At 38.1% G+C, this 114,834-nt stretch overlaps 2 protein-coding genes and 1 pseudogene across 3 annotated transcripts; all 3 read right to left on the reverse strand.

The window, feature by feature from the left end:
- Positions 1-539: 539 nt before the first annotated feature.
- MFN1 (mitofusin 1) lies at positions 540-34,646 on the reverse strand. Of its 2 annotated transcripts, none has more exons than XM_019463230.2 (18): positions 34,516-34,646; positions 33,351-33,469; positions 30,624-30,759; positions 29,627-29,789; positions 24,978-25,102; positions 23,589-23,697; positions 22,050-22,157; positions 17,978-18,131; positions 17,795-17,862; positions 11,576-11,697; positions 9,777-9,903; positions 9,541-9,645; positions 9,162-9,264; positions 8,799-9,028; positions 6,808-6,960; positions 5,829-6,025; positions 3,350-3,484; positions 540-1,561 (listed from the first exon to the last, which is right to left on the reverse strand). In XM_019463230.2, exons 2-18 carry the CDS (start codon positions 33,460-33,462, stop codon positions 1,480-1,482), a joined length of 2,229 nt encoding a protein of 742 aa, XP_019318775.1. In that variant the 5' UTR covers positions 33,463-33,469; positions 34,516-34,646; the 3' UTR covers positions 540-1,479. The 2 variants fall into 2 exon arrangements, with proteins under 2 accessions (XP_019318775.1, XP_019318774.1); XM_019463229.2 differs by having other exon boundaries at positions 34,196-34,607.
- Positions 34,647-45,792: 11,146 nt separating this feature from the next.
- ZNF639 (zinc finger protein 639) lies at positions 45,793-57,745 on the reverse strand. Its single transcript, XM_019463227.2, has 6 exons — positions 57,197-57,745; positions 54,136-54,209; positions 53,379-53,447; positions 52,268-52,378; positions 49,862-49,996; positions 45,793-49,729 (listed from the first exon to the last, which is right to left on the reverse strand). The coding sequence occupies exons 3-6, from the start codon at positions 53,434-53,436 to the stop codon at positions 48,576-48,578; spliced, it is 1,458 nt and encodes a 485-aa protein (XP_019318772.1). The 5' UTR covers positions 53,437-53,447; positions 54,136-54,209; positions 57,197-57,745; the 3' UTR covers positions 45,793-48,575.
- Positions 57,746-67,999: 10,254 nt separating this feature from the next.
- On the reverse strand, positions 68,000-68,734 carry LOC109275114 (protein Smaug homolog 2-like; annotated as a pseudogene).
- Positions 68,735-114,834: the final 46,100 nt, after the last annotated feature.

The raw sequence follows: 114,834 nt of genomic DNA on the forward strand, positions 1-114,834 counted from the left end.
ATAAAGATTAAGGTCTTGAACTTGTAACCTAAATTAGCAGTACCCAGAATCTTAGACATTAGTTTTTCATGTGGAATTTGTTACCTAATCCCATTTGTTGGTAGCCTGTACTATTTTTGGTTATAAAGCAACAACAAGCTATAAACTAGTATTTGGATTTGAATAGTGCATCCTAGTATCTGCTCTGCATAAAAACATTTTTGAAAGGCTCCTGTGGCCTAAAGAATATTATTTTCTCCTTAAGATATCCTGAAAAATAGTGCTGCACCTGTTATGAAAAGACTGAGTAGCATCCAGAAGCCTTAAAGGCACAAGAAAGGAAATAGTATTAAGAATAAAAGAACCTAACAGGTTATCCCTCTACGGAAAAGCAGAAAGTATCCCTTGCCAAATGCAGCCATTATGCATCTAACAAGCATCTAGATGCTGCTGCTTTGGTGATCCTCAAGGCTACATTTTGTGTAGCAAAGCCCTAGAATGTCATTTTTTCACGTTTCCATATAAGTTTAAATTAGTTTTTACACAGAAACAGACAATACTTGAACTCACGAACATTTCATTAAGTTAAAAAGTACAGTAATATTAACAGTGCCCTGGCAAATTCATACAATTAAAGTAAAGCCACCCGGGGGGGACAATCCAGCAGTATCCTCCGCAAGTACCTTCTGAAGAACAACGGCATTGGTACAGGAATACAACCGCCCAAAAGTCAGAGCTCCCGTATCTTTGGCTATTTTTATCACTTCAAACTTTGCTCCTAAAACTGAGATAGAAAGGTTTCCTCGCTGTAATCATAGTTGAAACTGAAAATGTTTCTTTAGAAACAGATCAGGCAACTAATCAGACCCAGAAATTTTTATACTTTTATAAGAGACTATAATAACAAATCTTTATACTATTTTACATCCATTTTAATGGGAAAAAAGAGTAAAAACAGTGTATTTATTAGTGGTTTACATACCTGCCAGGATGGCAAAAGTGATTGTAACTTGCATAAACAATACACTCAAGAACATTCCACTCTCCTTGATAGAGCAATGCAGTTTATAAAAGAAAAAAATGACTATTCCCATTAAAGTAGGCATCAAAAATTAGTTTTGAGAAAAGATGAAATGAGCATTCTCTAACTCCTGGATGCCAGGAAGCAGAGTTTTTTCAGAATCAAAAACAAAGAGAGCCCTAATTAAGAACAAGGCCCCACCCCTCAGGGGTCACATAGTTGGTTCTGTTGCTTTTAACTAATTCATTTGAAACACAGTTTAGCCTTTTCTTTACCCAAAATTAAAATTAAAAAGACCTCATATAATACTCTTCAGAAATGCAAACACCCTGAGATAGATCATTATCAGAATCTACACAAGGATTTGCTATTTAGGTACAGTTAGTATAATTCATATTTAAAGTCATTTCATAAAAAAACTGTCCCAATCTTCCAAGTTCCATTTTCTCCTATGATGATCACCAAAGCAATCTCTACTGTTAAGATTCTTCTTCATTGCTTGAATGTAGAAACTGCTTAGTAAAATTCTCCAGCTCATTTTCAAGTTGAACGGCTTTATTTCTAATTTAAAAAAATGAATAAAAATACCAATCTAATTATCATAAAGGCCAGTGAGAAAGAAATGCATTCCATCCAATCTTCAAAACAAAACAAAAAATCACTAGTCAGGTGCTACTACATGTATCTGAACTCCTATTAAAATATTATCAACCTTTTTAGAGTACGTATATGTGCTACTATGGCTTTTCTGTAAACGCAGAATCCAATGCCCAGAACTTAAAAAGGTATACTGAGATAAAAACCAAAAACCTAAGAAAGAATGAAAAGCATTAAGAGACCATGGAGTCCTATTACCTTACATGGGAGTTATATCCTAAGTCACAGAATCATAATTGTCCCTGAATTCCCTTTAAGTTAAACAATGTCTAGAACAACGGGTTTTATGTATACATAAAGTAGGTGTCAGATGTCAAAGGACCGTGTATACCAAAAATCTTTTTAAATACTAGAATCATACTTGATGCGGCCAAATACCCTAATGAGATGAAAACAGGAACTAAAACTGACAAAAGAACACAGATTTGCCTCCCATTCTCATACCATGCCAGGGCACACACACACATACTTGGGTGAGCTTTTCTCTCTTGGTCTTGTTGCTGGGGGCATATAGTCAAGGTCATATAAGTTAATGGACACATGAACTACACTGTATGCTTCTTCAGGCAATTGTCTTTTAATTAGGTAACTTAAATTCTATCTGAATTGCGGAGCCTAATTAGTAACAGTGGGGATTCTAAATATTATGGGATTTATTTAGAAAAAGGATTAGCACATAAAAATTATTCATGCTTAAGTCCTACAAAAATCAAAAAGCTACAGCAAGTGCCAATAATATCATTTGTTTTACTCTAACAAGATGAAACACTACTAAAAAAAAAAAAACCTAAATAAAAAAAAAACAACTACTGGATATAGTTTTACTAAAGGCTGTATTTGGGATGATCTAACTTAAAAGAGCTGCAATGGGATAAATGAAATTTACTTGGGAGTGTGTGTGTGTGTGCGTGTGTATGAAAAGAGGCTGGGGTCTAAGTGATAGGCCGTCATCTTTTGCAGAGATTATGAAACCAAGGTGCAATAACAATGTAACTGCTGATCAGATTAAGACACCATGGATAGACACGACCACAGGTGTTTATGTCCCAAAATTCAGCTCACAAGGACAGCCTCTACGATTTGGAGACATTGCAGGCTGCTCTTATATGGGCATTTTATGTAACACAAGCCCTGATAAGTAGCAGCAGGAATTAAATGATGCTTAATGATACTCATAGGTGAGCCAGCTAACTGGTAAAAGCTGAATGTCAGGACTACCAACAAGCAGCCACCTCATGGTGACACTTCTGGTCAGGTCCCCAAAAGCAAACTTTAGTTAGACCCCACAGAATCCATGATAAATCATATTAAACCAGAATTCCACATATTAGGATATCTTGTTTACTCTTGTTGCTTCAAATTTTAAGCACATCCACATCCCCCAATGAGAATGGAAGGTATGGGTCTTGGATATACAGGACTAAAAACTCACACTTTTTAATTTTAGAACATCTGCTGTGAACAGGGATTAATATAGCTCAACATAAAGTTCTAGATAAAGACCTAAAAAATTCCTTCTAATTCAGATTTGTTTTTTCTTGTTGAAATTAGCTTTCACTGAAAATGCAAAACATATGGAATTAAATATGGATGGAATATAATAATTAAGCCAATGCAGAAAGTTTTAATATAATTATATTTAGGTAATGAGACCAATAAACATTCATATTATCAAGAAAAATGTTCAAATACCTTAAGACCTTTGAATTGCTTTGTATTTTCTCCAGTTGATCTATTTCTTTGGATAATCTAGCAATTTCTTCTTCCAGATGTCTTTGTGTAATATCAACTTGTTGGCACAGGCGAGCAAAAGTGGTTGCCATTTCCCTTAAAAGAAAAAATGATGTTTTCAGCAGTCATGAATGTCTTTGAAAATGAATGAAGCTTTAATTTAAAGCTTATATAAAAATATCACAAGTTTAAAATATACGTAAAGTGTAAGGTATCAAAGAACACTGTTAGGAATGGTATAAGGGAGGATACGGCACTAAGGCTTAATACCACTGTAGGCTTAATTTCATCTGGCCTCAAGACAAATGCTCAATAGGCAGTATGAACCTCTACTATATGGTTGTGAATATGAATAAGCTATAAAAAGGCAAAAGATGGGTATATTTCTTCAGAAACACAGTAAGACTTACGAGTCCTTTGCCTACAGAAATAAATTACTGAGAACAGGCAAGAAAACTTCATGAGCTTTTGTGACTTGCACAAAAAACACTTTTTTTAATGTCTATTTTATTTTTGAGACAGACTGCAAGTGGGGAAGAGAGGGAGACACAGGATCTGAAACAGGCTCCAGGCTCTGAGCTGTCAGCACAGAGCCCAATGCGGAGCTCAAACCTGTGAACCACAAGATCATGACCTGAGCTGATCAAGTCAGACGCTTAACCGACTGAGCTACCCAGGCACCTCAACAACAAAACAAAACTTTAAATCATAGCAACATTAACCATGTTCCTACAACCAAATGGCTCAATTTGTGTGCTAATCTGTTAGCTTTGGCAAACATATTTTTGCAACAGGAAAGATGTCTAGTAGGTGTGTACCTCTGGAATATGATTAACTGACTTTTCTTTGCAACTATTCTCCTGTGCATATTCATCTTTCCCATGGCCTTTTTTCTCTCCATTCTCACCCCATTCTACCATAAATCAATATTAGACAAATTAAGCATCTTGCATTATTTCATATTGCATTAATATTTAGCTCATATTAACTGAATAATTATTTGAGGCTGCTTCCATTAGAATGTAAAGTCTTCTAAGAAAGAGGATCAAGTTATCTCTAACTTTTTATTTCCCACAACCCCCTCTAGCAGAATTATTAGCACATGGTAGGCAATTAATGAAGACCAAATGAATGGAAAGCTTAACTTTATTTTTACATATGTGACCTGAGATGATTTCTTTTGGAGGTCTAGGTATCTTTATTAGAGAAAAGATCTTCCTTAATATAAATAAAATGAAAACTACTGTATAAAACAGGAGTTCAATAAATATTTGGTAAATATTCAGTTATCTCAAATCTGTGCCCTGTTTCCATTCTCTACAGCTCTATGTTAGTACGGGCTTTGACCTTGTGTCTGAAAGTTTAATCTCCTTGCAATTCTTGTCTCCTTAATCTAAACCGTTCTATATACCACACCACTGCAGTTATTTGTTCCAGAGCTAAACGTTAATGACATCTCTCCCCAGACTTCTAATTATCTAAGCTCCTGTCCTAGTGTTAGGTTTATATTCAAATGTACCCCTCTGATATACATATCTGTCACATCAAAATTTTCTCATGTTTCTGAACACACTTCTTTTCCCCTTTCTTTGCTTTGGGGTGTTTTCTCTGCCTACATCTTTTTATTCTATTCTGGCTACCCTTCCTTGTAGGAAACCCTTATTGACCCACCAGCTTTCCTGATTTAAGATTCTAAAGCCTCACATTATGAGGCTTACTTACCACTTTTCACTTATTATAATTATGTACATGTTATTTCCTTCACTAAACTACAATCATCTTCAGCTCAGAGAACTTTTTAATTTAGGTCTCAGTAGCATCCAAAAATTGGCTATTTTGCATTGATTTAATTGGAGTTCTATATATTTTTACTAGATCAATGAAACAAATTTTAAGACACATAAAATAAATTAGTGGACACCAGTATTATTATAATAAAATTCCCTTGAGTTCTAAAAGAGTTATGCCTTTAGGGGCGCCTGGGTGGCTCTGTCGGTTAAGCGTCCGACTTTGTCTCAGGTCATGATCTCATGGTCCGTGAGTTCGAGCCCCTATCGGGCTCTGTGCTGACAGCTCAGAGCCTGGAGCCTGCTTTGGATTCTGCGTCTCCCTCTCTCTCTGCCCCTCCCCCGCTCCCACTCTGTCTCTCTCAAAAATAAAGATTAAAAAAAAATCTTTTAAAAATAAAAAAATAAAAGGGTTATGCCTTTAAACTTGTAACCTGGCTGTGACAGTAAAAATAAATTACACTTGTCATTACGCATTTTTGAACCTACTTGGTTGGTATCATTCGATTTTTTCACCTTGGTGGTGATTACAAAGTGTGTTCACATTGTGATAGTTCCTTGAGCAGTACTTTTGCTTGTGCATTTTTTACATGTATGTCATAGTTCAATAATTAAAACAAAAAAAGGAAACAAAGACACATCTTCCAGCTTACTGTTGTACTTGATGGCTACAGTTTGCACTCGTGAAGCTGACAATCATCTGCAGTTTTTCAGTTGCATAGTTCACAAACTGCTGTTTAAAGGCTCTCTCCTTAGCACGGGTGGTCCAGGTCAGCCTTTCATAAAGATACAAAGCTCCATACATACTTAATGAAACGGATATGAGTTTCCAGCCTACAGTTTTCCAAATCTGTAAAGATAAATTCATAGGCTACTTTGAGAAAGAAAATCACCATTAGGGGCATTGTATATTAAGGCATTTTAGCAAACGCATCAGCTCCCTAAAGATCTTTGACTCAGATCCATTTTTTAAACAAATATCAGACAAGAACTTTTATAACCTGCCAGACATTTATTTGGTAAATTGATCTAATGTTATCTCAAAAAGGCATGTGAATTTTTTTTTTTTTTAGGTCACAGATTTTAAAAAACCAAAACAAGTAAACTCATATTGTTAATGATGTGAAAAAATACTTTACACATATGTACTACTACTAATCTTTAATACGTGAAGGCAGATCCCTTTGGTATTCAGAGAAGGCTAGATAAGGAACCTGGATCATTCTTATTACACCAATGTACAAATATCATTTCTTTATGTGCTGTAATGTGAAAATAAGCACTGTTTAAAGGACTAGTTAGTTGGTGGTATTTTTCTCCCTAAAGAAGTATTTGGTAAAAATTTATACGGTGGAAATCATTTTGCAATATCTGCTTTTATGAAATCATTATGTTGTATGCCTAGAACCAATACAATGTTATAGGTCAACTATAGTTAAATTTTAAAATATATAGTTTTAAAAACTTAAGATTAGACCTGTGAAACTCCTCTTTATTCACTAATTTAACCAACAACTTTTCGTGTCATTTTATAGATCCTGGAAATAAAAGTAAATATACCTTTCTTTTCATGATCTAACAAAAAGCTCTGCACAAATTCCAATTTTAATTATACTAAAAAGGACTTCTTACCACCCCTCCAACAACGATGATGCCCATAGAAGTTCTAGATGTGAGAGAAGCTAATCCCGTTATTAAGGTAACCATGAGTTCTTCCTGTGATGCATTGTCTGGCGTTGTTGGATTAGTAGGAGCAGTGGGAGTAGAAGCTAAAGATCTGGGGAGCTGGTAAGGTTGGGGAAAAAGGATTATTATAATTAAACCACTACAAATGGTACAGTTACATTTATAAAGTTCTACTGTATTTCTTTTATAATTACAGTAGTAAATCTATAAAAAGAATGACTCCAATGAGTTCCCAATAAATACATTAAGAAAATAAAAATGGCCTGAAAATTATTTTCTGTGACCAATATTGAGCCAATGATATCACGACAAATAATGAATTTTCACACTATATTTCACACTATAGTAGGCCCTCAACCCTCAAGAGGAATTAAAACCATATTTTAAAATTCTCACACCAAAAACACATCCTTAAAAAAAATTGGACTTAAAAATTAAAATCTTCTACACTTCAAAATACACCATAAGAAAATGGCTTAAAAGCCAAGTCACAGACTAAAAAAACTTATTTGGATATCATCTGACAAAGGACTTGTATCTAGAGAATATATACAGAACTCCTGCAAGTTAATAAGAAGCCAAATAACCCAATTTAAAAATGGGCAAATGATCTGAATAGACATTTCACAAAATAAGATATACAAATGGCTAATATAAGCACATGAAAAGATGTTCAAACTCTTTAGTCATTAGGGAAATACAAATCAATGGTATATGAGATACCATTTCACACCCACTGAATAAAAAAGACGGACAATAACAAGTCTTGATGAGAATGTTGAGAAATAGCTGGCAACAGAAAATAGCGTAGCTGATTTGGAAAACAGTTTGGCAGTTCCTCAGAAAGTTAAACATGGAGTTACCGATTGGCCCAGCAATTTCATTCCTAGGTATATACTCAAGAGAAATGAAAACAGATGCCCACATAAAAACAGTACATGAGGGGCACGTGGATGGCTCAGTCGGTTAAGCATCCAACTTCAGCTCAGGTCATGATCTCACAGTTCGTGGGTTCGAGCCCCACATCGGGCTCTGTGCTGACAGCTCAGATTCTGTGTCTCCCTCCCTCTTTGCCTCTCTCCCACTCATAATCTCTCAAAAATAAATAAATGCTAAAAAAAAAAATAGTACATGAGTGTTCAGAGCATCATTATTCACAGTAGCTAAAAAGTACAAACAACTCAAGTGTCCATCAACTGATGGATGAATAAAATGTGTGGTATCTATAATGGAATATTATTCAGCCATTAAAAATGGAATATTTATATATGCTACAACATTCATGTACCATGATGATGAATCTTGAAAATACTATGCTAAGTGAAAGATGCCAGTCACAAAATGCCACATTTTTAATGACTCCATTTATAGGAAATGTCCAGAAAGGGCAAAATATGATAGTTACAGAAAGCTAACTAGCAATAGGGCTGAAGGTAGGAATGATTGATGGACTACAAATGGGCACAACGGTACCATTTGAAGGTGACAGGTTCTACGACTACATTGTGGTGACGGTTTTACAACTCCATAAATTTTCTGAAAAATTATCAAATTGATAGATTCAAAACTTTTTAAAAAAATGTTTGTATTAATCTAATTTATTTGAAGTCAAAACTTCAATTTTATTTGAAAACAAAAACTTCTGAGAAAATAAAAACCCATTTCAAAAACAAATGTGGAACAACCTACAACAGTACTGGATGAAAATGCTGGGATTACCTCTCCCTTTGCATAGTCTGCCTAATTCAGAAATGGCTCTATTTGACAGACATTAAATCATAAATATGCAAATTAGACACAGGAAGTTCTATTAGGGAAAATCACATAAGCAAAATAAAAAGGAGAATCTCAACTCATAGAATCAAAGATACATAACTGTGTAGTAGAGCAATAATCAAATAAAAAGCTTACTCAAAAAAAAAGAAAAAAAAGGATACCTGGAAGATGGGCTCTGATAATCCTAGCAGCACCCTCTGAGCATTCGTCGGGCCCAGGAAACGATGGACAAGGGAAGACCAGCCCAGGGAAAAACGAAATACAATATCCTCTTGAAAATCTGAACATAACTTATGGCAATTTAGGTCATAGCTGAGATCAAATTTTTTGCAAGGAATCAGTGTATGTAGTTTATTTTGTATACCAGCTGGAAGTAATGGCTTCAAATTTTCTAGACAAAACAAAATTATATTTAAGAAATGACAGTAAATAATGTTTTATGTTGTATAAAAAACCTAAAGGAAAATAAACCCTTTATCAATGAAATAAAAAAATACACATAAACTTGTAGATATAAATATTACCAATAATTTCTTGCTGGGATTGAAGCATTGAAGCATTGACTTCGTTTGTGCACCGATCGGCTAAATTTCTTCCCATACCATCTTCTATGTGCTTATTTAACTCCTGTTAACATGATAAATGTGCCCATTATTTTTTCTCTAGAACATACATAGATTTTACAAAAACTTTAAAAATGTAGTAAATGCTAAATCTTATTCTTAGAGGATAACTTTTCTGCGTGTTCTGTATACATAGTAGTGTAATTATCACAAGAGTACACAGGAGGTGTAACACTTTAATCATAAGCTGGTTGCCATGAAGATGCTATACCACTAAATATAAATGTACAATAAGGTGAGGAAACTGTATCTAAATAACTTTAAATACAATTTAACTTACATTTTTATATACTTTCAATACACTTGGAGTAGGATGAAACTCTGAACAAAATTCATCAACCAACACAGACAGTCGGCAAATTTCATCTGTCATTGCACATGACACCTGAAAATACGAAGTTAAAAAAATTAAACAAGATTACCAATTACTCCAAAAACTAAATTGAATACCCCACCCACTGAGCCAGCCAGGTGCCCCCCTTCCCAGAAATTTTAATCATAAATTCACCAACCCACCTTGTTTGCCACCTCCTCTGTAACCTCCCTGATTTTTTTCTTAACATCCAGTGTTAAAAGGTTCATCTGGTTTCGGATAAAGTCCAGTCTATCAATTTGATCTTCCCTCTCTTCCATTGAATAAACCCTATTATAGTATGAAAAGTAATTAATTCTTAGGATATATTAAAGTCCCAAAGCAGTTAAGTGAGGGTACTCACTTATGCACTGAACAATCTGTTAGCATAACAAGAAAAATAATCTTGTATTTTCAACATCTAAAAAGATTCAAATAATATTTCATCTTAAAATATTTATAGAAGACTGGATATAAACTACTTTGTCTCTCTGCCCATGAAGTATCTGAATCCCACAAAGAATCAACCCCCCCCCCCACTAAGAATTAGGAAGGATTCTCCAAACACAGATATGAACAGTCAAAATAAAACAAAACTCAGTATTGACTTCATTTAATAAACAAGGGTTAGCAAATGACATCCTGAAAGCCAAATCCAGCCAGCTGCTAGTTTTTGTTAAGGTTTTCTTAGGATATAGCTATGACCATTCATACATGGCTACCTTTGCTCTAAAACTGAAAAACTGAGTAGCTGCAAAAGAAACAGATGACCCACAAAGCTTAAAATATCTACTATCTGGCTTTTATAGAGATTCGTCAACTACCGGATGGTATAGGAAAACAAAGACCTGAGACACTTTTAAATTATCTTTAGCTAAGAGTTCCCAAGACATGATGATACAAAACATCCTCAAATCACATCTTCTTTGTGGCATGTTTAGTTCAATGTCCTGAATTTTTAAAATTAAGAATATTAAGGTCAATTGGTGGACCAAATACTCACTTTGGCTACTGTAATAAAGCAATTGAGCTGAAAGGGGTGTAAATGGGCAACACAATCCCATACAGAAACACTGGGCAGGGCCTGAGATCAGCCTGAGATCTGTCTTGTGTTTTATGTGCTGGAAAATCTCTAATTCTGTACATAATGCATTCCACTAAAAGTGTCAACATTAGGCAATAGATTTAGGTATAAGTGTTTGTTTTCCCAGTAAGATCAAATGCTTTTAAAATTCCCAATTTAATGTCATCTTTAACTTAATCTTTGATGCTTTATAACTTTCCTTTCTTTGGCTGAAACCCACTGATGGTATAATTAAGGCTGAACACTGTTAACTATCATCATATCTAATAACATCATCTTTGTTGCAAGTGTACCAACTTTGTGAGAACTACCCTTTTCTTCAATAATGTTGGCAATTTCATGCATTCATTTTTGTCTTTATAAGATAATAAATGGAATAACAGCACAGTACAATACGACATATAGGGTAGTGCTTACCAAACTGACTTTCTGGCCGGCAGGTAATATCACCTTGTTTGTTTACCAGTTAATGAAAAAAACCACAACTGGCATCAAAGAGGCATTTCAAGGTATCAGTGTATGAATATATGAAAATTTGGTTATAGGTTGAATGTTAACAAAAAAGAGGGTCACCTCTTTTTTGGACTTCTTCAAAAAATTCCTCTTGAAGAAATGGTTCTTCCACTGCTTTAAACATATTTTAAACTATGAAATATGTTATGATTTTACTCATGAGAATACTGAGATCCAAGGAATGTAAATGATGTATGCGAGGTTGTAGAATAAATATTTATAATTTCAAATATTCATTTTAAAACATGCAAGTAAATTGTTGACTTTAGTATGAAAGTACTTAAAATATAACAATTTAATACCTTAGTCTAAGGAATTCATATTGATACAAAATGGCTTTTATTTTGCAATAAAGTGAATTCATACCTTTTCTCTGCTGCTGCCACGTTTATTGAATCCATTATGATTTTCACAGTATCTAGTATCTGTTTAGCTCTGATAGTGTGCTGTTCAAACTTTGTTCTCACTGCTGACTGCGAGATACACTCCTGCGAGGGGCCCAAGCCATAACACATTACTGTAATTCCATCCCAACATTTTCAGGAATTTAAACACAAAAACTTGCTGTATGTAACATTAACCAAAACATAAATAAAGGCAGAAAGTAAATGCATGATAAACACAAGTTAAAATAACAAAGGTTAAAAAAACTACAAGCAATCAAAAGTAAAAAGGGCATTAACAGCAAGTTCGTATCTTTGTGTAATTTTACACAGTAATGTGCAATGGTTTTTTTGACTATTTTTAAAAATAAATAAATAAGCAGGGTATTGTTTTCAATGTTTAAAGCTTCTCTGTTAAAATTACTAATTTTATCTGATTACCTTTAATCTACTTCTATTCTATCTTGATTTTTCTCATGCTTACAACAGATAACCTAATAAAGTTCTTAACTGAGTTATGAATTAGAATTCTACATTTTAAGAAAGGAATTGAATGACATGTTTCACATAAGGTTATTTATTATAAAGGAATTCTACCAATTAAAACTTGAACAACTTGAAGGATATTCTTTAGCAACAAACAACCTAAATAATATTTTAAATTATTAAAAAAAAAAAAAGAACGGGGCGCCTGGGCGGCTCAGTGGTTACATGTCTGACTTCGGCTCAGGTCATGATCTCACGGTTTGAGAGTTTGAACCCTGTGTCAGGGTCTGTGCTGACAGCTCAGAGCCTGGAGCCTGCTTCAGGTTCTGTGTCTCCCTCTCTCTCTGTCCCTCCCGCTCACTCTCTCTCTCTCTCTCAAAAATAAATAATAAGCATTTTAAAAATTTTAAAAGAAAAAGAAAAATATCTACAGCTATTTCAGAGACAATCCCTGTTAATGCCCTTGGTCTACAGTTTGTGTACACAGGTCCCAGTGATGCCCTATCTCATTTGTTTCACCTTAAAGCTAATTGTAGCTAATAAATCATTTACTGTACAAATCTGTTTCATGACCAGTGTTTTTTTTAAAACAGAATACGTTAGAATGCATCACATATAGTAATGGATACATTTATACTGTAAAATTTGTTCAATTTTGTTTCAATTTCAATGTGCATGCTACTTGTTATTTAAAATATTTACTGTGATTCATCATTAAATGTTAGCAAAATTATCATATTAAAATTGTCCTTTCATTTTTACCTCATAGAAAGTCAAATTCTGTACTGAAATAACATTTAAAAACAACTACAAGAGTTTACAGAGAAAGGCTATCTGGTCTTTGAACCATCAAGAAATGCTTGTCTGGGTCACAGCAGCAATAACTGCCATAGATGTTTTGTAGGCAGCCGCGTTTATTTTCTGTGAGGAATTTTTCAAAATCTGGTATATATCTCCATAATTTCCATGAATTCATCTTCTTGAACCTCTTTTTATATGTAACCAGTAGTAAAACTGTAGTAATTACTATCCTCTGTCAAAATAGCTTTCAAACTTTAAAAAGGTATTCACTTAATACTCTAGTATTTTTCATCTTGGAATCATTAGTATGTTATACATTCACTCAATATATTATTTATAACCTATGGTTAGCCTTCACATCTCTGAAGTGATTATCTGTTTCACTAAGACAGAGAACACTCTTAAAATTTCTTTTGCCAGTTTAGGTGTCCTCTTCAGTACTTTGAGATATGAAAAATAAAAGAGATTTACTTCTTTAGCCAAAGGATACATGAGGGTAATTCATTTAGTTAACTGTTTATAAAGCCTTAACTCAAAGCCCATTACTTTCCTTCACCGCATAGCCTAAGTTTTGTTCAGGGTTAAGCTTATTTACACATCACTCAACATCACTAATCCTGAATAGATTAGTTGAAGGAAGTTGGGGGGGAGGGGGGGGATTTCCCCCTCCCCCCGCCCCTGCACCTTCTGTATGTACCTACAGAAAACCCACCAATAACTACACAATATTAAGTGTTTAAAAGTATAAACTGCTTATTTCTAACTGAATCAAAGCTTTTTCTTTAAATAACTGTATCTCATAAATTGACAAATTAACTGCAACAAAAAATTTAATAAAAGCATAAAAATATTTTTAAAAGAAAAAAAGGTTAAAAGAAATTCTATGTTCCTCGATGAAGCAGATCTAGATATCAGCAATGAAGACTCAAAATTTGTAGATAACAGCACAGTATTAGAGCTAGACCAGAAAGAAAATATTTCCAAAAGTTATTAGGCAATATAAAAGTCATTCCTTGATTTAAAAACATATAATCATGAATAAATATAAAGAAAAAAGCAGGAAATCTTCTTCCAATTAAGAAGTATCCTACACTGATGCTCCCCCTGATCAGAAAAATACCAAGTCAACCTGCAAAAGAAATATTCTATTCTGAAGTGTGGGAAATGCTAATTTAAATACAGGGTTTTTCAGTGTATTATTTCTCAGAACTCTTGCTACATTAATATGCTTATGAATCCCCATAGGGAACATATACAGTAAGCAGCAGTTTCCAGACTTACTTTATCAGGAACACTAATTTTCCAAGGAGAAGGTTAAAATACTACACCAAACCAATTTAAATTCTATCTTGTCAGAGTATCCTGTAGATTATCTTAAAACTTATTAAAGATCTGGAACCAAAACAATAATCCTAATATCAGTTAAGATAGTTTTCTAACTTTCTAATTACATCTTAAGAAGCCAGCTGGTAGTCAATTATAATTACACGTTTGTAAATATTAACATTTATGTGTCATTAGGACATACAAATTTGTCAAATCCCTGTAACAGACTGCAAATGCTCATAATAATATGCTATTCATCACTCCCAACTTATTATTTTGAAATACTTTTAACTAAGAGGACTACACAAGAAAAACACTAATAACACACTATGCCTTTCAAGTAAACATTCCAAGTGTTAACAATCAGCCCCATTTGTTTACCTTTCCCCTCTCTCCATATAGATATATGTCTATACATAGAAATACACATGTATTTTTATACATATTGTTTCTACTCAACAATTTGACCGTTCTTTGCAGACATCACAGCTTTACTACTAAATATATTAACATATGTCCCAAAGAATTGGGTCATTTTCCTATACAACCACAAAATAATTACTGTGTTCAGAACATTATCATTGGGTCAATACTATCAACCTAGCACACGGTCAATTTTCAAATCTTACCAGTTGTCCCAGAAATGTCCTTTATAATAAATTCACTGACATTTTAGAAAAGAGTTATTTTATACATACCTCTTTTCTATCTTATAACCAAACTACTAAGAATGGCCAAATATTTGAACAAAGAAATTCAAATGTCTAAATCATCTTTAGAATATACACTTGCTCAAATACAGGTTTAAAACAATAAGAAAACATACTGACAGAATTAACATTGATTTCCTTGATTGATTTTAAGTGGTTTAATTTTCAGGCTTTATTTTACTTGATACTCTAAATAAATGTTCCTAAGGTTTTTTGATCCTTTGGAAACAAGGGAATCTCAAAAAGTCTGTGGCAAGAATCAGATTGCTAAAAATGATTAACTTCGTACAATTTTTCTTTCCACAAAAATAATTTTCTAAAGACTTCCAAAAAAAAAAGTGAATTCAAAAACAAAGAGAAAAATGTGTATAAAAGCCATATTCTGTGACCAAAATGCATAGAAACTAAGATATCACCATAAATTAGATGAAAAGAATCAAAACATCTGATTCTTAACATCTCCTGTAATGAATAGGAAATACCAACAAGTATAACTAAAAAAAAAATCACTAAACAATGAAAACTGGATACTGAAATCCATGGAATACACCCAATGTTACATCACAAATTCACAACCCTAAATTCTTTCCTAAAGAACAAAAAGCAAAAAACAATTCCACTTAAAAAAAAAGAAAAGTATAAAAAAAGCAGAAGGAAACTATGGTTAAAGATTAATATAGAACTTAAATAAAAACCAAAAAATGCTGTTTATGAATGGAAAAATTAACCAAGGGCTGGGGCTAGGTTGTTGGAGGATAAAACAGAGCAGTTAAATCACTGACAAATCTGTTAAAGTTAGAATATATACTCATTGGGGCGCCTGGGTGGCTCAGTCTATTAAATGTCTGACTTCTGCTCAGGTCGCGATGTCATAGTTCATGGGTTCGAGCCCATGGCGGCTCTGCGCTGACAGCTCAGAGCCTGGAAACTGCTTTGCATTCTGTCTCTCTCTCTCTCTCTGCCCCTCCCCTGCTTGTGCTCTCTCTCAAAAATAAACAAATAAATAAATATTTGAAAAAATATATATACATGTGTATGTATCAAAGAATATAAAAGTTGTAAAAATGAACAATTTTATCCTACGAAGTTATAAATTCTCAGAAATACACCAATTTATAGAAGTCATAAATTACCAAAATTGATTTAAGAAGTAACAAATGTTAGCTCTGGGAAAAAAGCTGAAAAGAATTGTCAATGTAATCAAAAAATGCTTTGGCCACCAAAACAATTTTTTGTACATCTGATTATTTCTTTAGGTAAGTTCAAATAATTTCTAGCTGATTCTCATATTAAATCTATCATACTTTTAACTTAACAAAAATTTCAAAGTCTAAAGTCTGATGTTCTCTACTTTATGTAAAAGCTTGTGCATAGTTTTTCATACATAATTTTTATATTCCCAGTGAACCATTATAACAAACTGCCAAGTTTCTTCTAAAAACATTAAAAAGAAAAATTCCTAGGTCTGTCTGGTTATTCCAATCCCTTGAGGAGCTTTGAATATTTACGGATTCCTAGGTCCATACTAGCCCCACTGGATCGGTCTCTGGGATAATTCAGTAGTCTGCAGTTCTCTAAGGCACCTAATGTGATTCTCATGATCAGCCAAGGTTTAGGAACTAGTGCTCTTCTCATTTCCACCTCTTCAAGGAGATATTCTGTCTGGGTAGCAGGAATCAATATGAAAAACATTACAAATGCATAACAGAACAGTATGATTTGAAAGGAGAAATAAATGACATACACACAGAAGAAAGAAAAGGTCAGTAAGACAAAAGAGATAGAACAATAGATTCTCTTCCCAATATTTTCCCCATGGATGAAATAACTGATCTAAAGAGTAAGGAGAGCACTGAATCTCTTGTGAAAGCGAAAGGGAAAGAATATAAACAATGGTCTGAGACTTCATGTAATCTATAGCTTAGCTTGGGAGGACATATGCTGATAACCCAGGGGCCTCTGATAACTACTAGTGGGCTTTCCTTCTTAAATATTTTGTCTTCATCTACTTAATAGTCTGTCTCCAACTCACCAAATTAAAGATGGGGGATAGTGAGCAAATAAATGTTTAGTTAAAAAAATTCTGCCGAACACGTTCAACATTCATATCCTTACTATTAAAGCTGTTATTACTTATAAGGAAGAATAACTGCAGATGCAAGTTTTTTCAGTTCTGAAGTCTTTGTGTTCATTCATGGGTGAGAAGGGGATATGCAATCTAAGCAGAGCTGGATCAAATAGGGCTAAATAAAAGTTTAGAAGATTAACACCTAAATAAGAGTTTAGAAGATAAACATCTAAAGAACTTTTCAGTCAAATGTAGGATGAGTTTTAATGTCTTTGAATAAAACACCAAAATATTAAGACAGTATCCTTCCTCCCCAATGCTGCAAACACATTAGTTATGTGCCCCAGGTGTTCCTACCAGATTCCTAAGGTACAAGACCTGTATCTTAATATGACATTAACTACATTCTCTGTCTATAAACTGTATGGTACAGAAGAAAAAAGATGATCTTCACTTTGCTCTATTATCCACCCCAACAGCAATTACATTTATTTAATCTTGCCTCAAATTATTGAATAAAGAGAATTTCACTCATTGCACAACACATACAATATTAGAAAATAGTTTCTCATTTAAATACAAATATATACGAAAAATAAGAAACTACAATCTTTAGTTTTAAATTCTTACAGATCATCCATTTTGCAGGGACCTCCTTTCTTCAAACTTGTTTCACTTGCTGTGGCAGAAACTATACTAAATAACAGCAAAGGTTATTTGACAAAGATAAACACTAAAAACAGAAGATTATGATCATTCTCCAACCAATGCTAGGGTTTTGTATTAGTCAATACATTTGCAAAATTCCTACCTCAAAAATTTGTTCAAAATTCTGAAACTCCTGTAATCTTGCCTGGAATCCTTCAGCAAGTGCCCCACCTATAATATTTATGTAAAGAGTTTAAAACCTAGTATACAGCAACATTAAGATTTCTAGCATGCTGTTTCAATAACTATACTTGTATTTCGAAAGACAATCCATAATAATACATACCACCTTCTGGCATCCCCTGTGCTTTGTGCTTTCTAGCAGTAAGAACTTCCTTTGCAGAAACAAAGAAGATACGATTCTGTGCCTCCAAAGGATCCACAACTTTAAGCTCCTCCACCAAGAAATGCAGGCATCTTTCCATGTGCTGTCTACGTACCTAGAGAAAACAAGGTACTAAAATAATTCGAGTAATTAAACGACAATATAGCTGACAGCTACAGGCCTATAATACTAAACTCCATTCATAGTGATATTATAGTAATAGTTTCCATATACTTAACAAATCCAAAAATTCTAATAAATGAAGTTTTAAACTTGCTGACAGACTTTTTCTCTTAAAGATCCTTCCTTGACCATTTAAAATTCTGATGGACCACCAAATATGCAGCCATTACAAAACATATTATAGACAAATATTAACACTTACTGCCATAGGAAAGAGTTCTTAATTTTGTATTAATGATGTATATGACTATACTACAAAAAATGATACGTGTATACATATGTGAAAATTAATAGGTGGCATGCAGGCACAGGTGGCATTTTATTTCTTCCTTATGCTTATTTTCCAAATGTTCTACAATGAAGCTATTAAAGTTTGACATCAGAATATAAGTACAATTAACTTGCTACAATGAAGACATTTTTATTGTGAAATCAGAACACAAACGGTCTCTTTTTCTTAAAAAAATGAGAAATTTGGGGAGAATGTATCAGATACGGATTAGAGCTGCAATGTTAGGATTAAGATTAGCACTTGGGTAATTAAAATTAGGACTAAGAGGGGCATCTGGCTGGCTCAGTCAGTAGAGCATGAAACACTTGCTCTCAGAGTCATGAATTCAAGCCCCATGGAGGCATAGAGATTACTTAAATAAATAAAACTTTAAAAAAATTAAAAATAAAAAAAATAGGACTAAGGGTTAGAAACTAATTAGGGTTTAGTACTAGCCTTTAGCATTGTGGCTACGATAAGAAATCTCTATCTTAAGACTTAATAAAAACTAAGCTAAGGGGCACCTGTGTGGCTCAGTTGGTTTAGTGTCCAACCTCAGCTGAGGTCATGATAGCATAGTTGGTGAGTTCGAGTCCCATGTTGGGCTCTGTGCTGACAGCTCAGAGCTTGGAGCCTGCTTCAGATTCCGTGTCTCCCTCTCTCTGCCCCTCCCTTGCTCACACTCCGTGTGTGTCTCTCTCAAAAATAAATAAACATTAAAAAAAAAAATAAGCTAAATAGGAATGGAAAAGAACCCGTGGATATTTCCTAATTCTCTGATTAAATGAAACCCCAATTTGAAAAGAGTATAATCATACAACAGTTAATAAAAGCAGGATATATGGGGCTCCTGGATGGCTCAGTCGGTTAAGCACCCGACTTTGGGCTCACAGCATGATCTCACGGTTCGTGAGTTTGAGCCCCGCATCAGGCTCTGTGCTGACAGTGTAGAGCCTGCTTCAGATTCTGTGTCTCCCCTCTCTCTCTATACCTCCCCTCACCACTCAGCATCCACCCCCCCCACACACACTCTCTAAAAATTAAACAAACATGAAACAAAAATAAATAAGGATATAAAGCTTCATATTAAACAAAATTCCAATTCTGGGGGTGGGGGAAAAGAATGAAAGCAAATAATCTAACACATGAACAATGATGGGACAGTGTAAATTTTAATTTTTTATGCATTTTCTATTTTTATAAATAAACATAAACTATGATTAAAATCAGAAAAAGAAATATCAAGTAAATTAAATATTTTTTATAGATCACAGACCAAATACCAGATACACTATTGTTTTTAAAAAGAAGTTTCTAGGGGCGCCCGGGTGGCTCAGTGGGTTGAGCGTCTGACTTCAGCTCAGGTCATGATCTCACAGCTCGTGGGTTTGAGCCCCGCATTGGGCTCTGTGCTGACAGCTCAGAGCCTGGAGCCCGCTTCAGATTCTGTGGCTCCTCCGTCCCTCCCCACTCATGTTTTTTTTCTCTCTCTCTAAAATAAACATTAAAATTTTTTTTTAAAAAAGAAAAAAAGCAGTTTCTAAAATCACCACCATGACTAAAATTTAAAACAAAAACAAAAATACCAAGTGTTGGCAAGAATATAAATCACCTGGAACTCTCAAACTGCTTGGGAGTATAAGCTGGTACAAGCACTTTACAAAACTCGGGCTGTGTTTACTGAAACAGCATATTTACATGCAATCCACCGATTCTATTCCTAGATATACACTCACAGATTACTGATCTCTGCAGTAATGACATTTTGAATCAGATAAATCTTTGGTTGGGAGGGGCTGATCTGTGTTACGGGACTTTTAACAGCACCCCTAGCCTCCAGTAGGAGATGCCAGTAGCACCGTCCCTGAGCTGTGACAACCAAAAATGTCTTCAGGGGAGCCTGGGTGGCTCAGTCGGTTAAGCATCCAACTTCAGCTCAGGTCATGACCTCATGGCATGTAAGTCTGAGTCCCATGTCAGACTCTGTGCCTGTGACAGCTCAGAGCCTGGAACCTGCTTCAGATTCAGTATCTCCCTCTCTCTGCCTCTCCTCTGCTTGTGCTCTCTCTCTCCTTCAAAAATAAACAAACATTAAAAAAAAAAAAAAAGTCTTGGGGCGCCTGGGTGGCGCAGTCGGTTAAGCGTTCGACTTCAGCCAGGTCACGATCTTGCGGTCCGTGAGTTCGAGCCCCGCGTCAGGCTCTGGGCTGATGGCTCGGAGCCTGGAGCCTGTTTCCGATTCTGTGTCTCCCTCTCTCTCTGCCCCTCCCCCGTTCATGCTCTGTCTCTCTCTGTCCCAAAAATAAATAAAAAACGTTGAAAAAAAAAAAATTAAAAAAAAAAAAAAAAAAAAAAGTCTTGGGGCGCCTGGGTGGCTCAGTCGGTTGAGCGGCCGACTTCGGCTCAGGTCATGATCTCGCGATCCGTGAGTTTGAGCCCCGCGTCGGGCTCTGTGCTGACAGCTCAGAGCCTGGAGCCTGTTTCGGATTCTGTGTCTCCCTCTCTCTGACCCTCCCCTGTTCATGCTCTGTCTCTCCCTGTCTCAAAAATAAATAAAACGTTAAAAAAAAAAAAAAAAAAGTCTTCAGACAGGGCCAAATATTCCCTGGGGATCAAATATGCCCAATCCTTCACACTGAGAACCACTGGTATATATCCAACAGAAATATAAACCTGTGTGCACCAAGAAGACATACATAAGAATGTGCACAGAAGCATTATTCATAACAGCTACATTCAGGAAATTTACCCAAATGGCCATCACTAGCAGACTGAATAAGTTTCAAATGTAGTTATTTATAGGCTGAAATATACAGTAATGAAATGCACTTTATGCACAAAGGTATGGACACATATCACAAATATAACGTTGAGCAAAAGAAAACTGGACACAAAAGTAGATACTATATATGATTCCATTACATAAAGCTGAATAACCAAAAAATTAATCAAGGGCATTAGAAGTCATGGTTAAGTGCTCATCCCTGCCGGAGGATGGAGGGGGTGCATTCTGAAGTGCTGCGAATGTTCTGCTTCTTGAGTTGGACACTTATGATCTGTATACTTTTCTGGTATGTTATACTTTAATAAAAAATTGTAACAAAGTTTCAAGATCTAAAATGATTACATGGGGGCGCCTGGGTGGTTCAGTCGGTTAAGCGGCCGACTTCGGCTCAGGTCACGATCTCGCGGTCCGTGAGTTCGAGCCCCGCGTCGGGCTCTGTGCTGACAGCTCAGAGCCTGGATCCTGTTTCAGATTCTGTGTCTCCCTCTCTCTCTGCCCCACCCCTGTTCATGCTCTGTCTCTCTCTGTCTCAAAAATAAATAAACGTTAAAAAAAAAAAAAAATTAAAAAAAAAAATAAATAAATAAAATGATTACATGGTACTTCTATAACAGACTTTTCCTTCAAAGTAGCTTAATATTCTGGTCTCTATCACGTATCCACTTCAGGGTTTCTATAATTACAGTCTTTTCTCAAGTAAGAGAACAGCTGCTTATGATGTTTTATTATATAAGGTATACCGTTTTCTCAGATAACAGTGTACATTACTATATTTCAAAACTTAAATAACTTACATCTTCCATATATTCTGGCTCTGATGCAGAGGCATCCCAACGATTATTCAAAATGAAAATGTTAGGCTTGGAAAGTCGCTCATTTACCTTGTGAAAAAACTGCTTTTCCTATAAAACATCAAATACCAGTGTTATGTTCACTTTTAACAGCTATTTTATATTTACATTTATAACTGAAGCTCTAATCTAAAAGTTTGAACCATTTAGACAACAGTGATTAATGCCCACTGATAAAGGATCCCAAAGCACTCTGAACATTAAGATTCTCAAAGGTGAGAATATTGTAAGAAGGCAAAAGTGAAGATTTTCTGCCCTTGCCATGAGTCTTTTGTGAAATTCAATTTAACAGATATTTATCTGTCTCTACTATTTGCTGAATCCAGGTACCACTGGATATAAACATATATTTTCAAAAAGCTACCTCAAATCTCTTTTAATGTTTAGACTAAGTAAATTAATAACAATTTAAGACCTGTGTACATCATAATAAACAACAGAGAAAGGTATGTGCCATAAATGCTGCAAATACATGCTATGCTTATTCAAAGAAGAGACACCATATCTAGCTAGAATTAGAAAAAGCTCCATTAAGAAAGTGGTGATAAAGATAAAGAGCTTAAAAGTACTGACAATGGCTTTCTGAAAGATGAGAAGCTGGGAGCAGGAGAACTGTGTGCAAAGAAGAGCATAAACAAAGACGGAGAAGTCAGAATGTACATCAAAGTTTGTTTACCCAAATAATGGAGTTACTCTAACAAAGATTTTAAACATAGATCTGTTTTTTTAATCATCAGACTATAAACTGTCTGTGCTGTCAGAGTAGCCTGGTCTATGTGATAACGGATTATTGGAGAGCACACAACTAACAGTGACAAAACAGAGGTCTGGCTGGTAACACCTAGGTTATAAATGATCTTTGCCCATTTATATACTTTCCAGGAATAACAATTTTAAGAAAATCATACTATAGGTTTGGATATTAGATACCTATAAACTCGAGTTTATTTGGGATGAGTCTGGCTCTAGACATCCTCAAAAATCTGTGAAGTCTGACAGCACTTTAGAATGCATATAGGTAAGCTGCAACCTAGTGTGTACACGGGTAAAGCTGGAAAAGGCTGACAAAACTAAAAATATGAAAAGCCTTGTCTGCCAGACATGAGGGTTGGGGGGCAGTGGTGAGGTGGGAGTGTTAAACATTATTCAAAAGGCTTAAGTCATCATCCTAAGAATTCTCGTGCCCATTCCTTCCGAAACTGGCAAATAACCACAATCAATGTCAACAACATACATGTATCACACCTTGAATATAAAGATTTACTAGCAACTAGAGCCATCATGCCCTAGATTCCCAATGATACTCTGGGAACACTCAAGACCACAATCAGCTCTTCAGTCCCATGGAAACACAAACTCCTTTGCCCTCCCTTGATACCAGAGCTTCTTTCTAATCCAGGATCTGGATTTCCCTTACTTTTCAGAATTAACAGACACCATTTCATTTCCTACCATTCAAACATAATAATGATTAAATCCTACCGTGTTCATTAGTGTTGATTCAGAGTTTGCAACCAAAACGAAGACATCAGCATCTAAGCAAAATTTATCAATCCAGCTATCCAGCTCTGTAGTGACATCTGTACCCGGACTAATGGAAATAAGATAAACTTGTATTATATAATAATATTTTTTAAAAAGAAAATGTGATTATAGAAAGAATTCTTTTAACTTTTATAAATTGTTTGAAGTCTAAAAACTATTTCTACCAGTTTTCAGCACAAAGCCTAAGAGATTTACTTTCTCATGTATAAGAGAGCATTTGTGGCAAGGTGAGTCTCTGTTTTATAAACTTCTATATTTATTCTGCTGACAAGGAACTCTCAGAGCCTAGCCAATTAACAACAAGTGCTAAAAAATTTTACTTACTGAAGACAACCTTGTAATTTTTGATAAAGCAAGTAACATGGTCACTATTTTAATCTTTCAAATCTTTATGCTCTGAAAGGATGAAAAATAAGTACTGAAAAAAAACAGGCAAATAGGTAACAAAAATGAAGGTGCAAGCACCCATGTCCAGTACAGCTCAGTAAATACTGCAGTGCTCGTGAGCATAAAGAATAAAACACCCTCTGCTAGGCATAAGTTTAATATATAATTGATACCATAAAAATTATAACGCAACTGTCCATACACTGGTTTGATGTATCCCTGTAACAAGGTGGCAAGATGACAGGCGGGGGTCATGGATATAGTCTGGTCATGAAATAAAGCAAAATTAAAAGCTCATCACCAGAACCAACATGGTTTCCAGAGAATGCTAAAATTTTAACTGAAGAAAACAAAAGAGCATACCAAAACTTTAAAAAAATCATTTAACTACCTTTTTTGGTAGGACATTGCTTAGATATACATTATCATTTTACTAAACACCAATGTAGCAAAAAACACATAGTAAATGAAGACTAATCAGCAGAGTTGAAAAAAAAATCCCAAAGTACTTAATTCTTGAACCATGAAAAGTTATGTGAACTGTCCAGGAAAGTTATTTTGGGAAACTTGGTCTCAAGAATGAATTTATTACTAGTTAAAAACTTTACCTATCAGAGTTATCTTTATCTCTCTAGTTATTTAGAATTAGACAATCTGCAAGGTCCAGCTATTTATCCAAACTACAGTCAATATAGAGGGGGAAAACAAAGTGGCTATCCTTGAAATTTCTTGTATAGAATTAGACTGGGAAACTGGCACTTTATGTAACCAATAAAAAATAAAACCAACACCTTATGTGTTCTTTAACAATCTAGCAAATGAGAACAAAGCAGCAATTGAGCACTTAAATTTTTATGTGTTACATGCTAAAACAAGCAGTATTATTCTATTAAATGAATCTTTAAAGGAGAAAACCAATTCATATGTATGTAATTTTACCTGTCCACTAAAACCAGGTCATCTCTCAAGAGGGCACATTTTGCCTTTGGCCAAAATACATGCACAAGACAGCCAGCTTTCAAGTCTTTATCCATATGAAGGGCATGGGCCAGCTGATTAACTGTCTAAAGTAGAAGAGAAAGAAAATACAAAACTGTGCTTATAATAAAATTCAATAAAAAACACTATGATTTGGGGCGTTCACTTTTGCAAAACATGTATAAAAAGCAGAAGTTTAAATAACTTGAAATAAAACCATCTCAGCAATCTTGAGAAAATGAGTTTTAGAATTACCAAGTAGAAAAAAAAATGGTACCCTTGAAACAGTTTACTCATATCATTCTGCACAAATAATCAGAGCTGGTAACATTCTAAATGTCCAACAAATGACCTCTGGCAATGGAATCCTATGCAACTCTTGAAGCTGATATTATATATATGAAAACAAATTCACAATATATTAAAAGAAGTCAAAATAGCACATATGAAACCATTTTGTTTACAAAATACTGAGAAACACACATTTAACTCTATACCAAAGGCAAGGACTTCCACTGGTTTTGGGAAGCATGTGAGTTTTGGAAATACCGTTAGTATTTTCTGTCTCTTCTAAAATGTATTGCCTTTTTTTTAAATTATTTTTTTAATGTTAACTTATTCTTGAGAGAGACAGAGACAGAGTGTGAGTGGGGGAGGAGCAGAGGGACACAGAATCTGAAGCAGGCTCCAGGCTCTGAGCTGTCAGCACAGAGCCCTGTGGGGCTTGAACTCACGAGCCATGAGTGACCTGAGCTGAAGTCGGATGCTTAATCAACTGAGCCACCCAGGCGCCCCTAAAATGTATTGCTTAATAAGGGGTGAAAATAGAAGAAACGTCATTATTAACAAAGGTTTAAAAACACCAGAGTAATAATAAGACCAAAGTGAGGCACCTGGGTGGGTCAATCAGTTAAGCATCTGGCTCTCGGGTTTTGGCTTAGGTTATGATCTCACGGTTTGTGGGTTCGAGCCTCACACTGGGCTCTGTGCTGATAGCGTGGAGCCTGCTTGAGATTTTCTCTCCCTCTCTCTCTTTACCTGTCCCTGGCTCTCTCTCAAAATAAATAAACTTAAAAAGAAAAAACACCCAAAGCAATATGAGAAGTTCAATACATACTTTTTTAATAAAGGATTTTTCTCACCAGGCAGTCACTTACTCACATAAGCATGTTTAACATCAATGACTATACCTTCTCTTTCCATTTAAACTCACTAAAATATTTCTATTTCTCAAGATAACTTCTGAAATACACTAATTTATTAATGTGTTACTTTAGTATCTTTCATGTGTACATGTTAAATACACAATAAATACAAAGAGCTTAATATAAAATTAATATTCAAGGGGCGACTGGGTGGCTCAGCCAGTTGAGCACCCAACTCCTGATTTCCGCTCAGGTCGTGATCTCATGGTTTGTGGGATCGAGCCCTGCGTCAGGCTATGCACTGACAGCGAGGAACCTGCTTGGGATTTTCCCTCCCCCTCTCCCTCTACCCCTCCTACACTTCCATGGTCTCATTCTCTCTCTCAAATAAATAAACATTAAAAAATTTTTTTGTTTTCCATTAAAAACACCAGGGCACCTGGGTGGCTCAGTCAGTTAAGCATCTGACTTCAGCTCAGATCATGATCTCATGGTCCATGGGTTTGAGCCTCAAGTCAAGCCCTGTGCTGACAGCTCAGAGGCTGGAGCCTGCTTCTGATTCTGTGTCTCTCTCTCTCTCTCTCTCTCTCTCTCTGCTCTCCCCTGCTCATGCGCACTCTAAAATAAACATTAAAAAAAAAAATTTAAAGTAAAATTAATATTCAAGGAAAGGGCACCAGCACACATATCTTTACAATTAATCTGTGCTTTGTATCCAATTTTAAAGGGAAACATTTATTTTCAAATGGGCACAATAGTCCTGATCAGGGTTGAAGTGAATCTTCACAGTGACAATGTTAGCTAGGTTTTAGTTTTGTTTGCTTTCATCAACTTTTTGATAGAATTATAAATGTGTACCAATGTCTTGATGCCTGGTCTATAAAATTAATAAAAAGCACCTATCTGATATAGTTGTGGTATGACTGGAGTTACTGCAGGTATTTAGAATAGTGTTTGGTACTTAGCAAGTGTGCAATAAAGTATTAGCTGTAATTAGTGCATTTCTTTTACTTTTTTTTAATGCTTATTTATTTTTGAGAGAGAGAGAGAGAGAGAGGGAGAGAGAGAGAGAGAGGAAATCTGAAGTAGGCTCCAGGCTCTGAGCTGTCAGCAGAGAGCCTGACGCAGGACTTGAACCCACAAGCTGTAAGATCATGACCTGAGCTGAAGTCCGACACAGATGTGTGCCCCAGGCATTTCTTTTACTAAGGAAAACTATTACAGCATGAAACTCAAAGTCTATACTTTAACACAGGCCACTGCTTGAGGTGAACAAATTTAAATTTTGGAGTAGGGGAGAGGAGGAAAAGAGTATGAAGGATTGGAAGTAGAGAGCACAGACCAAGAAATAGGAGGTAACTACTTTAAGGATCTAAAGCCACAGGTAGTTTGAATTTTGATTTGGTAAAAACTTGATCACAAAATAAATGATTCCTTCATTTATATGGGTTAAAAGTTTGAAAATATTTTCAGAGGGGTGCCTGGGTGGCTCAGTCAGTTAAGCATCTGACTTTGGCTCAGGTCATGATCTCACAGCTTGTGAGTTCAAGCCCCACATCAGGTTCTGTGCTGATAGTATGGAGCCTGCTTCAGACTCTCTGTCTCTCTCTCTCTCTCAAAAATAAATAAAAAATAAAACATTAAAAAAAATTTTCACAAACATCACCTCCTTTATTCCTTCTAACTAATCTGAAGAGTATTACACAGATGAAGTTACCTGAGCTAGCTCAAACAACAAACTCACAGAACAAGAACTAGACCAATGAATTCAACTCAGTTTTGCAAAAATTAAAACAGCATGGATCTTTAGACACTGAACTTTTGCACTTGTGGAAGAGATCTTAAGACACAAGTGGATGGGGCACCTGGGTGGCTCAGTCGGTTAAGCGGCCGACTTCTGCTCAGGTCATGATCTCGCAGTCCGTGGGTTCGAGCCCCGCGTCAGGCTCTGTGCTGACAGCTCAGAGCCTGGAGCCTGTTTCAGATACTGTGTCTCCCTCTCTCTGACCCTCCCCTGTTCGTGCTCTGATTCTCCCTGTCTCAAAAATAAATAAAACGTTAAAAAAATAAAAATAAATAAGACTCAAGTGGAAAAAAGAAGACTTAAGAAAGTGATCATAGGGGCGCCTGGGTGGCTCAGTTGGTTAAGTTTCCGACTTCGGCTCAGGTCATGATCTCATGATCCGTGAGTTCGAGCCCACGTCGGGCTCTGTGCTCACAGCTCAGAGCCTGGAGCCCGTTTCAGATTCTGTGTCTCCCTCTCTCTCTGCCCCTCCCCTGTTCATGCTCTGTCTCTGTCTCAAAAATAAATAAACGTTAAAAAAAAAAAAAAGAAAGAAAGTGATCATAATGAGAAACACTTTTTTCTTTTGGCTGAAGGAACTTAGTGGCACTGAACTCCTTAAGAAATTTATTAAAAAAGGGGCACCTGAGTGGCTCAGTAGGTTAAACATCTGTTTTTTTAATTTTTTATTTAAAAAAAATTTTTTTTAATGTTTTATTTATTTTTGAGACAGAGAGAGACAGCATGAGCAGGGGAGGGGCAGAGAGAGAGGGAGACACAGAATCCGAAGCAGGCTCCAGAGCTGCTTTAGTACAGAGCCCAACGTGGGGCTTGAACTCACAAACAGCAAGATTATGACCTGAGCCAAAGTCGGACGCTCAACTGACTGAGCCACCCAGGCATCCCCTTTTTTTTTTTAATGTTTGTTTATTTATTTTGAGAGAGAGTAGGCGAGGGGAGGGGCAGAGAGAGATGGAGAGAGAGAATCCCAAGCAGGCTTAACATTAAGAGGATGGAGCCTGATGTGGGCATGATCCCAGAGACTGAGATCATGACCTGAGCTAAAATCAAGAGTCGGATCTTTGACTGACTCAGGCACCCCATGCATCCAACTCTTGATCTCAGCTCAGGTCTTGAGCTCAGGGTCGTGAGTTCAAGCCCTATGTTGGGCTCCATGTAAGGCATGGAGTCTACTTAAGAAATTTATGAAAAGTAGGGAATTGTCACTGACCCTTATCTGATAAAACTATTACATTTATTCACGAATGTGTTTATTAATACTCCAAAGATAAAACAGTTTCTAAAGACACAGACATGCATCAAACACATGCCAAGGCCCAATTTTTTAAACAAATTTTTTTTTTAAAAGATGAGAGTAGATGAGATTAAACAGCAACAATACACTTCAATAATGTTATTTTCAGAACATTATTTTTAAAATGTAATAAACTTTTAACTCTAGTTTACTTTAAGGGCATATTTTATTTTTCTAATTTAGCTCTGAAGCAAAGGAATTTTACAGAATTCAAAATATTAGTGATGGCTTTAAAAGCTATGAATTAAAACATCAGTAGTTCTTCTATCTCTAGCAATGCAGACATCCTACAAAAAAATTTTTAAAAAGAACAAGTTAAGGGCATTATTTCAGGTACATTATGTTGCTAACAGTCAAAATATTATACCTTCACACTCTTTTTTTCATCTGATCCTTCTGTCATAAGATAGGCTTTATCTCCATCAGTTCCTTCAACACTCAGGAAGCAATTGGTTGTATGGCCAATCCCACTAGGGAGGACTTTATCCCACAACATTGCATTGATAACAGAGCTCTTCCCACTGCTTGTCCTGAAGAATGAATATATAAAATCATGAAGACAAAACAGAACAGTAAAAACTTCAGAGAATAAATGAGAAGAAATACTTTAGACTCAGCGGTCAGGAAAGGTTTCTGAGGTTGTAACATTTAGGAAAGGTTTGAAAACTGAGAAAGAGCCAGACATAGATAAAACAAGGCAAAGGGAATTCTAGGTACAGGAAATCCCAAGTGCTAAAAAAAGCCCCAAGATGGATTTAAAAGGCCTACAAGTTAGTTTAATGAGTAAATAAATGCTTCTGTTGATACACAGCACATATTTGAGCAAACAAGTATGGGCCTAGTCATTTGTTTTTGTATCCCTAGTGCCTCATACAGTGCATGGCACAAAGGAAGTTAACAAATGATTCCTAAATGAACATATAAGCTGTGGCAGAGATCACACTATCATCTCAACAGTTATGTTAACAAATGACTCTTCCTACTCTCCCTCTCTCTGGGAATCGTGGGGCTGAGAATTCTTTCGGAAGACATACCTGGTAATAAGAGAACTTTTAAAAAGTCAAAAATTATGCATATCATTAACCCGTATTTCTATGCTTAGGATTTGGCTAAGAATCCAATTCTTAGAGATGAGCATCCTTAAAAAATAAAAATATGACCTTCATAAAGCCTTTTATACCAAGAACTAAAATGAACAAATTCTTTTAGATGCTAATAGCTTTAGCATTTAACACAAGGAGAAACTCTTACAGGGAGAAGGGGGAGAACCATCCCTTGCTGAAACATCAGAAACAAAGTTGTGGATAGGACTTAGAAAACCTGATTTCTGGAAACTACCCTTGAGAGAAATAATAAAGGATTACCTGCCAAAAAATGCCACTTTCATATGCCTCCGAGACAGCACCTCACCAATGATGGAAAGCTTGTTTTTATAACCCTGTATTTCTATCAGATCATCCTCAGTAGCTATTTGATCAAGTTCTGGATTCTTGTATGTTGCTACAAAATTGAAATGGTGTTAGAAAAAGTGGTAAAGATGAACATTAAGTGAATTATACAAAGGAATAGCTAAGATATGCATATATTTTGGCTTTGCTCTGTATTAATGTGGCCATTTAAAAAGTAAAAATGCCATACTATCTGAATATTTGGCAAAAGGTGAATACTTTATTGCAACAGGTCATAAGAATCCTGCCCCAAAAAAGCTTCAAAATTATTAAAAATTATAGAGGCCCAGTCCAAAGGGTATTTATTATTCACCTAAGTCTCAAAAATACAAGATACTCATCTCAGACAGGGACACCTGGGTGGCTTAATCGGTTAAGCATCTGATTTTAGTTCAGGTCATGATCTCATGGTTCATGGGGTCGAGCCTGCTTGGGGTTCTCTCATTCCCCTTCCCTCTCTGCCCCTCACCCACTCACATGCACACTGTCACTCAAAATGACTAAACTAAAAAAACAAAAACAAAAATACCCATCTAAGACAAAAATGTTTTTCTGAACAGAGAAATTAGAACCTAATTATCTACCTATTATTGTTCCATCCTGACTAAAGGGAAAAGAGGGATCCACATACTAAGAAATAGCGAGGTTTGTGAATGGCCACCCCTATAAAATAAAGATATGGTTCAAGTGGGTCTTCAAGCTAGGTAAGACATCGCTACCTTAAAACTTCTTGTCTTCTCAGAGGAATGGAGCAAAACAGCTCATTTAACATAAAAAGAGAATTACCAACTATATCCTACTCCAGTCAGGCTAGAGGTAACTGCTCATCCCAGACATAACCTCTTGTCCTCCAAGGATGGGGGTGGGTGGAAAAACTTGGGTGTGAAAAGCAGAAGCCTTTCAGTTTTGTTTATATTTCAGGAACATACACTTTTACATTTACATATATATTTTAAGTGGTTACTACAGTATCCGTTACAGACAGTTTTCTATTTTTTATCTTTTCTTATTGAAGTATAGTTGACTTACAATGTTGTATTAACTTCACCCCAGTGAACTGACAACTTACATTTTCATTATCTCATTTTAAAGGTAAAAACATGGAGATTCGTTTGGCTATCTGGTACTAATGAGACACACACACACTGACACAGCTTACCCAGTGCTCATCTAATTAAACTCCAGCTTTTACAAATCTCATCATCCTTTTCAAGCACATTAGTAAAATATATGCAATTAGGTGAATAAAGATGAGACTGGATTAAGTATCATTACATTCACCTTGTTTTTCATGTTATTCTTTCTCTTCTATGTTCTTCCTAATTTATCTTTTTGTCTCTTTTTTGCAAGAGATTTTCTGTGAGATTGTAAAAGCAGTAAAATTGAACTCGGACTATAAAGCTGTCATTCACTAGCTCCTAGTATTATGCTCAATCTATAATGGGTTCAATACATAGAAGATATTGCATTTAATTTCACTTCCCATCAACTTTGTTTTGAGTATACATAGCTGACCTATCAAGTTTTTAAAAACAATTTAAAAGTCACTGTGCCAGCTCAAATTCTTTCAAAACTGGAAACAGAGATTCGATACCATTACTTTTTTCCCCTCTCATTCAACAAAACTTGAATTGTGTCAGGTTTGGTGATAAGGACGCAATAATAAGGCATGATCCCTATCCTCAAGCTAAAAATCTGGTGAGGGAGGGTTAGGAGGGACAAGGACAAAGTTTGATATTACCAACCTACCAAATGTTTCCTCACAGTCACTGGAGAAGTTTATAAAATCCCTCCCTTTTCATTGTACCGTTGATGGTCATGTAATCTTAGGAACCAGAAAATATTTCAACAGTTCTCTCCAAAGCAGTATTCCCTAATAAGACATTCCTCACCAACACTGAACAGTGACACTCAAAGAAAATTTCTTTTGCCCTTTCCCCACCGAATTCCAGCCTCATTTGAGAAGATAAGATAGGTCTGAGATCTAGGCTGACAGCTGACTTGGGGAAAAGAGAGGTATAGCTTAAATGTGGGCTGCCTGACTTTTAAGTCTGGGCATTTACTAGCTAGGTGCTCTTGGGCAAGTTGCTTAAATTTTCTGTGTCTTGGTTTCTTCATCTTTAAAATAATTATAATTAAAATCTGTTCCAGTGTTGATATTTAATGCATTATTGATATAATAAAGTGCTTAGAATAGTACCTCACATGCAAGCACTTATTTCTTAAGTTGTTATTAATAACATTTAATCTTCCTCTTATGGAGGGCAAAAATGGGTTTTGTTATGGCATCTCTCCTAGATTATTAACACAATGCCTTATATATGCGTTCTGTAACTAAGGGTGAAAAGGATAAAACACCTTATTTTCTTTAAAAAAATTTTTTTTGTTTTTAATGTTTATTTTTGAGAGAGACAGAGCATGAGTGGGGGAGGGGCAGAGAGAGAGGGAGACACAGAATCTGAAGCGGGCTCCAGGCTCTGAGCTGTCAGCACAGAGCCCAACATGGGGCTTGAACCGACAAACATTGAGATCATGACGTGAGCCGAAATGGAGCGCTTAACCAACTGAGCCACCCAAGTGCCCCACCTTCATATTTTTCATATATTCTCAACAGTAGTATTTAAAAAACTTAGAGAAACTAACCTTCAACAAAATGGGATCCTTCAGTAACAAACTCCAGTAATTGGTCAAAGATTGCAGTAATTGCCTTCTTAGCCAGCACAAAGTGCTTCAGTGGAGAAGCAGTTTCCGCCATTATGTTACTGGGGAAAGAAAATAAAAGTTAGAAAGCACAAATTAAACTATATGATAAAGACATGCAAGTGAATGACACCTTCCTGCCACATTAATTCCCCAGTAAAATAAACTGCCAAAATACTTTGAGATAATTTTATTTTGGGGAGAAGTGTTTTAAACTTGTGATACTCCACCAAAATAAGTTAACTCTATTGGACAAAACCTTGGTTGCCAATTTCTACTTTATTTCCCTTTGGTGAAGATGAAACTAATTGTGGCTAAATTGTGACTACTCCCAACTCTTAGGCACATCAAGGAACAGGGTTAGCAAGAAGGAGCAAGTTCACAAACAACAAGTTTCTCAACCTGGAGCTCTAGAGGGTGGAGGTGGATACAGAGTGAGGAAATAAAATTCCAAGATCATAATGTAATACTGACACTTAAAAAAAAAACAAAAAACCTCTCATCACAACAAGTAAACGCGACCATTAACGTTTCCAGCCAAAGTACCAAGAACTTCAAGGAATTTAAGTTCAAAATTTTTTTTCTGGCAACTTCTCACGAAAAAGACACTAAACAAAAACGATTACACGCCAGTCCTTTCCTGCTGTGTATGCGTGTGGAATGTAACGGAGTGGCCATGAAAAAAGAGCTGAGCCTTCCCGAGGGTCAGGAAATGACTGAGTGAAGGAGCTGCGTGGGAAAACCGGGGTGAGGGCAACGAGGCGGCTCAGTCGGGTGTGAACACCTACCTTGGGGAAAGGCCTTCCACACCGGGCGCTGGAACCCCGCTCGCAGAGCTAAGGGCCGGACCTCACCGCTGTCCCGAGTGCGCCAGCCCCGGACCGGGTTCCCCAGCCCCCGGGCTTCAGGCCCGAGCCTCGCGGGCTCCGCCGGCCCCACACGGCCGATGGCCCCGTTGGCAGACCTGCCGGCTAGCTGCTTTCACGCAGAACCGCGGCGGCGCCTCGTCACACAGCTCCCGCGCGACTCTCCGCCCCCTGTCCCTGGCCTCACGAAGGTCACCCAAAGCGAAGTGAAGCGGCCGGCAGCCGAGGCAGGAAGCACTCACACTGTCCCGGCTCCGGCTTGTCACCGCCAACCGCAGACCAGCCTCAGCCCTTAGGCCTCCTCAGCCTCCCTAGAGGGGCCGGGAGGCGGAGAAGAGGTAGGAGGGGTGCCAAAAGGGCGGTCACTTCCGGTCTCTTGTCCTCCCCTATTTTGTTTGGTTCCGTGACCGGAAGTGCATCTACGCTGAGCGCCATTTTTCTTAAGGGCAGAAGGCAGGGCCTGTTGAGGTTAAGGAATGCTACCGGAATTGTTTTCCATTTCCCCCGTATTTCTGCCTTCCGTCTCTTCTCCCTTCAAAGTCTTCAGAGCTCTGTCTAGTTTAGGCGTGGGTAGCTTCTAGCGTAGCGAGGGAGAGCTAAAAGGAGTTGGGGTGAAGTGGAATGACGTGGGGTTAGGACTGCCAGATGAGGGATTCCTGCTTGCTGTACTAGCCACAATAAAGGAAAACCTTTTCACCACTTCACTACTCTCTTCTGTTGTGTAATTGCTTTCTGGGCTGGGAGTACAGCTGTGTTGTGTGTGTGTGTGTTCAATTACTTTCGAGGTGAGACTTAGGAAACTGATGTATTGGTGACTAGTGCTTCTCAAACTTTATACTTAAGAATCACCTGGGGATCTTGTTAAAACTGCACATTCTGATTCTTTGGGTCAGAGATGAGGCCTGAGAACATGCATTTCTAACATCCTTGGATGCTGGTGGTCCGTACATAGCTTAACAGATGTCCTGGAGATTTCTTTCCAGAGCTAGTGAGATGCAGCTTTGCAAGTGAAGCCACTTCACCTTTCTGAACCTCAGGCACTTCACCTGTAAAACTGGAGTACTAATTAATAATACTTACCTTATAGGTTGTTGTGAAAATTAAATGGGTCGATAGCATGTAAAGTCCTTATAATATTGCTAAGAATATAGTTAGAAATATTGATCTTCTATTGGAACAGATGAATATCAAAAAATGAAATAAATTACATCATTTCAGACGTGCTTAGTATTCTGAAAAAGAAAAAAATAATGATAGGATAGATGAAGAAAAATGAGAAAAACAGCCACATAGGTTGATCTTTTCTGAGAAGGTAATATTTCCTTGATTTTTCCCAGGAAGCCAATCCTTGGAATATCTGGAGGAAGAGTGCCCAAAATAGTGGGGACAGGAAGTCCAAAGGCCCATAGAAAGGAGAGTGGTATGCTGGGTGAAAAGAAAAAAGGCCAGTATATCTGAAATGCAGAGAGGGAGAGAAAATGTGGGAAGTTTAGAGAGGCAGGAGGTTTAGAATCATATAGGTCAAGGTCTGAAGTTTTTATTGTAAGTGCAGTGGCTAGCTGTTTTAAACGTGGGGACTGATATGATCTGATTTTCCTTTTAAAGGGTCACTTTGGTTGCTCTGTGGGTAGTGGACTCTACCAAGATTCCACAGACAATGTTTATTAAAGGGCCCAGTCCACTGGCTGGAATTAGAGACCTCTCATTTAAAAAATGGATTTTAGGGACACCTGGGTGGCTCAGTCAGTTGAGTGTCCGACTCTTGATTTTGGCTCAGGTCATAATCCCAGGGTTGTGGGATCAAGCCCGGCATCGGCTCTGCGCTGAGCTTGGACCCTGCTTGAGATTCTCTCTCCCCCCTCCCCTGCTCCCACTTTATCTCTCTAAAATACAAATTAAAAAAATTATTAAAACAAACTAAAAATGGCTTTTAATATTAATAATATACTAAAGCCCTAGGCATAATTGCAAAATAAACTAGAATCATTTGACTTCAGTATTTTATGATTTTTAATCCCTTATCTCTTCTCACCTCTCCATAAACAAATACACACAAATACAGTAAGCTAATCATTCTGCTAAGAATCCTTATATTGTCCTCTATCAAAATTTGTTTTCCAATAAAGTTCTATTTCTACAATAGATAAAGATCTGCTTATGTAAAAAACTTCACATTATGATGTAAATGACCAAGGGCAGTCGCATACTTTTCTGGCAGGAGGGTTACAGTGTGTATCAGTCAGGGTTCACAGGGCAAGAAACTTATCACAAAGCATTAGCTTCTGTGATTGTGATGGCTGGCTAGGTAAATCCAAAATATGTAGGGCAAGCCATCAATAAGGGCAGAATGGAAATTCTTGGGCAGGAGATGATACTGCAGCCCACAGGCACCATTCCTTTCTAGGAAAACCTCTATTCTTCTCTTAAAGACTTTTAACTGGTTGGATCAAGCCTACCCAGATTATCCCCAAATAATCTTCTTCATATAAAATCAAAGACTTGTAGATGTTAATCACTAATACTTTCCCAGAAACATCTAGATTAGTGTTTGATTGAATAACTGGGTACCATCGTCTATTCAAATTGACACGTAAAACTGTCTATCACAATGTTATTGTCTATTTGGGAAATTATTCAAAATTTATAATGTGAAGGCCTTTTGACGTAGCAATCCCAGGAAAGTAAATATGTGGACAGACACTTAGCTATAAATATATAACTGGGGTGCCTGGCTGGCTCAGTAGTAGGGCATTCAACTCGATCTTGGGGTTGTGTTTGAGCCCCACATTAGGTGTAGAGATTGTTTAAATTTTTTTTTTTTTTACATTTTATTTATTTTTGATAGAGAGACAGAGCACAAGTAGGGGAGGGGCAGAGAGAGACAGAGACACAGAATCTGAAGCAAGCTCCAGGCTCTGAGCTGTCAGCACAGAGCCTGATGCAGAGCTGGAACTCACAAACCGCAAGATCATGACCTGAGCCAAAGTTGGATGCCTAACCGACTGAGCCACCCAGGCGCCCCCCCCCGCTTTTTTTTTTTTTTTTTAATTTTTAACGTTTTTATTCATTTTTGAGAGACAGAGTGCAAACAGGGGAGGGGCTGAGACACAGGGAGACACAGAATCCTAAGCAGGCTCCAGGCTCCAAGCTGGCAGCACAGAGCCTGATGCGGAGCTTGAACTCACAAACCGCGAGATCATGACCTGAGTGGAAGTCAGATGCTCAACCGACTGAACCACGCAGGCGCCCTGGTGTAGAGATTATTTAAATAAAAAAACAAAACAAACCAAAACAACCTTGAAATGTATAACCAAATATTATAAATATATTTAAAAGTACAAAGAAATATAGAGTAAAATATTATTTAAAACCATGAAAAATTGTGAACAATTTAAGTGTTCCCCCAGAGGAGAGGGCTTAGATAAATTATGGTATGTGGACAGGATGGAATATGATGTAGTCATTAAAGATTGTTTTAGAAAAATACTTACACAGACTTATTCACCAGTATATAAAAATATTTTCATAAATTATGTGTAATACATATATTTTATTTCTGGATGACGATATTACATGTGATTTTTTTTCCTTTGTACTTCTCGGTTTTCACATTTTCTATATTGAGCATGTATTTCTATAATGAGAAAATATAATACATAGTTTATTTTTAAAATTTTTATATGTTTAATTATTTATTTTGAGAGAGAGAGAGAGAGGGAGGGAGTCCTAATGCTGACAGCACAGAGCTTGACATGGGCTCAAACTTACAAACCTACTGTGAGTCATGACCTGACCTAAAATCAAGAGTCAGAGGCTAACCCACTGAGCCACCCAGGCACCCCACATAGTTTATATTTTTAAATTCTTAATAACACATATACATGTCTATTACCAATACTGGCTCGTAAGTACTATAATTTACAATGGTGTTAAGGCATTAACCAAAGAGGGATGAAATTTTAAGGATGAATTTCAAGCATCAACCAGCATGTGGAGGGTGAAAGCCTTTACCACTTTTAAGATCTATTCATATGTTCATTCAACAAATACCTATTTAAGGAGAAATCTTTTAATGGTAAAGTGTGCAACTTGAAATCTGAAGACCGTAGTTCAAGTCTAGACTATGCCACTTAATAGCTATGTGAAATCCTTAACTACTAAAATCATTTTTGAGCATAGGGAATCTCAAAGGGAACTTTCGCTTTATTTATATTGTTTGAATTTTTAAAATCATCATAGTAAAAATCATGATTAGTTCTGTAAACAATAATTACATGCTTAATGTAATTATTGTATTATATATATATTTAAAAATTTTTTAGTGTTTATTCATTTTTGAGAGAGAGAGAGAGAAGGGCACAGAGAGAGACACAGAATATGAAGAAGGCTGCAGGCTCTGAGCTGTCAGCACAGAGTGGGATATGGGGCTCGAACCCACGAACTGTGAGATCATGACCTGAGCCGAAGTCGGATGCTTAACCAACTGGGCCACACAGGTGCCCCTAATTATTGTATTTTAAAGTAAAAATCACATTGTTATAAATTATATTATAATAAATATTTTAATATAATAAGTAATACATAATTTAATTCATTGCTTTTCTTTTAATGGAGCAGACTTTGTAAGCAAAGACCAACAGAGTAAACATAAAGAAGACAAAAACTGGGGTGCCTAGTGGCTCAGTCTGTTAAGTGTCCAACTCTTGATATCCACTCAGGTTGTGATCTTGGGGTCTTAAGATCGAGCCCCATTTGGGCTCCACGGTGAACATGGAACCTGCTCGGGATTCTCTCTCTCTCTGCCCCTCCCCTGCTCGTTTTCTCTCTCTCTCTAAAAGTAAATAAATAAACAGTTTTTTAAAAAGAAGAAAAAATATATAAAGGCTAAAACAGATACAGATTAACAAAAACTAAAATGTAATTGTTCAAAAACCTTACAAATTTGACATACCACTGCCAATCTGTTCAAGAATGTAAAAAATGGGTGCCTGGGTGGCTCAGTCAGTTGAATGTTTGACTCATGGTTTTGGCTCAGGTCATGATCCCAGGGTTGTGGGATCAAGCTTGCAATTGGACTCTGCACTGAGCATGGAGCCTGCTTAAGATTCTCAGATTCTCTCTCTCGCTCTCTCTCTCTCTCTCCCTCCCTCCTTCGGTCTGCCCTTCCCCTACTTGTGAGCACACTTTCGAGAATGTCAAAAACAAGAGAAGACATAAAGCAAGGGGGAAATAACTCCAGATATATACTATAAATACCAATAAATTTGAAAACTTAAATGAAGTGTAAAATTTCTGGGAAGCCATCAAATACCAAAATTGTCCCAGGGGGAAAAAAAATTGATTAAGTTAATAAGCATTCAAAAAACTGAAATGGCAATTTCCAGTGTGTGTGTGTGTGTGTTTAAAAGCCAGGCCTAGATCATTTCAGAGGTGACTTTTTACCAAATCTTTTAAAAAGAGATTAATCTTATCTCAAACTTTTTTTTTTTTTTTTTCCTGAGAACAGAAGAGAAGAAACAGCCAACTCACTTAGAAGAGTAGAATAACCTTGAGGTGCAGCTGGGTGGCTCAGCTGGTTAAGTGTCCGGTTCTTGATTTCTGCTCAGGTCATGATGTTGTGCTTTGTGGAATTGAGCCCTGGGTAGGGCTCTGCACTGTCAGCAAGGAGCCTGCTTGGGATTCTCTCCCTCCCTCTCTCTCTCTCTGCCCCTCCCTGGCTTGCCTGTGTGTTCTCTCTTTCTCTCTCTCTCTCAAAATAAATAAATAAACTTAAAAAGAAAAAAAGGATAACCTTGATACCACACTGGATAGGCGATATAAGTAAGGAAAATTACACTTAAGCAAGTTCCCTGACAGGAACTGGTTCCCTTTGGGATTTTGGCTGGGGAATGGGCGAGGGAGATGGCGCTGGCGAGCGCCTTTGTTCCCCACCAAGCTGAGCTCTGTCGTCTGGGACTCAGCAACTCTCCCTCCCGTTGTCCTCCAGCCTTCCTGGAAAAATTACACTTAAGAACACAGAGGCAAACATTCTCTATGAAATGTTAGCTAACTGAATCCAACATTAGATTAAAAGCTTTTAGGATGCCTAGATGGCTCAGTCGGTTCAGCTTCTGACTCTTGATTTCCGCTCAGGTCGTGGTCTCTCAGTTTGTGGGATCAAGGCCCGCATCGGGCTCTATGCTGACAGTGTGAAGCCTGCTTGGGATTCTCTCTCCCTCTCTCTCTGCCCCTCCCCCACTCACGCTCTCAGTGTCTCTCAAAATAAACAAAATAAAACAAAGTTTTTGTCTAAATAGGATTTTCCTAGGAATACATAGATAATTCAACATCTGAAAATCAACAAATGTAATTTATATTAGCAGAGTAAGGGAGAAACCTCACATATTTATCTTAATAGGTACAGAAAAAGTCATTGCTTAAGTTTAACACCTACTTATAATAAAAGTTCTTAGAAAACTAAGGAACCTGATAAAACTACCTACCAAAACCTATAGTAGATATCCTTTAAATATACTTACTGGGGAAACTTTAGGAGTCTTACATCTAAGACTAGAAACAAACAAACAAAAAGAATGCCTGCTATTGCTACTTCTCCTCATTAATAATGGTGCTCATTAGTAATAATAGTGGAAGTTACTACCAAATTCTGTGATAAGAAAAAAAGAGCTATTAGGGACATTTAATTCCTTAAATTTATGTCATTTATAGCAGATTATATGATTATTTACATTACAAATTAAGCAAAGATAGCTATTAGAACTAAGAAGACTAAAACCTGAACAAGGTATTTGTATACAAAATCAATGTTTAAAAAGCCAGAAGCCTTCCTATATACCTGTAATAACCAGTTAGAAAATAAACATGTCAAAACAACCCAAACTGTAAAGAATCCAGGCATTGACTTTACAAAAACTACAAATGACCTTTTTGAAAAAATTCAAAAGAATGTTAAAAAGAGACATAAGAGGAGAAATACACAATTTTTACAAAAGGAAAGATTTTAACATTGTAAAGATGTTAATTCCCTCTAAAATGATTTATAATTTTCATGTAATTACAACAAGACTTTAGATGGAATTAGAACTAATCCTAAATTTACATGGAAGAAGAAAAAAGTCCACCAATAACTAAAAAGTTCTCAAAAAGAATAGAGGGGCACTTGGCTGGCTCAGTCAGAAGAGCACGCAACTCTTGATGTCAGGGTTGTGAGTTCAAGCCCCATGTTGAGTTTAGAGATTATTAAAAAAAAAAAAAAAAGAGTAGAGGAAATAAGTTCACACTACCTGATGTTAAGACATATTGCAAAGCCCTAATATTGTAAGCATCCTGTATCTGTTAAAGCCTGTGATACTGTTGCTAGAACAGAGGAATATAATAAGTACAAAGACTCATATACCAGTCATGCCCATGAGGAGTTGATATATGATAAAATTGATATCATGATCACTGGGGGAAGATGCATTATTTAACAAATAGTATTAGGGAAATTGTCACATTTGAATGAAAAAACAAACAACTTGAATCATACCAACACACAAAGAAACTCAGATGTAGACATGAAGGGTATATCCAGAAAATTATTAGGGGAAAATGTAGGAAAATAATTTTATGACACTGGGGTTAGAGAAGATTCTGTAAACAAAATGCAGAAAGCATAACTTGTAAAGGGAAAATGTAATGGATCTATCTACATTAAAGATTTCTGTTCAACAAAAGACATTAGTAACATAATAATCTGGGAATTTTTTTTGCAGTGTATATAGAAAACAAAGGACTGATATTTACAATTTATAAAGAACTTTTGAAAATCGACCAGGAGAGGCAGTCCACAAAATAAGAAACCAAAATGTCTCATAAGCATACGGACATTTCCAATCTTGTTAGCAATCAGATAATGCAAACTCAAATAATAATAATGTACTACTTTATGCCCCTACGATCTGCAGAAAATTAAAAAGTGGTATGATACTAATTTTTGGTGAGGATGTAGGGAAATATGGTCTGCTGATGGGAATATAAACTTTAGCTACTCTGGATAATATTTTGGAAGTATTTCAATCACAGGTATACTATGTGTATGTATATAACTCAACCCACCCACACACCCCCAAAGAAAACCAAAACAAACCCAAAAAACTTCAACACATAAAAGAATGTTATGACAGTCTCGTGCATTAAAAAAATACTTAGAAGTGCAAAAGTCACTCAGTTTGATATTTAACTGAATTGACTTCAGAAAGGTGACAGAGATGCATTTTCTACCTTATGTGGTAAATCTCTTTGAGGACAAGAACCGTAGTTTATTTATTCTTATATTCCTGAACACATGGCTTGATAGTAAATATCCTATAGCTATTTGTCAAACTGAAGAGTAGTGAAATAGACGTTTTTAAGGAGCTGCAGAGTCCATGAACTGTTTGAGAAAAATTTAGTAACATTACATCCACTGTCCATGGTTACAGTCACACAATTATAGTTAGCAAACAGGGATCAAATATCAAAGTCATATGCTTTGGTCCAGTACTCTCTAATATGTCATCATCTCTCTTTCTCTCTTTAGGTGTCTGGTATAACATTTTGTGAAAAAAATGGGCACATTTAAAAAATTTTTTTTTAATATTTATTACTTTTTTGGGACAGAGGAGACAGAAAGAGAGAGAGAGAGAGAGAGAGAGAGAGAGAATGAGTTAGGGAGGGTCAGAAAGAGGGAGATACAGAATCTGAAGCAGGCTCCAGGCTCTGAGCTGTCAGCACAGAGCCTGACATGGGGCTTGAACTCATGAACTATGAGATCATGACCTGAGCTGAAGTTGGAGGCTTAACCAACTGAGCCACCCAAGTGCCCCCCAAATAGAGCACATTTTATTTTTCTAAAGAAAATTTTTTGAAGTGTAGTGGGGAATTAGAAGTTTTGTTTATTCTAGCTTAAAAAACATTTGACTAATGGTATTAGAGAACCATTTTTCTAAGCTATAAACAAGAAGCTTAGATCAGGATTTTGTGTTCTCAAATTTTAGTCTTTCATGTATCACCTACACTCCTTTTTCCATGCCCATGTATCATTATTATTTACTTCATATTTTTCTTCAAATCAATTTGTTTTTTTCTTAAAAAATCAGTTTTGTCCTAAGTAAAAATATTAATAATCAGATTTGATGTGATAGTTAACATATAATTTACAACCATGAAAATAAAACTTATACCACATACAATTATGTTTATATGTTGTGCACTTTGAGTTTGGATTAGATGACCTCTGAGGTCCCTCCCAGATAGACTAACATTCTGTCATTCTAGGTTAGTTCCTCTACCTGAGCATTTTAATTATTCAGTAAAGAAAACTGATCAGTGCCATAAGGAACTTAACTATAATCTTGCAACCATAAAGAAGTATTTACTAAGATCTGTGCCATGATATTCTGCTTCATAAAATCCAAGATAGATATGCTGAAATTTATAAATTCAGTACAGCCAAACAGCTGTTAGATTGGAACATATAAAATATTTAGAGGGTATAGAAAAAAGTGATGTGGTATATGGTATGAAGGAAGTAACTTATTTTAAGTTAGGAGAATAGAAGAATTAAAGAAAACAAATTTACTCTCACCTTGTTCATGGGAAAACTTTACTCTTTTAGACCTTCTGGAGACTCAAATGGAGGTGTGTAAGAGTTGCAAAGATGAGGGTAATTAACCATAGATTTTGTCTGAGGAATATGTTTCAGAAACAGGAATAAGGCCATAAAAAGAAGAGGCAACCCTAATAAAACGAACAGGGTAGACAGAAGAGAATTTAATGTTCTCAAACTTCAGCCAATCAAAATTCAGAACAGAATGGTGAATGGCCTTTAAATAGAGAATTAAAGAAGAAAAAATTACCCACCAGAAATTACATTTGATGGGTATGATTCCAATTCTTGGTCTCAGGTTACTCTGAAAAAGAAGGGCAACAAAAGTGTCAATTGTTTCAACTATAATGTTTTTTGGTAGTGGACACTATCTGGGTAAGATTAAAAACTAGAAAACTTTTGAGTTTTCATTCAAAACCTACTTTTTATTAAAAATTTCAGGGCATAAGTCATTCAGCTCAATATTTTCAGCAAGAGAAAGCCTATCCAAGTTATATTCATTTGCTTTTTTAAAACCAAAAATAAGTAACAATTTTAAAGGTTTTGGTAACAAAAATTCTTTTAAAAAACTGTGTAAATAGTGGTGCCTGGGTGGCTCAGTCGGTTAATCATCTCACTCTTGATCTCAGCTTAGATCTTGATCTCTTGAGTTCAAGCCCCGTGTTGGAGCATGGAGCCTACTTAAAAAACAAAAACTGTCTAAATAATCATCCTTCTTTAACTGTGGGAATAATACTAGTAGATAATATAATATTCCTATGTAGCAAAGTGAGAAAATTGCTTCTTTTTAGAATGAAGAAATTACTCTTCACAAATGTGATTTATTTTGGGTTTGAGTAGTTACCTGTTTAACACTAAGATTATTAAGGAGAATGAACTTAAGGAAGTGTGGTAACTGATGCTTTAAAATGCAAAGTCTTTATCCAGGAAAATTATTTTTCCATCACTTGTATGGAAGTAGGCTTCAAACAACTGTTACTCTTAAAATTTTTAGTTTTTAAATTTACAAATTGAACATCTCACTTCATATAAATGTGAATTACATATCATAACTTTTAGTGTTTTTTGTTTTTTTTTTTTGAGAGAGCACAAGTGAGCAAGGGTCCAAGGGGAGCAGAGAGAGAGAGAGAGAGAGAGAATCCCACAAGGGGCAGAGGGAAAAAGAGAGAGAGAGAGAGAGAGAGAGAGAGGTGGGACTTACCTGAAACAGGGCTCATGCTCACCCCATGTGTGTCTCAAACTCATGAACCCGGACATCATGACTTGAGTTGAAGTCAGATGCTTAATGACTGAGCCATCCAGGCACCTGACAACTTTAAGCTTTGTGAATTTATATTATACAATACAAATGTACACATTCTTCTTAGAGTTGAATGTTGTCTTAAAAGATTAATTTATGGAAAGTTAAACCAATATAAGGAGTATATGTAAATCCATAACCTAAGTACCATGTCTAAAAATTCTTGTAAATACTCTATCTTTGGTCATCAGAACTGAAAGTTACAGGTAAAGAAATATATATCCCCAAATTTCATTTTAATTTATAGGAATGAGACTGTGCTAATTGTAGGGTAAACCTGACCAACCAAATTTGCTTCTCCACTGGGATTAACATTTGGCCTTAACTACTTGTTTTCACTTAAATTCTTAACGAGTATTGATATTTGGTAAGCCAATCTACTTTCCGAATGTGGCCATTTGATTTTTTATTTATTTTTAAGCCTTTTTTTTTTTTTTGAGAGAGAGAGAGAGTGAACATGAGTGGGGGAGAAACAGAGAGAGGGAGCGGGGAAGGGGAGACAATCCCAAGCAGGCTCCATGCTCAGCCCAACACGAGGCTTGAACTCACAAACTCATGACCTGAGCCGAAATCAAGAGTTGGACGCTTAACTGACTGATCCACTCAGGCACCCCATGGCCATTTGATTTTTATTAGCTTTTTCAAATTATAGCTTGTAGTGCTTTTAGACATAAAAATTCTACTAAAAAACTAATCATAGTAGTTTGGGAAATATATTAAACTTCTTGCAAAAGGTAGTTATACTGACAAAAACAAGCAAAGTAAGGTTAATGGTAAAGTGCCAGGAATTAAGTAATACAGTGCTTTGCAAATCAGATTTAAAAATTAGGGACACTGTCAGTCTATTGGAAAAAAAAAAAAAACAACCAAAAAATAAAAACTTGTATATATTACACCTGCCAACAACTCAGCAATCACCTAACAGGCTATAGGCCCTGTGAAATGGGGAAACTGGTTAATACGTGATGACACATATTCAGGAAACCGAAGACAGGTGATTTTAAATGGTAAAACTGGCAAATTTGCAGGCAGGAAGAGAAGCTTTTGAGTAGTGCACAATCACTTCCAAATTTTGGAGTACAGGGGAAATTTGGAATTTCATAAGTAATAACTAATAGTAACGTGAAGACAAAAAAAAAAAAAAAAAAAACAAGAAAAAAAAATGGCCCAACACTACTGCCAAGAATTCTTGATGCCAAGAATTCTATTGTAGTGCTAATAAACATCACTATCAGTTATGTATTCTTAGACTTGAAATGTGGTTCAAGTCACAAAAGAGGTCAGTGGAATTGTTTCTGAGGAGAAAAAACCCAGAGTAATGAGAAAAATTTCTTTTTAAGTAGGGTTGTTTTTACAAAGAAGTTTTTTAAGCTAGAAATATAGACCAGCTATCCAAGCAATTTGTGGTGTCATCAACTTATCTGAAAGCTGAGTCAAAGTAAAAAGTTTTTATTGGACAAACTGTCAGTGAGATGTGGCCTTAAGCTGCAGATTCATCAAAAAGTACAAAATTATATATGGTTCTAAAACTTGGATTAATATTTCCTGAGGTTTCCTTACAATCACTTTGATTACTAATGTGATCAAATGTAAAGCAGTAAAATACAGAACTGAGGAAAAAAAAAAACAAAAACAACCCACCAAGGCATTACTTATTTAAAGTTTGTTGCCTGAAAATAAAATTCCTGAAGCTGGATGTATATCAAAAAAGCATAAAAACAGAATTACCAAGAAGGTAGCTGAGTGGCTAAGTAGTCATGGAAAACATGCCAAGGACAAACCTTAGATCTTAATGTAACATGGTGTAATGGAAACACTAGACTAGAAGCCAAATAACTTGGATTCCACTCCTGTCTGCTACAACTGATGTTGTGACCTTGGCCTATTTCTACAACAGAAAACTGGAGGGTTTACACCAAATGGTTTCTAAGATTCCCTGCCTGTTTAAACCACTATGATTTTAAGTCTTCTAAGAAACATTTCTATCAGGTAACCCTACCTGGAATGTTCCAATCAGATGAGTTTCTAGGAATATAACTATACAATATATGACAATTGTAGAGATAAAAATGGTTTTTAAAAAACTTGTTGCTGCCACCATTCTCAAAATAGGGTACATTTCCATGGTTCTTGTAGTGGGAGAACCATATGTTGTAAATTGGTCTCTTCAACTATATCAATATTCCTGAACAAGAATATTGTTAGCAGCAGTGTTTGTTGGAGTCCAATGATAGACAAAATTCTATTTTTGTGATACTGCTATTTAAGAAGCTGCTATTGAATTGTAGTTGTTATGTCTCTTCCTCCCATCCTCCAATTCATATGTTGAAGTCCTGAGCCCCAGTACCTCAAAATATGAGCTTATTTGGGGATAAGGTCTTTACTAGGTTAAAATAAGATCATTAGCATTAGCACTAATCCAGTTATGACTGGTGACCTTATAAAAGGGGAAATTTGGGAGACAGACTTGTACACAAAGAGAACAGCACGTGAATAAAGACCGCCATCTACAAGCCAAGAAGAAAGGCCAGGAACACCTTATCTCTCAGATCTTCGTAGTTCTATGTTAACACTACAGTGTTAATATACCCACTATAGTGGGTTTTCTCAGTCAATAAATGATTTGACATTGGAAGTTTGGGCTGACTTTGCTGTTGCAGAACTTAAAATAAATTGTGAACAGGTTGTGAGTTATAAAATGTGCTTTTTATTGTCAATGCCCTTACCAGTTCCTCCTCACTCCTATCTTAAATTATTTAACTCATGGATAGGGGTTGAAACAGAATAAAATAAAGACTGCCAACAAAACTGGATCTTAGCTTCCTATTGTAACTTTTGCCTCCTAGTGTTATTAAAAGAATTACATAGATGGAGAGTCTACTGACAGCCTTGAGGGTAATTCCTGATGGGGCATGCAAGAGGGAGAGTCTGGGTTCTTATTAATGGGAGTATCAGTGGACTTAATTGTATGTTACGTTGCATTTTAATGACTTTATATATAAAAAACTGAGCTTGTCTTGAGTTTAAAAAAGTTAATAGCACTCATGGTTACAGAAGGAAAACTGTGGTCTAGTTTCTTTAGTATATCTCTTTCTCATCAATTCATGAAATCAGAGCGTATGTAAGAAACAAGACACCAATAGTGGTTAAAACTATGAACTACCTGCATTGAAAATACCACATTTAGGATACCATTATAAATGTAATGAAAAATGTAATGAAAAATCTTAGCAATGCTAAGAAAATGGGACAATTAAAAAAAATCTTACTTGTTAAAGACGATTCTCATAAGTTGCTTAAAATCATCTATTTTAACATCTCCAAAAGTCAAATTTATTATTTTACATTAATATTATGGCAGTTAAAGAAAATAATCAAGTTGTCTCATGGACTGGAAGGTGACTTATTAATTCCCTCTCATTTCCAAACCTCATCAAGCAGTCACTACATTTATGAGGTAAGTCAGCTGCATGCTTAAAATCTAGATGAATTTTAAGATCTTCAATTTGTCCTGTTGAATATTCACAGTATTGACATAAATAAATCCCTTCAGATAAATGTGAATTTAAATGTTTGCAATATTCTAGCATACTTGAAAAGCCTTTCCCACAGTCATCACAAACATGAGGAAAAATTTTAGTATGTTCGATAGCAACATGCCTGTTAACATTTGTATGAAGTCTACTCCGAAAACCACATACTTGACATACAAAGAAGTTTTTACATTTGTCAAAGGTAATTTTGCTTAAGAGGCTATACTGTCCATGTTCTCCATTGTTATACTTATCACTTAACTCAATTAATTTACATGCATGTTCATTTACCACGTGGCTATGCAAGTCTTCTGGATCATTTGTTTCATGTTCACAAAACTGACACAAGTACTGTTCATCACAGCTGTGCTCCTGGAAATGTAGGTAGAGTTCACTGCTTGAGGAGAACTGTACATCACACTGCTCACACCAATAAAGGTGGTCACTAAAATGGGTGTCTGCAATGTGCTGGCTGAGGTTCTCAAAAATCACTGTTTTATAATCACAGTATTTACAAATGTAGGGATCCTCTTCATGCAGTTTGGCGTGCTCGATCAGAAGCACGTTGGTAGAGAAACTTTCCTTGCATACTCGACATACATTTGAATCAGTACGCTTATGCTTCAGGATCATATGCTGCTTTAAGTCAGAAAAATATTTGCTGTTGAACTCACAAAGTTCACATTTATAGAGGCCACTGCTATTAGCTCTCAGTAAAGGCCACTTCTGCTGGGCAGTCACATTCAAAGCTTGGCTCTTGTCAAGAATTTTGCAAAGTTTAGATGGCGGCTCCTCATCAGTTTGGTCTTGGAGACTCTCAGAGGAATTGTTTTCTGTTTCTATATCATAATCTTCAGAAATTGCATGCACTTCTGCAGCAATTGGAACATCTTCAGCCGTGTGAACTTCTATAGGACTCTCTTCTTGTGTTTGTTGGTTGACTGATTCAGGTGAGTCACACTCTTCATCACAAATTTCAATATCAGCAGATTTTTCTGAAAAAATGTAATAAGTCTATTATTATCATTAAATAAGACCTATTAAATAAATAATTGGTACAAAATTTATTTTACACATTTTATTAATGTATATAAAATAAATAAATGCTATTAACTAGTTTCCCTAACCTGTAGAAAAGGCAGTGTGGTCTAGAATTCTAAGTACAGGACTGGGAACCAGGTAGTTCTGATTTCTATTTCTGGCCTTGATCCCATCTGTAAATTTTGGCAAGTCATTTGATGTCTCTGTATCAGAATCATCATCTGTAGAAAGAGATTTGGAAAAATACTTATTATTTATACCAAAGTATTAAATATTAATTATTACTAAAGCACTAAGCGTTTTCAATATAATTTTGAATTCTGATAGGAACTAAAGGACTTAGATTTAGCCAGGAAAAGAGATGTTATCCATATACCACAGATACCCAAAAAATCTGTCCAATCAAGCAACTGCTTTTGCTTCCATGTGCCCCATTTGTACTACAATCTACTTTTTAAAGTTACTCAGGAATTTTAAGTTTAAATTTCTGACTTTGAATAAACCTTTATTCCCTTAGCCCAGCCCCAATGTTTTAAAGTTAGCATGGGGAAACTGAAATACAGGTCAATAGAAAACGCTGGGCTTCAACATCATGTCAGTGTTGTTTTTAATAGACTTTAAATTTTTAGAAGTTCTCAGAAAAAAATTTGAGAAGATTGTACACAGAATTCCCATATAACCTGAATCCAGTTTCTCTATTCTCTTACAAAAAGATGGTACATTTGTTCCAATTAATAACCAATACTGATAAGATGGTATTAACTAAAGTCCATACTTATCCAGATTTCCTTAGTTTTTACCTAATGTCCTTTTTCTGTTCCAAGATCCTAAGATTCCACATTACATTCAGTTGTCATCTCTCTCTAGGCCTCTGTTAGCTGTGGCAGTTTCTCAGACTTTCCTTGTTTTTGATGATCATGACAGTTTTGAGGAGTACAAGTCAGGTATTTTGTAGGATGTCCCATTAATGAAATGTTGTTTTTTTCATGATTAGACTGGGATTATGGGTTACTGGAGGTAGACCAGAGAGGCAAACTACCATTTTTACCACATCATATAAAGGGTACACACTATTAACATGATTTATTACTATAGACTGATTACCTGGTTGAAGTAGTATTTAGCAGGTTTCTCTGCTGTAAAGTCACTCTTCTACTTTGGAAGGAAGTCCCTGCTTGCAGTCCTTACTTAAGGAGTGGGAAGTCATGCTCCACCTCCTTGAGGGAGGAGTGTTCATATAAATAACTTGGAATTCTTCTGTATAGATTCCTTTCTTACATGAGGGTGCCTGGGTGGCTTGGTCGGTTGAGCATCCGACTCTTGATTTCAGCTCAGGTCATGAACTCATGGTTCCTGAGTTTGAGCCCTACATCAGGCTCTGTGCTGACAGTGCAGAGCCTGCTTGGGATTCTCTCCCCCTCCCCATGCATGCTCTCTTTCTCTTTTAAAATAAATAAATAAACTTAAAAAAAAAAATTTCTTATTTACTTAGTCATATCAGTATGAACTCATATGTATTTATTTTATACTTTGGGTTATAATTCTTTTTTTTTTTTTTTTTTTTCCCTCTCTAATTGTTTCAGCTTTGGCTGCTGGGAGCTCTTTCAGTCAGCCCCTGTGTTCCTTTGACATACCTGTATTGTGTGTGTATGTATGTGTTTTGAGTACCTCCTTATTTTCTGGCACTACAAAATGCTCCAGTCTCATATATTTCCTGCTTCAGAACTAGAATCAGCCATTTCTCTAAGTACCAGTTCTTTTTACTGGAGAATGGTTTTAGAAACCAAAATCTGGGCACTGGTGTGCTCACTCCTACTGGGGTGTCATTTCTTTTAGGCCCTCTCGGCTAACAGACCAAAAATGTGTGTACACTGCCAGATATACAGAGACATATCTATAAATATCTCTGTATGTAACCATCTATGTCTCTATTAAGCCAAACAGGAGTTCACACAGATGTCTCCAACGCCTCATGTTTTTTAAAAATTTATGTTTCTGTGTCTATGAGAGGAGTTCAAGGAAACTGGCAGTTTTGATGGTTGCAAAGAAAAGAACAAATGCAAGTTGTTATCATTTACCCAATGCTCTAGAAAAGCCTCAATAGAAGATGCAACATTGAAAAACACTAAATCATTCACCCTGTTTCTTCCTTCCATTAGCCCTCTAGACTACAGCTAAGTGGAAGAACTGTACGTAATACTATTCCTAACCTTTCTTCATAAATCCTCCCAACTCTGGATTGGTCTCACTTTGCCATCAACTCCTAGCCACCTAAAATGGACTTAGGAGAATGTGCTTTTTATTTATAGGTCTGAAATAACATTAAAAATAAAAAATTCACATACTTGTTTTCTTACAAAAAATTGTTTCCTTACATTTAAACAAATTTAAACACTTGCCCACTTAGAAATCATCATTTTCACCCACATTTTCAAAGAAATACAAATACATAAAAGCAACTTAAAGAATATTTCGGAAAATATTAGATATACCTTTGTTGTCAAAATATTTTAAGTCTGGTTGTCTCATAGAACAAACACTGTAACAATGATCAGAAAAAATTCCATTGAATCCATCTGCAATTCTGCTTATTCCAGAGGAATCTGAACATAAGAGCAAAATTTTACAAATTCCAGGTAAACATACATAGACTTAATGTCAGCCATCCCATTATCCAACATATTTTCATATTTGAAATTTTCATATTTGTAATAAAGTATTAACATTTCCCTTAATTCTGAAAGCTTCTACATTTCAGACCTGATACTGAACTGAGCTTTGAAAGAACCACAAATTACACAATTTACAATATAACACCTTGAAGCACACAAAAATAGACTTGCCTTATAGTGAGAATTCCACAAATTATAAATATGTGATAATGTATTAACTGCAAAAAACATTGAATTAACTACCAAGATCTGCTATATAGTGAAGGCAAAACCCAAGGCATAGGGGAAATGGTCTGAGGATCAGTTAGGGCTTCTGAAGAGTCATTTCAAGTCTTGTCTGGGATGAGCTGGCAAGCACTGAACTAGATTTAATTTCCTCAGATATGAAGAATGTGTAGCTTGGGTGGGTTAACAGGTATGCTAGAGACTGTCTCAAATACATGTGGTCACAAAGACTTCTCTTCTTAAGACCTCTCTTGCTACCAAGACAGCAGAGCCAACCTCAACCAAAAGATCTAAAATAACACAATCAAAATGGAAGTTCACATTTCTGAAAATAATGTACAGAATAAAACATTTTTTTCCGCAATCATGCAAAATATCTCCCACCAAGGTTAATGTTGTGCCTTAAGAACAAGTCTGGGAATCACACAGACAAATCTCAATTATGCTGTATAAGTATGCAACCTTGGGTATCTAATTTTAAGTATCTATCAACCATTAAATTGTATTAAATAATGTTTGTAAAGTTCCGATGTGTGCCTAGCACATGGTAGACAATGAACAATGTATGTTCAGAGAATTTAAAGTTTTCTCTTACCTGAAAATGGACCCAGATATTTAACTGTTATCTGATCCATTTATGAGAAAATGGGTAAGAATACAATTGTATGGGAATTAATCCATGGCCCAACTTTAAAAGTCTACTGACCTGAGTAACGAGAAGGGTGTAATGTCTTCCTTTTTCTTTTTTTAGGATATTCATTCATATCTTTTCAATCTGAAAATGGAAAAATTTAACAAAAGTATCAAAAATAAAGACTGTTAATATTTTATAAAAATTCCACCTAACCAAAGAATTTATTGGCAATAAGAAATCTGTGTGCCACTTGAAAATCTATTTCCTAAGAGAAATATTAAATAATGCTTCCATTTGTATTTTGGATTTATTTTTCTGATCAAGTTTAAAAGTAGGACACCAATATCTGCGCTGTTTTTTTTTTTTTTTTTTCTCTTGGTGAGGTTGAGAAATCCATTTCAAATGTTCATGTAATTGTGAATACTGGACAATTACAATAAGCCGTACTCTTAGCTTTTATTTAAAAAAAATTGCTCTTATGGTACCATGTTAAGAATAAAACAAGTCCATTTCTTACAACTGAGAATATTTTGATACACTTTTCAATCTAAAGGTGGATATAATGCCTTCAAAAAATATTGTCACAAATCTTTATCTCCTGACTTTCAAAAAATATACTCATCACATAGAAGCTCAGAATACAATTTTCAAGAAAAAATCCTTTTCTTACTTGTAAGGTCACATTCAACACTCTACTGAGAACAAAACAGGTAGCAATCATTTAATGATTAATCATTTACTCAAACAATTAATCAAATCATCATTAAGTGATTGAATTTCCACAGACTGTTATAAAATTGACTAATTGGTTTTGCCACATTCCACTTACTTGGTATAATTCTTAATACTGTGGTGAGGAGAAATGAATTACAGGGAAGTTTTCACAGATGGTAAAAAAATAGCCTGTAGCAAAATACACAACAGAAGTCATATAAGCAAAAATGTAGTTCACTTCTGAGACTCAAGAATACAATGGCACCAGGTCTTTAATTAACTGGAAAATTATATGGAAATAATTCAAGTATAAATAAGCTTTTGGATATACTGTATAAACACTAAAAATTGATAAATATATATGTGTCATATTTCTCTGAAATAAACTTACCTTCTAAAGCTATAGCTATATTTTAACACCAAAACAGGAATATAAATCAGCCTACTTTATTCAGCCATAATGAAAGCAAATAGAATGAAAGCAAACCAAATCAGACTTCAAACTGTTTAAGTCCTTATAGATTATCCAACAATATAAGAACAATGACCACTTACTGAGCACCAATCACATAACAGGTTGTGCACCTACTTTATCTTATTTAATCCTATAACATGATAAATGTACAACAGTCTCTCAAAATTATTTACCCCTTGTTATTGATGAGGAAACTGAAGCATAGTAAGATTAAATAAAGACAATCTTAATAACTGGTAGAGTTGGAATTTGAATAAAGATCAAATTTTAAAGCACATGCTTTGAAAACAAATAGGGAAATAAAGAGATCACCCCAATTCAAGTAACAGATTAGTGTCAGAATCAGAACTACCTCTTCCATTTCAGGTTAGTGTTCCTTCACTGTAGAAATGGGCAAGTAAGGAATGTCAGAAAAAGATATTGAAGTTTTCTCCGCCAGCTTTACATGCTGCTTTTCTTACCATCAAAGCAATATATATAGCAGGTAGAACTTGGTACCATTAGTGAGACCATCTCATTTCTAATGATAAGTGTACATACTGTCTGCTGCTTCACTAGGTTCTGGGTGTATTAATTAGCACTACAGGTGATGTGATAACACAGTATTAAGACAGTGCTTTTTAGTTTACTGAACATTTCTCTATCTTATTTTACTGATGAGGAAACAGATTCAGGGAAAGTCAAGTCATCTAAGTTGCAGAACCAGAGATGAAAAAGCATGCCTTCTGAGTTCTGAACAACTAATTCTGTGTAAGTAATTTTCATTGCTAATCACTATTACCAGTAAGTTACATCTTGGTTCCAGTTCTTACTTAGCCACCAACGGGAGGAAGGGAAGGAAATCACCCAAAGAAACAGACAACAGTGAGATTTATAGAAATATCTATTATATCTATCTATCTATCTATCTATCTATCTATCTATCTATCTATCATGCCTCACCTACCACAAACAGCATTCCTTGAACCCTTCCCAGTCAAGTGCCTTAAAAAATCAAAAATTTCCCATTATGTAATAAACTAAAATTTCAAGACTTATTCCTAATACCTCTTCTGTATGCTTCTAAAATTTAAAAAGCCCAGAGCATCACACTTCATGTTTTAAATGCTCTAAAGCTGTCAGCCAAACATTACAGTATCTTCTTGCAATTTCAGAATACACTTCAAATTCTTTCCAACCAGAAGAATGAAAAAGTAAGGAAAGGAAACCAAGCATGGCATTAAAATTGATGTTGCAAGCTGGCATGGATTCAGGTGAGAGGAATAGGATCAGCTTGATCAGGAAAGGTCTGACTCCTACTCAGGGCTGAGCAATATCCAAACATTTATCAGACCCCCCGCTTTGGCAGGATGCTAAGATGCCTACTCAAGACCAAAAATGCTATCCATCCTTCATTTCAGCAAATATTCTTATGGACTTTTTGTATACATAACTACCCTGATGAAGAAGTTTGGCTTTTTACTCAGAGATGTCACATAAACATTTGCTCACTAGTCTTCCTCTCATGGGTAAGATTCTGAATCACATGCAACTTATCATTCACTCCCTCTTCCCCACTTAAACTGCACATGTAATACATGTCACTGCAGGAAAATTAAGAAAAGGTTTAGAAACCAAGTTAATTAAATCACCTAGAATCTATTCACCCAGAAAAACCATTAGCATTTTGGGGTATAGACATCTAGGCATTTCCCTATGTTGAGGTATATATACCTTAACATTTTACATTTTTGTAAAAATGTATATGTTTCATGTTTGACACATGAAACAATTTTTTTTAAAAGCAACTTACAAAATACATATCAGCCTCTTTCCACCTGTCATTTTTTTTCAATAAGAATGTACAAAACACCACATTAACAGGCAGTTAGTACTTGCATCAAAAAGATCAACATTTTAAGGTCTTTCACTCAGTGTAAATATTCTCTAGCAGATACAGAAATAAGGCAAGTATTTACAATCAAAAGCTCTATTTTTACAACAGCATTTTAACAGCAAGTTCTTTTCTAGCCTCATTTCAAAATAAGTATATACGCTCCAGATGTTAAAAGAATTGAAACATAAAAATGTTTCGGGAGAGTCTTTGAACTAGAACCAACTGTGTGCCCAACTTGAGTGTCTTCCCTGAAATACAAATTTTTATCTTTGTAAAGAGATAAACTGCTTCAAATTACTTGCGTCCCAGGTTATGCTGAAAAAGAAAACCAAAGGGGTGTATAAGCACCCTAACGAGGGGCCGAGGCCACCGCCCTGAGACTGGAGCGCCAGAACCAACGCCTGCTTTCTGCGGCTGTGGCTCGGGGCGAACAAGGGATGCGCCGCCAGAGGGTCTCGAAGCCGCCCCGCACGACCGGGGGCGGGAGCCCAGCCGCCGTAGGACACGACTGTCGGAGGGGCCGCGCAGGAGCCTCCGGGACCCAGCCGCCTCCACGCCCGTGCCACGCGCCAGGCCCACAGGGGCCGGGTGACCAGCGGGGACTCCCAAACCCCGGCCCCAAAGGCGCCATAAGGAAAAGAGCGGCAGGGGGCCTAGGCGTCCTCCCCGGGAGGGGGAACTGCCTTCGGGATGGGGGAGGGGCCGGCATCCCGCCATAAAACGGAGGCAGGGTTTCAGTTTAAAAGACGCCGTCCGGTCTTCCATGTCCTCTCGCGTGGGAGGCTGCGCCCGCACACCGCCGGCCCGCTCTTCCCTCACACTCACCGGGACCCCAGGGCCTGTCCGGCCAGCCCAGGCGCAGCTCCGAGGCGGCGGCGGCCAAGGCGCCCGAGCGCGGGAGGAGGGGCCGCGCCACTGTGGCCCTCGCGCTCCCGGGCGCTCCTGCGGGGCAGCCCCTCTCCCTCCCGCGCGCCTCACGCCCTGCCCGCCAGGCCCTAGGCCCAGGCTTGGCTGCCGCACTCACCGCCTCGCTCCGCGCCTGCGCCGCGCACCTCAGGGGCCCGCCGACTAGGCGGGGAGGTGACTAGGTGAGAGTGAGAGGGGGGAGGGCGGGGGGGGGGGGGGATCGGGCTGCGAGGCCACGCCGCACTCCAGACTTGGGAGGGACCACCGGCCTTTAGCCCCGGGGGTGGCCCATCGGCCCGCGCCCCCTGCTGGCACCTCTGCGCCGCCGCAGGCTTCTTCCGGACGGGGTACCGCCCCTCCCATGCGGAGCGGGTGATTCCACTCCCTAGAATTGCTCCCGACGAGGCCACCAAGGGGACTTCCCCCCCGCCCCGGGCGGGCTTTCAGCCCTTTCTTCCGCCCCTAGAGAAGTGGGAGAAGCGCTGCGTGCCAGCGGCCCCTTTCCCACCCGGCTCCTCCAGGGGGCGTGCTAGAGTGGTCTGGGACGGGTTAGGCGTGGCAAATGGCATTTCAACCCCCAGAGTGGCAGATGCTTGCTGCGTATGTAAAGGGAGACGGCAGAGTCACGGTTTTACCGAGGCCCCTTCAAAGAACTACGCAGGGCTGTGAGGCCCCTTCAAAGAACTACGCAGGGCTGTGATGCTGTTTACCAGGGCAAGAAGGTGAAAATCTTCAAGATCGATGAGTCGTTACTAGGCTTCAGTGGGAAGCCTTGATTCAAGAAATCCCGGTGGAATGAATGTGAAATAATGGGGGATTGGATTTGATTATTTAATTCTTTTTCCGATTGTGAGCTTCTAGGAGCAGATGTAGAGAGGATTAAATTGAACAAGCATAAGTAAATTTGTGAACACGGTTTCATAAATGATCTCTGTACAAGTGTGGTCATATGTTTAATCTTTAATAGTAAATTGAAGTTGTCAGTCCCAATTTACAAATTAGAAAAGCAAAGGACTAGACACTAGATTTTATTCATTTTTGTAACCTCAGCACCCGGGTTACAATAATTGTTAAGTAGATGAATGAGGCCCATGTGGATTATCACATGCTCAAGGTCACTCGGATAGTTAGGGCCGCAATCTGTGTCTTTTCATCCATGGCCATTGTGCTTTTTCTGATTACCACATGCTACCCAACCAAACGCTGGAGAGTAATAATCACAGACCTTACTCCGATCCCTCCAGCTGTATCCCAGAAGATAAAGCCTGATTTTAAAGAGACAGTTTGTGAGGCTCAATTTTTATGACCTCAACTTTTAAGTGTATACTCAGCCCAAATAAGTGAATGTTTACGAATGCAGCCGTGGCCTGAATAAAGTAAGAAGAGATTTAGTGGTATCTTTTAATCCTAGTATAGTTAGTACCTGCCACCGAATAGGGAATGGACACGTTTGTTGAATTTATGAAGAACAGTATGCCTCTTTCTCTCCTCTGGCTGGGCTGTTTCCGGATGTGACACAGTGGAAGCCACAAGGGGGTGGTATGGGACCATTTTAAGTTACTGTTTTGCTCTCGCTTAGCCTTGTGCCAAACGAAATCATTACATTTTAGGCTGAAGTTTTATTTCAAAACATTTTGCAGTAAGAGAACCCCCCCCCCCCACCCCCCCACCCCCACTTCAGCGCATTACTTAAGCAAACAAACAAACCCACATGATTTTCCCTTAACCAGAGAAGTAAATAAGAGCATCACAATGTTTACATGTCCTTTAGCATAATCACAAGGCAGAGGCTACTTGATGTTCTTTGATTAGCTGGAGTATGTTTTCCAGTTTCATTTTTTGCCTCTCCCTTTTCCGCTCCTTCCTCTTAAAGGGAGGGTGGTGGCGGCAGGGATGAAACCCTCAGATCTCAAAAAAGTACCAAGTTGTAGAGTTTGCGATCTATAATTTTGACTAAAGGGCTATTGAATCATCCTTTCTTCCAACTTTTTAAAATCACATTTGTAGCACAGCTTAATTTTTTCCTGATTAGAAAAGGCATACATCTTTATTCCATAATAGAGACAATAGAAAGGTATGAGTAACAAAAGGAAAAGGTATCATAATCCTACAACCCAGAGCTAACCAATGGTAACATTTTGCTCAAGAGCTGTACATTTTTTAAAACTCTATATCCATCTAGAATTTGTTTTAAAAATTTGGATATTATTGTTTATGTTATTCTATAACAGCTTTTCCCCCCACTCAAATATGGCATGAATATTTTTTATGCTATTAATGTTAATGGCACCTTGAAATTCTACTATAAGCAACCATACAGTTAAATAGTGGATGGTTAGGTTGTTTCTATCTTAAAAAATGCTTGCTAATTTGCTAAATAAAATACAGTATTCCGTTTTAATTTATATATATATTTTTTGTGAACTTGAATATATTCTCGTGTTTATTGGCCATTTGTATTTCTCTTGAGAATTTGCAGTTGGTATTCTGTGTCCATTTTTCTATAGGCTATTTATCTTTTTAAAGAAAATGGAAATTTTTACTTTTATCTGAGATATATATTGCATATATTTCTTTCTAGTTTGTTGTTTGCTTTTCAATTTTGTTAATGGTGCAAATGTTTTAAACTGTTGTGAAATCGTGTCTATTAATCTTTTCCTTTACAGATTCTATTATTGGCCTTATGCTGAAATAAACTTTTCTTCTATCCAATATCTAGTTGCATTTTTTACTTTAGCTTTTTAGTTTGTAATTTATTTTGGGGTGTGAGATGAAGAGAACTCTCTCACCCTCTTTCTGTCATAATACTTTTTTCGCATTTCTCTCCATCTTGGATAGCAGCCTGAAATTAAATTTGTAAGAGTAGCTTCATCTGATGCTCAATTAACTTCTTAAGGCATTCGTTTTCAAACTTTAATTGCATCAGAATCACTAGCAGGTCTTGTCATACTATAAATTTCTGTGCACTAGCCCCAGTTTCTCACTGGATAAATCTGGGCTGGAGCTGAGTGCTGCTGATGTTGTTGACCTTAGGATCATGCTTTGAGAGCCACTATCCTAAGGCTTTCCCCGCCCAACCCCATCCTAGCAAATAGGCTTTTCACTCTTCCACAGACAGGCTCTAGCTTTTCTTGCCTGTGTGGTTCAGGATGTGGTTCAGCAATTTCTTTACCTTGTTTGTGTCTGTAAGATCAAGCTCACAATTTATGTATTTTGTGAAATCTTTGACTTTCCCTAGCAGAGATATCTTATCACTCTTCAGAGACTCAACAGTATTTGGTACATTGGTCCACTTACACCAGAGATGCATTTACTGTGAAGGAAACAATGCTTAAGCCTCAAGTCCCCTCAGTTGCATGAATCTCTTCCAAAATGAGGTATTTGTAATTTTATATTCTTGTGTAATTTTGTATTTAAATTAAATCACATTTTGTATTTATAATTTTATATTCTTTTTCTTAATTTGGTTCCCCCAATTTGCATAAACTTCCTTTCTCACAAACATTGGCTTCACCCCTGTTTATCATATTGTTTCTCCACAGACTTTGAATTCTGGTTTTATTATATTCCAGTCTGCTCCATCTCCCTGCTTAGCAGTGTCTTGCATAGACCCTTATTCATTTTTAATTAAAAAAAGTGTTTTATTTTTGTATGTTAACCAGCTTGGATCTAAATTAAAAAAATAAAGTAAATGTTTTCTTTTTTTAAAAATATTTATTTATGGGGTGCCTGGGTGGCTCAGTCGGTTAAGCATCTGACGTTGGCTCAGTTTGTGGGTTCGAGCCCCGCGTCGGGCTGAATGCTGACACCTCAAAGCCTGGGGCCTGCTTTGGATTGTGTCTCCTTCTCTCTCTGCCTCTCCCCTGCTCATGCTCTGTCTCCCAAAAATAAATAAATGTTAAAAAAAATTAAAAAAATATTTATTTATTTTTGAGAGAGTAGGGAGGGGCAGAGAGAGAGGGAGACAGAGAATCTGAAGCAGGCTCTGTACCATCAATGCAGAGCCCAATGTGGGGCATGAACCCATGAACTGTGAGATCATGACCTGAGCAGAAGTCAAATGCTTAACCGACTAAGCCACCCAAGTGCCCAACTCATTCATTTTTTAGGTAAAATATTCACTGCACATATACCTTGGGTCCAGCACTATACTAGGTCCTAGGGATATAGTGTGATCCGGATAGACATATGCTTGCCTTGCTGTTCCTTATAGTACAGTAGGGAAGATAGGCAATTAGATGGCACTAGAATGTGATGACTAAACTTATATAAAGTAAGTGAAAAATGTTATGGGACCATATGGCAGGTTGCCTTACTTGGTCTAAAAGGATGGGGCAGGTAGAGAATCTAGGTATTCAACTTATTGTCCTGGCCACCTAGCTTGCTGATGCTAGTGCAGACCTGACTGAGTGACATACTTATGACTCAGACATGAGGCAGCTGCATGCCATAGCCTAGCGTCAGGGACCTTACATCCCCAATAGAGACAACTGGACTCCATAATTTTGAACCACTGAGACAGAGGTCCTCTAAACAGCCAGCCCAGTGCTTTTTTTGTGTAAGTTTACTTATTTTTGAGAGACAGAGAGAATGCTAGTGTGAGAGGGGCAGAGAGAGAGGGAAACACAGAATCCAAAGTAGGTTCCAGGCTCTGAGCTGCCAGCACAGAGCCCAACCCAGGGCCTGAACTCACCAACCATGAGATCATGACCTGAGCTGAAGTTGGACACTCAACTGACTGAGCCATCAAGGCGCCCCAGCCCAATGCTTTCAAAACCAGCAACCAGATGTACGTAGTCAGCCCACTCACACTCTGCTTCCTTAAAATGGAACAGAGACAGTCTTTTAGCTTTAAAAGACACTCCATCTTCCCTTCCCTGAACCTTATCACTGAGAGTCTACCTAGACTGTATTCTGGATCAAGTTCTCTGCTTGGCTATCAAACTTTTCCACTCAGTGCTGAATCTTCAACTGCTATTAGTCTTTATTTTTTCTTTAATGGAATGAACAAATTAATGAATGATAAAATCTGACTAGACTTCCTTATTATAATATTAATAATAACTTGTATACTGTACAGCACTTTTTATTTTCTAGAGTACTGACTTTACAGCATCTGGGAATGAAGGTCAAGAGTTGTATCCATTTGATAGATTTAAACTCAGACATATATACCTGCAAAGATCTGAAGACTGAACCATATTAAGGGAGATTGAGATTAATAGATGACAAAGAGGAAGCATTTTCCCAGTAAATAGGTATATTTGTTGTCCCGAGGAAGAAAACTCATTGATTGTATAGATTTGCGGAAGGTGTTACTATTGTTGCACAATATCCAATGTCTGGTGCTCTCTGCTTTCAGGCATACAGGAGATTATACTCCCTGCCCTGTTTAAAGTTAGGTAGAACCACATGATGTGCATTGGCCATTGAGATGTCTGTACAAGTGTTATGTGTTACTTCTAGGTGGAAGCATTTCATTTCTAGCACTTGCTTCCCTAGCCTCCCCTTCCTCTGACTGAAGAGCTATCAGCACTCATAACAGACATGACATGAACAAGAAATTTTGTTGTATGAAATTGATAAGCTTTGGGATTTTTATTGAAGAATCACTAATTCATCAATAATCATTGACTGATATACGGGCTGAATTTATACATTCCCTTCATTGTGGTCTGAGGCCAAAGAACAGAGTGCATTAAAATCTGTATTCCATTAGAGTGTCTTTGGACTTTAAGTTCAATTATTTATTCAATTAACAAGCATTTATGAAAGCCTACCATTTGTAAGATAACAATAGTAGCCACTGTGGAGGGGAAAAAACAAAACTATGTTTTTGATTACTTTTATGGCAGTCTTACCAGGTCACACTGAAAATCCATGTAAATCTATTAGAACTATAATTTTCTTGTAGTATTTTCATGTAGCACTTCTCACATTTCACACCAAGTGGTGATATACCAAATGATAACCATGGGGGCTGCTTTTGACGATTGGGAATATCCAGATGACTTACCTGTTTCAAACTTTGACTAGCCCAAAATGAATAGCATTGCTTTCCTTGTTGGCAATGGGAGTCAAAAAATTGAAGGCATAATTATTCATTATGAATGCTAATCACCATAAAATACCACTTCTGGGAGGGGGTAGATAGGAGCTCTGTGGCATCTTCCCAAGTGGACTATATGCTTTGTGAAGGTAAGAAATGAGTCTGCCTTGTTGAATGTAGATCCTGAAGCCTAGCACAATGTTGACACAGAGTAATCACTTAATATTTATTGTGTGAATGAAGGAAAAAAGGAAAGGATGCCTGAAATCTGTACCACAGGTAAATATTGGTAAAATGTTTAGCTCATTTTGTGTGTTCAAACTATGTTTAATAGTAAAAATTTACTTAGTACCATTCCTTCTCATTTTAAGCTTTCCTCCAAAATGTGTTTTGAAATGTGAAATTCATTCTGAAATAGAAAAATTGATATGGATCCTTAAGAGAGGGTAACATCGAAGCAAGTTTAGCTTAGTGACTCCATGAAATGTAATAACATTGGTATCATTGAAGTCCCAGAAGAAGAAGAGAGAGAAAATGGAGTTTATTTGAGGAAATTATAGCTGAAAACTTCCCTAATCTGGGGAAGGAAACAGACTTCCAAATCCAGGAGGCAGAGAGAACTGCCATCAAAATCAACAAAACCAGGCCAACACCAAGACATATTGTAATCAAAATTGCAAAATACAGAGATAAAAAAAATCCTAAAAGCAGCAAGGCAAAAGAAGTCCCTAACTTATAAGGGAAGAAGCACATCTCTACTCGGAAACATGGCAGGCCAGAAGGAAGTGGCATGATATATTCAATGTGCCGAATGGGAAAAAAATGCAGCCAAGAATACTTTATCCAGCATGGCTATCATTCAGAATAGGAGAGATAAAGAGTTTTCCAGACAAAAACTGAAGGAGTTCATGACCACTAAATCAGCCCTGCAAGAAATATTATAGGGGACTCTTTAAGTGGGAAAGAAAGACCCAAAGCAACAAAGACTAGAAAGGAACTGAGAAAATCTCCAGAAACATTGACTTTACTGGTAATACGATGGCACTAAATTTATATCTAGCAAGAATCAGTCTGAATGTAAATGGACTAAATGCCCCAATTGAAAGACATAGGGTATCAGAATGGATAAAAAAGCAAGAAAGATGTATCTATATGCTGCCTGCAAGAGACTCATTTTCAACCTAAAGACACCTGCAGATTGAAAGTGGGGGAATGGAGAACAATTTATCATGCTAATGGATGTCAAAAGAAAGCTGGAGTAGCCATACTTATATCAGATAAACTAGATTTAAAATTTGTTTTTTAACGTTTATTTATTTTTGAGACAGAGAGAGAGAGCATGAACAGGGGAGGGTCAGAGAAAGAGGGAGACACAGAATCTGAAACAGGCTCCAGGCTCTGAGCTGTCAGCAGAGCCCGACGCAGGGCTCGAACCCACGGACCGTGAGATCATGACCTGAGCCGAAGTCAGACGCTTAACTGACTGAGCCACCCAGGCGCCCCAAGATAAACTAGATTTTAAACCAAAGACTGTAACAAGAGATGAAGAAGACCACTTTATCATAATAAAGGTATTTATCCAACAAGAAGACCTAACGATTGTAAATATTTATGCCTCCAACTTAGAATAGCTAAATATGTAAAATGATTAATAACAAACAAATAAATTAATTGATAATAATACAGTAATAGTAGGGGACTATAATACCCCACCTATATCAATGGACAGATAATCTAAGCAGAAAACCAACAAGGAAACAATGACTTTGAATGACACACTGGACCAGATGGACTTAACAGATATTCAGAGCATTTCATCCTAACGCAGCAAAATACACATTCTTTTCATGTGCACATGGGATATTCTGCAGAATAGATCACATACTGGGTCACAAGCCAGACCTCAACAAATACAGAAAGATTGAGATCATACCATGCATATTTTCCAACCACAATGAAATTTTGAAATCAAAACCACACACACACACACAAAGTTTGGAAAGACCACAAATACATGGAGGTTGAAGAACATCCTACTAAAGAATGAATGCATTAACCAGGAAACTAAAGAAGAAATAAAAAAAAATACATAGAAGCAAATAAATATGAAATCATGACAAGTCTAAAACCTTTGAGATGCAGCAAAAGCAGTCATAAGAGGGAAGTATATAGCAATACAGGTCTACCTGAAGAAGCAAGAAAAATCTCAAATATACAACCTAACCTTACACTTAAAGGAAATAGAAAAAGAACAGCAAATGAAGCCTAAAGCCAGCAGAAGAAGGGAAATAATAAATATTACAGCAGAAAAAAATGATATAGAAATTAAAAAAAAAACACCAAAAAACCGAGTAGAACAGATCAATGAAACTAGGAGCTGGTTCTTTGAAAAAATTAATAAAGTTGATAACCCCCTATCCAGACTTATCAAAAAGAAGAGAGAAAGGACCCAAATAAATAAAATCATGAATGAGACAGAAGAGATGACAACCAATACTACAGAAATACAAACAATTAGAATATTATAAAAATTATAATGCTAATAGTAATCTGGAAGAAATGGATAAAGCTAGAAACATATAAACTACAAAAACTGAAACAGGAAGAAATAGGGAATTTGAACAGACTGAAAACCAGCAAAGAAATTGAATCAATAATAAAAAATCTCCCAACAAACAAAAGTCCAGGGCCAGGTGGCTTCCTAGGGGAATTCTATCAAACATTTAAAAGAGTTAATACCTATTCTTCTTAAACTGTTCTGAAAAATAGAAATGGAAGGAAAACCTCCCAAATTATTCTACAGTGTCAGCATTACCTTGATTTAAAAACCATACAAAGACTGCACTAAAAAGGAGAATTACAGGCCAATATCCATGATGAAAATGGATGTAAAAATTCTCAACAAAATACTGGCATATCAAATCCAACAGTACATTAAAAGAATCATTCACCAAAATCAAATGGGGTTTATTCCTGGGTTGCAAGCGTGGTTCAATATTCACAAATCAATAGACATGATACACCACATTAATAAAAGAAAAGAACCACAGGATCCTGTCAATAGATCCAGAAAGCATCTAACAAAGTATAGCATTCATTTTTCCCCCAACATTTTGTATCTTTAATAACATACACAATGGTTACCAACCATATTCATAATGAAAGTTATTCATAAAATATACCTAAAAATAACATTTCCCCACTTTTTGGTGTGAAAATGTTGAGAATGTCCCAGTGGTGGGTGGGGGTGGGTTGAGTAGGAAGATGGGGTTGGAATAGGGGGCCCTTGATTCCCTACAGCCTGAACCCCCATATCCCCTCCCTCCACCTGGGCTCCAGCACAACTCTTCAGCAGGAATAGAGAGACCAGAGGGTCTGTATGCCTCCATGGCTGGGACAAATCTCTGGGTTATGATATAGTGTTCCACTTAAGTGAGGTCATGACAGAGTAGAGGGTGGGGAAAGGATGAAAGAAAAGAGGGTGGGGAAAGAAACCAAAAGCCAAATAATCCTTTCCCTTATTCTTTTCCCCCATGTCTTTCAGCAAGAAGACCTGGGAGTGGACAAGGGTGTGTATTGGTTGTGGGAAGGGGATGTTAAGGCAACAGATTTCCTGACCTCACTTGCTGCCCTAGTTTCTGGCCTTCAACCTTTGCATCTGGAGAGCCAGGGCTGGGGGAGGGGCGGGAAGTGGGGAAGGTCTAGGGGGTCTGGAGGAGGGTCTTGCTTTACCCTTTCCCCTCGTAAAATTTAGGCTCCCCTGCCACTTTCTTGGCTCAGAGAGAGGCCTGGGGATTCTAAAAATGAGAGGGAATGATAAGAGAGATAAACCATTAAGAACTATATAAATATGCATCTTAAATAGGCCAAAGAAATTAATTGTAGAGAACCTCTGATATAAACAGGGCAGAAAGGAAGTGAGGGAACGGAGGGTGGCTCCTGTCCTCCGGGAATGATGGGAATGGGGAAGGAGAAGAAAGTGGCGAGGAGAGAGAAAGAGGCTCCTCCCCTCATCCACCACCTTCTCCTCAGCTCCTCTCAAATAACATCCAGGAGAGCAGGTTATCTACCCCACTTCTCTCTCTGCAAATGTCAGGTGGTTCTGAGCAGGCCCCACAAGATAGGAGGAAGCTACTCCCTTGGGAGGAGCAGGGGTGGGGCGGGGCCAGGTTGGGGATGAAGGAGGGAAGGAGGGGCAGTTGGGCTGGCTGGTCCCTGCCCCCTTTATCCTGGTTGCTCCCTACTTACCTGAGCCTCCACAGAGATCCCTCATTGAGCCTGGGAGTGAGCAAGGCATGTGCCAATGTTAAACAAAAGTTAAAAGGGTGAGAGGGTAGAGAATTACTAGCATGTATAGCTGAGCCAGCTCACCTTCTCACTGTCATGGAGAAGCCCTTTGGGGGTTAGCCCTCCCCCCCTCCACCACCACCCAGGGAAGCTGTGCGTGCGCTGGGCTCTGGGTCCCATCAGATGGTGGAGGTTTTGTCTGTCCCATCTGTGGTAGGAAAGAGAGGAAGGGAGGAAGATCAGGAACTGGTGGGAGGCCCAAGATAAGGTAGCCTGTCATCCCAGTCATGTCCTCCCTGGAGGCTGGGCTCCCCTGGGGACCCCTCAGGATCCTCTGAGTTGCTCATTTCAGAAGTGGAAATGATCCTGGGTAGGTGGGAGCTGGGTCAGGGAAAGAGGAAATGCTCACCACCCAAGGTGTGTTCTATCATGCTCAGACAAAAAGACTTCAGAGTGATCAGGCCCAGGGACCATGAGAATGGCCTGGGGTGAGAAATGGACAGGGAGAGAATGGGTGCTCTGCACAGAGCTGCGGCTCTGGCTAGACATGTTGTTGCTGCCTCTGGAGTTGGCAAACCACAGGTTCTGTGGGCTCTGACTCCCAAGGCTGGGGCTAGTGTGGGCATGTCGGGGAAAGATGCCCCCAATGCCTGAAGGGCTCAGACGGCCCATCCTGCCAGGCGGGAAGGCCTGGGGAGGCATGGGGAACCACTGCTGGGTCCCCCCCCCCCCCCCGCCATCCCCATCCACACAGACCCAGGTACAGGAAGTGAGTTGGAGCCGAATGCCCAGCCTTTCTGCTGCTGGTAGTTCTGCATCTCTAATGCTGCTTTGTGTGGGACCATGCTGAGGAACTTCAGCACTTGCTGTTTCTAAGACAGCAGCTGTTTCTTCTGCATCTCCGTGAATGCCTCATGAGTCAGGCACTTTTCAGTGAGCTGGAGGTAACTGGTGATGTTCTCCTGGTCTGGTTGGGACACCAAGAGCCGGGTGCACACTTTGCCCATCACTGGTATAAACTGGCTGGGGATGTCTCCATTGCCAATGGGAGCCTTCGCTGGCTCACTGCCATCAGTGGGAGCTGGAGTATAGCTCTTTTTATTCTTGATAAAAACCCTCAACAAAGTAGGGATAGAGGGAACATACCTCAACATCATAAAGTCCATATACAAAAGACCCACAGCTAATACCATCCTCAATGGGGAAAAACTGAGAGTTTATCCTCTATGGTCGAGAACAAGGCAGGGATGTCCACTCTCACCACTGTTATTTAACATAGTCTTGAAATTCCTAGCCCCAGCAATGAGACAACAAAAAGAAATATAAGGCATGGATATATAAAGCATGGAAATATAAAGCATGGAAGAAGTCAAACTTGACTATTTGCAGATGACATGATACTCTATCTAGAGAACCCAAAAGACTCCACCAAAAACCAGCCAGAACTGGGGCACCTGCGTGGCTCAGTTGGATAAGCGTCCGACTTCGGCTCAGGCCATAATCTCATGGTTCGTTGGTTTGAGCCCCGCGTCAGGCTCTGTGTTGACCACTCACAGCCTGGATCTTGCTTCGTATTCTGTGTATCCCTCCATCTCTCTCTCTCTGCCCCTCTCTCTCAAAAATAAATAAACATTAAAAAAAAAAAAAAACCCATCCAGAACCGATATACGATTTTAGCAAAGTCATTGTACAGAAATCTGTTGCATTTCTATATACCAATAATGAAACAGCAGACAGAGACATCAAGGAATTGATCCCTTTTACAATTGTAATTACAATTACAATTCCAAAACCTATATAAGACATCTAGCAATAAACCTAACCAAAGAGGTAAAAGATCTATATACTCCGAAAACTATAGAAAACTTATGAAAGAGATTGAAGAGGACACAAATAAACGGAAAAACATTCCATGCTCATGGATTGGAAGAACAAACATTGTTAAAGTGTCTATACTACCCAAAGCAATCTACACATTTAATAAAATCCTTATCAAAATATCACCAGCATTTTTCACAGAGCTGGAGTAAACAATCCTAAAATTTATATGTAACCACAAAAGACCCCGAATAGAAAAAGCAATCTTGAAAAAGCAAAACAAAGCTGGAGGCATCACAATTCTGGACCTCAAGCTATATTACAAAGCTGAAGTGATCAAGACAGTACGGTACGGGCACAAAAACAAATACATAGGTCAGTGGGACATAATAGAAAATTCAGAAATGGACCCACAACTCTCTAGTCAACTAATCTTTGGCAAAGCAGGAAAGATTATCCAATGGAAAAAGGTCAGTCTCTTTAACAAATGGTGTTGGGAACAACTGGACAGCAACGTACAGAAGAATGAAACTGGATCACTTTCTTACACCATACGCAAAAATAGATTCAAAATGGTGAAATACCTAAATGTGAGACAGAAAATCATCAAAATCCTAGAGGAGAACACAGGCAGCAACTGCTTTGGCATCAGCCATAGCAACTTACTAGACATGTCTCTCCAGGCAAGGGCAATGAAAGCAAACATTAACTGTTGGGACTTCATCAAGATAAAAAGTTTCTGCACTTTCACTTATTTTTTTTCAGAGAAAAAAAGTCAGAGAAAAGACAAATACCATATGATTTCACTTATACGTGGAATTTAAGAAACAAAATAGATGAAAATAGGGGAAAGGGAAAAAAAGAGACTCATCTATAGAGAACAAACTGAGTGTTGCTGGAGGGAAGGTGGGTGGAAGTGAATGATGGGTATTAAGGAGGGCACTTGTGCTGAGCACTGGGTGTTATATGTAAGTGATGAATAACTAAATTCTACTCCTGAAACTAATATTACACTATATGCTAAATAACTAGAATTTAAATAAAAACTTGAAACATTAAAAAAAAAGAATTTTTAAAGAGATTACGTCATTGATTTGTTCATAAAAATGATGAGGTTTGATATATTCAAAGGGTAGTTTATTTGGATGAGAATCTCACTTAAATTTATTTTTTCCATTTCTTTTAAAGATTTTTTTTGATGTTTATTTTTGAGAGAGACAGACAGAATGTGAGTGGGTTGGGGCAGAGAGACAGGGAGGCACAGAATCTGAAGCAGGCTGCAGGCTCCGAGCTGTCAGCACAGAGCCCAACGCGGGGCTCGAACTCATGAGCTGTGAGATCATGACCTGAGTTGAAGTTGGACGCTCAACCGACTGAGCCACCCAGGTGCCCCTATTTTCTCCATTTCTAAAAAAAATGTTTATTTATTTATTTTGAGAGAGATAGAACTAGCAGGGGAGGTGCAGAGAGAGTGGGAGACAGATAATTCCAAGCAGGCTCTGCGTTGTCAGCGTGGAGCCCTATGAGGGCTTGAAATCACAAACTGTGAGATCATGACCTGAGCTGAAATCAAGAGTAGGTTGTTTAACTGAGCCACCCAGGACCCCCTATTTTTTCTATTTTTTTAAATAAAAAATTTTAAATGTTTACTTATTTATTTTGAAAGAAAGGGGGAACACAAGTGGGGAAGGGCAGAGAGAGAGAGAGAGAGAGAGGGAGAGAGGGAGAGAATCCCAAGCAGGCTCCATGCTCTCAGTGCAGAGCCCAATGTGGGGCTCCATCTCACAAACCATGAGATCATGACCTAAGCCAAAGTCGGATGCTTAACTAAGTGAGTTATCTAGGCGCCCCTATTTTTTCCATTTTTAATCTGCATGCTCTTTGGGTATTTTTCATAGCTTTTATAAACTTTTTCAAACGTACATTACAGAGAATAATCAATGAACCCTCATATACTCAGCATACCATTTTCAGTAATTATCAAGCCATACTTTACTTGCTTTATCATTTCTTTTTCCTTTTGCTCTCCCACCCTCCCTTACTTCCTTTTATCCTTTTCTCACTTGTCTCAAGCATTTTAAGAAGATCATAGGTCATTTCAGTCCTATGTAATTTTCTATAGAATGTGGGCATTTTCACACCTAATAAAAAGAACATTAATTCCTCAGTATCATCAAAGACACAAATTTCTGTTCTCCTAAATATCATTTTTCAGTTGGTTTGTTCAAAAACAAGATCCAATAAAGCCCATAATGAAAACTAGTTGTCATGTTTATATAGTCTCAATTAAGTCAGAGAAATCCCCTTCCCACATTTTTCATATCATTGATTTATGAAAGATGAATTTTTTACTTTCATATATTCAAAATTTGTTACAAACAGAACTCCAAAGATTTGTACTTTAAGGAATATTTCCAGCTCTTAGTCTTTGCCAGTTTACAAAAAGCAGGAAGAATTTCAAAACACAATAACCAGTCTTATGGGGTGGGGATGTGGAGAGGGAATTACTCTGTTTCTATTAATTTATTTGGCTTCATGATATTAAGCAGAGAGGGAAATCTCATTTTTCAAGGAGAAACTAAACATTATTGAGTGCAGCATAAGTCATTCTGTCACATTTTCCTAGCTTATCACTATTAACCCTTCTTCCTTCTCTGGTTACTTCATTTTTACATCTATAAGGACCTCTGAAAATTAAAGGTTAAATGCAAATCAAGATAAATTGAGACTGAGATTTTCAGTTCCCTATCTTGCCTTCTTCCTTATGAACTAAATCCTGACTTGATGTGAGGCCAAAATGTATTTTACAGACTTCCTTGAAGATAGAGGTAGTATTAAAATAGGTCTGGCCAATAAGAAGTAAGCACAGTTGGTTGTGAGGAGGAAGCAAGGAAACCTTTTAAAAAATGGAGACAAAACAGTTCACAGAGAAAGAAATAGAGATGGCCCTTAAATATATGAAAAAAATGCTCAAGTTAATCCATAATAATATAAACACAGATTAAAGCTATCCTGAGCTATCATTTCTCACTGTCAGATTGACATAAATCCAAAAAATTGAAAATGAACTCTTTCAGAGAGGTTTATGGGGAAACAGGTGATTTCATGAATGCAAAATGATACAACACCTGGGGGAAGATCTGGACAATACTAGCAAAATTACAGATAAATTTGCCATTCGATTGATACATCCCACTTCTTGAAATTTACACTTAAAACATACCAGCACAAATATGAAGTCACACATGCACAAGATGTGTGTGTGTGTGTGCATGCGTGCGTGTGTGTGTTAGCCTCTTCCTGAGTTTCTTAAATCATATTTGATTATTGAAGCAAAAATCATAACGTTATCTAATGTGGTGCACACTGTGTGTAAAGGAAATACATAAGATGACTCTTTTTAAAAAGTGGAGAGGGCAAAGGGACCTAAATGAAATAAGGTTTCTGCATTTCCCATGAAGTGGTAAAACATTCATACCAGTAAGGTATGGTAACTTGCATATGTATATTCTAATAAAAGAACAAATACTAAGAAATCCATACAATGTAATATACTAAAAGAACCCTTCAAATCAATCAAGATGGAATCCTATGTGTCTAATTAATCCATAGGAAGGTAGGAAAAGACGAATGAGATACAGAGGAAACAAACAGAAAACAAATAATAAAATGATGCTTAAGCCCTTACATATCAATAATTACTTTAAATGTGAGTGGTTTAAATATATCATTAAAAGATTGGCAGTATGGATTAAAATTTTTTTTGATCTAGTGTGAGGAAAATGGGTGAAAGGGAGATGGAGATATAAGCTTCCAGTTATGGAATAAGTAAGTCAAGGGGATAAAAGGCACAGCACAGGAAGTATAGTCAGTTGTATTTCAATAGTGTTGTATGGTGACAGAAGGTAGCTATACTTGTGGTGAGCATAGCATAATGCATAGAGATGTTGAATCATTATGTTGTGCATGTGAAACTAATGTAACATTGTGTGTCAACTATACTAAAATAAAATAAAATAAAATTTGATCCAACAGTATGCTGCTTATAAGAAACTCACTTCAAATTCAAAGGCATACGCATAGGCTGAAACTGAAAGAGAAAGTAAAATGACCAAAAAAATATTTATTTGATTATTTTGGTAAGCTTTTGCTAACATTATTTAGTGACATTTTGTTCGAAATTTTTATGGAGAGTGCAAATTCAAAATTGTTTTTATTTTCTGCCAAAGTCTTTGATCCATTTTTAAATTATTTTTTCCAGCTTTGTTGAGAGATAATTGATATATAATATTCTGTAAGGTTAATGTGTACAACATGATGATTTGCTATATGTATATGTCACAAAATGGCTGCCACGAGATGGTTAGCTAACACATCTATCACCTCACATAGTTACCATTTTTTTTTTTGCATGTAGCAAGCATTTTTAAGATCTATTCTCTTAGCAACTTTCAAGTATACAATACAGTATTGTTAACTGTAGTCACCATGCTGTACATTACATCACCAGAACTTATTTATTTTATCAGTGAAAATTTGTACTCTTTGACCGCCTTCACCTACTTCCCTCATCACCTCCCCACTGGTCCCTGGAAAGCACCAATTTATTCTCCATTTCTAGAAGTCTGTTTTTTGTTTTTTGTTTGTTTGTTTTTTTTTTTTTTAGATTCCACATACAAGTGAGATCATATAGTATTTATCTTTCTCTGTCTGACTTAACTTACTTTGCATAACACATTCAAAGGTCATCCATGTTGTCACAATAGCAGAAGTTCCTTCTTTTTTATGGCTGAATAATATTCCATTGTGTATATATACCACAGATTCTTTATCCATCATCCATTGATGGACACTTAAGTTGTTTCCATGTCTTGGCTTTTGTAAATAATGCTGCAGTGAACATAGTAGTGTAAATATCTCTTCAAGACAGTGATTTCATTTCCTTCAGATATATACAAAGAAGTGGAATTGTTGGATGATATGATAGCTCTATTTTTAACTTTTTGAGGAACCTCCACAGTGTTTTTAAATTTTTTTTAACGTTTATTTTTGAGACAGAGAGAGACAGAGCATGAACGGGGGAGGGGCAGAGAGAGAGGGAGACACAGAATCGGAAGCAGGCTCCAGGCTCTGAGCCATCAGCCCAGAGCCCGACGTGGGGCTCGAACCCACAGACCGTGAGATCGTGACCTGAGCTGAAGTCGGACGTTTAACCGACTGAGCCACCCAGGCGCCCCCTCCATAGTGTTTTTATAGTGGCTGCACCAATTTATATTCCCATGAGCAGTGTACAAGTGTTCCCATTTTTGTAAATACATGTAGCACTTGTTATCTTTTTTTTTGATAATAGCTATTCTAACAGGTGCAAAGTTATAGCTCTTTGTGGTTTTGACTTACATTTCACTGATAATTAGTGATGTTGAGCACATTTTCATATACTTTTTGGCCACTGTATATCTTTCTTTTGGAAAAATGTCTGTTCAGGTCTTTTGTCCATTTTCAAATCAGATTTTTTTTTCTATTGAGATGAGTTCCATATATATTTTGTAATATTAACCCCTTATTAGATAGAAGGGTTTGTAAAGATTTTCTCCCATTATATAGGTTTCCTTTCCATGTTGTTAGTATTTTCTTTTACTGTGCAGAAGTTTTTTAGTTTGATGTATTCCCACTTGTTTATTTTTGCTTTCATTGCTTAGTTTTGGTGTCATATAAAAAAATTGTCAAGATCAATGTGAAAGACTTTGCTACCTATGTTTTCTTCTAGTTTTATGCTTTCAGGGCTTACATTAAAGTTTTAATCCATTTAAAGTTAACTTTTGTGAGTGATGTAAAAAAGAGGTTTAGTTTCATTCTTTTGAATGTGAATAGCCAGTTTTCCCAGCACCATGTATCAAAGAGACTATTTTTTCCCTAGTGAGTATTCTTAGCTACCTTGTCAAATATTAGTTGATTATAAATGCATTGGCTTATTTCTGGGTTCTCAGTTGTGTTCTATTGGTCTTTGTGTCTGTTTTTATCTCAGTATCTGGTTTTTGTTTACATTTTCTTGAACTGCCATATTTTTTTTGTTTTTATTTTTAATTCCAATTAGTTAACATATAGTTTTATGTTAGTTTCAGGTGTACAATATAGTGATTCAACACTTCCACATATCATCCTATGCTCATCATGACAAGTGCACTCCTTAATCCCCAACACCTATTTAACCTATCTTCTCACCCTCTCCTCTCTGGTAACTATCAGTTTATTCTCTATAATTAAGAGCCTGTTTCTTGATTTGTTTTTTTCTTTCTCCCTTTTTTTCCCTCCTTGGCTTGTTTTGTTTCTTAAATTCCACATATGAATGAAATCATATGGTATTTTTCTTTCTCTGACTGACTTATTTGGCTTAGCATTATACTCTCTAGCTCCAGCCACGTCATTGAAAATGGCAAGATTTCATTATTTTTTATGGCTGAATAATATTCCATTGTGTATACCACATCTTCTTTATCCATTCATCAATTGATGGACACGTGGGTTGCTTCCATATTTTGGCTATTGTGAATAATGCTGCCATAAATATATAGGTGTATGTATCATTTGAATTACTGTTCTTGTATTCTTTGGATAAATACCCAGTAGGGAGATCTCTAGATCATGAGGTAGTTCTATTTTTAACTTTTTGAGGAACCGCCATACTGTTTTCCAGAGTGGCTGTACCAGGTTACATTCCCATCAACAGGGCACAAGTGTTCCTTTTTTCTCCATAGCCTCGCCAAAACCGTTGCTTCCTGGGTTGTTGATTTTAGCCATTCTGACAAGTGTGAAGTGATATCGCATTGTAGTTTTGATTTGCATTTCCCTGATGATAAATGATGATGAACATCTTTTCAGGTGTCTTTTGGCAATCTGGATGTCTTCTGTGGAGAAATGTCTGTTCATGTCTCCTGCCCATTTTTAAGTTGGATTATTTGTTTTCTGGGTGTTGAGTTTGATAAGTTCTTTATATGTCAGTAACAGTTTGATTACTATAGCTTTATGATATAGCTTGAAATCAGGAAGCATAATGCCTCCAGCTTTGTTCTTCTCTCTGAAGATTTCTGTGGATATTCAAGGCCTTCCTCCATACAAATTTAGGATTTTTTTTGATTTCTGTAAAAAAAAATTGCCATTAGAATTTTCTTAGGGATTGCATTGAGTCTATAGATGTAATAGATGGTTTAGGCAGTATAGACACTTTAACAATATTTTTCTGGTCCATGAGCACGAGTTATCTTTCCACTGATTTGTATCTTCTTTAATTTTTTTCATCAATGTCTTATAGTTTTCAGTGATCAGATTTTTTCATCTTCTTGGTTAAGTTTATTACTAAGTGTTTTATTATTTTTGATGCTATTGTGGATGGGATTGTTTTCCTTGTTTTTTCGGATTTTTCATTGTCAGTGTATAGTCTGACTAAATGTCAATTTTATCTTTTCAAAGAACCAACTCTTAACTCTCGTTAATCTTTTCTATTATTTTATTATTCTCTATCTCATTTATTTCTGCTCTAATGTTTAGTATTTCTTTCCTTATGCTAATTTTGGCTTAGTTTGTTCTTTTTATAGTGTCTTGAGGCACAGTGTTAGGTTGTTTGAGATCTTTTTCTTTTCTTTTTTTAAAGTAGTCTTCATGCCCAAGGTGGGGTTTGAAATCACAGTCTTGGGATCAGGATTTGGGAGGGGTGCCTGCGTGGCTCAGCTGGTTAAGCGTCTGACTTCAGCTGAGGTCATGATCTTGTGGTTCACGAGTTTGAGCCCTGTGTCAGGCTCTGTGCTGACAGCTCAGAGCCTGGAGCCTGCTTTGGGTTATGTGTCTCCTTCCCTCTCTGCCCCTTCCCCACTCATGCTCTGTCTCTCTTTTTCAAAAATAAATAAACATTAAAAAAAAAAAAGAGTTGGATGCTCTACTGACTGAGCCAGACAGGTGCTCCAAGATTTTCCTTTTCCTTAATGTAGGTATTTATAACTATAAACTTTTATCTTAGATTTGCTTTTGTTGCATCCCATAAGTTTTGGTATGTTGTGTTTCTATTTTTGTCTCAAGATATTTTTTAATCTCTTTTGATTTCTTCTTTGATCTACTGGTTGTTCAGGAATGTGTTGTTTAATATCAACATATTTGTGAATTTTCCAGCTTTCCTCCTGTTATGATTTCTAGTTTCATACCATTGTGGTCAGAAAAGATACTTCATGTAATTTTATCTTCTTAAATTTGTTGAGACTTGTTTTGTGACCTAATATATGGTCTATCCTAGAAGATGTTCCACTTGCACTTTGGAAAAATGTGTATTCTGCTGCTTTGGAATGAATGTTCTGTATATGTCTGCTAGGTCCATTTGGTCTATAGTGCTGTTCAAATCTGCAGTCTCCTTTTTGATTCTCTGTCTGATCTATCCATTGTTTAGAGTGGGGTGTTAAAGTCCCAACTATTACTGCATTGCTGTTTATTTCTCATTTTTGTTCAGTTAATATTTGCTATATATATTTAGGTGCACTGATGGGTACAAGAATATTTACAAATGTTATATCTTCTTTATGAATTGACCACTTTATCATTATATAGTGACCATCTTTGTCTTTTTTGACCATTTTAAAATTTTATTATTATTATTATTGTTATTATTATTATTTTTGAGAGAGAGAGGAGAGACAGAGTGCACATGTGTGCATGAGCAGGGCAGGGGGAGAGGGAGAGAGAATCTTAAGCAGGTCCCACACCCAGCATGGAGCCTGTTGAGTGGCTCAATCTCATGACCATGAGATCATGATCTAAGCTGATATCAAGAGTTGGATGCTCAACCAACTGAGCCACCCAGGCCCAGGCACCTCCTTTCCATTTTTTAACGTAAAGTCTCTTTTAGTAAAGTCTAGCTCTCTTTTTTTTGGTCAATATTTGCTTGGAATAAATATCTTTTTTCCATCCCTTCACTGTAGCCTACATGTGACCTTAAAACTATAGTGAATCTCTTGTAGGCAACATATCATTGGATCTATTTTTCTTAATTCACTCATCCATTCTATGTTTTTTGATTAGAGAATTTAATCCATTTATGTTAAAGTAATTATTGATAGTTAAGGACTTATTATTTCCATATTGTCAATTGTTTTCTGGCTGTTTTGTAGACCCTTTGTTCATTGCTTCCTCTCTTCTGTCTTCCTTTGTGATTTGATGAGTTTTGGTGGCAATATGCTTTGACTTCTTTGTCACAATGTTTTGTGTATCTAAGATAAGTTTTTTCTTTGTGGTTACCATGAGGCTTACATAAAACATACAATTATATTGTATTTTTTAAATTGATAGCAATAATTTGTAGAATGCATATTATGTGCCTGTGTTTTGCTACTTACTGGGGAAGGCAAAGTTGAATAAAAGAAAGCCCCCACCCATGAAAACCTGATAGTCTTTTGGGTTAGACAAATATTCTCTGGGCTGGTGAGTCCACGGTGAAAGGGCTTCTTGGAAAATTGGCCGGAATTAGCTATGTGGTAAAGAGGGGTGAATTTATTGGCCAGAGAGAATGCACATACAAAGGAAATGAGAAACAACATGTTTTGGCATTTCTGGAAGAAAGGGTTACATTTGAAGGTGGATGCGTTCTTACACTGGAGAAATGGAACAGTGACCAAGTATGGGAGGGTTTTGTTTATCTAACCAAGAAGCTTAGAGTTTATCCTGTAGCCAGTAGGAACCTATTGATAAACAGTAGCATAAACTTCAGATTTGCATTTTACCAAGAACAGTATGGAATAGGGGGTGCTTCCCTGGAGGTAGAGAGAAGAGTTAGAAGCTATGGCAATATTCTAGGTGACCAATGATAAAGACTCTGAAACAGGGTAGTAGCATTAGGGATGGAGGAATCAACACAAATTCAAGAAATATTTAGGAGGTAAAATTGTCACAACTTGGTGACAATAGGATGTTTGGAGGTGAGGAAGAAGAAACAGCACAGACAGAATTCCCAGTGTCTGCCTTGTGTGACTAATTGAATGGTAGATTAACTGGCTTAAGCAAGGGGGAGGGAAGCAAACCTGGTGGCAAAAGAGGATGAATTAAGTTTTGGTCCGGTTGAATTTGACATACAATTGGAGTTTGGTAGGCAGGTCTAATACTTTGTAGAAGGACTAGGTCTGAAGATATACATATGTGGTCAGGATTCAGTGCCATAGCTTACATGCCTAGCATGGCAGATGCTGTGTCAGATTTGTTCATTCATTGACTCCTGTCTCAGTATACTTTCTTCCTTTAACACCGGCAAGAACTCATTGCAAGTGATAGAAATCCAATACAAAGCATCTTCAGCCATAGAGTATTGGTCCACAACAAGCTGGAGAGAGAGAATACAACCTCAGAGAGAGGTCAACAATATTTTAGAATCTGGAAGGTAGATGCACAAGGGTTAGTTAATTTAGCAGACCACAGAGAGCTCTGCGTTCTGTCAACATTCACCAGGTGGAGCACACCAGAAACACACCTGGAGTTAAACAAAGTTATGTTTATTTAGTTTTCTGCAGCAAGAGAGAACACACGCTAGAGGAATCTTGGAAGCATCTCAGTAAGGAAGAATTGGGAAGGAATTCTTACAGGATTGGTCTGTGCTGCATGATTCTAAAGGGGGATTAGGAAAGAAGTGTGCCATCACTGGATGGGATGTAGTTGAGAAACAGGGGAATTTCAGCAATTGGATATCTCAGAAATCTTTGTTCAGGAAACTGAAGGAACAAAACCAGACTGGGCATGTCACTGATAGCAAAGCACCAGTCCCAAGAAAAGATTGTTAGTCATTTTGGCAGCTGTGGTGTAGCTCTGTATAGAAATACTGTCTATGTGACCTTGTCCCGTCCACTGGAAACATTGTTTATGTTCTTTTAGGAATATCACAGTATGATTACCACCAGGGCTGATTTTGATTTTCTCAAATCCAACTGCCTATAAGGGGGTAACTCCAAGAAGCAAGCCAATTTTCACAGCAGTATCCTGGAAAGACCTGAATTAGATACAGCAGGCATAGGAATGAGTGAGACTGAACATTTGAGAAAGTCTACATGAAAATTAAAGTCTACTTAAGAAAGGAGTTAGGACTTGTTATGGACTGAATATTTCTGTCTACTACTGTCCCCGCCTTGCCCCCCCCCCCCCCCCCCCCGCCAAATTCATATGTTGAAATCCTAACCAATAATATGACGTTATTAGTAGGTGGCACCTTTGGGAGGTGATTAGGTCATGAGGATGGAACCTTCATGTTTAGTGCCCTTATAGAGACCCTAGAGAGTTCCTTTGTTAATTCCACCATTTGAGGACACAGTGAGAAGATAGCTGTCTCTGAACCAGGAAGCAGGCTCTCACCAGACACCAAATCTGCCCATGTCTTTTTAAAATTTTTTTTTTTTAAGTTTATTTATTTATTTTGAGAGAGACAGAGACAGTGAGAGTGAAGGAGGGGCAGAGGAGAGAGTGAGACTGAGAATCCCAAGCAGGCTCTGCAGTGTCAGCTCCAAACCTGATGCGGGGCTTGAACTCACAAAACCATGAGATATGTCCTGAGCCCAAACCAAGAGTCAGGTGCTTAACTGACTCAGCCACCCAGGTGCCCCTCTCATTTCTTGATCTTAGACTTCCCAGCTTCCAGAACTGTGAGAAATAAATATTTGTTGTTTAAGCACTCAGTCTATAGGGGTGCCTGGGTGGCTCAGTCGGTTAAGCATTTGACTTTGGCTCAGGTTGTGATCTCACAGCTCGTGAGTTTGAGCCCCACATTGGGCTCTGTGCTGACAGCTCAGAGCCTGGAGCCTGCTTCAGATTCTGTGTGTCTCGCTCTCTGCCCCTCCCCTACTCATGCTCTGTCTCTGTCTCTCTCAAAAATAAATAAATATTAAAAAAAATTTAAACACTCAGTCTATGTATTTTTGTTATAGCAGCCAGAACAAATTAAGAAAGCCTCTAGAACTTTTTTTCTCTACATACCTAGGCTCCAAGTCACTACCTCAATAGAAGGTGGAGAGTTTACTCTGTAAAGAGGTTGAATTAGAGAGACTAGTTTTGGGAATATGAGAAATAGCAAAGGGGAGGGAGATTCTACTGGAAGTGAGGGAAAGTTTACACAATTAATAGACTGTGGCCTCCCGCCCCAGCTCAGTTGTCAGAAGACTAATTTTTGGGATTAGAAATGGGAAGATTCTTCTCTCGGGATGCCAGTTGTTCCAAAGAAAAAGCTTACAGATACGGCAGCAGGGAAAGTGGGCCCCAAAAGAAATAGCTGGGTCCTAGCCTGATCACCCTATAGTGAAGCCCACATTTAGTTTCTAACTAGCTTTTTTGGTGCCTTACTCTTAAACATGGACAGCACCTAAGGACCATGAGAGACTTGAGAAAAGTATTTAATATGAATGAGAAAATAAAACATTTAAAACATCTAGAGGAGAAGAAGCAATCCGAGGAGAAGATATTGAATCCATGAGATAAGAAAACGGTACTTTAAACATGAATATTCAGTGGTCAAGAAAGAGGGTGTTTTTTTTTATAATAAAAATACATTAGCTAATCTAAAAATTAAATTAATAGAAGTCTTGGAAGATAGACTTCTCCTTCACAGTAGGAAAAAAAGGTCTGAATTAGGAGAGAAAGTATAAGGAAAGTATCAGAACCAATTTTCAAATAAAAGAGTTCCCAAAAGACAGAACATAGAAAAGAGAAGAGGAAATAATCAAGGAAAAAAATACAAGAAAATTTCTCAGAACAGAAGCACAGGAGTCTCCAGATTGAAAGAGCCCACTGAGGGCCCAGCAAATTGAATGAACAACAACAACAAAAATCCCACACAAAGACAAAAAATCGTGAGATTTTAAAATGTTAGGGTTAAAAAGAAGGTTCTAAAACTCTAGGGATGGGAGGGGAAGTGATCATATGCAAAGGAGAGGAAAGCTGGACTACCATAAGCCAATGCCTTCAAAATTGCAAGGGAAAATGAAATCCAATGTAGAATTCTTTTTTTTTTTTTTTTATGTTTATTTATTTTTGACAGAGAGAGAGAGCATGAGCAGGGGAGGGGCAGAGAGAGGGAGACACAGAATCCGAAGCAGGCTCCAGGCTCCAAGATGTCAGCACAGAGCCTGACTTGGGGCTTGAACTTACGAGCCACGAGATCATGACCTGAGCCAAAGTCAGAGGCTTAACAGACTGAGACACCCAGGCGCCCCTAGTGGTGCTCCTTTCTTGGCAGAAATTGTTCTTCACTATTTATCGCTAAAATCTTGTTAGAAATGCAGAATTCAAACCCCAGAATCTGAGATTCATTGTGCCAGAATCTAACTTAGTTACCTTGGCGCGTGTATATATATATATTTTAGCGCTCCAGGTAACTAGGTTGTTAACTAATGGTCTGAGCAAATCATAATTGTATTCCTGCTTATTTAGTATTTGTGACTGAGTTAACAGAATCAGTGTTTCTCAAAAATTTGTGTTCATATAGATCACCTGGGGGGTCTTTTTTTTTTTAACTTTTTATTTCAAAATAGTTGTAGATTCACAGGAAGCTGCAAAGACAATAGAGAGAGGATCTGGGTACCCTTCACTCAGTTTCCCCTAATGGTTACATTTTGTGTAACTATAGTGCAGTATCAAAACCAGGAAATCCATGTCGGTACAAATATAGAACTATTCCATAACCACAAAATTCTGGCTTATATTTTCCCTTTACAATCACATGTACTCCTTTTTATCCACTTACCATTTAACCTCTGACAAGTAATCTGTGTTCCATCTCTATTTTTTGTCAGGTTGAGAAATGTTATATAAATGGAGTCCACAATATGTGGCCTCTTGAGATTGGCTTTCCTCACTCTGCATAAATGTCCTTGAGACCTATACAAACTGTTGCGTGAAGCGATAGTTTTTTCCTTTTCCTTTTTATCTTGAAATAATTATAGATCCACAGAGGATTGCAAAAACAGTACAGAGAACCCCTGTTTTCCACAACGGTACCATCTTAGGTAACTATAGCACAATGTCAAAAGCAGGAAACTGATATTGGTACAAGCCACAGATCTTATTCAGATTTTATCAGTTTTATGTGCACTCGTTTGTATGTTAATGTCTATGTAGTTCTGTGCAATTTTAACATGTGTAGATTCATAGAACCAACACCATAATCAAGATTCAAAACTACTCGATCACCACTCAGATCCTTGCGTTACCCCTTTATGGTCCCCATCCCCCTTCCCTCTTCTACTCCATCTCTAACCACTGACAGCCGTTAATCTGTTCTCCATCTTTATAATTTTGTCATTTCAAGAATGTCATATCAATGGAATCATGCACCTATAACCTTTTCAGATTGGCTTTTTTCCCCCACATAGTGTAATCCTTGAGATCCATTAACTTGTTGCTTGTATCAATAGATTTTTCTTTTTTTCTTGAGGAATGATATTCCATTGTTTCTTTCAGGACATTTTGCTTGTTTCCATTTTGGGGCTATTACAAAGGAATCTACCATGAACAATCACGTACAAAAAGTGTGCATGTGTGTGTGTGTTTAAAAAGCCCAGCCTCCAGACTAAGTAGATCAGGATCTCAAGGGTAAAGCCTGACATCAGTTTTTTAAAAGTTTCCTTGAGAATTCTCATGTGCATCAAAGATTTCTAAAACTTAATTTAGAACCTAAAATCAAAAGCCTTAAAACCTTAAATTTTAGAAATCTGTAAATTCTGCAGAATCATTTGTTAGCGACAGTATCATTATTATGAAACTGCGACATGCTAGGCATTGTACGTATTTAAACCTCTTAACCCTGTGCGGTATATATTTTACTCTCCCTTTACATATGAGGAGGCTGAGAGGTGGGTGAAATGGGTAATTGTGGTAAAAAGGTAAAAACATCCTTAAAAATTTTTTTTTCAATGTTGATTTATTTTTGAGAGAGAGAGAGAGAGAGAGACAGGGCACGAGTGGGGGAGGGGCAGAGAGTAAGAGGGAGACAGAGAATCTGAAACAGGCTCCAGCCTCTGAGCTGTCAGTACCGAGCCCAACTCCTGGCTGGAATTCACGGACTGTGAGATCATGTCCTGAGCCAAAGTCAGACGCTTAACGGACTGTCCTTTTATAAAATAAGTAAGTCCTGGGAATGTAATGTACAGCATAGCAACTATATATGATCATAATGTATAGTATGTATATAATAATATATACAGTATAATATAATATAGTATGATTATTATATGAATATAATGTAGCATAGATTATGGATTATATATAATCTATCTATCTATATATATATATAATCTATAATCTATAATATATTATAGATTATATGTAATGTAATACCGTATTGTATATTTGAAATTGCTAAGAAAGTAGATCTTAAAATTTCTTATCACAAGAAAAAAATTGTGACTCTGTGGCAATGGATGTTAACTAAACTAATTATTAGGGTAATCATTTTGCAATATATACAGATGTGAAATCATTATGTTGTACACCTGAGCCTAATATATGTCAATTATTTCTTAAAAGAAAAAAATCATTCCTTAGAGATATCTGTTAAGCATCCTATATTATAAATTAATTGTAGTTCAAGAGAGAAAACTTTCAAGAAAGGGGTATTCTTTTCTCCTTTTAACTCAAGAAAATATTTTAGGATAGAACTTCAAAGAACCTTACAGGAAAAAAAAATCCCACAATTTATAAATTATAAAGAAAAAAGGATTTGTTTTCAAAACGGTATCTTACACAATTAGGAGCCAAGTGAACTTAATTACCATGCAAATGATTCAGAAAGGCAAATTAACTGTAGTAGGATACTTTGGTCTATATCCGAATTTTGATTCTCTATATCCATACGACTCAGTGAAATGTGAACAAAGAAAAAGGAAATGATCTATATCTCGGGATAGCCACATTCATTGGCCAAGCTACCTTACTAAAGTGTGTGGACCAGAAGGAAGTGAGGGAGAGAGACTCCAAAATCTCTTCAAGTAGAAGTTTTGAGAAGACTGTCCTAGTGCTTCACAATACCACATGCCAGGGATACCAAGTGTCAGCATAGAATGTTCACTGAATTATTTGATTATTGGATAATTGTCAGATGGCCTGAGAGAGAGAGAGAGAGAGAAAGGAAGAGAGAAAATGATGGCTTCAGCCTTTGCCTGTGAAGTTCACAGTTTGAGCCTGCCAGATCTTCCCTTCCTGACTGCATGTCTTGCAGATTTTGGATTTGCTTAGACGGCCCTCATAATCAAAGAAGCTAATTCCTTGTGAACACACACACACACACACACACACACACACACACAGAAAGAGAGAGAGGGAGAGAGAGAGAAGATTGAAGGGTTGGGGCTGAAGACATAAATTTTGGGAGTCATGATTGTAGAGATGCTTATCTCACAAAATTGGTTGGGATCACCAAGAGAGCGTACATAGAGAGAACATGAAGGGAAATGATTGAGTCCTGGATGGCCCAACATTTAGAGCTCCAACAGAGCAGGGAAGCCAAAAACAGCATGGAAAAGGAGTGGTCCCTGAGGTAAGAGAGAACGAGAGGACTGTCATGTCACAGAAGCCCCTAGAAGACAGTGTTTCAAGAAAGGAGAGGCCAAATGAGTCTAATACTGGTGAACTGTTGAGTAAAGTAAGGTGGCCATTGGATTTGATAATGACAATGACTCAGTGTTTGTATAATACATTTTGGAACACTTTTGTGAAAACTGGAATGTCAGTTTTTTCTTACATGAGTCATTGGGAGGTTGTTATGGTCATTATTATCTTTCTTTTCTTTAATTTTTTTTTGACGTTTATTTATTTTTGAGACAGAGAGAGACAGAGCATGAACAGGGGAGAGGCAGAGAGAGAGGGAGACACACAATCGGAAGCAGGCTCCAGGCTCTGAGCCATCAGCCCAGAGCCCGACGCGGGGCTCAAACTCATGGACTGCGAGATCGTGACCTGAGCTGAAGTCGGACTCTTAACCGACTGAGCCACCCAGGCCCTCCTACCTTTCTTTTCTTAATGAGGAACCTAGGTTCAGATTTCAGGGAATGGCTCAAGCTTAAAGTAGTTAATTATGGCAGACCTGGGTGAGAACCAGATTTCTTCATTCCAGATAGGTTCTCTGATTCTAAATCCTGGTTGGCATAGGAATCACCTGTGGAGCTTTCTAAAAATGGAGCTACTCCGAACCTACTACAAATATGTCTCAACAAGGAACTCTGGGGAATGAGCTTTAAAAAGAAAGAAATACAACTCAGAAGTTCTAATGAGTGGCCAGGATTGAGGGTCACTCAATTAGTTTGTAGTGTGTTCTGAGCAACCTTACAATTAGACTTCCTAGGATTAAAGTCTATGCAGTGTTTGCTTAACCTAGTTCACAAAGATCAGCTGAACTGTCTTTGAGCTTCCTCAGGGTGGAAATGCTAATTAACCCAACATGTTAATGCCTCAGTTCAATCTGCTAAGGTGTTTTTCTTATAATTAGTCTCCTGCTTCTGAGTGGAGAAAGCATTTCCCCAAAGACACTTCTTTCCTTTGCAATTGAACCTCCAAATTAAACTTAGTTGTCTCATCAGGTGAATTTCCATGACCAGGTCCTCAAGAATCATTTTGGGGTAGAGATGCGACTGATGGGAACGTGTGGAGATAATGATCTATTGTAAGTTCATGAAATAAGAATGGTGTCCAAAACAGTATTTTTACCTATTACAAAAGAGAAAAATGTGCTTTATAGGTAATTTAAAACAAGGACTCAAATTTATTAAATTCTGAGGTAATTTTTCTAAAATTTTAGCAACATATGTTCACTCACTGGGCATTTCCAGCCTTCCTTCCCTCTTTTCTTTCTTTCTTTCTTTCTTTCTTTCTTTCTTTCTTTCTTTCTTTCTTTCTTTCTTTCTTTCGCACAAGCAGGGTAAGGGCAGAGAGAGAGAGGGAGAGAGAGAATTCCAAGCAGGCTCTGTACTGTCAGTGCAGAGTCCAATGCAGGGCTCTAATTCATGAGCCATGAGATCATGACCTGAGCCAAAATCAAGAGTTGGACATTTAACTGACTGAGCCACCCAGGCACCCCCATTTCCAGCCCTTCTGTAAGAAGAGGTCCTGCTGTACCTCTTTTTTTTCCTGGGAGTGGTCAGTCCACACTAGAGCAACCTCAGGACTAATCCTTAGACATGGCCCCTCAGAAGGACCGTTTTGCATTTGCCTTTCATTTATTATTCGACAATGTATTTTTCCACCTCTTCCTCTAAGGACTTAATGCACATTAGAATCACCTGTGAGTTTTTTAAAAAAATGATGCCTATGCCCCTACCTCAAGGAGTTTGATTTCCTTAGCTGCTGCTTCTATAACTGTATGTTTGGACTTATACAGTAGCCTCCCCACCTTTAGTCTGTTAGCAAACTAATATATACTACATATTCCTGACAGGTAAATCTTTCTAATACCTAAATTGATGTGTTTAAAAGATTAAAGGTAAAAAATGATCTTCTGCCTCTCCTCACTATGCACAAAAATTAACTCAAAACAGATCAAAGATTTAACTGGAGGAGCTGAAAGTATAAAATTCTTAGATGAAAACCTAAGAATGAACTTTGTGACCTTGGATTAGACAATGATTTCTTAGATATGACACCAAAAGCACAAGGAATAAAAGAAAAAATAGATAAGTTGGGCATTATTAAAATTAAAAACTCCTGTACCTCAAAGGACACCCCCATTTCCCACACACTGGGAAAAAATTTCCAAATATATATCTGATAAGAGATTTGTATCTAGACATATAAAGAGCTATTACAACCTAATACAAAGATAAATAACCCAATTTAAAATAGGCAAAGGAAGAGGCATTTCCCGAAAGATAAGTGATGGCCAATAAGCAGACGAAAAGATGCTCAACATCATTAGTCATCAGGCAAATGCAAATCAAAACCACAATGAAATAACACTTTGCACCCAGTAGGATGGCTATAATAAAAAAGTTAGATAATGACAAGTGTTGGTGATAAGATGGGAAAATTGGAACCCTCGTTCATTGGTGGGAATATACAATAGTGCAATAGCTTTGGAAAATAGTCTAGCAGGTCCTCAAAAAGTTCATCATGGAACCATATGACCCAGCAATTCCACTCCTGGGTACTTATACCCAAGAGAATTGAAGACATGTATCCACACAAAAACTTGTATGCAAATCTTCAGAGCAGCATTATTTATAATAGCCAAAAGGTGGAAACAATCCAAATGTCCATCAACTGATGAATGGATAAATAAAATCTGATATATCCACACAATGGAATGTTATTCATCAATAAAAAGAAATGAAGTACTGATAACATGCTGCAACATGGATGAACTTTGAAAATATACCAAGTGAAAGAAGTCAGTTCCAAATGACCATATTATCACATGACTCCATTGATATGAACTGACCCAAATAGGCACATCTATAGAGACAGACAGTATATTAGTGGTTATCTAGGGTTGGAGGGACAAGAGGTAGTGGGGAGTGATGGTTAGGGGTAGGGGGTTTCCTTTTAGGTAATGAAATGTTCTCAAATTGACTGTAACAATAGATACCCAACTCTATGAAGATACAAAAAGCCACTGGACTATACACTTAAAGAAATTACCTTCTAAATTGAAGAAGATATAAAGAAATGGAAAAACATTCCGTGCTCATGGATTGGAAGAATAAATATTGTCAAAATGTCAATACTACCCAAAGCTATCTACACATTCAATGCAATCCCAATCAAAATTGCACCAGCATTCTTCTCGAAACTAGAACAAGCAATCCTAAAATTCATATGGAACCACAAAAGGCCCCGAATAGCCAAAGTAATTTTGAAGAAGAAGACCAAAGCAGGAGGCATCACAATCCCAGACGTTAGCCTCTACTACAAAGCTGTAATCACCAAGACAGCATGGTATTGGCACAAAAACAGACACATAGACCAATGGAATAGAATAGAAACCCCAGAACTAGACCCACAAACGTATGGCCAACTAATCTTTGACAAAGCAGGAAAGAACATCCAATGGAAAAAACACAGTCTCTTTAACAAATGGTGCTGGGAGAACTGGACAGCAACATGCAGAAGATTGAAACTAGACCACTTTCTCACACCATTCACAAAAATAAACTCAAAATGGATAAAGGACCTGAATGTGAGACAGGAAACCATCAAAACCCTAGAAGAGAAAATAGGAAAAGACCTCTCTGACCTCAGCCACAGCAATTTCTTACTTGACACATCCCCAAAGGCAAGGGAATTAAAAGCAAAAATAAACCACTGGGACCTTATGAAGATAAAAATCTTCTGCACAGCAAAGGAAACAACCAACAAAACTAAAAGGCAACCAACGGAATGGGAAAAGATATTTGCAAATGACATATCGGACAAAGGGCTAGTATCCAAAATCTACAAAGACCTCACCAAACTCCACACCCGAAAAACAAATAACCCAGTGAAGAAATGGGCAGAAAACATGAATAGACACTTCTCTAGAGAAGACATCCAGATGGCCAACAGGCACATGAAAAGATGTTCAACGTCACTCCTCATCAGGGAAATACAAATCAAAACCACACTCAGATATCACCTCACGCCAGTCAGAGTGGCCAAAATGAACATATCAGGAGACTATAGATGCTGGAGAGGATGTGGAGAAACGGGAACCCTCTTGCACTGTTGGTGGGAATGCAAATTGGTGCAGCCACTCTGGAAAGCAGTGTGGAGGTTCCTCAGAAAATTAAAAATAGACCTACCCTATGACCCAGCAGTAGCATTGCTAGAAATTTACCCAAGGGTTACAGGAGTGCTGATGCATAGGGGCACTCGTACCCCAATGTTTATAGCAGCACTCTCAACAATAGCCAAATTATGGAAAGAGCCTAAATGTCCATCAACTGATGAATGGATAAAGAAATTGTGGTTTATATACACAATGGAGTACTACTTGGCAATGAGAAAGAATGAAATATGGCCCTTTGTAGCAACGTGGACGGAACTGGAGAGTGTGATGCTAAGTGAAATAAGCCATACAGAGAAAGACAGATACCATATGTTTTCACTCTTATGTGGATCCTGAGAAACTTAACAGAAACCCATGGCGGAGGGGAAGGAAAAAAAAAAAAAGAGGTTAGAGTGGGAGAGAGCCAAAGCGTAAGAGACTCTTAAAAACTGAGAACAAACTGAGGGTTGATGGGGGGTGGGAGGGAGGGGAGGGTGCGTGATGGGTATTGAGGAGGGCACCTTTTGGGATGAGCACTGGGTGTTGTATGGAAACCAGTTTGACAATAAACTTCATATATGGGGAAAAAAAAAAGAAATTACCTTCTGAGTTTTTTGAACGCCTTAGCCTGATTTTCACTGTTATCTAGGGTTAGGGCTTCTGCTCTGTTCAAACTTTAGCTTTATCTCCTTTTATCCTCCGTCTGTGCTAGGTGACAGCCAAACTGGACTTCTCCAAATTTCTCCAACAGGTCTTGTGCTCTGCTTTCTTCTTGTAATGTGCCTCCTTTCCCCCTCTGTGTGTCGTGCCATATCCTTAAAAGTCCAAGTGAGGTGCCTTCTCCTCCATCTCTGCCCATCTCTATCCCCATGCTATGTTTGCTCAGTCTGCTATGTGCTTAGTTTTGATAGAAGATGGAGGAAAACCTTGCCTCTCCTCCTCCACCTTCTTATTCCCCAGGGTGTCTCTTTCATCCTCTCTTCTTAATTATTGCAAAACATGTGAGAAATGTAGTCAAAACTACTTTTGGGGGAGGAGTGGGAGAGTTCAAAGTACACTTGTATTTTTCATTTTGCTTAAGTTGTTTATGAAAATGTTCATATGTTCATATGCTAGAGTGCATCGAGACGCTGACCATCAAGGTCAGGTTGCTCCAACCAGAACATACCTGGAGTGAGAGAAAGCTGGGAGTGAGTCAAGATTCCAGATGTCCGCTTACAAAAGCTCCCCTTTCTCTGGAGGGAGTGGGATGGCAGGCACATTGAGTAGTTCCTCAGCTGGGGGTCCTCCCACACCATCTGCTGGTGACCTTGTGTGACAGCCCATGTGCCTGGTTGCAGGAGGCTGTGGGCAGCTCCCAGACACAAGAGGGGAACAGGAGGACTACCCCTCGATAGCTTTGCCTAGAGTGTCCCTCTCTTCCTTTACTCAGGATGCAGAGGGTACTTTCCAGGTGGCGATAATAAAGTACAAGAGGAACCTAATGATTTGTCTTTAATCACATGTGTTAGTTGTGAAATTAGAAATTTAAGAGGGGAAGCAGGAACACAAAATCCTACTCCGGAATCAGAAAGAAAACTTGAAGAGTGTCAGGTGTGCAATTTTAAGGTCCCAGATTTTTACAGAAACTTGAGAATTCAAGAATTGTTTTGGTTGAATTTACCTTTCCATTCTAAATGTCCCTAAATTAAGATTTTGGAAAATTATAGAAGTTTCTGGTTAAGGTAATCTAAAGTGAAGTTTGCCTTACACTCCAAAGCATTATAGTTTTTTTCTCATTGAAAATTGCTTGAGTAATAGTTGGTGTGGTAAGAAATTCCAGTACTAAGGAAGCAAATATCTGGTTTGTATGTACAGCATTTAGCTGATCATCTCTTTGTGTTTTCTAAACGAAAAAGCACTATACCATGAGTAAAAAGGCGTGGGCTATGGGGTCAGACAAGTCTAGGTTCTAGCCTATTGGGTGTTTTCCCTTGGGTAAATTGCTTAATCTATCTGAGTCTGTTTCTACAATTGCCGACCTCCTGAAAGGATTGTTTATGAGGATTAAACAAGATAATAATGATTAATGATTTAGCATATAGTGTTTGGAACTTGGATAAGTTTCAGCAATTGGGAACTAACAAGAGAAGTGCATATACATGTTCTTTTTTACTCAATTATAAGCCCTTTCAGGACAGCAACCAGTTTTTATACCCGCAATGCCTAACAGAGTTGAGACTCAATAAAGTTTGTTGAATGAATGAGTGACTGAGCAAGTGAGTGAGTGAGTGAGTGGAGTGGTCTTTATTGGAGTCCCTGATATAAATAAGTAATGAAACTTTCAGTGGTGAGATTGTGTCTTGCATTTTTTTTCCTGCATGTTTTTCTTTTTTCTGAAGTCACTTGCTTGAAGTCACGCTGCTTTGTTTTTTTTTTTAAAGTAAACTCTACACCCAGTGTGGGGCTTGAACTCAGACCCTGAGATCAAGAGTCACATGCTTCACTGCTTGTTTGTTTTCATAGAAGATTTGATTGAAGTTTGTTTTTTCTGAATGAAGTTTTTATATGCTCTGAATGCTTCACTTGCAAGTGTTTTTTCCCCACTATTTTCCCTTACTGCAGGGTGATGGAGATTTAGAGAACTCAGGGATTTATATCACAGACTTTGCAGTGAAATTAGCACTAGAATGTTTAGGCTTCACAGTCATAGAATTCTTTTTTTTTTTTTTATTTTTTTATTCTGCTAAACTCTCTTTTCTTCTGCTTTTCTATTATGTATAGAGAATCTATTATATAAACATCATCTCTAAAGTTCTTATTTCTTGGGGCACCTGGGTGGCTCAGTCAGTTAAGCTTCTGACTTCAGCTCAGGTCATGACCTCACCGCTGGTGAGTTTGAGCCCCGCGTCAGGCTCTATGCTGACAGCTCAGAGTCTGGAGCCTGCTTCAGATTCTGTGTCTCCATCTCTCTCTGCCTCTCTCCCGCTCACGCTCTGTCTCTTTATCTCAAAAATAAATAAATGTTAAAAGAAAAGGAAAAAAAGTTATTTCTTCACTTCCCACAGGTGAAAAATGGTATTCCAAGTAAGAAGCATCAAAATTAATAAACCATCCAGGTGAAAGGTGAGGCAGTTGATTGATGGTTTATTTAGCCTGCCACCCCTTCTCAGCTTTTAAAACACTTCTATTGTAAAATATTGCACATTTGTTCAGAAACATGCAGCAATGTATCTGTGCAGCTTAACAAGTATTTATAGACACCCATGTAACTGGCACTCACGTTAAGAAATTGAACATTGTGAGTACTTCGTCCCAATCCAGGTATTAATTTCATGTTTTTTAAATTATTTTAAAAAAAATTTTTTGGGGGGGTGGGGCAGCACAGAGCCCGACATGGGGCTTGAACTTGTGAACCGGGAGATCATGACCTGAGCTGAAGTGGGACGCTTAACCGACTGAGCCACCCAGGTGCTCCTCCATGTATTAATTTCTGATCTCAACCCCTATTCTCTCCCCAAAGGTAATTGTTATCTTTCTTTTATGTTAATCATTTTCTTGCTTCTCTTTATAGTTATACTGCTTATGTGTGCAATATCCTTAAACAATATTGTGCAGTTTTTGCCTGTTTTAAAACTGTATATAAATCATACTGTATATACTCTTTTGCATCTTGCTTTTGGCTTTTTGGTCAACATCATGCTGTAAGTCACCATTATTGTTACATGTAGTTGAAATTTATCAATTTTGTTGCTGAGTGATATTCTTGCATGAGTATACAGAATATATACTTTTATCCATTCTACTGAAAATAAGTTGCTTCCTATGTACATTTTCATATATGTATTCTGGTTTACATGTACATACTTTCTCTAGGATATATACCCAGGAACATACTTGCTACATCACTGGGTATGCAGATCTTCAACTTAACTGGATACTACCAAGTTGTTTTCCAAGGTGACAGTACCAACTTACAACCTCACCAGCGATGTATGAATAGAGTTCCAGCGGCTCTGCATCTTTAACAACATTTGATCTTTCCTTTTCCTTTTTCCTTTCCTTCTTTTTGTAGCAATTCCACTGCCAGTAGAGTATATATTGTTGTGGTTGGCATTTGCATTTCCAGGATGACTAATGAAATTTAGTGCCTTTTCATTGGCAGTTTGGATTTCCTGTTTTGTGAAGCATCTGTTTAAGTCTTACTCATTTTTTTTTTTTTCAACGTTTTTTATTTATTTTTGGGAAAGAGAGAGACAGAGCATGAACGGGGGAGGGGCAGAGAGAGAGGGAGACACAGAATCGGAAACAGGCTCCAGGCTCCGAGCCATCAGCCCAGAGCCTGACGCGGGGCTCGAACTCACGGACCGTGAGATCGTGACCTGGCTGAAGTCGGACGCTTAACCGACTGCGCCACCCAGGCGCCCCAAGTCTTACTCATTTTATTTGTTGGACTGCATACCTTTTTCTCAGTAGATTTGGCCTGTCCTTCCTTTCATGAGTAATATAGGTGGATGTTGACAGAGAATGGAGTCTTGTGGTCATTGCCAACCTTTTTGAAATCTGCCAAAAGCAGTTTAAGTTTTTAGGGAAGAGGTTGTAACCAGTCAGTTCTACTTTTCTGATGTTACCTCCAGGTGGTTCATGAATTTTCTGTCCTTGAGCCTGAGCAAGTGACTCTTGGTAAGATTTGAGTAAGTGCCATCAAGGGAGGGCACAGGAAAACTTTCCTACATGTTGCAATTAGGAAATCATTTAATGGAGGACATCTAAGGATGTTCATTGCTTGGGGAAGGCCTCCAGTTAATTATTACCTAGAAGCCAAAAGCACAGCACGGTCTGATCAATTCCCAAACTGGTGAGTCCCCTTTAATCAGTGTTTTGAAGACATTTAAATTCCCATCAGACTAATTAGTTCATCTGGAAACTAATGTTTACTTGGAAATGAGTCAAATGAGAAGGGGATTCTCTGAAACAATTTCCTGGAGGAATGTGTCTTCCCTCTCCTTAAATAAAGTGGAGGATAGAGAGGAAAAGTAGGATAGAGTTACTTGCTGTTACTAATAAATAAGCTGCTGGAGCATTTCTGTACGTCTTTAAATGTTGTTCTAAACAGAGTTGACAGGTTGACTTTGCAACATAATGGCTGGTAGTTTCTGCATTTGAACATTTTTTTTTCTATCCAGAAAAAAGTTTTTCTTATTAAGAGTATTTTGTTTGTTTGTTTTTTAATAATGCTTGAGATGGTTGAAATTTTGTAAATCTTTATTTCTCAAAGAAAAATGAAATTACAGCTTTTGATTAAACTCCACAAGGGCAGGAGTTTGGGTCTCTTGTATTCACCACTGTTTTTCCAGAGCCTAGAGCAGGGTCTGGTGCATGGCAGGCACTCAAATATTCATTTAATAAATGAATGAATAAATGACTTTCCGGAACTAGGGGGTATTGAAAGCTAATAGCCTAGAACAGAAAGAAACAAAGATGATGCTTATTATTATGTGAACATATGCAGGCACACACAGTCACTGCTTTGATTTGACCATGTTCATGACTTTCTAGGCAAAGAGATGGAAAATTTCTGCCCTTTCGAGGAGAGTGTGTATAAATAACTAATGAGCACGAGAATAGTTTTACAGTCATAAAACTACATACAGTCATATCTTAAAGAAAAGTTTTAGTTCTTGAGGGCAAAAACTGCTTTCCTCTCTTCTATTTCTAAGGATCCTGTGTCTTAGAAATGCCTAATATAGCTCTGTACATGAAAGGTTTTCAAAAAAGTGTGCAAAGTGTGAACATTGTTTCAACACAGTTTACCTGGAATTATAATTTAATTCATTGCAAATCAACACATTCTTTGCAGCATTTTTTGTCTGTTGGAAATAAGCCCTGAGGCAGGAAGGGTGTGGGTGGGGCAGCATCATAATCATCTTTGTGTTCTTAGTGAACATCACGAGGCATATAATAGGACTCAATCATGTCAGTTGAATGCATGAATCGATCCTATAAAGAAGAGTTGAGGAACCAAGGATGATTAACCTGAAGAAGGAGAGGTCTTGGGGAGGAGACAAGATCGTAGTCTTTGGATACGTGAAAACCTAACCTGTGGCAGGGGAGTCAAATGAAGACACTATGTGGATGCTTCTAACAGGCAGATTTTTATTTGTCACACATCAGCAGAGGAACAACTTGATCTCAAAACCAAAATCTGGAAATAAGAAAAATTGCATTTTTTTTGTATTTATTTTTTGGTCTTATTTTTTCTCAGGATTTGTTGTGAGGCACCTCATTTCCCCCTATTATTCATTCCCTTATTTTCTCTGAGGTTCATTGTACGAGTTCCTTATTCAGCAGGCCAACTCCAGCTCTCACTCAGCATATCTGTTTCCTAGGGAATGATGATTCTTTCTGGGTCATTCCATACATATTTCAAGGCTTAGGATTCCATGCTACAATCAGCTAAGAACAATACCGGTCTACCTTTGTCTATAAAAATGAGATCTAAGACATGTGATAAGATGTGAATCAATTTCAGGACTAACTAGACCTCCACATTGCTCCTGATGAGTATCTTATTGCTAAGGACGCTTCTCAAATCAATGTGAAAAATTAGTCTCTGTAGACAGTGCTGTGTCTGTTGCTCTTGGTATTATTTATACATCACCTTGTTACTAACATGAATGACATCTTGAATTAAATATACTAGTTTTACCTTGATTTTTGTTTGGACAATAAAAGTCTCAATTATTGGGCTATTCCACATCAATCTTTTCTGCTTTAAATTCAGACCTCATTGCTTGTTTGAAAAATACAAATAATTTGAGAGAAATGCTATGACTTAGAAGAGAGCTAGATCCAGGGCAGAAATAGAAAATGTCCCAACCTGAAGTGTGCTCCTGAATTCTTATATAATCTTAGGTAGATTGCCCAATTTCTTAGCATCACATTCTCCTACCCATAAAGTAATGTTACCAGGAGAAGTTCATTATATTCTTCCTGTTGAAGGTGGAAGTCTGCTTAAAAATTCTTGACGTGTAATGTTAAGTTGTCCCTGAAAATAGTGTTAAAAGGACTAACTTTGAAGTCATTTAGTCATATATTAAAAAAAAGTCGTTATTCATACTTTTAGCTTTCTTTCTCAATGGGGCTACATGGGACTCAACTTTGGGGCACCCAGTGCCTGAGGTTTGCAGAGTGAGTGAATCATGGTGAGGAAGCAGGAATCACCTTGATGAACTTAACCAAGGAGGGAGAGGGCTGGGATAGGAATGTGGTTAGTTTGAGGGATGATCCCCAAAATGCCAGCAAATCAACCATAGTAGTCCATAAGTTCAATAGTGCCTAACTACCAGTGGTGTGGTAGAAAGGTCAGTGTTAGGAAGCTTGGGTTAGTTCTGGCTCAGCTACCAACTGGCAACAACGCTGAGCGAGACACAAACTCTTTGGGCTTTGGTTTCTTTGTAGGTAAGTCTAGAGGGTTTGGGCTAGATCTACACTGTCCAATAGAGTAGCCACCAGCCATGTGTGGCTATTGAACACTTGAAATGTGGTTGATGGGATTGAGAACAACTGAATTTTCTAATTTAATTTTATTGAATTTGAATTTAAATTAAAAATGGAAGCAGTGTAATAATTTTTTCTTTTAAATACAACTTTAAAACAATTTCTTTTTACATTTATTTATTTTTGAGAGACAGAGGGAGACAGAACACAAGTTGGGGGAGGGGCAGAGAGAGAAGGAGACACAGAATCCGAAGCAGGCTCCAGGCTCTGAGCCATCAGCACAGAGCCTGATGCGGGGCTCGAACTCATAAACCGCGCGATCAGGACCTGAGCCGAAGTCGGATGCTTAACTGACTGAGCCACCCAGGCGCCCCTTAAATACAACCTTATAACATTGGTAGGATTACATTTTATTTTAACTGCTCAAAATTTGGCATCCTTACTGAGATGTGTTACAAGTGTAAAATACACACTGCATTTCAAAGTATGCAAAAGATGGTAAAATATCTCATTAATAGTATTTCTGTTTGTATTGGTTACATACTGAAATGATAATATTTTGGATCTATGGGGTTAAATAAAATATGTTATTAAGATTAATTTCACCTGCCTCTTTTTTACTTTTTAAAATGTGGCTACAATTTGGGTTGCCTGTGCAGCTCAGTCAGTTAAGCATCTGACTCTTGATTTTTGCTCAGGTCATGATCCCAGGGTCATGGGATTGAGCCTGGCTTCAGGAGTGCAGAGCCTGCTTGGGACTCTCTTCTCTCTGTCCCTGCCCTACTCTCTCACATGTGCTTTCTCTCTCAAAATAAATAAACATTAGATAAAATGTGGCTTCTAGAAAAATCTGAACTACATACATGGCTCACATTATATCTAATTGGATAGTGATGGGTTAGATGATTTCAATCACATCTCCCAGATATGCAGCCTATTGTTCTAGGTAGCTATTGTAAAAGTTCAGCTCTGAGTGGCTTGGAGCATGAATTTCAAAGAATTTAACAAGAGATTGTGAGTTGTAAGCTCCCCGTGCTAGCTGTGTGATTTGGGGCAGCTACTTAACCTCGATGGGCCTCAGTTTCCTCATTTGGGGAATAAATACATTTACCTCATAGACTTGTTGTAAGGGTTATATGAAATAGTGTATGTAAGGTACCAAAGTGCATGTGACCATGTAGAAATAAATATTCTCCAATCGTCTCATCTCTCTGATTGTAATTTTTAATACCCATGAGGACCAAAAGAGGAAGTCAGGACATGAGGGTTTTAGCACAAGCTCCAGCCCTTATGAAGAGCCAAGGTGAGAAGAGGTTAGGTGGTCACGGAAAATGGGTGGCTTGGTTAACAGGAGTCCGCTATCCTCAGGTTGGATCCTTGATGTGATCCAGGTGCTCACTTTCTAGCCGCATATGGTCATATCTCTCTCCCTTTACCCTCTTCCTTTTGCCCTGACGGTCTTTGGAGTTAGTTGTAGTCCAGACTTTTGAAGCGTCCTGTCCTCGGGATGTAGGAATGTTGGAAGACATAATTGAGACTGTTTGGGAAAGAAGACACGCGCCTTCCTTTCCTGGGTATCACTGTGGAGCATGGAGGTTCCCGAGGAAGCAGATGAGAGAAAACCCTGCAGCAGGTGCCGGCGTCATCCTACTTTGTATAGGCCCCTCAAGGCCTCCCCATGAGTCTAATCACCAACCGAGTTCCCCAGGCAGAATGTTGAAAAATAAAAAAAGGCAAGGAGTCCAACACAACACTTTCTTTAGGAAATGGGGCAATCTGAAACGTTAAGGATAATAGATTTATGGCATACTCTAGTTTTATTGAATCTATTTATTCATCACAAGTTTTAATTTTATTTTATCATTATTGATTATTCATAGTGATGAGAAAAATAAGCCCTGGGGTGAGAAAAACCTAGATTTGGATGTTAGTCATGATACTCACTACTGTGTATTCTTGGAAAGTGACATGCCCTCTCTGGGTCTAAATTTCCTCCTGTGATGGCAAGGGCTTCCACTCACGGTGAGGGCTCGAGAAATGGTTGTTATTATTTATTGATCTTGTGATATTTACTTACTTAAGATTATTATTCAATTATTACTTAACAGACACATAAAACTATTTTTTTTTTGAAGCCGTTTTTCATCTCTTGCCTGATTTCTGTTAGGGTTACTTTATTTCTTTGGTATCTGTGTAATTGGTTCACTTTGATGCGTAAAGCAAAGAATTATAATATAAATCAGGAAAGACAATATCCTAACTTGTGACTTGTAACTCTAAACATTATCTTGTCTCAGAGGGTGATTGTTTCAGTTATGTTGTCCCTGTGGGTGGTTGAAGTGGGATTCTTCTATGTGTCCCTTGAGTCAACTAAGGCGACTGACGTCATTTGATGTCCTCAGCTGCTCCCTGCCACCCCCCAGCAGTAGAGATGCTCAAAGGATCTGATGAACTTGGCACTAAGGTTTCCCCTCTAGAAAATGGGGAAAACCACCCAAGGGATTAAATTTAAAAATGTTTGGGCGCCTGGTGGCTCAGTTGTTAAGCCTCTGACTTCGGCTCAGGTCACGATCTCACAGTTCGTGAGTTAGAGTCCTGCATTGGGTGAGCTTGAGCCCTGCTTCAGGTAAAAACAAAAACAAAAACAGAAACATGAGCCCCGGTTCAGGTGAGCCCTGCTTCTCTCTCTCTCTCTCTCTCTTTCTCTCTCTCTCCCCCTTGTGGGATGCTCTCTCTCTTCCTCCCTCTCTCTTTGCCCCTCGCTCACTCGCACCCTCTCTCTCTCAAAAAAAAATTTTTTTAACCACCTGTTGTTTTTATTCTTTCTTTCTTTATTTTTTTAATGTTTATTTATTTTTGAGAGATAGACGGAGAGTGAGTGGGGGAGGAACAGAGAGACAGGGAGATACAGAATCCAAAGCAGGCTCCAGGCTCTGAGCTGCCAGCACAGATCCCCACGTGGGGCTCTAACCCACAAACCGTGAGATCATGACCTGAGCCAAAGTCAGACACTTAACCGACTGAGCCACCCAGGGAGACCTGGTTTTACGCTTTAACACCAGCCAATCAGTAGCATAATCCTGGGAAGAAAAGGCTAAAGGAGTCATCAGCGTTTAGGATTCTTGAGTCATCTGCTCCGTAGGCTATGGAGCATCAAAAGTCAGCCCCACACCTCACTACTGCCCAGGAGCTGTGCGTTGGGAGTGGATCTGGAAGCTAAGAAATCTTCCTTTGATCCAGTATGAATTGCTTTCCTGGATGCACAGGAATGAACCATGCAGGAATGTGCAGAGGCATCCAAACCCTGGGCTGCTGTGGGTGTCAAACAGGATGGATAGAGACATTTCATTACTTGACCAGGTTCCCATGACCCTTTGCACATACCTTTATTTCTATACTTGTCACCCACAATTATTTTTTTTATGGCTTTGTCCTCCGCAGGAATAGGAATGCCTCTGGTAGGGTTGTAAACTGCCAGGGGCATCTTTCACATGGTAGCTGGTGTGAATGGTGCCTTCCTGAGGTGTGCAGTGCACAGCCTTAGCAGTCCTGCAGCAGCTCAGCTGGGGATGGGTTGGAGTGGGTGTAGTAGATTCACCTTGTGCATCTTTTTTTTTAACTTTTAAGTTTTTAAAATTTTTTATTTATTTTGAGAGAGACAGAGACAGCATGAGTGGGGGAGGGTCAGAGAGAGAGGAGACAGAGAACCCCGAGCAGGCTCTGTGCTGCCAGTGCAGAGCCCGATGTGGGGCTCGACTCCATGAAATCATGAGATCATGACCTGAGCCAAAACCACAAGTCAGATGCTTATCTGACTGAGCCACTCAGGTGCCCTGCCTTGTACATCTTTTATCCTGACATCTGGTACATGGCACATACTTACTCAACAAATAGTTTTTGAATGAATGACACTGGCCCTATCATTTATTTTAAATTGATTTGGCCATTTTCCTAATCCTGTTATGATGAGCCCCCCCCTGCTCCCTACCCCAAAGGATTGATGTTATTGATGTTTTTGTGCATCCAGCAAAACTCTTAGAGAGGTGAGCTCCCACATGGAGGGAGCTGGGGAGTATTCAGGCTGCTTAATGCCACTGGGGTCTTGCCTGCTGGAGTGAGTGGACCTGGGGAGATAGTTGTGTCTCTGCTTGACCCACTTTGGATGCTGAGAAACAACTCAGCGACCTTCTGGCCTCATTTTCAATGTCACAGATGTGGCCCTGGAAAAGGAACCAAGTTTATAGTTTCAGAATACAATAGCACGGAGTTTGGGTCACAGCTGCAGCAAAATCAGCCCAAAACAGACACACAGGATGTAAACAAAGTGGGAATGAATTCCGTCCGTTTTCCAAATTTGGAGTTTGGAGCTGAGGAGTGAGATTGTGGGTGGATGATCTGTTTTGGATTCTTCTGATTTCCTGAATTCATATTTCAATGAAGAGAAAGTTAGCCCTGAACGCTAATGGCAGCAGGATGGGAAAGCCCTCCAGTTGTGCCCTCACCCCTGAGTGTCTCCAGTTCAGGTGGGTAAGAAGTTACCCAGTGCCCCCCTTGGCGCAGGCTTGAGACGGCCTTCAGGGATTTTTCACCTTACACCACCAGCCTTGTGTTCTATGGGAAAAGAAGCCACCTCCTCCTATGGTTTTGAGGAAATTAAACTTCTGAATTCACCAGACCTGCTTCCTCTTTGTTGAAAAGGAACATAAAGGCATTTAGCAAATCCTTTTGTCCTGCAAGGCCTGGCTTCCAAAATCTATGGTGCTCCTGTTGATCCCAAATCATATAATTGGATGTCAGAGACTGAGTACTGAGTCTTTCCGCTTGACATTTCTGTCAAAACTCTATCCCTCCTTATCTCTGCCTAGATGTCCCGGGATGCCTGTAGAGAAGAGATCACGCAGGTGAAGATGCAAAGGCAGAACTTCCATTATTGTATTTTCACAATGTTTTCTGTAGGGGCGCCTGGTGGCTCAGTCAGTTGAGCATCTGACTTCGGCTTGTGATCTCACATGATCTCACAGCTTGTGAATTCGAGCCCTGCATTGGGCTCTGTGCTGACAGCTCAGAGCCTGGAGCCTGCTTCCGATCTGTGTCTCCCTTTCTCACGCTCTCTCTCTCTCTCTCTCTCAAAAATAAATAAAAGTTAAAAAAATGTTGTCTGTAATCACAGAATCCACATCAAGGCAAGAGGCTCAACAAATCAGCTTCTTGAGGAGAGAAAACACTTCAGGAAGGAAGAAATAGGAAGAGACACAGTACCAAGTGTTAGGACACGAGAATGTAGTTTGCGCTCAAATTTTCTCAGGCAGCTTATGTTGCTGTCTTACACCTGACCTCTCACCCCACACATCTGAATTACCTCACCCAAAATGGAAGCATGGCTGGGCACCTATCTGGTTTGTGAAATTAAGCTTTTATAGTTCTCTTCCTGAGGAGTGAATGGAAATTCATTTGGTTTATTAACAAAGGCTTAGTAAGGATCGACAGGCCATGCTATAAAACACAGCTTTGAAGAGGGTAAGTAGATCTTTGCATTTGGTGCTCGGGATCCAGTCAGGGTTATGACTTGCAGGGTTTCCTTTGCAGCACCCCCACCCCCCACCTTTGTTGTTAATTAGGCAGAGAAATGTGACCTAGATTTCTCAGCTTGGGTGAATCAGATGGGGTAATCTATGAAGTTGCTGATTGTTTTTGCCTCTGTGGCTGCAAAGCCAGGAACCTAGTTGTGTGCTCTGGAAATAATACTGGTATAATATGTCTTTAAATGGAGGCCTGTTTCCCTGTTGCCAAAATAATGGGCATCTGATAATTTAACTCTGCCAATATTGGTAGGTAGTTCTGGGATTCAATTTATGATTAATAATTGGCACAGAGAACAAATTTGTTTTTCTAGCTGATTTGCTCCTTTGTAAATCATTAGGCATTTAAGGTGGGTAAGCTTGGGGGGGCATCTGGGTGGCTCAGTGTGGGCGGCTTAAGCCCCTGACTTTGATCTCAGCTCAGGTTTTGGTCTCAGGGTCATGAGTACAAGCCCTGCGTTGGGCTCCATGCTGGGTGTGGAGCCCACTTAAAAAAAAAATAAAGTGGGTAATTTCACATGCTCTCTTCATTATCTTCAAAAGTTTCTGAATGGGTCAGGTTTCTGTAAAGGAAAGAAGAAAATAGGGATAGTTACTTCTAAATGGCTTAGAAATTGACATAAACTCAACTCTATCTAGCTTCAGCAAAAAATAAATTTATTGACTCATTTACCAGGGAAATATAGCCAGGAGTGGATAGCTTCAGGCACAGCTGGATCGGGGGTTCAAACATTATCATCCAGGCAACTTTCCTGTATCTTTTTGCTTTTCCTTGTCTGTTTTACAGACACCTTAGAGGGGTGACAATAGCCCAAGGCCCATATTCTCTAGCTTAGCAACCCTGAGTGAATACAGAAGGTTTCTCTTCCATTGCCCTGACATTCTCAAAGAAAATTCTCATTTGCTCAGGTGGGGCCTTGTATTCATCTTTGAATGAGTCCCTGTGACTGGAGGGATGGTACACGTGAACTGCACAGTCTGGGCCAACTACTCATCCCTGTGGTGGAAATGGCAGGTACTAACCCAGAAGAAGTTCCTTTATGTCTAATTGGCTATAATTAAGTCACATGCCTACCCCAAATCACACACTTGACTAAAGAGTGTGATGTTCTGATTGGCCAGGACTGAGTCTCCTGTGTCACTTCTGGAGACAGAGAAATAAGACAAGAATTGAGCGTGAAGGAGGAGCAGTACCGAAAGAAAATTGGGGCACCGACAGAAGGGAGAATAGAAGTTGGCTAGCTAAGGCCACAAATATTAAGAGACTTCAATGGAAGCTTGCATTTTTTAAAAGTAAGCTCTATGCCCAACACGGGGCTTGAACTCGCAACTGTGAGATCAAGAGTTGCATGCTCTACTGACTGAGCCAGCCGGGTGCCCCAGAAGCTCGCATTTATCGTTTACAATTTTGAGGTTGGATTTGTTTTCCCTTCTACGCAACATTATATTGAGATCTAAGGAAACATAAGCTTATCCGGATTATAAATACCTATACTAATAGAGCTTTTTTGATTTTACAAAGTTCATCCACCAATCCCTATAACAACGACATGAAGTTTGTATCTGTTCTCATTCCACAGGTGAGGAAATGAAGGTATGGAGAGGTTAAACAACTAACCCCACACACAACTGTAACCAGAGGAGCTAGCACTCAAACCCAGGCTGTCAGATTCTATAGTTCCTGCCTTTTCCACTCTGCCCTGTGAGAGAAAAAGAACACTCAACAAAAGCAGGTCCAGTATGAATGAGAGCAGGGCATAGATTCAAGAGATAGTTCAGAGGAGTTAGCAGCAGACTGGAATGACTCACTGATGGTGGGTGGAGGTGGAGGTGGTGATGAAGGAGAGGAGATGACTCAGCCTTCCAGCTTGGATGACTGATGGGGTGGATGCTGCTGCCATTAATTAAGATATTGCTCACAGGTGGAGATGATCCCCAGCCTCTCAGGTTCATCCCTCTTCTCAAGTCAGTTCTTGAGCCACTACTGATGAGCCCTAGGCAATAACCATCCCCCTTACTCCTATGCCTGTCCCTATCTGGTGGGGCTCCTTCCTCTAGCCCTGGGATTCAAAGGTATAGCTGGATCTAGCTTTTATGGTGGTCTAGCAGCCTAGCCTTTACATCTTCTCTCAGAGTGCCTCCGGGACTCAGGTTTCTTTGCTGCCAACTTGGACTCTAGGAGCTTGATGACCCTGGGAGTGAGTCCTGGTGCTTGAGCAGCCAGTTTCAGAACATAGTAAGCTGCCTCAGTTTCTCCTCCTTAGTTTTAGTATTCTAGTGCTGCCTTGAGAATGGGTCTAATGGCTGGGCCCTACTTCTGTCTGATTTTCTGGCATGTTGATTAGGGCCATACCTCACATGGACAAATATCCCTCAGTGATGTGCTATAATCTTGACTTCTGAATATTGGCCACAGCTGGGATGCCCCAGAGTGTCACTCTGCTTGACTATTTGCATGGCCAAGGGTCAATAGGCTTGCCTCTTCCAAGGCTCTTAGATCCTGCTTCCCCCAGTTGGGTGTCCCTTCCATAACCATCAGGTTTGTTCTTGTTCCTGTTGCTGACCAAACTTTCTCCCAACCTCTGAGCCTTTGCACTGGCTGTGTCCCTGCCTGCAGTGCTCTGCTTCCTGGTCTGCTTGGCTTTTCCTTGCCATTCAGGTCCCAGCTTAAATGCCATGTTCCCATCCAATGTAGCCTGCCCTCTTCCTGATCTCTTTCCACATCATCATCCCATTTCTCTTTCCTCATCACATTAATGTATTTGGAATTCTTCCATTTGGGTCTTTGTTTCTTATCTGTTTCCTCGCTAGGATGAAAGCTCCCACAAGGTAGGCACCTCCCCTCTTGTTCTCACTGTTATATTGGAAGGCTTAGAACAGTGCCTGCTACACAGTAGGTGCTCAATAACCTATTTCTAGAATGGTATTGAATGACTCTTGATCGCTGAGACCACATCATGTCTGGTCTACGCCAGGGAAGGAGATGAGATGGAACTTGTGCTGGCTGAACTGGATGGCTGTCCACTTGGAGCCGTCCAACTCCCTGTGCCAAAACTGCCCACCTGGTCTGTCAAGCAGACTCCTAGATTCAGTTCAGAATTTTCCTCTCAAACACCTTTCCTTGCCCTCACCTCGAGAGTGGTACTAGTCATTCCTCTTCCTTGCTCTGGTAGAAGCTCTTCCCAATATTTAATTATACACCATCACATAGCATTGTGTACTTGTTTGCTAGCCTTTCTTCCCAGTTGGACTGTGAGCTTTTTGCCAGCTGGAAATCTGCAGGGTTTGTCTTTGGATCCCTGGTGTCTAACACAGAGTTGCAACTCAATCCTACAATTATTTGTGTGGGAATATACAAGTTGGAGAATGCATGAGGAAACTGGGTGTGTGAATCTGGTATGCAAGAGATAAGTCCAGATTAGTGACGCAATAATTAAATTAACTGATTTAACAGCCATTTATCCAAGAATCATGTCACTAGAGAAAAAAGTCTTTGAAATGTGGGCCATTCCATTGCAAAAGAGCTCACGTCATTATTATCGTGTCAAGTTACGTTTATCTGAGCCAACCTCTTATTCATATCCTATTCACACGCTCCTATTCACAAGCCTGGGATAGAAATCCGGAGTTGTGTCCTGACCCACTTGGGATAACTCCAGAGTCATGGTTCTGACGTTCTAAGCTTTTGAATGACTCTATTTTCATCTAACCTGAGTTACAGTCACTAGCTTTTGTGAGACCAGCCTCATCAATCATAATAGTGTCTGTGCTGGGGAGGATCCCTACCTCATTGCACCCACATGCAGATTTAATGACATACAACCTAAGGATGAGCTCAGGCTCATTCTATTCACGTTTGATTCACTGCATCCTTTGGTCCAATGTGTTATCACAGATTTGAGATCCAAAGCCATAATTCAGTTGGTAATTTTATGTAACGCCATCCTGGAGATGAAAGTTTAACTGTGAAAGAAAATCAGTTGTTTATTCACTAACCACTTGCAAGTTGTGGATTACACGGCAGGCCTTGTGCTTGGGCCTGAGGACAAGGATGAGTAAGATCAAGTCCTTGTCTTTGGGGAGCTGACAGTCAAAAGGACAACACAAGACAAAAGGGTAGATGATTTTAGTCTGATTTGGGAGGGCCATGTTAAGGTGAAGTCTTGGGGGATGAACACAAACTGGTCAGACAAAGGATGGGGGCAGGGAGGGGACGGCAAGAACAAAAGACAGGAAAGCATGGACAGGGAGTGGCATGAGACCAAAGCAGAGCAGGCTCTGGCCCATGTAAGGCTCTTGAATTTAACCTTCAGACTGTTTTCCAAAATATATTTTATTTTATTTATTTTTTAAATGTTAATTTATTTTTGAGAGAGTGTAAGTGGGGGAAGAGCACGGGAGGCGGGGCGGGGGGGAGGGGACAGGCTTTTTCACTTACAGCAGGCAGCCCACGGGGGCTTGAACTCATGAACTGCAAGATCATGACCTGAGCTGAAGTCAGATGGTCAGATGGTCAGAAGTCAGATGGTCAACTGACCGAGCCCCTCCAAAATAGATTTTAAAGAATACTTGTTTTGTGTGATAACTGCTTTTGCACTGTAAAAGGGTTTATGATTAGCCAAATTTGGGGGAACGCTGACTTAAATGGCAGTATTAATACTGTCCAGTTGGTACCTGATTTTCCTGAGCACTGTGTGTTATCCTGTGATAGGCAGGGGAATACAGGGGAGAACAATATATACTGTCCCATGCTCATGGAGCTTGCCAGGCCAATGAGGAAAGTAGGAATTAAACAAATAGCTACAAATGATTTGTTAAGTCTATACAAATGAGAAAAGTCCCAGAAAGGAGACTGTGTTATAGGATGTAGGATAGAGTGGTTAATAAGAGCAAGAACTGACATTGTTTTAGCCCTGCCATGAAGCAGACATTGGGCTAAGAGCTTCGTAAGCATTATTATGTCTAAACAAAGCTAACTGGGACAATATGCGAATACGCTTTTTGCATTTCCTAATGCTGGACACAGTATTAAGGCATTTCCCAAGTGGATCTGACCATGGTATAGTTTTTTCACAGAACACCCATTCAATTGTATGGCAATTTTGGCATAGGGAACCATTGAGGGGTTCTCAAATGGGGAGAGATATGGTTAGGTTTAATTTTCCAAATGGTAGAAAACATTTACTTTGTGATCTTGGTGGCTTAGAAGTGGTCAGAGATTTTAGAAAAAGTTTAGGGATCCTCAACCTTGTCAATAAAATACAATTACCTTCACTTTTTGAAATACTGACCTATTAAATCTGAGTTTCCTAGAGCAGTCTGTAGTTTATAAAACCTCTGGGTACACAGGAAACTAGTAATGTTGGTTGCCTCTGGAGAGGGGTCCTGGGTGGCTGGACTACAGGGACAGGAGGAAGACTCCTCACTGTAGAGTGGTGAGCCACGGTTGTATATTACCTATTATAGAATAAATGTGTAAAGTAAAAAAATCCTTCTGGGTGATCTAGATGTAGCCAGGATAAAGAATCACTGGTGGAATTAATTAGTGAATTAAAAAAAATGTGGGGTGCCTGGGTGGCTCAGTCAGTTGAGAGTCTGACTCTTGATTTCAGCGTAAGCCATGATCTCACAGTTCATGAGATTGAGCCCCGCATCTGTGCTGTCAGCACAGAGCCTGCTTGAGATTCTCTCTCTCTCTCTCTCTCTCTCTCTCTCTCTCTCTCTTCCCCTCTCCCCTGCTTACACACACACTCTCTCTAAATAAATAAGTAAATAAATAAATAAACATTAAAAAATAAAAACAAAATAATGTGAAACAAGTGATTAAAATTTCCTATTACAAGTAAGATGTGCTAGATAGATTTGATCATTAATCTTAAATGCTTAAAGAAAGTAACTCCCTAGGAATGGGGAAAGGAGGTCAGACCATGAGGGATAAAAGAGACAGAAAAAGGGAGAGCAGAGGCCAAAGACTAAAGTTTTCTGGTGGACAGCAACAGTGTGGACTGTTGGAACCCTGATGTTTCTACTCACTAGCTGATGAGCCATGGGACTTGGGGGCGTTTCTTAGTCCTCCCCGCTCCCCATTCCTCACTGTAACATAGGAATAATATTAGCTGCCTTAAAGGGTCGTTGGGAAAATCAAAGGAAATAATGAATGAAGGTTTTACACACACACACACACACACACACACACACACACACACCCTTACTGTCTGGTTTAAGAAGAAGAGAGGAAAGGGTAGACCTGGACATCTTTGTAGGGAGAGTGGAAGATGGAAGTTATAAAAGTGGAGACAGATCAAGATCCTTCAGAGGACAGAAAAGGAGGAGAACTCTTTTCCTCTGGGAGGAAAAGGAAGAAGAGGGTGGGCGGGTAAAGAGGTGAGGTGGCAACAGACATTTCAAGAGGGAGGAGGGAAGCTGAAGGAGATGAGTTAAAAAATCTTACTCTTCTTCTCTGCAAAGGAAGAGGCAAATTGGGAATTTCATCAAATGTTTCAAATACTCACAATATTGGACACACAAAAGCCACGTGTTTTGGTTAAAATAAATTGGTGCCAGTCTGCATATCTGATAAAAATATAGGCAACCTCCCTGCTGTGTCACCTCCCTGCTTTTTCTTTTTCTTTTCTTTCTTTCTTTTTTTAAAATTTAAATTCTAGTTAGTTAACATAGAGTGCAATACTGGTTTCAGGAGCAGAATTCAGTGATTCATCACTTACATACAACAGCCAGTGCTCATCACAAGTGTCCTTCTTAGTACCCATCACCCATCTAGCCCATCCCCTACCCTCCTCCCTCCATCAACCCTCAGTTTGTTCTCTATCATGAAGAATCTCTTGTGGTTTATTTCCCTTTCTTCTCTCCCCCACCCCTTCCCATATATTCATCTGTTTTGTTTCTTAAATTCCACATATGAGTGAACTCTTATGGTATTTGTCTTTCTCTTATTGACTTATTTCACTTAGCATAATACACTCTAGCCCCATCCATGTTGTTGCAAATGGCAAGATTTCATTCTTTTTGATGGCTGAGTAATATTCCATTGTATGTATATACCACAGTTTTTTTATTCATTCATTAGTCGATGGATGTTTGGGTTCTGTCTGTAATTTGGCCATTGTTGATAATGCTGCTATAAACATTGGGATGCATGTACCCCTTCGAATCTGTATTTTTCCACTCTTTGGATAAATACCTAATAGTGTAATTGCTGGATTGTAGGATAGTTCTATTTTTAATTGTTTGAGGAACCTCTATACTGTTTTCCAGAGTGGCTGCACCAGTTTTCATTCCCACCAGCAGTGCAAGAGGGTTCCCCTTTCTCCACATCCTGCCAACACCTGTTGTTTCTTGTGTTGTTAATTTTAGTTGTTATTGTTATGCCCAGAATTCGTGATCCCCGAAGACCACCAGGGAGCTGAGTCCGATGAAAAAGCAAAGGGCCTTTATTTGAGCTAGCTCGAGCTCAATCCCCTACCTGCACCGACGTAGCGGTGAGATGCCGGGGAGAGAGAGCGAGTTTCAAAAGCACAAAGGTTTCATTGGGGTCTAGGGGCAGTTGGTGAGGTAATGGCTGTGGCCTCAGCCGATTGGCTGGGGAAGGGTCGGAGTCCTGTTACGCAGGTTGCCGGGCATGTTTTGATCGCGAAGTTTGAACGGGTGAGCAGGAGGTTACTCAAGGGGAGGAGGCGTGGTCAAGGTGGAGGACACAGAACAAGATGGAGTCAGCTGGCATAGGTCTGCCCTTTCATTATGACAGGTGTGAGGTGGTATCTCATCATGAGTTTGATTTGTATTTCCCTGATGATGAATGATATTGAGCATCTTTTCAAGTGTCTGTTAGCCATCTTGATGTCTTCTTTGGAAAATTGTCTATTCATGTCTTCTGCCCATTTCTTAACTGGGTTGTTTGTTTTCTGGGTGTTGAGTTTGATAAGTTAAAAAAAATTTTTTAATGCTTATTTATTTTTGAGAGAGGGGGAGAGAGAGAGAGAGAGAGAGTGGAGGAAGGAAAGAGAGGGAAGGAGACAGAATCCAAAGCAGGCTCCAGGCTCTGAGCTGTCAGCACAGGGCCTGATGCAGGGCTTGAACCCACCAGCTGCGAGATTGTGGCCTGAATCGAAGTTGGACACTTAACTGATTGAGCCACTCAGGTGACCTGAGTTTGATAAATTCGTTATAGATTTTGGATACTAACCCATTTGCAGATATGTCATTTGCAAATATCTTCTCCCATTCCAAAGATTGTCTTTTAGTTTTGTTGATTGTTTTCTTCACTTTGCAGAAGATTTTTATCTTGATAAAGTCCCAACAGTTCGTGTTTGCTTTTGTTTTCCTTGCCTTTGGCGAAGTATTTACTAAGAAGTTGCTCTGGCTGAAGTCAAAGAGGTTGCTGCCTGTGTTCCCCTCTAGGATTTGGATGGTTTCCTGTCTCACATTTAAGTCTGCCATCCTTTTGAATTTATTTTTGTGTATTGTGTAAGAAAGTGGTCCAATTTCATTCTTCTGCATGTTGCCATCCAGTTTTCCCAACACCATTTATTGAAGAGACTGTCTTTTTCCATTGGATATTCTTTCCTGCTTTACTGAAGATGAGTTGACCATATGGTTGTGCGCCCATTTCTGGGTTTTCTATTCTTTTTCATTGATCTATGTGTCTGTTTTTGTGCCAGTACCATACTGTCTTGATGACTACAGCTTTGTAACATAGCTTGAAATCTGGAATCCTGATGCCTCCAGTTTTGTTTTTCTTTTTCAGGACTGCTTTGGCTATTCAGGGTCTTTTGTGGTTCCATACAAATTTTAGGATTGTTGATCTACCTCTGAGAAGAATGCTAGTGGTATTTTGATAGGGATTTTATTAAATGTGTAGATTGCTTTGGGTAGTATAGACATTTTAAAAAATGTTTACTTATTTTTGAGAGGGTGAGAGAGAGAGACAGAGTGTGAGGAGAGGAGGGGCAGAGAGAGATGGAGACACAGAACCTGAAGCAGGCTCCAGGCTCTGAGCTGTCAGTACAGAGCCCGATGCGGGGTTTGAAGTCACAAACCATGAGATCATGACCTGAGCCAAAGTCAAATGCTCAACCAACGGAGCCACCCAGGTGCCCCTGGGTAGTACAGAAATTTTAACAATATTTGGTCTTCCAATCCATGAGCATGGAATGGTTTTTTTTCCATTTCTTTGCGTCCTCTTCAATTTCTCTCGTAAGTGTTCTATAGTTTTCAAAGTACAGATCTTTCACCTCTTTAGTTAAGTTTATTCCTAGGTATGTTATTGTTTTTCCTGCTTCTTTTTCAATCTTCTGTCACAAATATCTTCAAGAGGACATTTATTCATTCAAGCCTTTTATTTTGAGCCTACTGTGTGGCAGGTCCTAGAAGACCAGGGAGGTCAACATACTGAGGACAGTGTGGGGTGATAAGGATGAGGAGGGGGTGGGGAAGCAAAGCATAGCTTTGCTCTTCTTATGCATGGTATGTGAACTTAGAAACTCAGAGAAGGCTGGATGTTTTCAGCCTGAAATTCCAATTTCAGGTAGGAATTGTGTGGGCTTCTCTTTGTATAGCACATTGAAATGGACTTATTTCCCTAAATGAGCCGATTGAGATGGGATACAAATCCACTTGAATAGACATGTTCCCTGTGGCCCAAGAAAGATGATGGCACTCTGTATGGAAAAGCGTGGAAAAGAATATGTTGAGTCAAGCTTAAAAAAAATTCCTGCAAAATAATTGTCCACTTTCTTAACAACAAGGATAACAGTAGTAGTAGTGTTCAACCCCTTCAGACCCAATGCCTCCTTCATAGCAAATACTTTACTATTCTGAAATGAGATTCATTGATGATATAACCTACCCATATACATTTAAAAAATAACATAATGTGCAAACTTTATTATATGGGGAAATTAAAATTAAGTTACCACTAAATATGTAATTCTCCATGTAAATACTTGAGCACGGCTACATCAGTAGTACAATGAAATACACAGATAGTGACACCTATATGGATAATCACTGTGCATGTGGCAGCTGGCAATGTAGGTCAATTGGGTATTTTATTATATTAGTAACTTAAATGCCAATTCAAACAGCTTTGCTGATGGTGGTGTGATTTCCTCAAATGTGAAGAACTTTTGATGAATTTCTGGACAAAGTGGGTACACATGTCTCTGAATTTACACCATAGATGCATTTTTGGAAAATTCAGTGGATATTGAAAAAGGTGCAAAACAAACACAGATATTTTGTGTTTATATGTAAAATGAAGTTAGGTTTTAGCTCAGATCATTATAAACACGCTTTTCATCTACATGAATGCCCACTGACACATGGAAAGTTCCATGGTACTCAGGGCAGTTCTTTGTTGTGTGGGACTTTCTTGTAACTTGCAGGACATCTGCCCCATCTGGCTGTCTCCTCCAATCATAAGGACAACCAAGAAACACTCCACAGATTTCCAAAATGCCCACCAGGGGGTGGCACCATCCCCTTTGAGAACCATAGCAGCAGAATATGAATGTACTGGGAGAAGCTCACTAAATGCTTGTTGAATAAAATGATTACAAACCTTGAGGATCCCCACAGCCCACATTTAGAACTTTAATTCACACTGTGGAGAGCCTGTAGATATAAATGGAAGACCTAGACAGGGATAGCCAAATGTTTTCATATTTCAAGCCCACCTACCCTAATTGGTTAGAAGTAGTTGCCCTTAATATCATATAGAGAATAATTTTCGAGGTAGTGTCCATCTCATTCAATCGCTCCAGAATGACTGACGGAGCACACGTGCTAGGCATGGTCCTAGGAGCTGGAGATACAGTAATGAATAAAACAGACACAGATTTGGGCCCTCACAGAGCTAACATTTTGAGTTCAGGAGGAGCTGACATAAAGGTGTCTGCCATGAGATCAGGAACCCACTGGCCACAAATGTGTCTTACCTGGAACAGAAGAGTTAACCTGAGTCATTACTAACCCAGGAACTCTCCTGGAATTTTATTAAAAAATAATTAAGTTTCTGATACTCATCCATTTTCCTATCATTTGTCTTTTTTTCCTCAGAAAGAGAAATAGCAAAAAACAACAAAACAAAACAACCCAGACAACTTCTAGTTAATTGATAATTCTGATTGAGTTCTAGTGAATAGAGTTATTCGATAGTTTGTAAAGATGTATTAAAATTAATGAAGAGACATCACTTGCCAAGAAATTGGTCAAGTCAGGAACAAGAATTTATCTAAAAGTAATTAGGACACACTCAATACCCATCAAAACGTATGACCATCTGGTCTCTGTGAAAACCTGGCCACCAACATTCCTGTGAGAACCTGAATAATAAGACACATATCCTGGGGTGCCTGGGTGTCTCAGTCGGGAAAGTGTCCAATTCTTGATTTCGGCTCAGGTTGTGATCTCAGAGTCATGAGATCAAGCCCTGTGTAGTAGTTCCATGCTAGGTATGGAGCCTGCTTAGGGTTCTCTCTCTCCCTCTTCCTCTGTCCCTCCCCTGCTCTCTCTTTCTCTCTCTCTCTCTCTCTCTCTCTCTCTCTCTCTCTCTCAAAAAACAAAAACAAAACAAAACAAAAAAACAACA

This window comes from Panthera pardus, unplaced genomic scaffold, assembly GCF_024362965.1.
Source record: "Panthera pardus isolate Hobbes unplaced genomic scaffold, ASM2436296v1 HiC_scaffold_16, whole genome shotgun sequence".
NCBI classification, from domain to species: Eukaryota; Metazoa; Chordata; class Mammalia; order Carnivora; family Felidae; genus Panthera; species Panthera pardus.

Bases quoted from the DNA above. Each gene is read 5' to 3' on its own strand.
- ZNF639 (XM_019463227.2), bottom strand. From the start codon at position 53,436: ATGAATGAATATCCTAAAAAAAGAAAAAGGAAGACATTACACCCTTCT. The intron at 52,379-53,378 runs GTCAGTAGACTT...TCTTATGTTCAG, and splicing joins ACACCCTTCTCGTTACTCAG to ATTCCTCTGGAATAAGCAGA. The intron at 49,730-49,861 runs GTTAGGGAAACT...ACATTTTTTCAG, and splicing joins CCACACTGCCTTTTCTACAG to AAAAATCTGCTGATATTGAA.
- MFN1 (XM_019463230.2), bottom strand. From the start codon at position 33,462: ATGGCGGAAACTGCTTCTCCACTGAAGCACTTTGTGCTGGCTAAGAAG. The intron at 23,698-24,977 runs GTAAAATTACAT...TATTTCCATTAG, and splicing joins GACCTGGTTTTAGTGGACAG to TCCGGGTACAGATGTCACTA. The intron at 6,961-8,798 runs GTATCCTTTTTT...CAACCTTACCAG, and splicing joins TATCAGAGCCCATCTTCCAG to CTCCCCAGATCTTTAGCTTC.